Source organism: Podarcis vaucheri (genome assembly GCF_965113315.1).
Source record: "Podarcis vaucheri genome assembly, chromosome: 13".
Taxonomy (NCBI): Eukaryota; Metazoa; Chordata; class Lepidosauria; order Squamata; family Lacertidae; genus Podarcis; species Podarcis vaucheri.
In genome coordinates this window covers 19,574,015-19,708,980 of record NC_138751.1, presented here as the reverse complement: position 1 = coordinate 19,708,980, position 134,966 = coordinate 19,574,015, and the positions used below count along the sequence as shown (strand labels likewise).

The 134,966-nt window shown below is 44.7% G+C and overlaps 3 protein-coding genes, 1 long non-coding RNA gene and 2 pseudogenes across 14 annotated transcripts; 3 read left to right on the top strand and 3 right to left on the bottom strand.

The window, feature by feature from the left end:
• Nucleotides 1-1,533: 1,533 nt before the first annotated feature.
• On the bottom strand, nt 1,534-41,907 carry LOC309517625 (scavenger receptor cysteine-rich domain-containing protein DMBT1-like; the record flags this gene model as incomplete). Its single annotated transcript, XM_082196893.1, has 13 exons — nt 1,534-1,971; nt 4,536-4,841; nt 7,439-7,741; nt 8,635-8,940; nt 11,526-11,816; nt 13,777-14,076; nt 15,719-16,033; nt 24,425-24,730; nt 27,657-28,004; nt 30,696-31,037; nt 36,482-36,829; nt 37,800-38,147; nt 41,793-41,907. The coding sequence occupies 13 exons, from the start codon at nt 41,905-41,907 to the stop codon at nt 1,859-1,861; spliced, it is 3,741 nt and encodes a 1,246-aa protein (XP_082053019.1). The 3' UTR covers nt 1,534-1,858.
• Nucleotides 41,908-45,689: 3,782 nt separating this feature from the next.
• Nucleotides 45,690-46,720, top strand: LOC309516737 (galactoside alpha-(1,2)-fucosyltransferase 2 pseudogene; annotated as a pseudogene). Its single transcript has one exon. The product of its transcript is annotated as a galactoside alpha-(1,2)-fucosyltransferase 2 pseudogene (transcript).
• Nucleotides 46,721-50,638: 3,918 nt separating this feature from the next.
• Nucleotides 50,639-53,737, top strand: LOC309517687 (galactoside alpha-(1,2)-fucosyltransferase 2 pseudogene; annotated as a pseudogene). The gene is made up of 2 exons (XR_014224613.1): nt 50,639-50,714; nt 52,612-53,737. The product of XR_014224613.1 is annotated as a galactoside alpha-(1,2)-fucosyltransferase 2 pseudogene (transcript).
• Nucleotides 53,738-56,691: 2,954 nt separating this feature from the next.
• On the bottom strand, nt 56,692-119,171 carry LOC309517637 (leukocyte immunoglobulin-like receptor subfamily A member 2). Of its 5 annotated transcripts, none has more exons than XM_082196944.1 (11): nt 119,011-119,171; nt 75,470-75,502; nt 74,198-74,472; nt 72,275-72,550; nt 70,881-71,159; nt 67,346-67,636; nt 65,534-65,824; nt 64,296-64,580; nt 62,535-62,825; nt 60,357-60,544; nt 56,693-57,143 (listed from the first exon to the last, which is right to left on the bottom strand). In XM_082196944.1, the coding sequence occupies exons 1-10, from the start codon at nt 119,040-119,042 to the stop codon at nt 60,387-60,389; spliced, it is 2,211 nt and encodes a 736-aa protein (XP_082053070.1). In that variant the 5' UTR covers nt 119,043-119,171; the 3' UTR covers nt 56,693-57,143; nt 60,357-60,386. The 5 variants fall into 5 exon arrangements, with proteins under 5 accessions (XP_082053072.1, XP_082053070.1, XP_082053069.1 ...); XM_082196943.1 differs by lacking the exon at nt 119,011-119,171 and adding an exon at nt 76,203-76,320 and having other exon boundaries at nt 56,693-57,163; XM_082196942.1 differs by lacking the exon at nt 119,011-119,171 and adding an exon at nt 76,203-76,320.
• On the bottom strand, nt 81,648-114,529 carry LOC309517636 (leukocyte immunoglobulin-like receptor subfamily A member 2). Of its 5 annotated transcripts, XM_082196937.1 has the most exons (11): nt 114,231-114,507; nt 113,614-113,649; nt 111,947-112,191; nt 109,345-109,647; nt 108,553-108,840; nt 106,613-106,903; nt 105,521-105,811; nt 103,883-104,170; nt 102,312-102,602; nt 101,196-101,311; nt 100,899-101,037 (listed from the first exon to the last, which is right to left on the bottom strand). In XM_082196937.1, the coding sequence occupies exons 1-10, from the start codon at nt 114,260-114,262 to the stop codon at nt 101,196-101,198; spliced, it is 2,181 nt and encodes a 726-aa protein (XP_082053063.1). In that variant the 5' UTR covers nt 114,263-114,507; the 3' UTR covers nt 100,899-101,037. The 5 variants fall into 5 exon arrangements, with proteins under 5 accessions (XP_082053066.1, XP_082053063.1, XP_082053065.1 ...); XM_082196939.1 differs by lacking the exon at nt 102,312-102,602 and having other exon boundaries at nt 111,947-112,233; nt 114,231-114,509; XM_082196938.1 differs by lacking the exons at nt 100,899-101,037; nt 101,196-101,311 and adding an exon at nt 101,880-101,991 and having other exon boundaries at nt 111,947-112,233; nt 114,231-114,529.
• Nucleotides 101,983-105,499, top strand: LOC309517736. Its single transcript, XR_014213248.1, has 3 exons — nt 101,983-102,045; nt 103,304-103,351; nt 104,520-105,499. It is a non-coding gene; the product is annotated as an uncharacterized lncRNA (long non-coding RNA).
• Nucleotides 119,172-134,966: the final 15,795 nt, after the last annotated feature.

Genomic DNA, 134,966 nt, shown 5'->3' with positions numbered 1-134,966 from the left:
CTCTCCTGGTCAGCATATCACATAAAATGAAGTGACACCGCTGACCTGTGTTTCAGAGGATTATCTTGTTTTCTACTTACATTCTAATTTTTCGCTTGTTTCAACAAGTCTAAATCTAAATTTAGTTAATTAGTTAAAAGTAGAAGAGCAAATGGACTGGTGCAGTAGTTGTTCTTTCTGAGTAACACCATGCATTTGCTCCTGTATCCTGTTGCCGCTGCTTAACAGCCTTATCAGGGCCCTCACTTACATCTTGCCAAACAGGTGGGTCATGATCTACCCTCTATAGAGGAGGTGGATGCTCCCTTTCATAAGGTCCCTGTCTATGGCTTTTGGAGATATTACTAAATATATTCCATGCATTGTGAAGCTTCGGTCTCCAAAAACCATGAGCTTAAGACTTGAGCTATTTTTCAAAACAAAATGGGTGTTTCCCAGAATTCAGAATTCTTCAGCCGTCGCCACATTGCAAGCTTGCATGGAATTGCAGAAGACACAAAGCGCTGCGTTAAGGCCATGGACACCTTAAGGGACGATTCTAAGTGATTAGAGAAATCCTGCATTCAGTTAGTAAGATATACTGCTCTAGCGGGTGGACTTTTATTATTATTGTTGCTTCAAGTGCAGGGGGAAAACAAGTGGCCAGAAAGCCTCAGGCAGCTCTTACATCTGATGCATGTATTTGGTGTGAAAATTGGCCAAGAAACCTGCCCAAGTCTAGAAGCCAGAAGCTTGAGCAGATAGTTGCTGATTCAGGTCAAATTAGATACTGCTGAAAGGACTTGTCTGGGCACTGATTCCACATCAGCATACACTTTGATCCCACAAAGGAGCATATTTTTAATGATGTGACTATTTAGCCTGGACATTTTCTGATGTCTAGCATACATTTTCTGATGTCTTCTCAAATGGAAATTGGATCCTTAGGAGCACTGTTTGGGTGAATGAGATTGAGTCTCATTTTAAATTTTAGAAGTACAGAACCAGGGAGTATCTGGTTCCTGCCTCACCTTAAACCTCCAAGGCCTACTTCTCCAGAAAATCTGTTTTCTCCAAGAGCACCTTGATCTAAATATTATGTGATGACTGAATATTATGAAACTTGTGCAGACAAGCTAGGTGAACCACTAACAAAGCACCTAAATGAATGGGCAGTTGGGAAAGAAATTTTAATACTCAAAAAAGCAAAAGAAAAATACAGAAGTAAGCTCATTGTTGACTGCATATTATAAAATATTAACATCTATTCTTACCAAATAAAGTCATTTTAACCACATAGAATAATACCAAGCAGGTTTCCTAAAAGGCAGAGTACTAAATATGAACATGAGACAAACAATCAGTGTTATCAAGAATATTAAGAACAGAGGACTCCGGGAACATGACTTCCAGAAATCAAAGGGACAGTCAGGTGAGGGAAAGCCCTTGTTTAGATGTATGGTGTGTAAACAGCAGGCAAAAGAAAAGGCATTTAATACACACGGATAAAATGTTTCGCCATGCCACGTGGCTTGCTGGCCATTATTTGCCTTGGCATTATTTGCAAACAGAGGTGGTTCTTCTGATTTTGCATGGAGCGTCCTTGCATGCATCAGGATAGGGTCTTGGCCATTGAAATGGTTCAGTCAGGACTACAGTGGACGCTCGGGTTGCAAATGTGATTCATGCGGGATGCCTGTTCGCAACCCGCAGCATTCGCAACCCGCAGCTGTGCATGTGCCTGTTGCGATTCGGCGCTTCTGCTCATGCACAACTGCCAAAACCCGGAAGTAACCCGTTCTGGTACTTCTGGGTTTTGGCGGTCCGTAACCCAAAAAAGTGCAACCTGAAGCGTCTGTAACCCGAGGTATGACTGTACTTAAAGCTGCCCTCTCCTCCAGCTGTACACAGCCTCAGCCACGATCAGCACCAAGACAAGCAAGACCAAGACAGACACTCCCAGGCGGATGTTGCCCTCGACAGATGCGTCCCCTGTAAAAGCAGGAGAAGGAAGACACTGTCACTTATTCATTGCAAATAAAAAACCGAGGCTCCTGCAAACTGCTCACTTTTCACTCTTGCATTATTTTGTTTTCCTCTATATGCCCACAAACCGGTGCAGGAAGTCAAAGTTGTTTTTTCGTGATTGACCATGAAAAGTTAAAGTGTGGCTTAAATTGCGACCTTACAAAAATTGGCTTTTACAATATCGCTGCTGAAACAGACATATGGTAAAACGGAATGGGTGTGAGTGTCTGAAGAATTTTAAGGTGACAAAGGGTATTGTTTTTTCTCTCCCCCCGCCCCACTTAAATTTTAAAGGTGCTGCTTATATTCAGGTGCGGCTTATATTCGGGCCAATACAGTAAATCCAGTAGGACCTATGCGGTCTTGCCACTTAGCAGAGAATTGCAGGTGTAGTTTGGGATAACTATTATTGCAAAATTTGAGTTAACCTGGTGCACAGCCTTGCTTTCCTAGCTAGTCGTGTCCCAAGGAAACACAGCCCTGTGCACAGCCTGATCGCAGTAGGACATGCTTGGCTCTGTTTTCCCTAATCTGTTAACTGCTTCCATGGCTCCTCTTCTTTGGGGAAGGGACATAGCTTAGGGGTAGAGCATCTGCTCTGCATGCAGAAGTTCACAGGTTAAATTCCTGGCGTCTGCAGGTAAAATGGGGAGAGAACCTCTCCCGAAATCTTGGAGAGCTATGGCCAGTCAGTGTAGACGCTACTGAGATAGATGGACCAATGGTCTCAACCTGTCTAAGGCACTTTCCTGTGCTCCTACCCAGCAACTTAACATGGAGCAGGAGGAAGGCAGAAGGGTGTCCCCAGGGCCTTCTTGGGAATCATGAACACAGCATGCCCCCCCACAATAATATTTATTATTTTCCATACATAAACATAACAGGGGGAAAAGCCAACAATAATAAAGGAGAAAGAATGAAATGGGAAAAAGAAGAAAAAAGAACATAAAACCTAAAATACATCAAATCACCACATAAACTAAAACATAATTAATTGATCAAAATCCATCTTCCTAAACATATTACTTGACTTCCTCAAATCTCTTCCATCTGAGTTTCTTAGTAATTATATACAGCAGTTTCCAATATTATTTCATAAAACCATAACACAGTCATAATCATATTTCCTAACTTTCCTTATCGTACATTTTCTTATTTATTTATTTAATCACAAGATAATCCTAGGCCTAACTGATTCTTTCAAGTGATTACATATCTTTAATATTACAATATTTATTCAAATAGTCTTTAAATTTCTTCCAGTCTTCTTGGTATTCCTCTTCTTTCTGGTCGTGGATTCTCCCGGTGAGATCTGGCTGATCACACAGTAGGTTTTTTGTTGTGGTTCTGGACAGTTTAGAGTTAACACTCCCAGGCGTTCTTATTCACTGGGTCAGCGGCGTAGCGTGAGTTGTCAGCACCCGGGGCAACGCAAGTAATTTGCGCCCCCTAACCCGGGGCAAGGCAAGTAATTTGCGCCCCCCCAACCCCTAACCTGCGAGTTGACGCTGGCGCTGCCGCCCAAACGACGCCGCTTGCCCGGAGGAGGAGGGGGGCAGAGAGGCGAGGAAAATGCAACGGCCCAGCAGCTGCAGCAGCACCGGCGGAGGCGGGGCTGTGAGGAGGGGCTGCCTGGCGCGTCCTCCGCGGTGAGCGCTGAGAGCCGCTGCCTGCCAGGCGCCTTCAGCCCGGACGTGCGCACAGCTCGTGGGTTCCGCGAGACATGCGGCTCCGCTACAGCCTGCGCCCGAGGCTCTTCGGCGACTCCGGAGGCAGCGAGCGCGCCCCCCCCCAGATGTTGCGCCCGGTGCGGCCGGCACCCCTGGCACCCCCCACGCTACGCCACTGCACTGGGTGCCTGCCCATATTATCCGGGCATTTTTCTTTTTGTTCAGCAGAGTTACTGAGAGTCTCTGAGAGTTGGTTTTGTTTTTGTGAGAGACAGAACGCTGCAAGCATGCAGCTTGATTCTGTCGGTTTATTTCCTGTTTGTTTATGCTTCTGAATAAACACCTTTGGTAGAATAGAAGCACTGGTGTCAAGTTGAGTTATTGAAGACACCACTTTGACACAGACCAAGCCATTTATGCTGCGTACGAACTCTGCAACGACAACAGCAGCGCGCAGAAGAAGCGTGTGGGTGGCCATAAACGTCGGTCCAGCTCGTAAATCAGGCTAACTGCAGTGCTGGGTGCCAGACTCTGTAGGTCAAAGGATTTACGACCCACAAACTTTCACAGTTTTCCTGCTGAGGAATGGATTGGGCCAATGGTATTCGTACGTATTTATGTATTTAATGAATTTCCATGCCACCTTTCACCCAAGGATCAGAGGGTGGTTTATAGTATAAACACACAAAAATACACAGCAGAATAAAAAAACAAAACAATAACCCCCAGTGTGTCCCCAGACTTTAAAGATGCTCTTTTAAGATGCCAGTAATAAAATAAGAATATGATCTTCAGTGATCTCAAAGATCTAAACCCCCCTATTGGGTTCATCAAGTACAACTTGTCTTGCAAACTTACCTGAGCACTCCACACTGGCATCCTGGCTGTGGTTGCAGCTGTGCTCTCTCCAGGGACTTTGGGGACACTCACTCAGGAAAGCTTCTTCTCCTGTACAGTTGAGTCCCTCCAGCCAGATGGGGCCAGATCCTTGTCCAAATAAGCCTCCACCAAATGCTTTGGTGGCATTTCCACAGCCCAGTTCCCTGCACACAACGTGAGCATCATGCAAATCCCAACCAGCGTCACACACAGTCCCCCACTGGCGGTTGTGCAACACCTCAATCCTCCCAGAGCAGCGATTTGGGCCATTCACTAGGCGGAGCTCTGGTGGGACAAACAAAAACAAAACAAAAAAACACTAAATGTGAAAGCTCTGATGAGACAAAAAGTGGCATTGAATCTTGCGTGTTAGAGAAGGGTTAAGAATTGGGAGTCCTGGGCTTGCTATTGTCACCAACCAACGCTCTTCCTATGCAGTAAGGGCTCAAACCTAAGGCATCCTGGAAGCCCCACTCTGCACCTCAGAAGCCTCAGGTTCTGATTCTGCAAGTTTCATTCATTCATTTATACTTTATTTAATGTAATTTGAAAGCCCTTGATCAGAAAAAGAATATACGTTGAAATTATCAATAAAAGTTACCATTAAACAGAGATTAAATAAAATATGTAATGGGAATTGGGGTTGCTTGTGCGTAAACTGCAAACTGCTCCAAGCTAGCTGTATAGCTAAAACTTTCCCTGGTTTGACAGCCCTTGAAACGCGACTGTCAGGGGTACAGGGACAGAGGCACAGGGAAGGCAGGAAATGGAGAGCGATGGGGAGGAATCCCAGGAGAGTGAGGAAGAGGATAGCAATGACGCAGGGGATTCCATGAGTCTCTCCAGCGAATCAGAGGATTCCCAGAAGGGGGCGCCTGTGGTAAGGGCAAGGGGAGCCCCAGGGGGAAAGTGTCAGGAGCGGGGGGCCAGCAGGGGACCCCAAAGCGGCAGCTGGGAATCAGGGCCAGCCTCCCCACCAGAGCGCAGCGAGGGAGGGGGAGGTTCCAGTGTGTCAGAGGGAGCAGCTCCGGCGACAGAGAAAGGGGAGGGATCAGAGCAAGCCGTTCTCCCGGAAGGGGAGGAAGGCAGTGAGGGGAGTAGCATAACTGTCAAAAGGAAGGTCAGAGGTTGGGCGCGCGCGCCAAGTTCAAATGAGGAGGCGCGCGGAAGAACAGGGAGCCCGGAGGAGGAGGAGCCAGGTCCCAAAGCCCGCAGGAGGGGGCAGGAGCAGTCTGGAGACTCCGCTTCAGGAGAAAGCAGGAGGGGGGGAACCCCGGCGGGCAGAAAGACCCTGCGGAAAAGGAAAGAGAGAAAAAGGTGGAGCAGCGTTAGCTTATTAAACTGGTGTAGGGGAGGGACCGATTCAGAGGGGACTTCTAATGTCTAAGCTTAAGAGACGCAGGGCTGCGCGCCTCGGTTGTGGAACCAATAATGAACTGCAATAAACATCCTTGTATATAAGAAGAACTTGGCGTTGGTCTTTTGTGAGCTGAGACCTGAGGCAGCCCTGACAGCGACTGTCTTAGTAACTGGCAGAATCCGTCAGTGGGCGGGACCTAAATTTCCTCCAACATAAAAGTTGCTTGACTCCAAGTCTCCTCCTAGATTCTCTGCGTGGGAGCCTTCTGCGCAGCGTGGGCGTGCCAAGCGGAGGTCCTGTGCTCTCTCTGCTGATTTCACTGGAAGAGTCTCTGAGCCTCCCCTCCGCAGTACTCCCAGCCTCCCCTTTCTCCCTGGTGTCCCCTGGATTTCCTTCCCCCGTGGAAGCTCTCTCTCTCTCCTTGCTAGTTCCCTCCCCTGCATCACTGGAGCGTTTTACCTCTCCTCTTCCCTCTGATGGCAGTTCCCTGACAGTTAACATGGATATTAAAAACACACGTCAGCATTACATCTTTAAATAGGCTTGTTTAGACATATTTTTAATAACAAAATAATTTTTTATTTGATTTTGCAAATATAAATTTATAACAAAACCAAATACATATCCATATAAAGAGATTTCTCTGAGTCTCGAGACTTCCTCCCATCTCCTCCATGGATCCTATTATAAACATTTTCTACTGCATATCATTTCATAATCTGTATTTTATATCATCCATATTATCCATAGTATTTGTTACGGCACAAGTGAGATTAAAATGTTTTCATCTGCTTACAGTGGTCTTCTAAATAAATTATAAATTTCCCCCGTTCTTTTTTAAATGCTTTGTCCTCTTGGTTTCCAGTCGGTTTTGTCATTTCGGCATAGTCCATTGGTTTAACTTGCCATTCCTCTCTTCTTTCCACCAACAGAAAATGTTTAATGAAGTGTCAGTTCCTGGGTTCAACCCAACTGCTCTGCTATGTTTGCTTATCAATAGATGGGGAGTTGAAAGTGGGAAGAGAGAGAGAAATGTTGAATTTCGCGGCACCAGATACCAGGGCTCTCCCTTTCTGGACTCTGCTCAAAGGATTCTGAACACTGTAGTTTGGTGAGGGTTGGTGATAAATGTAACTCTGTGAAGGATAAACTACAGTGCTCAGAATTCCTTGCAGGCAAGAATGTGCACTGGATTCACTTTAAAGGTATAGGAGCATGCAACTCCAGACATGATGCCATGGCTATGAAGGACATCAAACGTCATTTGGATTTAGAACTCCTCTAGGGAATGTTACTTACACCTAGTGCTTATCTAGAAAGCTAGAACGGCATTGGGACACTTCTTTTGTTTCTAGAGAAAGCAAAAATGACACAGAATGAAAATTATATTGTGAACTGCCCTTCCTCCTCCTCCTCCCAGCTCAACTATCAGCATCAGAACTCTTCAGCAACCTTCTATTGGCAAAATAGACTTACTAGTTGAACTTGCAGCCAGTTTCCAAGGCCACAGTATAGCTATTACCTGAGCACACAACACTGGCAACTTCTCCACGGCTGCAATCATGTGTTCTCCACTGTAAGTCACAGTCCTTGAAGGCAACTTCTGTCCCCTGACAACTGACACCAGACAACCAGGTGGGACCATTTCCTGTTCCAAAGTGAGCTCCTCCTGCAGCCAGCAAGGCTTCACCGCATCCAAGCTCTCTACATACAATTTGGGCACTGGTCAGATTCCATCTGTCATCACACACCGCCAGCCACTGCCAGTTGTGGAGCACCTCAACTCTTCCAGAGCAGCTGCTTGTACCATTCACCAATCTGATCTCTGTTGAGATGAGAAATAGCTTCGACTGAAATGGAGTCTACTGATAGATAAAATTAACAAGATACAAGTTCAGCTTCTCTCCTCCACAGTACGGATAACAAAGATGGAGAAGAGGCCAGAATGTTGCATAAAATCCTCACAAATTATGGTTTGAACCTATTTAATGTGGTGCATATGAAGCGAAGGAAAGACTGTGCAAAAGAGGAGGGGAAGAAAACGCAGACAGAGGGTCTTTCCTGCTTCCATTGATATAATTATCAGCAGCAGAGCTGAAGGAAATGTGTTGATGACAAAATGGGCATGCTGATTCAACTTGTATACAAGTTTTTAACCCAACTGTATAAAAGGTATAGGGACCCCTGACCATTAGGTCCAGTCGTGGCTGACTCTGGGGTTGCGGTGCTCATCTTGCTTTATTGGCCGAGGGAGCCGGCGTACAGCATGACTAAGCCGCTTCTGGTGAACCAGAGGAGCACATGGAAATGCCGTTTACCTTCCCACCGGAGCGGTACCTATTTATCTACTTGCACTTTGACGTGTTTTTGAACTGCTAGGTGGGCAGGAGCAGGGACTGAGCAACGGGAGCTCACCCTGTCACGGGGATTCGAACCGCCAACCTTCTGATTGGCAAGTCCTAGGCTCTGTGATTTAACCCGCAGTGCCACCCACATCCCTCTAACCCAACTGTATAGCTCCTATTAATTAATTTATATATTAAATTTGCATACCACCCTTCATCTGTAGATCTCAGAGCAGTTCACAACATAACAATACAAGATTTCTTGTTGTTTGATCTTGTGGTGTTTAGTGTCACTGGCTTTGGCTGCAATAAAACTTGAACTTGAATACAAGATAAAAACACGATAAGGATATTTCTTAATTGTAGTTTTTACCTGAGCATACAACCCCAGCATCTTCTTCATGCACACAGTTATGTTCTCCCCAAGGCTGTAGGTGGCAGTGGCGGAGGGTAGCTTCTGTCCCCTTGCATCTGACCTCATCCAGCAAGATGGGGCCATTGCCTCTCCCAAAGTGAGCTGCTTCTTTGATCGACAAGGCTTCCCCACATCCAAGTTGCCTGCACACGACTTGGGCGCTGCTCAGATTCCAACCATCATCACACACAGTCCCCCACTGCCTGGCGTTGAACACCTCAACTCTTCCAGAGCAAGGGCTTGTACCATTCACCAATCTGATATCTGTAGGGTTTAAAATGGTTAGAGTAAATTTTGTGCCTCCACCTCCCAATTCCTCATTTTTGTAGCTTCCATGGGAAATGTTAAGGGTTCTAGGTTAGAGCATGGGTAGGGAATATCAGGCTCAGGGACCAAATGCAGCCCTCCAAACCTCTCCAGTCCTGCTTTGCACCCTCTTGGAGTTTCTCTTTTCCTGAACTGGCAAGTGGTGGTGGGATAGTGCTCATCTGAGCCCCTTTTTCGGACCCTCCAAAACACTTCTCTTTCCATTCTGCCAACCTAGCAGAACCTCTCTCTTGCCTTTGCAGCATGGCTTACTGGTTGGAGGCTGCAGCTGCTCTCTTGCAAAGCAGAGAGCCTGCCAACCAAGAAGCAGCTGCAAACACAGCATGGAATTTGAGCAAGACTCTGTGGGTATCAAGGTATGGAAAATACGAGAAGGTGAGATGCCATAGAACAGGGAGAAGAAAAGCTGCGATGAAGCAAGGGGGGCTAAATGGAGAGGGGAAATGGGATGGTGGGAGGAGAGGGAAAACAGAAGATGGAAAGTGGGTGTTGGGAGTGAGTGGGAGCGCAGTGGTGGGTGCACAGCGGAGGAGGAGGCACCTGACAAGCACAGGGTGCTATCAGAATCCAGATCTGCCATCACCTTTGGTCAGCTGAAGACCATTACTTTAAAATTTGAAGGGGTCCTATATTTCAGAATGCAGGATTGAATATATTTCTCTTCTCCTTACTTCTTTTACACACACACACACACACACACACACCTTTAACTTGTTCTTCCCATTGCAGCAAGTGGTGGAAGCATCCCCAAAAGACCCCAGAGCCATTTCCCCCAAGAATACATCAGTGGAAAGAAGCTCTATCTGGAAGTCATATCCCTTGGAAGGGCGTGCCCGCTCTACTTGCAGAGCAACATGCTGCAAAAAACACCATCTCTGAGAGAACATGACTTTCAGATACACCTGCTTTCCACAGAAGTACAGTGGTACCTCGTGTTAAGAACTTAATTCGTTCTGGAGGTCTGTTCTTAACCTGAAACTGTTCTTAACCTGAAGCACCACTTTAGCTAATGGGGCCTCCCGCTGCTGCCGCACGATTTCTGTTCTCATCCTGAAGCAAAGTTCTTAACCCGAAGTACTATTTCTGAGTTAGCGGAGTCTGTAGCCTGAAGCGTATGTAACCTGAAGAGTATGTAACCCAAGGTACCACTGTATTATGAGGGAATATGGTCCTGGACCAGTGTGCCAATGCAACTAACCACAATGGCAAAGCATTTTCAAGAAAACAATGAGGAAAAATAAGCTTTTAATACCCTGAATTTCAAAATTGAAGTCTTCCTCAAAATGTTTAAATAGATTTCTGTTGGCCTAATTGGCAGATCAAACCTGCCTACTTTCATGGCAAAAGAATGGGGCTATGGAGATACGACATGCATTCTGCTGCACACAATCATCACCACTGGAAATGTGCCATTATTCCTTTTTGCTGATGCAAAATCCGGTCAAATTAAGATAATGTTACTGAATATAAATGAGAATGTATAGTGGATGAGCACAAAAGAAGCTGATTCCCGAGATGCTGCTGAAATAATGATGTTTCTGGAATGTTAGACGTGCAAGTTATTCAAACCTTGGCTATTGGATGAAATTAGTCAAGGGTCAGTTCAGTCACCACTTTTGAAACCAAAAAAAAGAATAGGCAAGTATGTAGGGAAAGAGGAGAACAGGAGCCCAGAGAAAGAAGAATTGCTCTTACAGAGTTCACTTGCTGTATTGGCAAATACTAGTAAAGAAAGATTTGGCAGTTACAGCCAGTTTAAAGTTGTGCCTGGTTCTACAACATAAAATCTAGAAAGTGGTGTGCAAAAAAAGGACTAATATCCCTCCCTTCCAATGAAAAACAAGCGGTCCTGATGTTTATAGATGCTGAAAAAGCATTTGATAATGTTTCATGGGATTTTATGAAAAAAGTTATTGAAGAGATGAACTTTGGGTGAGATTTAGGAAAGGGATTTAATCTATATATTCTGATCAAAAAGCCAAATTAATTGTGAACCAGGTGGTAACAGAGCAATGTAAAATACAGAAAGGAACAAATCAGGGATGTCCCCTATCACCGCTTTTATTTATTTTGGTTTTGGAAGTCCTGGCAAGAAATATCAGGGCAGATAATAAGACTAAGGGAATTATGGTAGGGAAAAAGGAATATAAGCTTAAAGCATATGCAGATGACCTTGTAATTATGGTGAAAGATCCTAAAAACTCTCTTTTGAGGGTATTAGAGAAAATACAGGAATTTGGGCAAGTGGCAGGATTTAAGCTGAATAAAAATAAAACAAAATTATTAGTAAAGAAATTAGCAAGAGAAGATAAAATAGAATTACAACAAAATGTAGAAATAGAGATCCATTTAAAAAATCACATATTTGGGGGTCTGGTTAACAACCAAAAATATAAATTATGAAAAAAATTGGAACAAAATAAAAAGAAATCTAAAAATATGCGGAACAAGGAATTTATCGTTATTAGGGAAGATAGTAATTAAGATGAACATATTGCCAGTTTCTCTCAACCTAGAATTACCTGAGCAGACAACACTAGCATCTTCTCCATGACTGCAATTATGTGTTTCCCAGTGTAGGTCACAGTCCTTAAATTCGAGACACTTGGCTCCAGCCAAGCAGGTGGCACCACATCCTCTTCCAAAGGGAGCTCCTCTTGGGACAAACAAGGCTTCCCCACAGCCATGTTCCCTGCACACAACCTGGGCGCTGTTTAGATCCCAGCCATCATCACACACCGTCAGCCATTGCTGGTTGTGGAGCACCTCCACTCTCCCAGAGCAGCGGTTTGTACCATTCACTAATCTGATCCCTGCAGAGATTGAAAAAGGCTTTTTAACTTTTCATTTCTGGTTTTGGTTTTTCTCAACAATACAATCAATGAATAAAAACAATAAAAAGAAGAAGAACAATCAGCAATGCATCATAGCAATTTGTAGTGCCATATTGTACTGTTGTGGGAAATACAGTCAGAACAAAACTGAAATAGAGAAAAGGGGATTGATTGATTGGTGGAGGAGGGAGGGAGCAAAAGAGTTTGAATAGGCTCCAGCAGAGCCCATTCAGAATAACTGTATTAATTTATTCATTTGCTATCTTGCTAGGTTAGGCTCCAGCGGCTCTTCATAGCTGCAGTCCTGCTACTGATCGGCACAGGAGTTTTGACCTGGAGGTACCGACCTGCTGCAGCAGGATTAATTAAATACATCAAGGGGTACCTACAGGATGGTCTTGCTGGTTATCTATGGCCTTGCCTGTTTATTTAAGACAGGTAAAGATCCTACCTAATGAAGATATGGCCACTAGGCCCATCCCCTCCTGGCAAATAGAAGGGGAAGAAATGAAGGCAGTGATAGATTTTACTTTCTTGGGCTCCATGATCACTGCAGATGGTGACAGCAGCCATGAAATTAAAAGACGCCTGCTTCTTGGAAGAAAAGCAATGGCAAACCTAGACAGCATCTTAAAAAGCAGAGACATCACCTTGCCAACAAAGGTCCTTATAGTTAAAGCTATGCTTTTCCCAGTAGTGATGTATGGAAGTGAGAGCTGGACCATAAAGAAGGCTGATCACCAAAGAATTGATGCTTTTGAATTATGGTGCTGGAGGAGACTCTTGAGAGTCCCATGGACTGCAAGAAGATCAAATCTCTCCATTCTGAAGGAAATCAGCCCTGAGTGCTCACTGGAAGGACAGATCGTGAAGCTGAGGCTCCAATCCTTTGGCCACCTCATGAGAAGAGAAGACTCCCTGGGAAAGACCCTGATGCTGGGAAAGATGGAGGGCACAAGGAGAAGGGGACGACAGAGGACGAGATGGTTGGACAGTGTTCTCGAAGCCACAAACATGAGTTTGACCAAACTGCGGGAGGCAGTGGAAGACAGAAGTGCCTGGCGTGCTCTGGTCCATGGGGTCATGAAGAGTCGGACTCGACTAAACGACTAAACAACAACAAAAGATCCTACCTAGGACGAGCTGCATTTCCATGACCATTCATTCATTCATTTCATAAAATTTATAGTGTACAAAACTTCAAAGTGGTTTACAAAGAGATAAACTATAAAATCAGGAAAAATTGCAACACATCAAAAACCTACCAAACCTAAGAGACTCAAACAGATTAAAATTCACACCGGCATTTCTAAGCACCTAGGTAGGTTTGTCTGAACAAAAGTGTTTTTATAACAGGCACTGGAAAGAGTACAGTGAAGGCACCAATTGGATTTCAATAGGCAGGGAGACACTGCCACACTAAACAATTGAATACTTACAGATGCAGAAGGGATATTATGTGGCACCTGTAGTAGTGCCAATTCCACTAACTGAAGTGGTCAGGAGGGCACATGTTAGGCAATATCACCTCATCCTTTACATGCCCACCCAATCACTGTGCTCTCTGGGAGAAGGTCTCCTGCAGACAGCATCTGATCAGGAGGTCCATAAGAACAAAGCCTTCAGCCTGGTGGAACCCACCCTTTGGAACTGTGACGTATCAGACAGTCGCCATCTCTATTGCCTATTCCGTGCCTATTAAAGTCTTTCTTTTTTCAACATTTAAAGTCTTTCTTTTTTCAACATTAAAGCATTAAATCCTCTATTGCATTTGAAAATTTTTTATATACTGAATTGCTTTATTAATCGAATATATTATAATTGTTTTATACATAAACATTTTCATTGATTTGATTGCTGATTCAATATATATTTGAGACATTTCATGGGAAGCGAGTTTTAAAATGAATAAAAAAACAAACGAGGAAATTAATATTACCTGAGCATTCAACATCTCTATAAGAAGACCAGCACATCATTCCAGGGACATATCTTCCTTGGCAGTAGTTGAGAGAAGCTTCTGTTCCCTCACAGGTGAACTTATTTTCTGACACAAAACGTGGTCTATATCCACCACCTACTGCCCTCACTGACAGGAAGGGTCCACAGCCAAGTTGCCGGCACATGACTTGGACACTGTTCCAGTCCAAATCATCTTCACATGCGGTGATCCAATCCCAGTTGTAGAGCAGCTCAAATCTCCCAGAGCAAATATTTGGACCACCCACCAATCTGATCTCTGTTGGGTGTGAAAAAAATACAGATTTATATCTCCACCTCTCACATTCCTCATCCTTCCTTTTTATTGCCCCTAGTTATCAGAGCTCATCGAAACAGAATCTATTGAATTGTTTTGTTGGAAGTCATGCCTGAAACTGGGCACTTCTTCAACAATGATAGATATTTGTCTGCTGATTCTCACTAGGGGGCATCGTTTTCATTTAAAAATATCCTTGTACTAAGCTGAATATTCATTTTGACACCCACCCACCCCAATTTCCAGAATTTTGATATAAACTGTGTGGCAATAACAATATTATATAATTAAAGCTTTTGTTTTTTGAATTGCCTGGAAGAAAATAAAAGATTCTCCAATTGCTGATTTTAGAAAGAAGCAAGATCTCGTTAACCGCTGGAGAGACTTCAAAAAACATTGGACGTGTTCCTAGAATGTTGAGATGTGACGCACTTTTTAATCTGGAAATCCGCCATGATGTAATAAAACCGAGCTGCAGGGTTATAAATAGTCATAGAGGGAGGCGGGCTCTTAATATGTCATTATATCGGTATTTCAAGTCTGATTTGGTAAATCTCCCCTGCAAAGTTTGATGAAACCAGTCTGGGAAAATTAATGAGGAAACGCTGAGATTTGATTTCATCGGAACTGGGAGAAGATGGTGTCTGCCAGCAGCGAAATGACTTTTGGATTGATTCGGCACAAACACCAGCGTGTGAGGAGATACTGCAACAATAGAGGAGAATCATACATATAAAATCCACACAGAAACACATCATTGCTTATTTCAACTCGCTTGTGGAAACAACTCAGAGGCCATGAAAGAAGGAAGGTTAACAACAGGAAGATTTAAAGGAACTATTGGAAAGACTATCCAAGGCAGCAGAGATATGAGACGATCAGAGCCCCCCCGAACTTGGGAAGTCCCAACAAAAAATATATATAATTTAGGCAGAATATTTGGACTATTTGATATGTATTTGTATAATTTAGAACATTCAATGTGATTTTATTGGATTGTTAAAATGGAAAACTTAATAAAAATGATTCTCCCCCCCCCCCCGGATTTTGGAGGGAAGGGCAGTAGTTTCCTCCTTGCTATGGCTATCAACATCATTTGGATATATTCCAAATTTCAGCACAGCACCTCCTCCTTGTTTCTTCACTAGTTTTTACTATTGTAGAAGTAATATTGTGGCGAGACTCCCAGGGCACCCCAGAATCCCTGGAAGGGCACTGCTTCCCCTTGTACACCCTCCCCCAGAAGAGTTGTGGGCAGAAATAGCCACTGAATATGTAAAATGTCCATAGTAATTAGATTTTCTGGATATTAAAATAGCCAGTTATTTCAAATTCAGACATTGCATTAAACTGGTATGGTGCCCTTTCAGCTCCCCACCCCCCACCCCAACCAAAAGCGAACAGAAAGGACAAAAATGATGCAGGAGGCAGAACAAATCCTAGAAGAAACACTGCAGGAATGTTGTGAATTGTGTTCTAGATGAGGCCCAGAAAAGAGTATGCAACAAGAAGAGGAAGGCCCACTCTCTGCCCCTTCAGAGGATGATCAGAGCTCAAGAGAAGCCACCTTTTGGCATAGCAGTTATGATTCAAATTTCAGCTAGTGTCTAAGCATTTATGTTACCTGAGCACACAACGGCAGCACCTTCTCCATGGCTGCAGTCTTTCGTTTGCCAGTTGTTTGGGGTGCACTCCTTGAACGTAGCTTCTGTTCCCTGACAATGGACACCAGTCAACCAGGCAGGACCATGTCCTCTTCCAAAATGAGCTCCTCTTGGGACTGACAAGGGAGGGCTACAGCCAATTTCTCGACAGACAACGTTGGCACTGTTCAGATCCCATCCCTCATCACACATGGTCAACCACTGCTGGTTGTGGAGCACCTCGACTCTTCCGGAGCAGGGACTTGTTCCATTCACCAATCTGATGGTTTGGAGGTCTGTAAAGATTAAAGGAAATTTTGTTTCTCCACCTTCCAGTTCCTCATTCTTCCTGGCTTCCATTTAGGCTGAAGCATAACAAGTGGGCAGGTGGCCATGCTGGAATTTTCAGCTAGTATTTTTGTCTGTTGCTCACATTTCCCACTATGCACAAACATGAAATTTTAACCAGGGGTAAAAATTTCCAAACTCCTTATAAAGATTGATTACATATACATTACCTAGCCCCTATTAATTTCTATATTAAATAATTAAATATTTTCTAATTATTAAAGCTGATTCTAATCAATTCCTATAATGGTTATTCACAATTCCTGTTTTACATGCTGAACTACTGGATTGATTTTTATAAATTGATTGATTTTTATTCAGACTGTCCATTTTAGATTAGGCACATAGAAACGGCCAAAGAGAAAGTTCCACCCTCCCTTTCCTTTCCCCTTTTATCCCCCCTAGTGGGACAAAGAACAACTCCAGCCCAGATGAGAAGAGGTGCCACCCAAGAACCAAAGCCCAAAATGGAAATTTCAGAAATGTATTCTGAATTAAGGAAAGATATAAAAGATAATGCAAAGAATCTGGAGGAGAAATTGGAAAGGATGGAAAACAAGGTAGAACAGAATACAAAATCAGTGGTGGACCTAACTGGACAAATCAAAGAATTATTAACAAAAACTTTAGAACTAGGAAAACCCATGCAACATTTAAAAGTAAAGACACAAGGCCTGGAAGAAACAACTAAGAAAACAAACAGGGTAAAAGAGCTGAAAGACCTCATGAAAGGTCTAAGTAAGATGCGGTAGGATTAAGTATGATGCAGGAAGCTGTACGGGATTCAATTGCAGTGCTGGAAATGCAGCAGAAAGAATCAAATTTGAGAATTTGAGGGATCCCAGAAAGTGTGGAGGAGGATATATAGAAGAGCCAAAATAATAAAAGAAATAGCAGGTTGGATTAGAAACTGAAGAAGACAGAATTACAAGACTGGTAGATGAAGGGAACGCAGTGGATGTAGCCTACCTTGATTTCAGCAAGGCATTTGACAAGGTGCCCCATGATATTCTTGTAAAGAAGCTGGTAAAATGCGGTCTTGACTATGCTACCACTCAGTGGATTTGTAACTGGCTGACTGACCGAACACAAAGGGTGCTCATCAATGGTTCCTCTTCATCCTGGAGAAGAGTGACTAGTGGGGTGCCACAGGGTTCTGTCTTGGGCCCGGTCTTATTCAACATCTTTATCAACGACTTGGATGATGGACTCAAGGGCATCCTGATCAAATTTGCAGATGACACCAAACTGGGAGGGGTGGCTAACACCCCAGAGGACAGGATCACACTTCGAAACGACCTTGACAGATTAGAGAACTGGGCAAAAATAAACAAGATGAATTTTAACAGGGAGAAATGTAAAGTATTGCACTTGGGCAAAACAAATGAGAGGCACAAATACAAGATGGGTGACACCTGGCTTGAGAGCAGTACATGTGAAAAGGATCTAGGAGTCTTGGTTGACCACAAACTTGACATGAGCCAACAGTGTGACGCGGCAGCTAAAAAAGCCAATGCAATTCTGGGCTGCATCAATAGGAGTATAGCATCTAGATCAAGGGAAGTAATAGTGCCACTGTATTCTGCTCTGGTCAGACCACACCTGGAGTACTGTGTCCAGTTCTGGGCACCACAATTCAAGAAGGACACTGACAAACTGGAACGTGTCCAGAGGAGGGCAACCAAAATGGTCAAAGGCCTGGAAACGATGCCTTATGAGGAACGGCTAAGGGAGCTGGGCATGTTTAGCCTGGAGAAGAGGAGGTTAAGGGGTGATATGATAGCCATGTTCAAATATATAAAAGGATGTCACATAGAGGAGGGAGAAAGGTTGTTTTCTGCTGCTCCGGAGAAGCGGACACGGAGCAATGGATCCAAACTACAAGAAAGAAGATTCCACCTAAACATTAGGAAGAACTTCCTGACAGTAAGAGCTGTTCGACAGTGGAATTTGCTGCCAAGGAGTGTGGTGGAGTCTCCTTGTTTGGAGGTATTTAAGCAGAGGCTTGACAACCATATGTCAGGAGTGCTCTGATGGTGTTTCCTGCTTGGCAGGGGGTTGGACTCGATGGCCCTTGTGGTCTCTTCCAACTCTATGATTCTATGATTCTAAGTCAACTTTTCATTGGATAAAGCCTTCATAATCAAATCAAGTTACGCAAAAGCTAAAAAAAAAAAAAAACCTACCAGGGGACTGTCTGGTGATATTCAATTCAAGAGAGATGAAAGATAGGATACTACAGATGAACTATGAAAAAAGATTGTGTATTGACAATACAAACATCATATTCCGATCAGATTGCTAAAGAAGAGAAGTAACTATAAGTTCCTAACAGATGCGTTGAGAGAAAATTATATACCGTGCAGGTGGGAATTTCCGGAAGGTATCTCATTTTCATACAAAGGGGGAAAGCATAGATGTAAAGACAAGTCAGTTTTGGAGGGAATATAAAAAACAACTTGGAGTCAAAACAACTGAGGGAGAAACAGGCTTGGAAGATAGAGGAGATAAACAGGAAGAAGAGAAACAAAAAGACTCATCATATATATATATATCGCAGAACACAAGAATGCCGTCAAAAAAGAAGAAAAAACTTCCTCTCTTTTCCAACACATGAAAGAAACAGGACACGAAATTAATTTTGCAGATTCCAAATTGCTCTTTAACATGGAACATCACCACAAGAGAATAATCATGGAAGCCATCGAGATAGAGAAACACCCTCACAACATGAACAAGCGTGACGACACGTCCCGCCTGCCAGACATCTGGAAATTAGCCCTCCCCACAAAAACCGACACCAGAACCAGAGGCACACAGAACGCCGTCACCAATCAACCACACCAGACCCAAACCCAGACCCTCTCCACAGACATATTACAGACTCCATCCAGTAGCCAAACTATAGTGGCACCTCCGGATGCTGCACCCCCCTGCAATCCCTACACAGATCTGGCTGGCACAAGGCACAAAATCACAGCTCGCCCCTATACACGAAGCCAAGCCAGAGCACAACTATATGCAGCACAGCCATCTTCTCAGAAAAACTCTTCACAAGCTCAAGAGGTCAAGACACGAAAGCTTTAGCAACTAATCTACACTTAATGACCCACCCAGTGGTAATCAGAATACCACTCATGAAATCACTCAAGATATCCCTCAAGTAATTAAGGAACAAAAGAAGAAAAGACACACTAATCTAGGAACTTCCTCTCTGCCCAGAACGTTGGAGGCTATACACCACACCCCTCAACAGTATTTATAGGAACTCAAACACCAGATTCTGCTCTGTTCCAGTAACAAGAAGCCGAAAGCACCAGCCTGAAGATGACGAGTGAGACCTCGTCGAAACGTCGCCCAGACACCCCGACTCTTACACGGGAAGACACCCGAAGACACCAAAACCTGCATTCCTGTACCCGTGAAAATCTACGAAAGCATATATATATATATATATAGAGAGAGAGAGAGAGAGAGAGAGAGAGAGAGATTGGATTCAAAATGTTAGACATGGAATGTTAATGGACTGAATAATAAATTAAAAAGAAATAAAATAGAACACATTTTAATAAAACAAAATTTGGATATAATTTGTCTTCAGGAAACACATGTTGCAAAAAAACGCAGAAGAGTCTTAATAAACAAAAGATTAGGAAAATAATTTATAACATCAGACACACACACACACACACACACACACACACACACACACAAAGGGGAGTGGTAATTTATGTAAATGACAAATATGACCCGCAGCAAAATTTTAAAGATGAAGAGGGAAGAATTGTAGGAATATACACACCAAATGAAAGAAAATCGGAATACTACTACAAAATATTAGAGGAAAAACTGTTTGATTATATGGATCAGAAAATAATTCTGATGTGGGGTACTAATGGGGTAGTCTCCCTGGATATGGATAGGACAATAAGGAAATCGGACTCAGAGGAAGGGAGACTACCCGTTACCTTTTTCAATTTAGTAGAAAACCTTAACTTAATGGATATATATAGATTTAAGCATAAGGAAGAATTTATGGATAAATGCTCCAGCTGTAGGCTCCTGTTTAGGAGGAACTAATGCCAGTTTTAGAGCTAGCATTTGCTACCTGAGTACCTGCCAAACATTCCTGCCATTCTCTCCCTCAATGATTTTCTGCCACCAGAAGAGTGAATCTATCCTGCTTTCATCTAGAAATACTTGCTTTGGGTTTTTGGCTCTACACAGGATACACTAAACAAAACCTCTCTTACAACATTACCTGAACACCCCACACTTGCATCCTGGCTGTGATCACATCTGTGCTCTGCCAATGACTTTCTTGGGCATATGGACAGGGACGCTTCTTCTCCCGTACAGTTGACTCCCTCCAGCCAGATGGGACCCGATCCTTGGCCAAACAAGGCTCCACCAAATGCTTTGGAGGCATTTCCACAGCTCAGTTCTCTGCACACAACATGGGCGTCCTGTAAATCCCAGCCAGCATCACACACAGTTCCCCACTGCTGGTTGTGAAACACCTCAATTCGCCCAGAGCAGCGACTTGAGCCATTCACTAGGCGGACCTCTGATGGGGAAAAAGAGGGTTGTTGTTGTTGTTTGAAAGGCACAGCTGTCATATAACCTTGTTTATAATTTGGGATCTAATGAATGAAATAGAGGGGTTGAGAATTAAGCCACCTACCCTGCCCCCCCAACATTATCCTCCTATATAAACACCATCACCCTTTCCATGAATTATTTAATAGAATCGTGCCTTGGGTTTAAAACGCAGAACGCCCTCCCATCAGATGTCAAGGAAATATAAGATTGAGTCAAGTTTTTTCCCCCTCACATACTTCTGGCAAAGCAACAAGACCTGGTCCCCAATCTCAAACCTGAAATATGTGGCCTGGAATATAAAACCCCACAAGCAGGAACTCCAGAAGCAGTGCCTCCTGTTCTTCTTATATGTCAATTCAGTTACACACAAACCGTTTGGTTTAACCTTCTCTGCTGAGGGTTTTCTATAGTCACTCAAGCTCCAAGCTGCAGTTCTTGGGGACAGGAGGATGACTCCACTCCTCAGCTGCAGCCCAACCCAAAAACTGCCCTTAGTGGCACATTTAGCCCTGGTGGGGGGAGGGACCTGCTATTACACCAAATGAGAGGCTTATATTCAAGGCCTATTGTAGTTGGTGGGAGCCATTTTCAACACAGGAATCACAGTGCAGTTGTTGTTTTTTCGTCGTTTAGTCGTGTCTGCCTCTTCGTGACCCCATGGACCAGAGCATGCCAGCACTCCTGTCTTCCACTGCCTCCCGCAGTTTGGTCAAACTCATGTCGGTAGCTCTGAGAACACTGTCCAACCATCTCGTCCTCTGTCGTCCCCTTCTCCCCGTGCCCTCAATCTCTCCCCTAATCTTTCAAACACAGCATTTAGTCTTGAGGAAAAACTATTCATTCCAATAGCAGGTTTCCCTCCAAGCAAAAACCTATGATATGGCCTCTATAAAGAAACTCTCCTTTGCAGTGCATATGGCCTGTGTGTCAGTTGTTCCCCACCACTGCATTAAAAAAACCTTTAAATTTCAAAGATCTACCCTTTGAAATTATAAGAGCTACAAGATTAGATTTTGTGTCAGACATAAGCACGAAAGGAGAGAGGGATGTGGGGAAAAGGAAAGATGCATTGTGGACTGTATCTCTTCTCCCTTCTCATGACTACCAATACCAATATGCTGCCAACAAAAGAGACAGACTGATTTAACTTACACCCAATTTATATGTCCACAGTATGGCACCCTTTAATGCATCCACACCCATTACCTGAGCACACAACACCAACATCTTCCCAAGAGTCTTCAAAAATTACTTCATGGCACATGTCAATATTTTGACAGTATCTGAGAGCAGCTTCTGTCCCATAACAGTCTTTATCTTTCCACAAGAAGGGGCCATGTCCTCTTCCGAAGTAAGGTTCTTTCTTGGTTGACAAAGCAGATCCACAGCCAACTTCCCTGCACACTACTTGGGCATCATGCAGATTCCAGGAAACAGAACGCACTGTCCTCCACTGCTGGTTGAGGAGCACCTCAACCCTTCCAGAACAAAAGCTTGAGCCATTCACCAATCTGGTCTCTGGTGGTTCTAGAATTTTTGAAAGGCACATCTGTTGTTTCTGTGTGATAATCACCCTCATATAACCAACAGGCTTAAATCTAATTAATGCACAAAAGGATTCATAAAGTCAGGGTGCTTAGCCAGGAATTTTGCCTCCAGAAGGTGCCATTGATGCTCTCAGCCCCCCAGCCATTTTATTGTCTGGGCTTCTCTCCTGCCCTTTCTCCCTTTCCCAGGCACCCTTCCCTGCAGCCCTGAGGGAACCCTTCACCCCCAAAGTCAAAACATCAGGCTCACCCCACCCCAGGAGGGAATCACAGGTAAAACTGTCTCTGGGATTGTGTGAAAGAGTTAACACTTGCTGGTTTTTACAGCTCTACTATTGTGTATTGTGTGCGCTCATTTAATGCAACATGTGAACATCTGTAATATGGTTCAGTGACAGAAGATGTTTCCTTCAGGTGGGACACCAGGCAAAAGAAAGGAGGCAAAGGAAGATATCTAACATGTCTAAGGGTGATTCACTCTCATGAAGCCTCCATGTTGTCCAGGGGATTTCAATAAAGTGTGAAGCAACCTTGTGAAGGAGGGTCCCATGAACAAAAAGGCATCACATAAATTAAAGACCCAGAACACGCCCAAGGGTATGGGGTTCTTCACAGATTACCCTTAACACTTGTGCACAAACACTCTATATAATAAAGGAGGTAATGGTGAGATGGGCAATGGACTTTGGGTATAATATAGAGTTTGACAAATGGCAGGCATTATGGAATAAAGGTATGAGATTCTCAGCATGTACAACACTCAGGGAAAATATGTATAAAATGATGTACAGGTGGTACATAACGCCCGTAAAACTGGATAAAATATATAAAACCGGTGATAAATCATGTTGGAAGTGCAAGATAAAGGAGGGTGATTTTTATCATATGTGGTGGTTGTGTGAACCTATCAGGAAATTCTGGGAATCTATTTACAATGAACTAAAAAAAAATCTTCAAATATACCTTTATAAAAAAAAACCCGAAGCCTTTTTGCTGGGAAAAACTGGAGAGGAAATCAAAAAGGAAGATCAAACACTTTTTCAGTACGCGACAGTGGCTGCCAGAACTCTAATAGCGCAGAATTGGAAGACACCAAAAATCCCAACTATAAATGAGTGACAATCCAAACTATTTGATTATTTAGAATTGGCAAAAATGACACAGAAAATTAAGAAATCAAAAAGACACAAAAATTAATAAAGATTGGAATAAATTTATGGCATACATGGAAACAGAGGTAAAAAAATCTAAAAATCACAGTAGGTGCGATATAACACTTATGATGTAAAGAATTGTTTGAGGAGAAGAAACTGCAAATAGAAAAACCTTATAACACATTCCGAAACCGAGATGAAGGGAAGTCATTCAGTGTTGTGTGTTTTGTAGTTAATGTAGTCAACCTGTTGTTGTCCTATGTTAGGAGATTTTTCTTTTCTTTTCTTTTCTTTTCTTTTCTTTTCTTTTCTTTTCTTTTCTTTCTTTCTCCTCTTCTGTCCTTTCTATTATTATTTTTCTTTTTTAATTTTTTATGTATTCTTTTTGGTGTGAATGTGTTATGTATGTTTTTTTTTGTTTGGTCTAATGTATGATGTTACAAAATGAACTAAAACCAATTAAAAAAAAAACACTCTATACAAGTACGACTGTGTGAAAGAGTATGCATGTATACATCTTCTAAATATCCATATATTTAAATCTTGTATCTTGTACCAATTTCTTGGCAGAACTGGATATAAAGGTAAAGGTAAAGCGACCCCTGACCATTAGGTCCAGTCGTGGCCGACTCTGGGGTTGCGGCGCTCATCTTGTTTTATTGGCCGAGGGAGCCAGCATACAGCTTCCAGGTCATGTGGCCAGCATGACTAAGCCACTTCTGGTGAACCAGAGCAGCGCACAGAAACGCCGTTTACCTTCCCACCGGAGCGGTACCTATTTATCTACTTGCACTTTGACGTGCTTTCAAACTGCTAGGTTGGCAGGAGCTGGGTCCGAACAACGGGAGCTCACCCCATCACGGGGATTTGAACCGCCGACCTTCTGATCGGCAAGTCCTAGGCTCTGTGGTTTAACCCACAGCGCCACCCACGTCCCGGAACTGGATATACTGCAATAATAATTTGAACTTGATAGTTGGGATTTTCCAAACTTCCCCCTACAGAGGATTCACTGACTCCTAAGAGAGAACCTTACCTGAGCACTCCACACTTGCATCCTGGCTGTGGCTGCAGTTGTGCTCTCCCCAGGGACCTCTGGGGCAATCATAGAAGGATGTTTCTTCTCCTGTACAATTAACTCTTTCCAGCCAAATGGGACCAGATGCTTGGCCAAACCAAGCTTCACTTCGCACTCTTAAGGCATTTCCACAGCCCATTTCTCCACAAACAACATTGGCATCCTGTAAATCCCAGCCAGCACCACAAACGGATCCCCACAGCTGGTTGTGAAACACCTCAATCCGTCCAGAGCAGTTACTCGAGCCATTTATGAGACGAAGCTCTGATGGAACAAAAAAGACTTATAGTAACACATCCAGGGAAGGAACCTACAGAAATGCTTGCATGTCATGGTGCTAGTAGAGGTAAATTATCATATTAAGATTCATGCAGGTGGAGGGGAAGATCACTTAGGGATTTTAGTCAGTTGTAATGAAAATAGAAACAGAAGAAGAAGAGGAGTTTGGATTTGATATCCCTCTTTATCACTACCCGAAGGAGTCTCAAAGCGGCTAACATTCTCCTTTCCCTTCCTCCCCCACAACAAACACTCTGTGAGGTGAGTGAGGCTGAGAGACGTCAGAGAAGTGTGACTAGCCCAAGGTCACCCAGCAGCTGCATGTGGAGTAGCGGAGACGCGAACCCGGTTCCCCAGATTACGAGACTACCGCTCTTAACCACTACACCACACTGGCTCTCAAATAGAAACCGAAGCAGCAATTGCAGATATTTGTTGACTCATCCCATGTCAAGAATGGAGATAAATCCAGAAAATACAATCAATATTCTCTGTTGTTGCTTTCAAGCCCCAAAAGCTGCAATTGGTGGCATTTGCTCCCCAATTCCATTGTATTTCCTTTGCACTAAAATGAATGAGGTGGGAAAATATAGTGGCAGCATAACTTATGTAATTGCATAATTTTACCACAGTCCAGTGAGAAAAATGACTTGTCGGAAGACAAACTGCAGGGGAAGGGGAACACTTGTCAGGAGCTGCATCCAGCCAGCTTACCCTCCAACATTTCTCAGATGAAAAAAGGGGCATCAACATATAAAGCCAGTAGCAGCTTGGGACCAGTTTACCTATGAGTACACCTATCTCCCTGCCTGGCAACTGCCCTCCTCAGATGGGGAGCACAGCATACTCCAAAATGTGGGCTTAGAATGCGGTGAGGCTCTGCTTTTCGTACTACAGCTCCAGCCCTCTAGAATAAGGGGTCAGCTGAAATCAGAAAAGCACCTAACAATTTGATATTTGGCACCTTTTCAAAAAATTTACTTAGATGGCTTTCCACAATGCACGTGACCCAGTCATTTTAGAGAATAAAAACTGTATAATTTTAGAAATGGTTTCATAGGGTGGTATAAAGTTTTACTCAGAGTTGACCCATTGAAATTAATGGGCCTAACTCAGTCGTCTTAATGTTAGTGGATCTACTCTGAGTAAAATGCAGTAGAATACCACACACTGTCTCCATTTACTGGGTTTGTAACCTTTAATGTTTTGTTTTGTTTTATCTTATTTTATTAGACACTGCTTCAGTAACTTTTTGTTGTGGAATATTTTATGAAACTGTAAATTAAAATAAAGAGTTCCAACTTCCCCTAGGTGGACCCTGGGGACAGGTGGGAACAGGGCAGACTCTTTAGGGTCAGGTGTGGATCAACAAAGTGGGTGATTGGGTGGAACATGGCAAAATTTAACAGGTTGTGACTAAAGCCTAGAATAATCTGGAAGTTATCGTTACCTTATTTCTTCCTCACTGCGGATAGCATTCTCCACTCTTAGCATGTGGGAATATAATCCAGGGTCCCGTCGTCCCCCCACTCCCTGCCTCCCACTAACTACTTTAAGACTCCCATTTCAATCGTTTTGAAAAATGCATTGAATTTGCTATAGCTCATCTAGTGTCACAATTGTATATTGCACTTTACAACACATTCAAAACGTTTTATTTGCAGCTGTGTAGCTGAGCCAGAAAACCAAGCTGAGGGACACCTACAAGTCTGCAAGAAATGATGTCAGAGGTTTTTGCCCAATTCCAGCTCTCTTGCCACCCAACAACCCTTTTAAAAGTTTGTTTACAGAGCTTGTTGGGAAACTTGCCGAGATTGGTGCCAGGGAAGACCATCACACTGTAATGTGTAACATGTTTACTCAGAAGAAAGTTGCACTGAGTTCAAAGGTGTTTATTCCTAGGGAGTGCATTGCAGCCAAGAGAGAATTAGTGCAACAAGAGAAGCCAGGGCTCATACGAAGTGAGAGACCTGCAGCAGTCGTCCTGCTCCTTGCACCAAGGCTCACTTCAGCCAGCCACAAGCCTGACTCCCTGCCTTGCCAGTCCCACTCCTTTCCCCTGCTCAGCTGCATACCCTGGAGCCTCAAATTTCAGTGGCACCCTGTGAGGCCAAAGTCCACCTCCCCAACTTCTCGCCTTCTATTGGATGTAATAGTGATGGCACCTGCTGCACAGCCCCAGAAGCTCTGTGCCCAGTGCCACCACACCAGTTACGCTCGGGGCAGTTGGTGGGTATGGGTCAGTCCATGACAACAGTGCTGCAAGAACCTGCACCTTTTCCATGATAGGAATTGCCATATTTTTCACTCTATAAGACACTCCAGACCATAAGCAGCACCTAATTTTTGGAGGAGGAAAACAAGAAAAAAAATATTCTGAATCCCAGAAGCCACAACAACAAGAGGGATCTGGCTTCTGGGATAGCCACGCGAAGCCTCTTCAGGGCAGCAGGATGAAGGCACCCCCTGCCCTCAAGAGGCTTTGTGCGGCTAAGCCAGGAGCCAGGACAGCAAGAGGGGTAGCTGCGCAGCGGTCCCTCTTGCTGTCCTGGTTTATGGGATAGCCACGCACAGCTTCTCCCGGGTAGTGGGATGAAGGCTCCCCCAAGAGCCACACTCCATTTAAAGAGCGTGTGGAGTGTGTGTGCGGCTCTTGGGGGCTTTTTCCCGAGGAGGGAGAAGGGCAGCCGCCCTCACTCCTCAGGGAAAAGCCCCCAAGAGCTGCACACACGCTCCACGCAGCTCTTTAAAGGGAGCGCTGAGCAGAGCCTCCCGCCTGCATTCGCTCCATAAGATGCACACACATTTCCCCTTACTCTTTAGGAGGGGAAAATTGCGTCTTATAGAGCGAAAAATACGGTACTTCTTCCCAAGGCTTCTTATTAGAGAGTAATGCAGATAATGAACTTACTTGAGCATACAACCGCAGCAGCATTTCGATCACTGCACTTCAGTGCCCCCCAAGACCTCGCTGGGCATTGACTGAGAGTTGATTCTGTCCCTGTGCATCGGACATCATTCAGCCAGATGGGGCCAGTGCCTCTTCCAAATTCTGCATTCTGTAGGGCTGATCTTGCATCTCCGCAACCCAACTGCCGGCATACAACTCTGGCATCCTCCATGTCCCAGCCGTGACCACATACAGTGCCCCACTGGCCACGAAGGAGCACTTCAACCCTTCCACTGCAGCGACTTGAGCCTCCCACCAGCCTGATTTCCACTTGGGATGAGTTTGCAACATCTGAGTCTGAAGCTACACCTGGGTCAAGCAAATGCCAGAGAGTGGGTGAGGAAATGGGATTACAGAAATTCATCCTATGTATAACCATTCTGAAAGTAGCAACAGGATATAAAAAGTGGGTGAGAAAAAGGGGAGTGACCACTGTGTTGCTGGATCAGACCAACATCCATGCTCTTTATAAATTTCCAGCAGCATCCAATCAGTAAGTGCATGAAACTGGGAGCCCATCCCATCCTCTTTAGTGGATTTTTTAAAAATATTGTTTTGTGAGCTGTTTAGAAGGCTTTTAGGCAGAAAAAAATGACATAGAAATACCGTATTTTTTGCTCCATAGGACACACTTTTTTCCTACCATAAAGTAAGGGGAAATGTGAGTGCTTCGCAGGAAAGTCACTGCGCAGAGAGGGAAAATTGCGCAGTGCCCCTTCAGCCATGTGCCTGCCTGGAAGACAGAGGAGGAACAGAAGGTTCTCCTTCTGTTCCTCCTCCATCTTCGTAGCGAGGCACCTGTCCTGGGAAGCCGGAGGAGGAACAGAAGGGTCTCCTTCTGTTCCTTCTCCAGCTTCACTTGAAGGGGCGCGGCGCAGTTCTCCCTCTCTGTGAAGGAGAGGCGCTGTGCAGAGAGGGAGAACTGCGCAGCGCCTCTTCAGCGATGCGCCTGCCCTGGCTTCTGCCTTAGCCGTGCACAGCCTCTTCGGGCAGGGGGAGCCTTCATCCCACTGCCCTGAAGAGGCTTGGCACAGTTATCCCAGAAGCAAGAACAGCCACACGGTATCCCAGAAGTCAGATCCCTCTTGCTGTTCTGGCTTCTGGGATTCAAAATATTTTTTTTCTTGTTTTCCTCCCCCCCAAACTAGGTGCATCTTATCATCTGGTGCGTCCTATAGAGTGAAAAATATGGTATATCCATAGCAAACTCAAAAATATAGTCTTTTGCTATCACTACTCACAGCAGACCAATAGTTAAAAACAAAACAAACAAACAAAAACCCACACCTTTCATCACTACATCACTTAGTATATAAGTAATCATAGTGTGTTTAGTTACAGGTTGGATAGCTGTAGTCTTGCCCCAGCAGGTTACAGAAACCCAAGAAATGTTTTCTGCAAGGGCTTCATTCCAGAATGGCAATTCATGGTGGTTCTTCCCTCTTAGATCTCTAGCTTCATTATTTGTCAGATCTCTCTTCTTCAACCATATTCCATGAGAACTTTCCCCTTTGGGAGTTTAGCCTGCAGTCTTGCTGGCTCCCTGTTTCCCCTAAAATGCCATATAGGCGCCAACTCCAGGGGTGGGGGTGGGAGGCTGGGCACCCACAAAGTCAATGAGCAAAGCCAGAGAGGGGCAGCCATCCAGCCTCTGCAGCAACGCCTCCGAGACAAGTCTTTCAGCTCTGCCCTCCGCAGCCAGTCAGCGAGTCACCCTTTTCAGGAGGCATCTGAGCCCCTCCCCATGAAAAAGGGTACCTTGCTGGTGGCAGAGAGGAGGAAGAGGATCCGCCAGAAGACAGGTGTGTGTCATCACACACATGATGCACACTTGCATCACTTTTTTGGAGGAGCAGCTCTCCAAAAACGTGATGAAACATTGCGAGTCTTGCATGTGACATTACACACACAACATGCAGGCATGTTGCGGCGGTGGGCACTCCATGATCCTGAGGGCAAGATGGCGACCCTGCCATAAAGGACAATTCTGTGCCCTCAGTCTCTTCCCCCTCTATATGTCTCCAAGTCATGTGATTTTGTATGATTTTTGACAAAGCCACTTCCGACCCTATGGAGGGGAATCCTCTGCCGCGTCATGCCCTGGCCAGCCTATCGGCTGGCTCAGGGGGTGTGGCTTACAGGAAGGGCGTGGACATAATGTGGAATATTTACAATGATTTTGACAAATTGAAAAATACTTACCCAAAGTTAGTTATAATTTGGTCTTCCCTGTTAGAAAGGTGCAAATGGAGAGATTGCAAATGTCCTATTGCTATTAACAAGTCCAGAAAAATACTGGAATGCTTGGTGACTCGTAGAGTGGTGTCGCTGGGGGGCGGGTCATTGACCACCCCAACATTCGATTCAGCAAGGAGACCCTCTACCATGGGGTACATCTTTCCAATGAGGGGAACGATGTTTGGCTGGCTGACATTTCTGCGGGGATTAGGGATTGGTTGCAGGTTTGAGGGTATTGGCTGCGAGCTTTTGCTCGAGTGGCGGTGAGGCATTGGTCAGGGTATTGTTATGTAGATGGATGGGGGGGAGGAACGCCATCATCTCCCTGGTTGTGAAGGGTAGTCCGGTAAAGGACTCCGGGGGCATGGCCCCGTCCGAAGCCTAGGCAGGCCAGGGCCCAAGGCACACCCCTGAGCAGTGACCCCAGGGGAGTGCCTAATTGATGTGCATCAGCAGGGCTCCCCCTGCTGGTGTTAACCCTTCCCGGCCTCTCAGGCATACAGCCTGAAGCCGGATAGTTGATAGGACCAATGCCTAGGCCAATATCGCTCATTTCCTGCAATCAAAGTTGTGGCCAATTTTTGCCCATTACCTTAACCTATGGTATCTTGTGTCTTTATTTCTTCTGGTGGGAGGTGGGAACTCGCCACGCAACAATTATGGTCTGTCTTGTGAGAATAGGAACACGTCTGCCAAAGCACTAGCACTGGCTGCCTTCAGGGACTGGGAAAGTGCAGATCAAGCCTTAGTTTATTAACTTACCTGAACACACAAGAACAGCATATTGACATGGGTTTGAGATTTTTGAAAGCACTCCTTGGCACTGATGGATGGCTGATTCTGTTCCTGTGCAAATGCTGTCGCTTAGTGTGATAAAGTCAGTTCCTTTTCTCCATCGTTCCTCCTTTGTAGCGAGGATTACATCTCTACAGTCTAGCTGTTGGCATATAGCACTGGCTTTCTCAATATTCATGCCATCGTCACAAACAATGTTCCATTGACCATTAAGGAAAATTTCAACCTTTCCACTGCAGCGACTTTGACCTTCCACCAGCCTGATTTCCACGGGGCCTAAACCTGCAATCTCTGTTGAATCCTTCAGACCTGGGTGAAGCAAATTCAGGATAGTGGGTAAGAGGAGTGGTAAGTTGTCCTTTGTGCAATTATGTTGAAAGTAGCATCAGGATAGAAAAAGTGGATAGCTTAAAAGGGCATAACTACTATCTTGCTGGATAAGATTAGCCAGTTAAGACCACCCACAGCCTCTAGATGCCATTAGCTGCTCACAAGCCCCACATAGCAGTGGTGACCATCCTATATTCTTTGTCTTAAATGCCCACTATCCTGCCTCTGACTGTGGAGGTTACAATGAGCTATCCTGGCTGAAGTGTGTTGGTGGAGCCATTCCTCCATGCTAATGTACCTGCAGGACTGAGTGGGAGAAAAAGAAGTCAAACTGTTTAAAGGTCTTTCATACTCCAAAGAACCATATTTATCACTAGGGAAGCTTGGTAATTTCGGACCATGGACATACATCTGCCAGTCAGTTGTGCAATCAGTTGTGGATCGTGGGCCCGACCCAGCTATGTGAAATAAATACCGTATTTTTCGCCCCATAAGACACACTTTTTCCCCTCCATAAATGAAGGGGAAATGTGCCTGCGTCTTATGGGGCGAATGCAGGCTTTCGCTGAAGCCTGGAGAGCGAGGGGGGTCGGTGCGTACCGACCCCTCTCACTCTCCAGGCTTCAGGAAGCTCTGCGCAACCCTCGGGAGACCGGCTCCGAGGGTTGCGCAGAGCTGCCTGCAATCCCGGGACCAGCGCAGCTCTGCCCAGCCACCGGGAGCTGGGGGCGAAGCTCCGCCCCGCTCCCGGTGGCCGTGCAGAGCTGCCTGCGGTCCTGGGACCTGCGCAGCTCTGCCCGGCCACGGGAGCCGGGGGCGAAGCTCCGCCACGCTCCCGGTGGCCGTGCAGAGCTGCCTGCGGTCCTGGGACCAGCGCAGCTCTGCGCCGCCATCCGGAGCGGGGCGCTAAGCTCCGCCTCGCTCCCGGTGGCCGAGCAGAGCTGCCTGCGGTCCTGGGACCAGCGCAGCTCTGCCCGGCCACCGGGAGCCGGGGGAGAAGCTCCGCCCCGCTCCCGGTGGCCGTGCAGAGCTGCCTGCGGTCCTGGGACCAGCGCAGCTCTGCTCGGCCACTGGGAGCTGGGGGCGAGGCTCCGCCACGCTCCCGGTGGCCGCGCAGAGCTGCCTGCGGTCCTGGGACCAGCGCAGCTCTGCGCCGCCATCCGGAGCGGGGCGCTAAGCTCCGCCCCGCTCCCGGTGGCCGTGCAGAGCTGCCTGCGGTCCTGGGACCAGGGCAGCTCTGCCCGGCCACCGGGAGCCAGGGGAGAAGCTCCGCCCCGCTCCCGGTGGCCGTGCAGAGCTGCCTGCGGTCCTGGGACCAGCGCAGCTCTGCCCGGCCACCGGGAGCCGGGGGAGAAGCTCCGTCCCGCTCCCGGTGGCCGCGCAGAGCTGCCTGCGGTCCTGGGACCAGCACAGCTCTGCCCGGCCACCGGGAGCCGGGGAGAAGCTCCGCCCCGCTCCCGGTGGCCGCGCAGAGCTGCCTGCGGTCCTGGGACCAGCGCAGCTCTGCCCGGCCACCGGGAGCCGGGGGCGAAGCTCCGCCCCGCTCCCGGTGGCCACGCAGAGCTGCCTGCGGTCCTGGGACCAGCGCAGCTCTGCCCGGCCACCGGGAGCTGGGGGAGAAGCTCCGCCCCGCTCCCGGTGGCCGTGCAGAGCTGCCTGCGGTCCTGGGACCAGCACAGCTCTGCCCGGCCACCGGGAGCCGGGGGAGAAGCTCCGCCACGCTCCCGGTGGCCCTGCAGAGCTGCCTGCGGTCCTGGGACCAGCGCAGCTCTGCGCCGCCATCCCGAGCGGGGCGCCCCGCTGGGATGGCGGCACAGAGCTGCCTGCCGTCGCGGAACTGCAGGCAGGTCTACGCCGCCATCCGGAGCGGGGCGCTAATCCCGCCCCGCTCGGGATGGCGGCACAGAGCTGCCTGCCGTCGCGGGACTGCAGGCAGGTCTACGCCGCCATCCCGAGCGGGGCGCTAAGTCCCGCCCCGCTCGGGATGGCGGCACAGAGCTGCCTGCCGTCGCGGGACTGCAGGCAGGTCTACGCCGCCATCCCGAGCGGGGCGCTAAGTCCCGCCCTGCTGGGATGGCAGCACAGAGCTGCCTGCCGTCGCGGGACTGGTGCACTTCTCCCCATCGCCAGCCCCACAAGCTCGGGGGACAGCGGGGAGGCAGAGCGTGCCTTCCCACTGTTCCCCGACCTGGTTCTTCCAGCCCCGCACCTGGGGGGGGGAATAATTTTTTTTCTTTATTTCCCCCCAAAAAAACTAGGTGCGTCTTATGGGCCGGAGCGTCTTATGGGGCGCAAAATACGGTACACAAGGACACGTGATATAAGGTTAATGGGCAAGAAAAGGCCACAACTTTATTGATTACAGCAGTGAAAAAGGTATTGGCTTAGGCATTGGATGACTATAGGAGGTGAGTTTATTCAACAGTTGGTGGAGCCTGTTGATGCTAATCCAACTATAGGCTCACCCCCTGATGTCACCGAGGGTCGTGCCATGGCCTCCCACCAAGCAGGCATCGGACGGAATACACGACCGCCAGATTCCTTTAACGGAATAACCCATGGTAGATAGCATAGGCGATGGCCACACCTAGCCCTTGACACAGCACAATACATGAATCCAATGCCTAACTGCCACCCGACCCACAAAGGGGCTCGCCGCCAATACCCTCACAGCTCCTGGGACCAGCGCAGCTCTGCCCGGCCACCGGGAGCCGGGGGAGAAGCTCCGCCCCGCTCCCGGTGGCCGCGCAGAGCTGCCTGCGGTCCTGGGACCAGCGCAGCTCTGCCCGGCCACCGGGAGCCGGGGGAGAAGCTCCGCCCCGCTCCCGGTGGCCGCGCAGAGCTGCCTGCGGTCCTGGGACCAGCGCAGCTCTGCCCGGCCACCGGGAGCCGGGGGAGAAGCTCCGCCCCGCTCCCGGTGGCCGTGCAGAGCTGCCTGCGGTCCTGGGACCAGCGCAGCTCTGCCCGGCCACCGGGAGCTGGGGGAGAAGCTCCGCCCCGCTCCCGGTGGCTGTGCAGAGCTGCCTGCGGTCCTGGGACCAGCACAGCTCTGCCCGGCCACCGGGAGCCGGGGGAGAAGCTCCGCCACGCTCCCGGTGGCCCTGCAGAGCTGCCTGCGGTCCTGGGACCAGCGCAGCTCTGCGCCGCCATCCCGAGCGGGGCGCTAACCCGCTGGGATGGCGGCACAGAGCTGCCTGCCGTCGCGGGACTGCAGGCAGGTCTACGCCGCCATCCCGAGCGGGGCGCTAAGTCCCGCCCCGCTCGGGATGGCGGCACAGAGCTGCCTGCCGTCGCGGGACTGCAGGCAGGTCTACGCCGCCATCCCGAGCGGGGCGCTAAGTCCCGCCCTGCTGGGATGGCGGCACAGAGCTGCCTGCCGTCGCGGGACTGGTGCACTTCTCCCCATCGCCAGCCCCACAAGCTCGGGGGACAGCGGGGAGGCAGAGCGTGCCTTCCCACTGTTCCCCGACCTGGTTCTTCCAGCCCCGCACCTGGGGGGGGGAATAAATTTTTTTTTCTTTATTTCCCCCCAAAAAAACTAGGTGCGTCTTATGGGCCGGAGCGTCTTATGGGGCGCAAAATACGGTACACAAGGACACGTGATATAAGGTTAATGGGCAAGAAAAGGCCACAACTTTATTGATTACAGCAGTGAAAAAGGTATTGGCTTAGGCATTGGATGACTATAGGAGGTGAGTTTATTCAACAGTTGGTGGAGCCTGTTGATGCTAATCCAACTATAGGCTCACCCCCTGATGTCACCGAGGGTCGTGCCATGGCCTCCCACCAAGCAGGCATCGGACGGAATACACGACCGCCAGATTCCTTTAACGGAATAACCCATGGTAGATAGCATAGGCGATGGCCACACCTAGCCCTTGACACAGCACAATACATGAATCCAATGCCTAAATGCCACCCGACCCACAAAGGGGCTCGCCGCCAATACCCTCACAGCTGCAACCAATCCCTAATGCTACTAATGACGCTGTCCAACCAGATGTCATTCCCAATGTCTGTTAGCTGAACTCTGTCACTCCGGTACGTGGCTTGGTCGCCGATCCGGATATGGTCATGATAAATGACTCGGCCATTCATAAAGCGTACCCAACGGGCTACCGCCCGATTCAAGAGTTTCCTGGTTTTTCCAATGGCCATACAGCTCTGCGCACCGCGCCAAACAATTCTTTTCAAGAAGGAGGACCAGAACACCATTGTTCCTGGGCACAAGGCCGCGATCGCCTCCAAGTCTCTTTTTATGTTCCACAACAAGTCCACGCTTCTCATATTAGTCAGGTCATTCTCTCCCAAGTGAATGATAAGGATGTCTGGAGGGCCAAACGTGGCTACTCTGCCAATCAGCAACGGCATAAGCTCTTCCCACCGCATGCCGCGTCTCGAAAACCAGGAAACTCGCATCCCAGGTGGCAAACCAAGATGGTGGGTAAGGACGACGATGAATGAGGAGGAGGCAGAGCTGGCGCCACAGCATTAAGCTGCTACACACGCCCCCCGGAGGCACCTGGTTGGCTGCCTCCGGTGGGCGTGGGCGCCAGCCAGGTAAGGAGGGGAGGGGGCTAATGCCCCCTACCAGGGGCGGAGCTCGGTCTCCTGCCCACAACCACTCCCCTCTCTTCCAGGGAGGAGAGTCTTTGTGAATCACACAGTGTTTCTCTCCACTCACCCACCCCGCCACTGCTATTCCATGCTTTACCTCTGCTTCTACATTCCTGATATGCAAGAAGAACAAAACAAGCAAATGGCAGTTTTCCAACCCTGATTGGGTTGACGGACTTGTTTATTGAGCAGTGATGCTGATTGGTTTGAGGGAAAGCTGGATGACATCTCAAACTACCCAGTGTATTCTTCCATTATTCTCCTTATGGCAAAAAGTCTGATCTTTGGCGGGGGGTTGTGGCACAATCTCTCCCACTCAGATTTAATTTCACAGCCTGAATTTGCCAGTATGTGGTTGAATCCAACCTGAAAAACCCAGGGACTGTCTGGTGGAGGCCGAAGTTTATTTTTCTGCCAATAAGCATGTTTACTTTGGAATAAGCACCATTTTGGAATCAGTATGTGTGAAAATATATTTTAAAGAAATAATAAAATAAGCATCTGTTACCTTGTTTCAAAATGATTGGAGGATTTCCTGACATATGTACACATAGACATGGAATTTTTCTTTTGTTTTGACTTGTTATGGGGTTTTTTTTAATCTTTCAAAGTATTCTATGGTTTCACTTTCCCTATTATGCTTTATTATGACTAATGTTGGGTTTTCCCTTTCGTTTTTTCAGAATTGTAATCTGCTTTGAGATGCCTTCTTAGCCATGAAGAGCAGGCTGTAAATATTTGAAATAAATCCTGATAATGTGAAAACCAACAAACATGTAGGATCAATTCATAGTTTATGAACTCACCTGAGCACACAACACCTGCATCCTGCTCATGCTTGCAGTCATGTTCTCCCCATGGCATTTTGGGGCATTGATAGAGATTTGATTCTGTCCCTGTGCATCTGACATCATCCAGCCATATAGGGCCAGTGCCTCTTCCAAATTCGGCAGCCTGTAGGGCTGATTTTACAGCACCGCAGCCCAGCTGCCGGCATACAACTCTGGCATCCTCAAGGCCCCAGTAGTGACTGCATACTGTGCCCCACTGGCCGTTATGCAGCAATTCAACTCTTCCCCTGCAGTGATTTGAACCATTCACCAGCCTGATTTCCACTCGACTTGAGTCTTCAGCATCTGAATCTAACGTCATGCCTGAGGAAAGCAAATTCCAGAGAGTGAGGTAGCACATGAGACAAGATGTAGTTCTCTTCTGCATGATCATTTTGAAAGCAGGACAGTGGATAAGATAAAGGGACAAGCCATAAGGCTAATTATAGTCCTTCTTCCTGTGAAGCAGCCTTTTTGCTTTGAGAATTCAGGCAGATTGAAGGGGTGACTTGGAAAAGTGGAACAGAGGCTAGGGGGAAAGCAGTAATGTTTTTATATTTGATTTAAGGGAGTAAATATGAATCAAAACAGAGATGCAATATGTACTTTTCCTTGTTTATTTGTTTGTTTTGTAACACAAGAACATCTTTAATGAAAGCTATTTTTTTTAAAAAAAAATCAACCCTGGGGCTGTTTCTGACTGTTCTTGGGGTTAATTCCATATTGAAGAACTACAGTTTCTCCAAATTTACTGCTCAGAAGTGTAAAAACAAAAGTTATGACCAAAAGAGTGAACGGAAGTGAATGGCAGTTCTGAAGATTTGGAGTTCAGAATCTGAATTTGGATTGCCAAGCCTAGACTCCAACTGCATCAGTGGGCAGGGCTTGCACAGTGCTTGTATTTATTTACGACTTCAGAGAGCCAGCTGTCCCCTCATTCTCCTTTTACCTGTAAACAATACTTCCAAAAGAAAAAAAAATCACCATCTAGAAAGTAGCTAGTAAATTAATCTTGGGAAGACTTGGTCACATCTGGGATTGACAATTTTATTACTGGTCTCTGATTTGGGGTTTTAAAAGCAATTGGTCATGTAGGCATTGTGAGGTAATTATGCTTCTTTCCAGCCAATGAAAAGCTTCACTTGCAAGATCTTGCATATCAGGCTGGCCTAAAAGGCACAGGATTCATTCAGGATACATTTTCTGGTCAATTGGCAACTCTAATGTACATGATAATGCACATGGCAATGTAAAAAGCAAACAAAACAGGGCTTGACATAAGTGATCAACTTACCTGAGCAGACAACACCAGCATCTTCCTCATGTGTGCAGTCATGCTCTCCCCAGTTGCTTGCAGGACACTGACTGAGTTCTGATTCTGTCCCTGAGCATCGGACCTCATCCAGCCAGATGGGTCCAGTTCCCCCCCAAAATTGTGCTTCAAGTGTGGCTGATACTGCAGGTCCACATCTTAGCTGTCGGCACACAACTGTGGCTTCCTCGATGCCCCAGTCATCATCACAAATAGTGCCCCACTGGCCATTATGGAGAAATTCAACCATTCCATTGCAGTGACTTGTACCATACACCAGCCTAATCTCCAGCTGTCCCACTTCTGCAGTAGATGAGTCCAGCACCACACCTGGGCAAACCCAAGTTCAGAGAACCAGTTAGCAAGTCAGATGAGATTTCTTCCCACCTTTAACAATTTTTAAAATAGCATCTGGAAAGAAAAAGTGGAGGATAAAGGGCCGTGACTGTTGGCTATTTGCAGATTACCGTATTTTTCGCCCTATAAGGCGCAGTGGCCCATAGGACACACCTCGTTTTTTGGGGGGGAAATGAATAAAAAAAATTTATTCGCCCCATAGGACGCACACACATTTCCCCTTCATTTTTGGAGGGGGAAAAGTGCGTCATATAGGGCGAAAAATACGGTAGTTGCGCTGCAGAGAGCTTGCTGGGGAGACCACACATTACAAGGAACTCAAAATAACTTTTGCTAGGTTTTAATAACAAAACCAAAAACTCCTTCTACATTATAATATAGCAATAAGCATGACTCAACCACCAGGGTACTGAGAGAGCTAGGTGCTGCTCTTTATATACTATACCCAATTGCTGACACAGCTTAATTAACACAACTTAACAGCACCTGCTATACTGCTTCACAGCTGTAAAACTAGGTCACGTTATTTGCTCTGGCCCTTAAAGACATACACATCTTGTGGAACAAGAATGAACCTTCAAATTTAAAGAAACCATTCAACAGTGACAACTGTCTTGCTGGCCGGAAAATATCTTTTTGTTTGTTTGTTTGTTTCCAGTGAGACTTAATTAGATTCCTTAAGTGCAATTTTTAAAAACTGTGGGGGACAACCAGCAAGGATATTATGAGATGAAAACCGGAAGATTTCACTCTAATGGATAGACCAAATGGTTATCTTCACTAGATTGAACTATTCAGTCCTCCCCCCCCCCCGAAAAATAGGTGCTGGTACTCACCATGAAGTTGTTATACTAAGCGCCACACTTTGTAACAACAATAATAACAGAGCTGCCAGTACTGCGTACCTTTGGGTACCCCCTTAAAAAAAAAAAGAGCACTGGACTCATTTATTCCAAAGTCTTCCAGTCTGGATTTTCCCTAAATGATTAGCCATTTGATGGAGAAGTCTTCATTCTTTTAATTTTCCTCAATAGAGACTGAGTACTGGGCAGAAATTTCTTCATTTTTCAGCTCAAGAGGGAGGGTGCTATTTTTGGAGCTATATCTCCAATTTAGGTGGCAGATTGTCAGGAACAAGTGCTGGGTTCATGCAGAACTGGAAAGGTGGATAGCATTCCCTTTGATGGCTCCAAAAATAAATTTTGAACTAAACCACAATCTTTCAGTGTTGGCTCGGAAAAGCTGCTGTGCTCGGAAAAGCTGCATTGTCTCCTTCAACCCCTTAGGCATTGCACCCCACTTTTTATCATAAATGCCATGCTGATGGTGTCAGTGGGAGGTATGCCAAATAACTTTATCATTGATGTGATTTCTATAACTAAATGCCGCTCCTCTTTCCAAGCAGGAGCTAAGACACAGGTTAAGGGACACCCATTTACCATGTCTGTTGTGCTGCCAACTTCCATATTTGAAATAAAAAGGATCATATGGGAAGCCACCATCCACTGGTTGTTGGATTTTTATGACTTAGTAAAATGTAGCATTTCATAAAATTTATGTACCACTTGGTTGGAAAACAAATCAAATAACAGTTTAAAAAGCAACTAGGATTCGGGGAAGTGTTTTATCTTTTTGAACACTGGTGTGTGTGTGTGTGTGTGTGTGTGTGTGTGTGTGTGTGTATTTTTATTGGACAGGGCCTCTGTGGAAACTACAATAAACTTTTCCTCCCTAGCTGCAGTTTCTAGGAAAATCACTCACCCTCACCTCAACTAGGCTTGAGGAAACTGTGTCATCTATACTGTCAATGTTCCTGTGGTTTCAGCTGGTATCTTTGAGATTACCATACTCAGGCCAGAACCACCCACTGATTCAACTCAACTCTCCTGTATCATCTTTTCTCTAAGGGGTACAGTCCACAGTTGGGTTACTGCTAGGTGCTTTATATTTTCACTGCCACTGCATATACAAAGCTCCTGAATGATGACTACCTCTAGCACGGCTGGTCAATTATTATTATTATTACTATGATTATGATTATTAATTAAAATTATATACCACCCTTCATCTGAAGATGACAGGGTGGTCTACAATATAAAAGCAAAGAATAAGAGTAAAGGTAAAAGGGACCCCTGAGTATTAGGTCCAGTCGTGGCCGACTCTGGGGTTGTGGCGCTCATCTGGTTTTATTGGCCGAGGGAGCCGACATACAGCTTCCGGGTCATGTGGCCAGCATGGCTAAGCCATTTACCCTCCCGCCAGAGTGCTACCTATTTATCTACTTGCACTTTGATGTGCTTTCGAACTGCTAGGTTGGCAGGAGCAGGGACCGAGCAACAGGAGCTCACCCCATCGCAGAGATTCGAACCGCCAACCTTCTGATCAGCAAGTCTTAGGCTCTGTGGTTTAAACCACAGTGCCACCTGTGTCCTAAAGTAAAAAAAATACATACCATAATAACAGACTTAAATAATACGCCCCCCCCCCCAGTATTCAACTCTCATTCAAAACTCCTATCCAATCACCACTCACTTCCAACATCACAACCACACAATTTCCCCCTAACTGACCTAATATACATTTTGCACAATACATACCATCACATACAAGTTTACCATAATCAGTAGTTGTACAATATTATGAACACAGACAGCAGAACCTCATACATGGCAAAGGGCGAGCTGTTGGGGATTGAAGAGTCACTGGGGACCAAGGCATGTCTGAAAGCAGCCTAAAGCCCACAGAGGGCACCCAGCCCATCATTTGAGAAACAGTGGTCTATATTTTACTTGGGTTTGCCTACATAAGTCATGGAATTGATGTCAAATATGAACAATGTCACCCTCCTGGTTCAGTTCCTGACCCACATAAAGAGTCTCCCCACTTTCTCTTCCTTGCTGCTGCTCCTGTGTATCAACTCTTTAGAATGTGCTCCTTCCCAGCTCTGGCTGGAAAACTGGAAGAAATCTTCAGCCAGGGTTGGAAATCTCAGGAGAACAAAGAATGCAAAAGCTGGAGAATACCCAACACTCATTTTGGGTGCTCTATGGTGTTAAGTTGCAAATATACAAAGACTAATCAGAGCTAAAACTAGATAAGAGTTCCCTCTCTCCACAAGAGTGTAGAGCCTGGGAGAGACTGTGGAAAGAGGCCCTAAAATGCTCCATTTGCTTTCAACCTCCACTGGAACGGCCCTCTTCATTCCTTTCCCCTAGGTATGGTAGCAATGGCACAAAATTTGGAAGGAAGTAAGCACTCAGAACTGTGTTTGGAAGCAAGCATCTGCTCTGGCAGGAACCGACTGAGATGCCAAACCTATAAAGGTCGAGCAGAGGGAAAGCTGGGTGGAGCTGCAGAACCAGTGATGTCAGAAAAACAGCCTTGGGAGAAAGGGAGGCCATGGCACTGAGCTCCTGTTTTGTCCCATCTCACTACCCTCCCAAATTAATATTCTCTTGTCTGCTGATACTCAACTCCAAGTACTCGTCTCTGAGCAGGCAGCCACCATTCTGGAAGGGAGAGGATTCTATTAATAAGAAGGTATCTGAACAGCAGGAACCAAAGGTGGGTCTCTGGTCCTCCCACCCAGCCACTACACTGATCATCATTGATACTAACCCAGGAAGAAAATGCTGAAAGAGAACTTCATGCTGAAAGACCATTCAGCCCAGTAGCCAGGTGTGTCCTTTTCTAATGTCTCATGAAGGAAGATCTCCTCTGGAGGCTGCGGCATCTGAACTATCACACCCGCCTGCAGCATAGCTGTTTCCTATCATATATCGTTTCCTTTGATCTGAGGGGATGGGTTACTTTTTTAACCAACCAGCACCACATGACAAAAACTTCTTTTATCAGTGTGCTGTCACTGCATGCAAGAAAAAGGAACCCACAAAGGGACATATTTTTCATGTTGTGAGTGTTTAGCCTGGACTATGTGAACATGCGTTTTCTGATGCCTTCTCAAGCAGATTATTGGATCCTTAGGAGCACTGCTATGGTGATTGAGACTGAATCTCACTTTAATATTTTGAAGCTGGGGTGGGGTGGGGAGTGGATCTGGATTCTGTCTCATGTTAAACCTCCAAGGTATACTTTTCCAGGATGTGCGGAATCACCTAGTTACCAAACCAAGTTACTTAAGCGACTTAGTGTATCCAAATATATATATGAAAATTAAAAAATTGTCCAGTAGCACCTTAGAGACCAACTAAGTTTGTTCTTGGTATAAGCTTTCATGTGCAGGCACACATTTGAAGAAGTGTGCATGCACACAGAAACTTATACCAAGAACAAATTTAGTTGTTCTCTAAGGTGCTACTGGACAATTTTTTTATTTATATATATGTATTTCGACTGCATCAGACCAACAATGCTACCTACCTGAATCTTAGTGTATCCAGTCACAGAACAAAGCAGCTGATGAGTTTGTGAGCTCCTGGGACTTTGAAGAAGATATCAGCCTTCCAGTAGCCTGGCTCAAAGAACATGCCAAGCCCAAACTTGACTTAGCCGGTAAAGCTAAAGGAACCCTGGACGATTAAGACCAGTCAAAGGCGACAGTGGGGTTCCAGCACTCGTCTCGCTTTCAGGCCAAGGGAGCCGGTGTTTGTCCACAGAGAGCTTTCCGGGTCATGTGGCTAGAATGACTAAACCGCTTTTGGTGCAACGGGACACAGTGACGGAAACCAGAGGGCACGGAAACACCATTTACCTACCTGCCACAGCAGTACCCATTTTTCTACTTCCACTGGTGTGCTTTCGAACTGCTAGGTGGGCAGGAGCTGGGACAGAGCAACAGGAGCCTACCCTGTCGTGCAGATTCGAACTGCTGACCTTCTGATCATCAAGCCCAAGAGGCTCAGTGGTTTAGACCACAGCGCCATATGAACATGAGTGCCCTGATAAGGCTGCTAAGCAATGGCAACAGATTTGGGAGATACAGGAGCAAGAACAGCAGCTTCACCCTTCAACTTCCTCTTCTACTTTTAACTGCTTACCTAAATCATTTCAGCGTAGACCTTCTGAAACAAACAAAAAATTACAATGTGATAACTATATCCTTGAAATCTTCAGCTGTGTCGTGGAGATCAGAAAACAAGATAATCATCTGAAACATACACCAGAGGCAATACTTCGTGGCTGAAATTTATTATGAATTATTCTAATTAGAGAACCCCTTTTGGACTGTTTGTGTGAAAAGGAAAAGGAATGAATTTGAGACATTTGTGTCTGAAGATTGGGAAAACATTACTTAACAGAAAGCAGAACAGTTGGATATCACCCTAGCAGGAATGTTTTGAATATTTTATTTTATGTAACTGACAGACGGAAAATCAGAAATTTATTGGGGTCCAAGGATTAGACACACGTAGTTGGTGGAAGGACCTTGAGTGAGAGGCAGGGAAGGGAAATCTCCCAGGGTGAGAGACTAGGAGAAGAAGGAAAAACTCTCAGGAGGAGAGCCCACCACTTTCTGTGTGTGACAAGGGTTAAAAACTACCTTTGAGAGAGAACTCTTCCTTTTATTTTATTTTCCCTGTTTTTGTTTTCATCTAGATTAATTTCTTTTATCCTATTGTATTATGAAAAAGCTGCAATAAAATCTTCAGAAAAAGCACAAAGCTAGCTTTGGACAAAGAGACTTGTACATTGTTTCTGCACTTTAGATATTCTGCTGCAGGTTTTCCTCCCGTTAATTTTTCTGGAGGCTGTTATTAAGTATGTTTTATGTTTTATAATTGCACCTGAGCTGTGTTGGGTTTTTGTTTTCTTTGTAAGCACTTTGAGCTGTTCTGGCAAGAAAAAGTGATGAATACATTGAATCAATAATAAATAATATTTGCATGAGTTAAAGAATTAGTTGCTGGGATGACAAAGTATATAATTCAACCATGCTGTTTGGTATGGATTATATACTATTATGTATCACTATGCATTTATTATAAATTGTATTTATAGAACTCTCTTAAATTTTTGAATTGAATGACTATTATATGTTGACATATATGGTTAATTATGTTCTATGCTTTAAACTGTCCTGCGGTCAATTGAAGCAGGATGGTGTAGGTGTGTGTTTGTGTGTGTATATAAAGAGATGAGTGAATATATGGACTTCTTTCTTTGTTTTGCTTAAAGTTCATACAAAAACACCCAAGCAGGGAGTCATGAGGAGGTCTGAAGTCCAATCCTTTTATGTTACATTATGACCTGTATGGGTTTCATGAAGAGTCGGTACAGAAGTCAAACCCACAGCCCTTCCTTATACTATTGCAGTATCCAGGGAGCGCAACTCCCAGTCCCCCATGCAGGCAGAGAAAACAAAGCTTGACTCTTCCTGAATTCTGACCTGATAGAACACCTTTGGAGAACCACTGCAGGTTAGTTCTCCAATTTAATCCTTTGATGTCAGCAGCTGAGGGATAGTGCTGGGTGATCTCTTTGCTGTGTGTGTGTGTGTGAGAGAGAGAGGGGGGGGAGACCAAAATTAAGGAAAGTCTAGGTGCGAGAGAAGTTGAACAATGGAGAGAATGGAGTGTTGTTTGGCAGGTGAAGCTGAGAGACAGAGACATCACATTTCCATCCAATAAATTGCACCCCCAAAGTCCAAGCACTGCAGTTGTTCCTCCTAGCCTCTAAGGCTGGAATTCTAAATACGTATCCTTCTAGGAGGCTACATATTAACTAGATATGAATTAAAATCACCCTGTAAGTAAGATGGCTAAATGACTAGGAAGAAAGAGGGAACGTGCGGATCTCAATCTAAATTATTTCACTTCTTCTTGTTCTCTGGTACATGCATGGCATGCTGACTACACCATTTTACTAATTTGACCCTCTGTTAGAGGCAAGTCAGGGGCACCGACTTATCCCCCACATTGAGGGGGGCAGGCAGCACATTACCATTCCTGGCCCCGCATGGCATGCCAATGCTCCCCCTGTGGTGGTTGCGGGGCTGGTGAAGGTGGGGGGTGATCTTCACCCTCCAAGCCTCCTGCCCAGTGGGCCAGCACTCGCTCATAAGCAATGGGGAGCACAGAGGATGAAAATCACCCTCTGCATGTCCCATCCCGACCCAACATACCAGCACTCGCTCGGGGGCAGTGGGGGATGGTGGCCCCCTCATTGGCGGGGGGGGGGACACACACGTCTGCGCCCCTGTCCTGCCTCTAACAGAGGCAGAGAGGGTCAGATCAGTAAAATAGTGTGGTTGCCAAAAAAAGGTATTGTTATCACTGACTTCAGATAGAACCAAGATGTAAGTTTCATTGAAGTCAGCAGAATTGGCTTCCACATAGACATGTATCATATGAAGTGTGGCAACACAGTCCAAGTCACCACTGACATATATCGGTGGTTGTGATCTGCGTGTAGATGCCACCTGTCTTTTCACTCCACTTTGCACTTCCTTTAGGTGTTCCTATTGTGCAGCTATGGATCTCCCACAAAGATGTTCCTTCAGCCAGCCTGCCCTCTTATTCTTCCTCTACTTCTTTGGCCTCCTGTCCCTCTCTACATTATTGCATCTGTATGACAAGATGCCATATCAGCGGCTAAGCATCAGCGTCAAGAATGCATCCAATTTCCCAGGGAGGGGACAATCTGCTTCCCTCATTACCACCAACTCTGCCTGTAATTTTTCCAGGTCATCCTCTAAGATCATAGATAGTGGCATATGGACAGTGAAATCTGATGGCCGTTTGGGAAACCAGATGGGGGAATATGCCACCCTCTATGCCTTAGCCAAGATGAATGGACATCAAGCCTACATCTGTCCCGCCATGCACCAGTACCTGTCACCAATGTTCCGAATCACTTTACCAGTGCTCCACTTTGAAGTAGATAAAAAGATCCGCTGGAAGAACTTCCCTCTGCGAAGTTGGATGTCAGAGAGTTATAAACACATCAAAGGCAAATACGTCCGACTGACGGGCTACCCATGGTCTTACACTTTTTATCACCATATCCGCCAAGAGATACTTCAGCAGTTCTCCTTCCATGACCACATCAAGGAAGAAGCCAATCAATATCTTCAGGAGCTAAGAGGGCAGCGCCAGGAGGTGACATATGTTGGAGTGCATGTCCGCAGAGGGGATTATGTTCATGTGATGCCCAAGATCTGGAAAGGTGTGGTGGCTGACAGAGGCTATTTGGAGAAAGCCATGAACTATTTCAGAGAGAAGTACCCCAATCCCATCTTTGTGGTGACCAGCAATGGGATGGAGTGGTGCAAGGAAAACATCAATGCCTCCAGGGGGGATGTTTAATTTTCTGGGGATGGGCGCGAGTCCTCTCCAGAGAGGGATTTTGCTCTCCTTGCTCATTGCAACCACACAATAATGACAATTGGCACTTTTGGCCGCTGGGCCGGCTACCTGGCTGGTGGGGAGACTGTCTACTTGGCCAACTACACCCTCCCAGACTCTCACTACCTTAAGGCCTTCAATCTCTCAACACTGTTTTTACCTGAATGGATTGGGATTCCAGCAGACCTGTCCCCTCTGCTGTCCAAGAAACCTTCTCAAGTCCAGAAGCCAGAAGCTTGAGCAGATAGCTGCTGATTAAAGTCTAATTAGATACTCTGTGCTCAGGCATTTGGCTAAATACTGTAGGCAAATACTGAAAAGCAGTGCCGGATTTACGTATAAACTAAACAAATTATAGCTTGGTACTACAATCTCTTGCGGGCCCCAAAATAATTAAATGAAAAAACACACCTGGATGTACATTTCCAAAATATAGAATAAAAAACAAATAAAATAAAACCTACATACAGCAACAGTGTATTGTGTTGTGTAGGCTCCTATTTGTTATGTGGAAATGGCTTTAGATATCTCTTAGGTCCATAAATCACCATAAAGCATACATTGAACACAAAAAAACAGTGGCAATTTGTTGTTGACAAAGGACAGCTGGACATATAATGGGCCCCATTACCTTCAGTAGGTTAGGGCCTCATCAAACATAAATTCAACCCTGCTGAAGAGTTCCCTGGGAAGTTATGCAAGCCCTATTATAATTATATTAAAATTATATTTTAATTAGGAGTCTTATTACAAAGAAGTAGCAGCAAGTTGTAAAATAAAACAACAACAACCAGGCACATAACTCTACTTGAGGGGTTGTCAAAGAGACAATAGTCTCTAGAACAGTGGTCTTCATCCAGTCCAGACCCAGAACAAGGGACTCACTTCTACATTTTCACTTTTAATTTAAAATTAATAGCACTAGGATATACCTCATATCACACAAAGGGATATTGGCATGATGTTTTTCCCAATACAAATGAACCAATATTTCATGTATTATTGGTCAAACTTTTGAAGCCTTTCAATGGTTGCATCCTCGCTTTGATTTCTGGGACCATTTTTCTTGAGAGGGTAAGTGACCACCACCATTAGCTTTGCATTTTCTTATCTAAAAAATCCTTTCTGTCATTTTCTCACTTTCCATAACTTTCAGTACCTCCTTTCTATCTTTGTCACCTGCTGGTGCTTTTTTCTCCAACTCCCTTCCTGCAATTCGTTTGTCCTCCATCCTGACTTCCTTCTTCTTCTCAGCCTTTCTTCCATTGCCACTTATTCTCATCTCACCCTCTTCAGCAGTCCTTTGTATCACAAGCCTGTTGCCTTTTTAAAAAACCACTTACAGAAATTTGGAGAACCAAACTAAGACTGGAAATGTGAGAACCCAAAATTTCCAGATTTGCCCATCCCTAGTGAAAAGCAGTTGGATTTTACTGCATTGTAAAGTTCTAATTTCCCATTTTAACCAGGCAGACTCTCCCAGGTGTTAGTGTACAAACATTGTTTTATGATCAGCTAGCTAGTGCCCTCAGAAGGCTGCTAAGCAATGGCAACAGATTTGGGAGATACAGGAGCAGGAACAGCTGCTACACCCTTCAATTTCCTCTTCCACTTTTAACCGATTCACTAAATCATTTCAGCGTAGACTTGCTGAAACAAACAGAAAATTGCAATGCGATAACTATATCCCTGAAATCTTCAGCTGTGTCATGGAGATCAGAAAACAAGATAATCATCTGAAACATACACCAGAGGCATTACTTCATGGCTGACATTTATTATGAATTATTTTAATTAGAGAACCCCTTTTGGATTGTTTGTGTGAAAAGCAAAAAAATAAAATAAAAATGAATTTGAGACATTTGTGTCTGAAGATTGGGAAAACATTACTTAACAGAAAGCAGAACAGTTGGATATCACCCTAGCAGGAATGTTTTGAATAATTTCTTTTATGTAACTAACCCCCCTTTCTTCTCTTTCTCTCCCCCCCCCCACTGGTGTCCTCTGCTGTGGGTCATTATTGGGGTCCAAGGATTAGACACACATGGTTGGTGGAAGGACCTTGAGTGAGAGACAGGGATCTGGCCCGCCAGGGTCCTGAACCCAGCCCGCCCGGCCATTGCAGAACCCACCTCTGTCTAACGTGGAAAGGGTCAATTCGAGCGCCGCAATGAGTCTGACGGGCTTCAGCGCTGACCAATAGGGCGCCTCCTGGGAGGGTCGCTCTCGAACTCCTCCTCCTCACGCTCACTGCCTGTGGTTGTGTGCTGCGTTCCGGCAGGTGAGCAATTTTCAGCATTCTCCATCCCCCAACAACCAAGCAGCCAATCGCCGCTTACAATCTCGGGTTCGCGCTTCATTACAGTGGGTGAGCGATTTTCAGCATTGGCTGCTTGATTGTTGGGGGGAGGGGATGCTGAAATTCGCTCACCCACCAGAACACAACACACAACCACTCGTGCCACAGAACGGGGAATGGGAAGGCCACTGTGGCGTTCATACAGAGCCCCCGGTCATTTCACAGACTATTGACCTGTACACCACTACAGTGGTACCTCGCAAGACGAATGCCTCGCAAGACAAAAAACGCGTAAGACGAAAGAGTTTTCCGTTTTTGAGCTGCTTCGCAAGACGAATTTCCCTATGGGCTTGCTTCGCAAGACGAAATGTCTTGCGAGTTCTTGCGAGTTTGTTTCCTTTTTCTTAAAGCCGCTAAGCCGTTAATAGCCGCTAAGCCGTTAATAGCCGCTAAGCCGCTAATAGCCGTGCTTCGCAAGACGAAAAAACCGCAAGACGAAGAGACTCACGGAACGGATTAATTTCGTCTTGCGAGGCACCACTGTACTTTATTCTTCCGCTGCCACCAATTTTGTGGGGGGAAACCCAGGGTTCCTGGGTGAAGTATTGAGTCTCAGTCAGGTAGACTTAACAATGAAGATTAAAGTTTATTTCAAACACAAACAAGTTTTAAAATATATTTGAAACACTGTCACCCTATTCCCTCTCAGTCTTGTCCCTGTCTCTAACTCACTCTGACTCCTCTATCTCCCTTCCCCCAAAGAACCAACCGAACTAACTGTTAAAACCTCTGGCTGAGCCTCAAAATCAGGTAAGCTCCGCCTCCAGGCTTTCTTATTGGTCAACAAACCATCAAAAGTGGGTGAGTTAAATATTCATTCACATCTTTTTAAAACTATAGTCCAGCCCCCAACAATGTACAGGGACAGTGAACAGGCCCCCTGTTCAAAAACTTTGAGGACCCCTGGTTTATTATGTTCTATGCTTTAAACTGTCCTGCGGTCTATTGAAGCAGGATGGTGTAGGTGTGTGTTTGTGTGTGTATATAAAGAGATGAGTGAATATATGGACTTCTTTCTTTTTTTGCTTAATTTGCATACAGAAAACACCCGAGCAGGGAGTCATGAGGAGGTCTGAAGTCCAATCGCACATTATGCATGGGTTTCATGATGAGTCTGTACAGAAGTCAAACTCACTTGTAAAAATTACGTTAACAGCAGTGAGTGTAAAGCAGTTACCCACGGCCCTTCCTTATACTATTGCAGTATCCAGGGAGCGCGACTCCCAATCCCACATACAGGCAGAGAAAACAAAGCTTGACTTTTCCTTAATTCTGACCAGATAGAACACCTTTGGAGAGTCACTGCAGGTTAGTTCTCCAATTTAATCCTTCAATTATCAGCAGCTGAGGGATAGTGCTGGGTGAGCTCTTTGCTGTGTGTGTGTGTGTGTGAGAGAGAGAGAGAGAGAGAGAGCGCGCGCAAAGACCACAAGGAAGGAAAGTCTAGGTGCGAGAGAAGTTGAACAATGGAGAGAATGGAGTGTTGTTCGGCAGGTTAAGCTGAGAAACAGAGACATCACATTTCCGTTGAATAAATTGCACCCCCAAAGTCCAGCCATTGCAGTTGTTCCTCCTAGCCTGTAAGACTGGAATTCTAAATACGTATTGTTCTAGGGGGCTACATATTATCTATAGTGGAACATCTACTTTCAACCATAATCCGTTCCGGAGGTCAGGTCATAACTAGAAACGTACATAAGTAGAGGCGCACTTTTCCATAGAAAGTAATGGAAAAGTGAATTGATCCATTCTAGACGATGTAAAACACCCCCTAAAACGGCAGTTGGGGGTGGGGCAAGGGTCAGTATAGGGCTGATTCACTTCTGCCAGGGTCACTTTTTTTCTTGCCAGGCCAGGTTCTTCTCTGGACTTCCTGAGGTTAGTTCCTCAGCGGGGTTTGGGGCTGCAGTGTGCCCTGCTGTGCCCCTTGCAGGCAGCACCTCTTCCAAAGCTTTGTGGGTGGGATGGGGGCCCTCTCCCTGGCAGCAGAGGCCTCAGCGCTGCTCCGCAGCCAGCCGGGTGAGCTCTGGGCTGTTGGCAAGGCCTCTGCTCGTATCTAGAGGAAAATTCATAAGTCGAGGCACCGACTGAAGGTCGTAACTGGAATCGTACATAAGTAGAGCTGTACATAAGTCAAGGTTCCACTGTAGATATGAATTAAAAATGCCCTGTAAGTAGGATGGCTAAATGAGTAGGAAGAAAGAGGGAACGTGCGGATCTCAGTCTAAATTATTTTACTTCTTGTTGTTTTCTGGTACATGCATGCTATGATGACTACACCATTTTACGAATTAGACCCTCTGTAAGACAGGGGCATCAACTTACCCACCCCCCGCATTGAGAGGGCCTGGCATCACATGACCCATCCTGCCCCCCCCCCTGTGGTGATGGGGGGGCCTCCCACCCAATGGGCCAGTGCTCACCCATCAGCAACGGGCAGCACAGAGGATGAAAATCGCCCTCTGCATGTCCCTGTGATGGCCTGGGACTCGGGCTCGGATTCAGAGCCAAGGGAGTCTCAGTCTGCACCGTATCCTTTGCCTCAGGCATCATCTGAACCAAGTCTGTGGCCTGACCCTGAAGAGTTCCAGTCTGCACAGGTTCCCCTGCAACAAACGCCAGCTGGGCCAAGTCAGGGGCCTGAGCCTGTCCTGGCTCCAGATGCGGGGATTACCTCATTGCCTTCAGCTAGGCCAGGGGTCTGCAACCCGCGGCTCCGGAGCCGCATGTGGCTCTTTTACAGCTTTGCCGCGGCTCCGGGACGGATACTAGCGAGGGGAGGAGGCGCATTGTGCGCCCCAACACTCCCCACTGTGGCGGGCGCTGTACTGGCTGTGACGTCGCATGGGGGCGGTGCGTGCGTTAGTCACGCACCGTCCCGACGTCACCTTCCCGCCCGCTGTCAGATCGCGGCTCCAGAGATGTATTTGTTTTAAATGTCGCAATGGTTTTGCGGCTCCCAGTTTTTTTTCTTTGGAAACGGGTCCAAGTGGCTCTTTTTGTCTTAAAGGTTGCAGACCCCTGAGCTAGGCCATCACTTAAAGCTGCTCCACTACCGGTTGGGTCAGAGGAGGCTGAGGCAGCCCCTGGGTCTAGTAACCCACCGACATCTCCCCAGCTGCAGAGACTAAGGTCTGAGAGAAGGAGAGACCTGAGTACTCGCAGGAGGAGTGCTCGCCTTTGGGCAAAACAGGGAGATGAGTCGCCGGGGGATCAGGACCGGCCGTTACTCTGACAAAGATAAAAGGCTGTCGGACCCCACCCCAGGTTGCGGGAGCAACATTGCAACATGCCAGATGCTGCCTGAGATGCTGTACCTGTCCTTGCCTGGTTTCCTGCCTCGTGTCCTGCCTTGGCCCTGTCGGACTAATGCCTAGCGGAACCTTCAGATTCTGGACTGCTCCTGGACCACGCTTCACAGGTTACCCCCGGGCTGAGCACAGTCCCACCCCCACACAACATGGCAGCATTTGCCTGGGGGCGGCAGGGGATGGGGAACCTCTTAATGAGGGAGGACAAGTTGGCGCCCCTGTCCTGCCTCTAACAGAAGCAGAGAGGGTCAGATCAGTAAAATGGTGTAGTTGCCAAAAGAAACTTTGACTTCAAATAGAACAAAGATGTAAGTTTCATCAAAGTCAATAGGATTTGCTTCCACATAAACATGTATCATATGAAGTGTGGCAACACAGTCCAAGTCATCACTGACATATATCAGTGGTTGTGATCTGTGTGTAGATACCACCTGTCTTTTCACTCCACTTTGCTCTTCCTTTAGGTGTTCCTATTGTGCAGCTATGCATCTCCCACAAAGATGTTCCTTCAGCCAACCTGCCCTCTTATTCTTCCTCTACTTTTTCGGTCTCCTGTCCCTCTCTGCATTCTTTCACCTATATGACAAGATGCCATATCAGCAGTGGAGGATCAGCGTCAAGAATGCATCTAATTTCCCAGAGATGGGAAATTCATCCAGGTTATCCTGTAAGATCATAGCTAGTGGCATATGGACAGTGAAATCTGATGGCCGTTTGGGAAACCAGATGGGGGAATATGCCACCCTCTATGCCTTAGCCAAGATGAATGGACATCAAGCCTGTATTTATCCCGCCATGCACAAGTACCTGTCACCAATGTTCCGAATCACTTTACCAGTGATCAGTGCTGAAGTGGATAAAAAGATCCATTGGAAAGACTTCCCTCTGCGAAGTTGGATGTCAGAGAGTTATAAACACATCAAAGGCAAGTATGTCCGGCTGACGGGCTACCCATGGTCTTACACTTTTTATCACCATATCCGCCAAGAGATACTTCAGGAGTTCTCCTTCCATGACCACATCAAGGAAGAAGCCAATCAATATCTTCAGGAGCTACGGGGGCAGCGCCAGGAGGTGACATATGTTGGCGTGCATGTCCGCAGAGGGGATTATGTTCATGTGATGCCCAGCTGGAAAGGTGTGGTGGCTGACAGAGGCTATTTGGAGAAAGCCATGAACTATTTTAGAGAGAAGTACCCCAGTCCCATCTTTGTGGTGACCAGCAATGGGATGGAGTGGTGCAAAGAAAACATCAATGCCTCCAGGGGGGATGTGTATTTTTCTGGGGATGGGCGCGAGTCCTCTCCAGCGAGGGATTTTGCTCTCCTTGTTCATTGCAACCACACAATAATGACAATTGGCACTTTTGGCCGCTGGGCCGGCTACCTGGCTGGTGGGGAGACTGTCTACTTGGCCAACTACACCCTCCCAGACTCTCACTACCTTAAGGCCTTCAATCTCTCAACACTGTTTTTACCCGAATGGATTGGGATTCCAGCAGACCTGTCCCCTCTGCTATCCAAGAAACCTTCTCTTTTTTCTTTTTTAAATATTTTTTATTGATCAATTTCCACATAACGTAAGTCCAGAAGCCAGAAGCTTGAGCAGATTTTTGCTAATTCATGTCTAATTAGATACTTGCATTAAGTGATTGCACTGAGAAATAACAACAACAACAACAACAACAACAATAATTAATAATAATTTACTTATATGCCACCCATCTGGCCAGGCCTCCCCAGCCACTCTGGGCAGCTTCCAACAGAATATTAAAAACACAATGAAACATCAAACATTTAAAACTTCCCTGATGTCTTCTACAAGTCAGATACTGTAGTTGTTTATTTCCTTGTGTTTGAACTTTCATGTTAAGTTTTTGCTTCAAGGTGGGTTCAGGCATTTGGCTAAATACTGTAGGCGAATACTGAAGAATTCCCTGGGAAGTTACGTGAGGCCTATTAAAATTATATTAAAATCATGTTTTAATTAGGAGTTTTATTATGAAGAAGTAGCAGTAAGTTGTAAGATAAAACAACAACAACAACCACAACCAGGCACACAACTCTACTTGAGGGGTTGTCAAAGAGACAATACTCTCTAGAACAGTGGTCTTCATCCAGTCCAGACCCAGAACAAGGGACTCACTTCTACACTTTCACTTTTAATTTAAAATTAATAGCACTAGGATATACCACATATCACACACAGGGATGTTGGCATGATGTTTTCCCAACACAAGTGAACCAATATTTCATGTATTATTGGTCAAACTTTTGAAGCCTTTCAGTGGTTGCATTCTCTCTTTGATTTCTGGGACCATTTCTTTTGTGAGGGTAAGTGACCATCACCATTAGCTTTGCATTTGCTTATCTAAAAAATCCTTTCTGTCATTTTCTCACTTTCCCTAACTTTCAGCACCTCCTTTCTCTCTTTGTCACCTGCTGCTGCTTTTTTCTCCAACTCCCTTCCTGCAGTTCTTTTGTCCTCCATCCTGACTTCCTTCATCTTTCTCAGCCTTTTTCCCATTGCCGCTTACTCTCATCTCACCATCTTGAACAGTCCTTTGCATCACAAGCCATCTGCCTGTTGCCTTTTTTAAAAACCACATACAGAAATTTGGAGAACCAAACTAAGCCTGGAAAGGTGAGAACCCAAAATTTCCAGATTTGCCCATCCCTAGTGAAAAGCAGTTGGATTTTACTGCATTGTAAAGTTCAGATTTAAAGACTCATTTCCTATTTGACCAAGCAGACTCTCCCATTTGTTAGTGTGCCAACACTGTTTTATGATCAGCTAGCAGTGACTGGTTTTAATTTTAATAGGCAGCAGGGACATCAAAGTTCTCACTTCTGTTGGTAGGAGATACAATTGCTCACAAACAGTCCCCAGTCCAAGTTGCCATTTTGATTATTTTCTTGTTTTCCTTTCAGCATTGCAATCCCCAGATGGTAACACCTGGATTACCCCAAACCTACAGGTCTTTCTTGTAGTGACCTCTTAAAGAACATCCTTGAGTCAGGATTACTTGTCAAAGGGTCTCACATCCCCTGGATCCGAGCATATAATTGCAATTCAAACTTCCCACAAAGTTCTCTGAGCAGGAACTACTAGTCTCTAAACCCAGTAGCACCAGATCTTTTGGGCAAGTTGTCTGAATTAACACAGAAACCCCTCATACGTGTCAAATCTTGCCTAGGTCCCTAGCAAAGAAAGTGGGAATCACTTGAGGCCATTCTCGTGTGCCCAAGGTTATGATGAAATCCAAATCAGAGCACTGTGCCCTTTCAAACTGTCCACAAGATCAAAAGCAACACGATGGCCAGAAACAATTACAATTACAGGGGTTGGTTTGTTTACCCTTTCAAACTGTGGCAGCTTCACTTGAGGGCAGAAGCCCTGGACACTGTGATTGTAAAGCACTGAAACACCTCCTATGTTATAGGAAAGTCTAGGCTGCTTAAGGGACGTGGGTGGCACTGTGGGTTAAACCACAGAGCCTACGACTTGCCAATCAGAAGGTCAGCAGTTCGAATCCCCACGACGGGGTGAGCTCCCATTGCTTGGTCCCTGCTCCTGCCAACCTAGCAGTTCGAAAGCATGTCAAAGTGCAAGTAGATAAATAGGTACCGCTCCAGTGGGAAGGTAAACGGCATTTCCGTGCACTGCTCTGGTTCGCCAGAAGTGGCTTAGTCATGCTGGCCACATAACCCGGAAGCTGTACACTGGCTCCCTCGGCCAGTAAAGCGAGATGAGTACCGCAACCCCAGAGTCGGCCACGACTGGACCTAATGGTCAGGGGTCCCTTTACCTTTACCTTAGGCTGCTTAAATTGCCCCTTCCAGTCTAAATGCAGCACTCGGTGACATGCAGATGGGTTGGGCTCCCTATGAATGCTTCATGCTGTTAAATGTATAGAAACATTAAAAAAAATATCAACATTTCCACGTGAAACAAAAACTGAGTTACGAAGAGTATCATCTCAAGATCCTGCTGTTGTCCTTCTTGGTGGGGTGTGGGGTGTGAATACCTGTTCCCCAGCCAGGTATTTCTCAGTTATTTTCTATAGGTAGCTCTCACCCATAGAAAGATAGAAAGAGTAGTCCTAGAGGATTGTGTGTGACTCTAACCAAGTGAGCTCCTCAGTGTCTTATTCAGTCTAGCTTGATTCAAAAGGACATGATAAAGGAAGTCTTTTATTTGGTTGTTTGTATTGTTGTATGCTATACTCACTGTATGTTATGTTAACATTTAATGAGGGTGGATTTGTGAAATGGGGGTGGGGGGGTTGTGTTATGTTGTAAATAAAATTCCAATAAAAATTTAAAATTAAAATCAAAAGGACATGGAGCCTTGTAAACTCAAATATTAGCTGTCCCATATAGGGCATGCAGGCAGCAACAAAGAAATCAAAAGATTCCGGCCATATATATGGCAAAACTAAGGCCTACAACAGTCCCGAAGCCACAGTTTCTCAGACTATCTACTTTTTTGAGATTTTGAAGCAGTGTAAAATATTATAGAATGTAATGAACAAAAGAACGCAAACTGAGAAGAAAACCCCATCTTTATTATTATTTTTTAAATACAGTTTAAGAGTAACACATCTAAAACACAATGGCATCAAATACCAGTAAAAAAAACCACACCATTACAAAATATAAATTAAACCAAAGAGAATAAACACACAGTGCCTTGAAGAGCTGCCCCAATAATTAAAACGTGCTTTTTATAATGGATCAATTGAAGACTGATGAATTGGGGGAAACCCTCCAATTCATAGGCTGTAGCCAGTGACAAAAAGAAGAAGCATGCTTATCAGCCTGCTTCATGCAGTGGTGCATCTGGTATGCCTGAGTGTTGAAAAAAGAATAATCTCATATTGTTGTTGTATGTCTTGAGAAAATTATCTTGTCATCACGGTGGACTCACGGAGCTATCTTTGCTTGGCTTCTTGGCCAATGGTTTCAATATCTCTTGTACTTTTGCACATCAAAATCTAAGGGCAATGTAAATATCCTGTAAATATAGTGGAAAAGGCATGAGATAACAATAGGTAAAGGACCCCTGGACTGTTAAGTCCAGTCAAAGGCAACTACGGGGTTGCGGAGCTCATCTCACTTTCAGGCCGAGGGAGCCGGCATTTGTCCACAGACAGCTTTCTGGGTCATGTGGCCAGCATGACTAAACTGCTTCTGGCACAATGGAACACTGTTATAATAATAATAATAATAATAATAATAATAATAATAATAATAATAATAATAATTTATTTATACCCCGCCCATCTGGCCGGGCCTCCCCAGCCACTCTGGGCGGCCTCCAACTGAACATTAAAAACAGTACAGCTTCAAACATTAAAAACTTCCCTAAAGAGGGCTGCCTTCAGATGCCTTTTAAAAGTAAAATAGTTGTTTATTGCTTTGACATCTGCTAGGAGGGCGTTCCACAGGGCAGGCACCACTACCGAGAAGGCCCTCTGCCTGGTTCCCTGTAACCTTACTTCTCGCAATGAGGGAACCGCCAGAAGGCCCTCGGTGCTGGATCTCAGTGTCCGGGCTGAACGATGGGGGTGGAGACGCTCCTTCAGGTATAGTGGACCGAGGCCATTTAGGGCTTTAAAGGTCACCGAGATTTGGGAGAAGAAGCAATGGAGGAGGACTGGAAAAAATTTAAAGATTATTTACAAAAATTTTACAAGTTATATGAGTGTTAAGATTTCACATGATTTGGAAAATTTAGCTCCAGCAATAAGATTTGATGGTATGGGAAATTAAGTTATATTAATGAGACAATTAATGTTTAAAACAATATTATATATGTTTTCAGAGTAAATTGACAATAAGTATTTTAAACTTAAAACATAATTAGTTGAAAGTATAAAAGAATGTACGAAACAAGGTTATAATTTGCTGACATTTTTATTGTAAAGAACACACGGTGTGGAAGACGTGGGGAAGTCCGGGTGGATATGAAAAAAAGTTTTGAAAAGATGAATCTTTTCTTTCTTCTTTTTTCTTTTCTGTTATTTCTTTATATATCTGACTTTGTATTTCTATCTAGAAAAAATGTAATAAAAAATATTTTTTTTAAAAAAAAAATAAAGGTCAGCACCAACACTTTGAATTGTGCTCGGAAACGTACTGGGAGCCAATGCAGATCTCTCAGAACCGGTGTTATGTGGTCCCGGCGGCCACTCCCAGTCACCAGTCTAGCTGCCGCATTCTGGATTAATTGCAGTTTCCGGGTCACCTTCAAAGGTAGCCCCACGTAGAGCACGTTGCAGTAGTCCAAGCGGGAGATAACCAGAGCATGCACCACTCTGGCAAGACAGTCTGCGGGCAGGTAGGGTCTTAGCCTGCGTACCAAGTGGAGCTGGTAGACAGCTGCCCTGGACACAGAATTAACCTGTGCCTCCATGGACAGCTGTGAGTCCAAAATGACTCCCAGGCTGTGCACCTGGTTATAGATACCAGAGTGCACGGAAACACAATTTACCTTCCCGATGCAGCGGTACCTATTTATCTACTTGCACTGGTGTGCTTTCGAATTGCTAGGTTGGCAGGAGCTGGGACCGAGCAACAGGAGGTTCACCCCGTTGCGCAGATTTGAACCGCTGACCTTCTGATCAGCAAGCCCAAGAGGCTCAGTGTTTCAGACCACAGCACCACCCACGTTCCAATAATAACAATAGAGGGTTTTTCCCCCAACCCGGATTAACTAGACACTGGCATTAGAGGCTGAGCTGTGTGCATAACTTGAGGGGGGACAAGAGGGGGCTAAGCTGTCATTCATTGGGAAGTTTGCCTAAAATCAACACTGGACGGATGGTGTCATTGTTATCCCTACTCCATCCATTCCTGGGGACTTCCTGAGCACAGAAAGGGATAGAGGCACCAGGCTGGATAAGGATAATAGATGGGATACAAAGAGGCTTGTAAGTAGTGTCCATGGGCTTCTGGAAGTCAGCCGGTTGGTGTTTTCTTTCTTTGAACATGTGATACCCATGTAATATCAAAAATTGTGTTTGAAAGTCCTTTGGCTTTGGAGGGTGATTGTCCCATAGTCGTGGTAAGGAGTGGTGGCTGATGTGATAAGAGAAACACAAGCTAGCCCACAGCTCCCTTGAATGCATGAAATTATTTGTATGTTTCTTTGAATGTATACCAAGCAAAATAAGGATCAGCCTTCTACTGTATCAGACCTTTAATCTACCTCCCTCTTCTCAACTGTCTTATCTGACTTGCACCTGTGATTTGCATCCTGGAGCTTTTCACCAGTGATCATTTCAGCAGAGAAGCTAAGGGATGTGACTAAACCTGGACCTTTCTTTCAAAATGAAAAGTATATGAACAGTGGGCAAATGCAAAAAGCCCCTTGAAGATTACATACCCTGCAACATTTCTCTGATGAAAATAGGAACGCCCTATTCCATAATAATAAAAATTTTATTATTTATACCCCGCCCACCTGACTGGGTTGCCCCAGCTACTCTGAGTGACTTTCAACAGATAAAAACATAATAAAACATTAAACATTAAAGAAAACTTCCTTATACAGAGCTGCCTTCAGATGTCTTCTAAAGGTTGTATAGTTACTTATCTCCTTGACTCGGGGTTGCCTAATTCTATACCCTCCAACATTTCGCCGATGAAAATAGGGATATCCTAAGGTAAAGCAGGATATTCCAGGATCAAATTAGAAACCTAGATGGTTTCTGTAAATACATGACTGTCCCTGGAAAATAGGGACACTTGGAGGGTCTGAGATTAAGTTCAGACCTTGTTTGGAAATCCAAAGGAACCAGTGTGGAACCAGGAAGTGGAAGAGTACCATAGACTCCGGCGTATTAGGCGACTGGGCGTATAAGACGACCCCCAACTTTTGCTGTTTAATTTTAGAGTTTTAGAGTTATAGAGTTTGAGCACCGCCAGGGGCAGAGAGCACACCCCTCCGCTGCCTCTGCCATCGCAGCAGCCCAAGGCGAGGCGTTTGGCAGGCGGGCGGGTGAGCGCCGCGCTCGGAAGGACTTTCCGCGTCCCCTTCTGTGGAGAGGGAGGAGGAGCAATGGCAGACGGGGCACCTCTGCTCACCAGCTCCCTCTCCTCCTTCCCAACGCGTATACCCGGTGTATAAGACGACCCCTGACTTTTGGGGTGATTTTCCAGGGAGAAAAAGGCATCTTGTACGCTGGAACATACGGTAATCTCACCTTAAATCCATGTTTCCTCCAGGAGGAGAGTCATCTCACTTTAAGGCCATGTTTCCTTTGGAGCTGCTGGTCTCTGATTATGACATATGTGAGGAGGAAGAGGATCAGACTTCCTATGGCAAATCTAATTATGTTGATCAGGGTATAATCTGGAGGCTCAGAAGTCCCCGGATTGGAGGTGTGAGGACCTGTGCACATAAGCAAATGAACAGGGAGACTTTAATCCACTGATCCCACCAACTGTCTATTCCAACAGACCACAATGTGCAAGATGCATTGCTCTGGGTGTGAAAGCAGAGGCAAGGACATCTGCATAAAGAGTTAGTTGTGCAATAGCTTTTATATCTATGCATCCCAGACTTCCTGACTGTCCTCGGAAATGCATTAACTGGGACTATTCAAAATAAAAGAATTCCTTCAGTAGCACCTTAGAGACCAACTAAGTTTGTTACTGGTTTGAGCTTTCGTGTGCATGCACTCTTCTTCAGATACACAGAAACAGAAGTCACCAGACCCTTATATATAGTGAGAGGGTGGAGAGGGGTATTACTCAGAAGGGTGGTGGGAATGGGTGATTGGCTGATAGGTGTGGAAACCTGTTGACAACTGTTAACGACTGCAATTGGTCTTACAGGAAAAAGCAAGGGGTGAGATGGCTAAAAATAGCTTTATCATGTGTAATGAGATAAGAATCCAATGTCTCTGTTCAGACCAGGTCTCTCCATGGTACTATACAGTATGTGATGCACCTTCATCACTGTTTGTGGTGGAAAATAAATTTAAATAATTAGGCAATAGTCACCAGCATGTCCTGTGATTCTGTGGCCCTGATTTCCAACTGTATATTATGGAATGCCAGCTATGCTCAGTTGGCTCAGAGAATATGTACAAGAAGACTCTTAGTATTTGCACTCATAACAGTCCAAAACCACAACGCAACCAAAAGGGGATGCGGAAAGGGGTATATTTGTTAAAACTGAGGCAAAAAGTCCATGCATTTAGAGGAAGGGAAGAATATCTACACTGCTTTGGTAGTGGTAATGCTTCCCATTACCCACTCCCAGATGCAATACTTAAATGTTTACATCCACACCACACACTGAAAGCATTTCGAACATGCATTTAAAGCATATGGCTTCCTCCAAAGAATTCTGGGAACTGTAGTACACTTCTCAGAACACTACAATTCCCTCCCAGCATCATCAACAAACTACAGCTCTGAGGACTGAGCGTAGCCAGGGAACGTTAAGTGTCAGTTGTGCCACTTGACAGCTATACAGAAATTTAAAAGGTAAATTTTTATTCTATCAATTTATACTCAAGCAAATACAGTGGTACCTCGGGTTACAGACACTTCAGGTTACTGATGCTTCAGGTTACAGACTCCGCTAACCCAGAAATAGTACCTTGGGTTAAGAACTTTGCTTCAGGATGAGAACAGAAATCGTGCAGTGGCAGTGGGAGGCCCCATTAGCTAAAGTGGTACCTCAGGTTAAGAACAGTTTCAGGTTAAGAACGGATCTCCAGAACAAATTAAGTTCTTAACCCAAGGTACCACTGTAAAGGGTTCACCTTCTTAATTTCTTCATGTCAATATGTTCTTAAATGCTTTTGAAATACTATTCTTTTAGCACTTAGAACTATTTTATCTTCCTCTTGCTGATTTGAACATGCTGCTTAATGATTTGTATGATTTTAAAGCTATGTTTTATATAAAAGGCACATGAGCAGGAAAGCTTTGCTGTTCCAGATTCAGCCAAAATGAGACTTTGATGTTTTGTACCCAACTGGAGATAATGACTTAATTAAGTTAAATAACTTCTGAAACCAAAAAGTATGGTAAGTCGCAGAGCTGAAGGATCAAGGAAACATAGAGACAGAGTTCACTGTGCATTTAACAAGATAAGTGAGCCTCTGGCAGGGGGTGGTGCTGTGGACCCCCTGGGTGTGTTCCGTGGATTCCCAGGGGTCCCCGGACCCCTGACTGGGAACCACTATTCTAATGAATTGAGTCAGACTTCCAAAGATGTTGTTAGATGAGCATTTTATGTATTCTGCACTGATTGTCATCGTCCCCCCCCCCCCGCTTTTAAGAAGAAGAAGAAGAAGAAGAAGAAGAAGAAGAAGAAGAAGAAGAAACCTGATATAACAACAACAACAACAACAACAACAACATACCTGATATAAGAAGTTCCAGGAAGTTACTTGGTTGTGAGACTAACAGCGGGCGATCTAAACATGCATAGCTACAGCTGTAGTTCCCTTCATCCTTCCTGCTGATATTCCCAATGGAAAAAATACCCACATGATTGTGAGCCTTCACCAACTGTTTTGGCATTGGATCTCCAGCCTTGTGGAGATAGAATTTTGCAGGTCCACCATTAGTTGTACACGTGATGTTGACTTGTGCTCCGGGGGCAATCAGCTGACTGGTAACAATGGAGATGGTTGGTGTATGCAACCTGCGATCTGTGCACAGAAGGAAACAGGAACTGAGATGTTGACAACCATAAGTCAGGGCTCTGTCTTTAGCCACAGGATAGGAAGCTACATTAGGGATTATGCTTTTCCCTTTAATGGAAGCCATATGGTATTTCAAAACAAGCACACAAGGAAATAAAACAAGCTAAACAACAGCTGATCAAAACTATCTTAAGACAAAGCAGAGAATACTTCTTAAAAAAAAAGTAAAATGAAATAACTCATAAAAAGAGAAAGCCAGTCAAATACTTGTCAAAACAGATAAACTTTCACTTGCTGGTGGAATATAGTAAGTGAATGGCTGTCTTATCAGATATTCTTTTGGATTCAGGCTGGCAGTAAAAGGAACACTCAGAATGAACTTTAACAAGTTGTATTTGTTAGATAAACTTATAAAGCATGAAGCACAGAAAAGCAGATAACTTACAGCCCTTTCAAAACCTATTTGGTGTTTTGCAACTTTCTGACTAGTTGCAGGACCTTAGCCAGACCTAGCAGAGTAAACACAGAATCCACGGAAGCAATTGGTGACTTGGCTGCAAACAGGATAGATGAAGCAGGAAGCAGGAACTTGTAGTTAGGTGTTTATTATATACAGTGGACTATTTACAGGAAAAGAACACGGATCCTTTGCTAGCTCTCTCTGACACGACTCACAACTCCTACACTGACACACAGAACTCTGAACCTGAAATACTGAACTAACAGTTAGTAAGCCATTAATTATCACTCCTTTGAGAGAGCTTGACCAATCAGGGAGTGGTCTCCATGTCTCTGTTATCACCAGGCAGACTTACTCCTTCAAATTGCCTTCTGGCTGGCTGCCAAACCTTAACTGACTCTGTGTGAGTAGCTGCATGTACACAGATTCCCAACGGGGTCACCAAGTATGCAAAACTTGCTTTAACAATGTCAGCCCAGATGTTTTCCAGGAAAGTCTGATATGGAACAGGCAGGGCAATTATTGTTTTTTAAACGCTACATCTTCCCACCCAGGAAGTGGGACTCTTTAAATAAACCTCTGTTTAATCCAGGGGTTGGCAACCTAAGGCCCATAGGCCACAAGTAGCCCATGGGGGTTGTTTAACTGGCCCCTAAACCGAGCCATCCGCTCCATGAGTCCCCTCACGCTGCGCTAAAGCGGTGCAGCGCAGCACGGGGACTTGCCTCTGCGGTGCCGGAAATTAGGTCTGCACACGCGCAGATGCCAGCAATCGCGTCTGCACAGAAGCCGGAAATGGGGGGGGGGGCGTGCAATCCAATCCATGGAGGGATCTCCGCTGGAGTAAACAGGTAAACCTTGCCAACCCCTGGTTTAATCCATGTTACGTGCCCTCTCCAGATAGGCTTCTGGTGCCTTGTGCTAGTAAACACCCAGCTTGATGCTCAAGCTCAAACCAGAAATGAAAGCTGAAGCAAGGGGCGTGGGGAAGGTGCTTGCAATGACGACTCCCTTACCTATAACCAGAAACTCGGCAGGCTTACTGGGCTCTGAGATGACAAAAAGATCTGACGAAGGGCGGTAACTACAGGCAAAGCTTCGATTGTGCTCCTGCTCTGCAATGATGGTGAAGGTGGCTGTGTTCCTGCTGGTCACAAGGCGCTGCAGAGGCTCCGTTTCTCCAGACTTTTGGAGATAGAATGTCACGGCCCTGTCTTGGCTGTGGCACTGGAGGGAGACAGTTTCTCCCACACTGACAATGACAGAACTCAGGGAAAGACTGGGTCTGGGTAAACTGGCATCTGTGGAAAGGGAGAGATTGGATGGTGAGGAGTCCTACTCCATTTATCATCACCCTGCTTTTTTCTTGATCTCTTCAGCACTACGGAGAGATCTGCTTATAATTGCTGGCTTATATTATTTCCAGAGAAAGGACATCGACCAGGTATGCCTTGCTGCAATTTTTTGTGCAGACATATTAGCGGCTCACGTGCACTATACATTTAAAGGAGTATTGCACCACTTTAAACAATTACAGCTTGGGGATCCCAGGAAGTATAGTTTGTTAAGGATCCTGAGAGTTGTTAGGAGACACCGATTCTCCTAACAGAGCTACAATTCCCAGAGTTCTCTGTGAAGATGCATTGATTTCTAAGGTATTGGTCATTAAACCACTCTGGAATTCTCCCTCCGTGATGGGAATAAGGGGCTCCTAGCAACTGTCAGCCCCCTTAACAGACTACACTTCCTTTTGAGTCTTTGCTGGAAGACATGGTTGTTGAAAGTGGTTTGATACTGTTTAAATGGGCCTAAGTCCAACACGTCTTCAACATGAAAGAACATTTAGACCTCTTTGTGATGAACTTATCCCAGGGAAATCCAGCTTAGCCAAATATTCTAGAAGGGCATGGGGGAAGAATCCTGCATTTCTGTTGAGTTGCCAACTATTCTTACTGGTTCCAACCCAATGACATGAACAGCAGCCTGGAAAATAAGCAGTTGTAGTTTGTTCCGTCCCTGACCATTGTGTTATCCCATAGCTAGGAGAAAGATTCACTTTGCTTAATTTCCTCATATCATGGTGATGTTAAAAACGCAGGAGCAGAAGAACACTGCTACCTCTCAAGCTCACCTGAGCAAATTCCCATTTTAACATTTATGACATAAACAACCAGAAGGGCTAGATAAATGAATGAATAAGCTTCAAAGGCCATTCTAAAACAAATATTGGAGATTACTGGAGGACCAGCCTTACCTGTTACCAGAAGCTCCAGGGGGGCACTGTGTTTTGAGATGAAAAAGGAATTTCCTGAACATATGTAGCTGCAAGTATAATGCCCTTTGTCCTCCAAGCTGATATTGGTAACAGGAAAAGTGTGGGTGCTCAAATTACCCATCCTGGAATACTTTGGTGTTGGATCTCCAGTCTTATGGAGGTAAAACTGTGCAGATCCATATGCAATTGTGCACACAATATTGACTTTTCCTCCAAGGGCAACTAACTCACTGGGGTTGGTGGAGATTGAAGGTTTTATTAAGCTGTCATCTATGCACAGAAGGAAAAAGGAATTTAGATGCTGACTGTCACCATGTGATTGGGGCGTGTCTGGGGATGGGTGAATTTGTCAATTTTGGCTTCTCTTTTTCTCATTTTCCATTCAATGCATTACATTTTTTGTATCAGTTTGCTGTGTGTGTTTTTTAAAAAAAACCATCATGAAAATTTATCAGCACTGAACACAAATCTTACCTAATATGCACATTTTTGCAAAGCGATTTCCCCTACAATAATGCATTTTGTATGTTGTTTTCAATAATATATGCCCTTTAAGGCACGTTTTACCCTAATATGTGCATTTTTGTGCACATTGTGATTGCATAACTGCACTGCAAAATTAATAAAATTGTGGATTTCAATGGAGGGCTCTGTTTTGGTTCTCACACGGTTTTGGGATGTGTGAATGAGGTCATCATGAACTTTCCTAGCATTGATATTTAGCAAAACAATAATGGAGGTGACCAGTGTAAATATCAGACAGAATAATTTCCCACTCATATATCCACAGCTATTTCTGGTTGTCAGCAGTAGTATAAAAGTCCTACTACCTGTCAAATGCTTAAGCCTCACCCCCTAGTCATCGTCCCCCCAGCTTGATTGATGATCACATGATATGCCACCCCGGAAGCCCTGCCTCAGAAGTACCACCCTTTAAGACCACCATGCCATGCCTTAGGAGAGGTCATGTGACCTCTCCACAATGACAGCAGGTTATTGTGGGCCAATAGGCAGAGGTATTCAACCTCATACAATCAGGGAAAGGGGAACTTGGGCTTGCTGTAGGATGGCCTCTTTACATGCCCAGACACATTCTTAGGAGTCAACACACTGAGGCTGGCCCAGCACTTCTAAAAGTTCTAGCAGATTAAGTAGCAGATTGGTTGGGGGTTTAAAACCTCTGATTAGTCCACAGTGATGTGACATCATTGTAGAGGAGTCACATAGCCCAGTCAAGCCAATCAGATACCCTATTGTGACTCAAGTCAAATTGGCTAGGGGTTTAAAAAACTCTGCCTATTAGTCCATGAAGGCCTGCCTTCATTGTAGAGGGGGCGCATGATCCTGAAATACATGTCATGGTGGACTTACATGGCGGGAGTTATGGAGTGGGATATCATGTGATATTATCAATCAAACTCTAAGGCAGGGGTCAGCAAACAATTCAGCTGTGGGCCAGTCCACTGTCCCTTAGACCTTGTGGGGGGCCGGACTATATTTTGAAGCTAAAAAGTGAACGAATTCCTATGCCTCACAAATAACCCAGAGATGCATTTTATATAAAAGAACACATTCTACTCATGTAAAAACATGCTTATTCCTGGAATGTCCGTGGGCCGGATTGAGAAGGAGATTGGGCCGGATCCAGGCCCCGGGCCTTAGTTTGCCTACCCATGCTCTAAGGGGTCCAATCAGACTCTAGGAATCAGGGCTTACCCCTATACTACTGTCAGCTTACTTAACTTCACTCCTGAAATTATTTCTGGTTCCACCTAAACACTCAGAACATACCTCTGAAAAGCAGCTCCACAGGATCACTGGATGGTGAGGTGACAAAAAGTTCTAGCTTGGGACGATAAGTGCAGATATAGTACCCAGCATGTGCCGGCTTTATATTACTGATGTCGAAAATTGCCATGGCCCCGTTGTTACTGATGGCCGTAGGGACCATTTGGTCTGTATCCTTTTTAAAATAGAATGCTGCTGCAATGTCTTGGCTTTGGCAATGGATAGTGACTTTTGTTCCTGGGTAAACAGGCTCAGCGGGTGTCAGGAAGATCCTGGGTCTGGATAATTTGGGATCTGTGCAAAAGAAAATATAAGGGGGGGGGGAATCCCTCCCCAGTTTCCAAGTCCTCTTAACATACTGAACCTTTCTCTGCCATAGTAATGAATAAGGGGCAGGTGACAACCACTTGCTCTTCTGATCATAGACATCCACCCAACAACTCAGCCTGGTCAAAAGAAAATTCAGTAGGGGCTATTTATTTATTTTTTTAAAAATATTTATTTATTTTTTAAAAAAATATATTTAAAAATTAGAGCATAAAAAACTCAAAGCAGCTCACAACAATAATACCTATATGGAATAAGAACTGGGTAAAATTTTAAACCAGAGATCATCAATTAGCTGTTACAGAAATACCGTATTTTTTGCACCATAACGCTCACTTTTTTCCTCCTAGAAAGTAAGGGGAAAGGTCTGTGCGTGTTATGGAGGGAATGCCTACGGGTGGCATGCCTACGGATTTTCCTCCTCTAAAAACTACGTGCATGTTATGGTCGGGTGCGTGTTATAGAGTGAAAAATACGGTACATGTTCTTACCTGCCTGCATAATTTTTGGCCGGCATTTCAAGGGACCCACTGAATCTCTATTGGCATTTCACAGGACTGGGCTGATGGCACTAAAAGCTCAGCTTCATATTGCTGTCAGGTGAGCCTTGCCAATTTTGGGGACAACCAGTGATGCCCATGCAGATGACCTCAGTGGTGAAGCTGGATATAAAGGTTCAGGTGGTCCTTAAGATACCCAGGACTTTATAGATTAACACAAGGACCTTGAACCGGCTCAGTAGTAGATGGGGAGACAGTGCAGCTGTTTTTTTACAGTGGTGTTGTATGTTGGCAGCTATGTGCCCCCATAGGCAGCCTAGCCATTGCATTGCTCACCAGCTGGAGCTTCCCAATCAGCACCAAGGACAGCCACTCCTAGAGTACAGTATGTGGCAGTAATCCAGCCTTGAGGTTATGAATGAATGGGCTACAGGGATCAGGCTATCTCTGTTCAGGAATGGCCATAGCTGGTGAACCAGATGAACCAGGCAGAGGGCCTTCTCAGTAGTGGCGCCTGCCTTGTGGAACGCCCTCCCATCAGATGTCAAGGAAAGAAACAACTATCTGACTTTTAGAAGACATCTGAAGGCAGCCCTTTTTGGGAAAGTTTTTAATGTTTGACGCTTTTGTTGTGCTTTTAATATTCTGTTGGGAGCTGCCCAGAGTGGCTGGGGAACCCCAGCCAGGTGGGCTGAGTATAAATATTATTTGTTTGTTTGTTTGTTTGTTTGTTTGTTTGTTTGTTTGTTGTTGTTTAGTCGTTTAGACATGTCCAACTCTTCGTGACCCCATGGACCAGAGCACGCCAGGCACTCCTGTCTTCCACTTCCATATATTTATTTATTTAGGCATACCCTAAAATTACAGAGGACACATGGCCTCTGGGTTAAATAAATACATTCAAAAATGCCTATTTTAACTGTTTTTAAAATTGAGAACGCTAAGGTTTATAGCTGTCCTCTGTGTAAATGGTGCTAGTAGCTGTTTCTGTTTTATGAAATTCTTGTTTTCTTGGTTTGCAGATTATTTATTATTTTGTCACTGCACGGTTGGGTGGCTCCCCATCTCTCTGCAAGAGCCCATGGGGTTCCAGGCACTCACCCAGGGTCTGTGGTCCTTTGGAGACTGTCATAGCTTTAAGAAATATGGTTTATTCACCTATTTACACCTTCAGTCTGCATGCAGGGAGTCCAGATCTTACAGCCTGGTCATTTCAAGAGGGGCTGATCCCCCATAGCAGTGCAGCCCTGCAGTCTAGGGCATCTCTCCCTGCCAGCCTTTCCAAGATGGGTCCCAGACTTTCTTCCCTCTTATTTGAGCAACCCTTGCTCAAAAAACCTTTATTTTCCTGTCACCTCAAACAGTTACCCAGGCAAACATTCCAAACCCAGTCTGTGTTCACACCTCAGAGCAAAGGGGAAGACAGTTCTCTTGCATTGTTAATGGATTTCAATGGCCCTGTATTGTTTCTTAATGGCCCTAGCTTGGCCAGGTCATTTTGCATCCGCTAGCCTCTGCAGGTTGTATTTCTCCCTTAACATCTCAAATAATCAAAATAAAACACAAAAAAACTATCACAGTATTTTTGTCTATGTATCCAAAAGAACAAGCAAACAAAGGTAAAATTCTCTCTCTCTCTCTCTCTCTCTCTCCACACACACACACACACACACACACACACACACACACACGAAATGTAAATGCTTAAAATTTTAGGAAACTCTACAATATTATATGTGTACTATAGAACATCAAAGACACCATTTTAATGTAGGATGCTTTAGAAATAAATGATAAATGAGTGAATGTTTGATTGTAATAATACTATGTTTGTTTGTTTGTTTGTTTGTATGTTTATAATAAAATATTAATATAAAACTAAACAAAGGCCATTGATACCCAAGCTTAGTTGGACATCACCCTAATATAAGACTTTCAGGTCTTATATTAGTATTAGTATTAGTATTAGTATTAGTATTAGTATTAGTATTAGTATTAATTGAATTTATATACCACCCTATACCTGGAGGTCTCAGGGCGGATCACAAAACAAAACCAGAATATAAAAGCACATAATATACCATCAAAATAAAGACAACAACCCAATGCCCCTCCCCCCCAAAACCCCCCACATTTTAAAAGGGTATAGGACGTCAAACACATCAACCAAAGGCCTGGTTAAAAAGGAAAGTTTTTGCCTGGCACCTAAAGGTGTATAATGAAGGCGCCAGGTGAACTTCCCTGGGGAGAGCATTCCACAGATGGGGAGCCACTGCAGAGAAGGCTCTTTCTCGTGTTGCCACCATTTGGACCTCTTGAGGTGGAGGCACCTGAAGAAAGGCCTCAGAAGATGATCTCAGGGTCCAGGTAGGCTCATATGGAAAGAGGCTAAAAGCAATGAATTACAGTGGAGGTCCCATTAGCTAAAGTGGTACCTCAGGTTAAGAACAATTCGTTCTGGAGGTCCGTTCTTAACCTGAAACTGTTCCTAACCTGAGGTACCACTTTAGCTAATGGGACCTCCTGCTGCCACCGTGCGATTTCTGTTCTCATCCTGAAGCAAAGTTCTTAACCTGAGGTACTATTTCTGGGTTGGTGGAGTCTGTAACCTGAAGCGTCTGTAACCCAAGGTACCACTGTATTTAAGTTTCAAAGGCACTGCAAATTAAATGATGTGATAAGTTCAGGACACACCAAATAAGATACTATACCTGATACGAGAAGCTCCAGGGATGTACTCAGTTTTGAGACGAGGAAAGGTTTCCGTCCATAGATGCAGCTAAAATTCCCTTTGTGTTCCAGGCTGACATTACTAATGGAAAGTTCACCTGAGGGAAAAGGCATGGGCCCCTCCGCTTTTGAGCCTCCAGCCTTATAAAAATAAAACGAGGTGGCTCCATCTTTAGGTTGACACTGTATCTTCACACGTCCCCCCAGGGCAATTGAATCACTGGGTCTTTGGAAGATGTTGGGTCTGCTTAAGCTGAGATCTGCATGAAGAAGAAAAAGAGATGTGAGGTGGCCCATCATGGCATGCTTGTAAAGAGTGGAAAGAGGCAGGTGTCTCCACCTCAGCATTCAACAGCAATGTGTGTGGACACAGGGACATAGGAAACTGCCTTACACAAAGTCAGACCATTGTCTACACTGGCCAGTCCTGGTTCTCCAAGGTTTCTCTCCCAGCCCTACCTGAAGGTGCCAGTGATTCGAACTAAGACCTTCTGCTTTCTCAGTGAGCTTCAGCCTTTTGCCATAAACTCACAGATCATATATCCCATCTGCTGCCTGTAAGTGGAGCTGATTACATCCTTTCGTCCTTCCACAAGATTGCCTTTAAACCTCAGCTTCAACGGAGTGGTTTAGCAACCATTTCCTCTTCAGAGGGAGCTCTGCGTCTTGTAGCATCTTCTGAGACTTGCTGCAGTTCCTCAACTGCCTTCCCCTGAACCCTTAGCATACTCTGGCCTCGGGCCTCCCAAATGAACATGTTGCTGGTACTGTATATGAAACTCATATTTGTCAGCTCTCAGCTTATGGCTAAATGTATTTCTTTGCTGCCTTCACTAATAATATTCATTCATTCATTCATTCATTCATTCATTCATACACCGCCCATCTGTCTGGGTTTCCCCAGCCACTCTGGGCGGCTCCCAACAGATTTAAAAGCACAATAAAACATCAAACATTAAAAACCTCCATTGATCCCCCAGAGAGATCTCTCATTGTATGTACAGCCTCCTGATATTTTGCTACTAAACATTTGGAACATGCTGTAGCTAGAATTAAGCTAAAACAAAAAATCCAGACTGAGAGATGAGGTTAGGGACGTGCCTGCAAAGATGCTTTCTTTTCCTTTTTTTAAAAAAAAACATTTTATTGAAAGTTCAAAAAGCACATAATTTTATGTGCACTAAACATTGTGAGATGTAAATAAAAGAGAGAGAAAGAGAAAGAGAACCTGTGTAGAAGAGAAAAATAAAGGGGGAGGAGGGGAAAAAAACCCAAACTGTATACTTTACAAGGGTGTTATTGTACTTTAACAGATCTGAACCTATTACAGTATTTGTAAGAACGATGTTTGATGCAGAGATGCTCGACTACTTACCTGTCAGCAGCAGCAACAGAGAGCTGCTGGGCTCTGAGCTGATAAAGGGTTCTAAATGACGGTGGTAGCTGCACTGGTAGTTCCCTCCATGCCTCGGCTCTGCCTTGCTGACAATGAAATTGTTTGCCATAGTCTGATGTGTCACCTGGGTATCAGCATTTTGGAAATAGAACTCCACATCCTCATGTGGGCTTTGGCAACAGATGGTGAAATTACTTCCCAGTGTGATCTGATCCATGGAACTGAAGGAGATATTAGGCTTTCCTAACGTTGGATCTGTGCAAAGGCAAAGATTCTTGAGGAATTCAGTCCTTGCAAAAGACAGTGCAGACACACTGACTTGAAACACACCTCCTGAATAGCTTTTGTACTTACCTGGTTCCCACCCCCCCACATGCCCAGAATCCTTTTTTTAAAAAAAATGGTTTTGCATTGGGTGCAAAACCAATTTGGCTCCCAAGCTCTCATGGGAGAAGAATAATAATTACCCATCTGGCTGGGTTTCCCAGCCAGCTGACTCATGCAAGAGTGTGAGACCAAAATACAAGGCTCCCTTGGTCTGGTACTCTGGCACAAACCAGCTCATTCGTGCCGGAGCACCGGACCAAAACAATGGGACATGCTTGCATCCAACCAGAAGCCAGGATGGCTTCCGTAATTCCGGCATGTCCTGCTCAAATCGGGACGGTTCAGAGGTATGATATACGACTTAATTAGAAATGTCTCTAACCAGCATACAAGAAGCTCAATACAATGTTTTTTTTTAAAAAAAGAAAAGTGTTGATAACTATAAAATCAGAATTCAATGAAAATGCATGCTGGAATTAAATAAAGAGTCTACAGTAAGTGCCAGAAGTTGAATTAATGCACTCTATGCCCTTGGAGATTACTCAGAAACTTTAGTTGGTCCAAAATGCTGTGACCAGATTACTGGCTGGGGCTGCCTTTAGAACTCATATATCCTATGTTCTAAAACAGCTGCATTTTCTGCTGGTTCATTTCCAGACCTAAATTCAAGGTGCTCACATTTGTGTTCAAAGCCCTGAACAAGCCCTAAATAACTTAGGCACCAAACAGACCACCTTCTTCCCTACTGACTATCTCAGGTGTTAAGATGAGAAGAGGAGGCCCCTTGGCAGTTCTACCTCCCTTAGACTTTCAGGGTGGCAGTGGCTCAGGAAAGGGTATTCTCTGTGGCAGCCTATTTGTTGTGCCATTCTCTACCCACAGAGGTGCACCTGGCTTCTTCATGATACAGTTTTCACCCTACTCTTTTGAAGGTATCTGTTTTAACTGTTTTTAATTCTGAATTTTAATTATTGTAACCTGCCTGGGACCTACTGGTGAAGGGTGAGTAATACAGTGGTACCTCTGGTTGCGAACGGGATCCGTTCACAACATGAAAAGAGCACAACCCACAGCAGCGTGTCTGCACACGCACGGGTTGCGATTTGGCGCTTCTGCGCATGCAGGAGTGGCGAAACCCGGAAGTAACCTTTTCTGGTACTTCCGGGTCACTGCGGAACGTAACTTGAAAGAACATAATATGAAGCAAACGTAACATGAGGTATGACTGTACATCTAATCTAATCTAATCTAATCTAATCTAATAATGAAGCCAGTGCCGAATACCATAGCATTGTGGACACTGCTCCAAGTTAAAGGACAGTTCCTGGGTGTTATTGAGGATTAAAATCAGGCACACCTCCTATGGCTAACTTTACAATCCTAAAAAGTAACTTCTGTTTAATCCAGCTGGGTTTACTCTGAGGTTAGCAGCAAGTTCCAAGTTTTCATTTTGGGCAAGTGTTTGTGGGCTTAAAGCATTCAGTGTGAATCTCTGAAGGTGCATTCTAAGCATGTTACCAGACCAAAACATCTAGCCTGGACCAATGAAGCAAGATTTTGCTGTGGATGTCTTACCTATTATCATTAGCTTCACTTGTTCACTGTGATTTGACCGAAATAGGTTGCTGTAATAGTAACAGCTGTATAACCCTCCACGTTCACGGCTTACATTAGTGATGTGAAATGCAGCCATTCCTCTGGCTATTTGGGTGGCAATGGTTATGTTGTGCCTCTCCAGAGAAAAATTTATGAATAAGTTCAAAGGACTCCAGCATTTGATGGTGGCATTTCCTCTCTCTAAGATTCCCAGGCCAGGTTCCAATGTGATATTGGGAGCGCAAAGGATCTCACTGGGTTAACAAGGAAAGAAAAAGATAATAATAATAATAATAATAATAATAATAATAATAATAATAATAATAGAAGTAGAAGCAGAAGTAGATGGGAGGCCTGTATGATTGCCTTCAAGTTTGTGGTGGCCCCAGGCAAAGTGACTCAGAGGCATCCTTCTCTGTCATGGGACCCCTCGGCCCTACCAGAGAGCGGCAGGCAAAGGACTCTGAGCAATGGAGGAGCTGAGTATAGCCACCATTTTAATTATCCACAATGATCCTCAGTGATCCTACATCAGGTGCATTGTGGGTAGGAATGGAAATATCTTTCAATTATGATTCTCTAAGTTTCTCATTTCTTCCAATCCTGAATTCAACTCTCCACATTTCTGCAGCAATTTTAAAATTTAGAAGGCAGCAGAAAATTTCTCCTCATCTGCACTGATTTTGGCAACCCTCTCATGTATATTGTAGGAAACATCCCTCTAAGAGTGACTTCAGCTGTATTTTCCTTGAAGTGCCATTGCCTGTAACAGAACTTGCACACCATTATCTTGAAAGTGAAGCACTTTGTATTTTCAGTGTTCCTGAGTGCATAGTTTTGGAGCATACAGAATAGCTATGCCTTGGTGTTCTTCCTGTGTGCCTCTCCAGAGTGATCCTAGGAGTCAATCCTCATTGGCTGATTTACCTCCTTTCTCTCTGATTGGCTCCAATTAGAACAAAGAGTGTGAAGTATCCTTCTCAGTGGCTAAAAAGCTCCCCTTTCATGCTGATTGGATGGCTCCAAGACACTAGAGACAAGGTCCCTGCTGCAGAAACAGCAACCGTTCCTAAGCCCCCCACCCCAATTTCTTACCACTGCAGCTCTTGTTAGCCCTGAGGAGAATCTCTATCACTCACTCATTCACTTTCTCACACAGAGATGCAGAGAGCCCATTTAAAAGCTTCCCACAGATCAAAGTTACTGGAGTAACTTACATTCCTGCCACATTCAACTTCAATGTAGTCTTACCTTTGAACACTTCCTCTTATGCCAGAAAGGAGCCTGGGAAGAGGAAAGAACCATACATTTAGTGGGTGGAGATAGTGTAATTCTTCTCCCCTTCACCAACACAAATTAGCCCTCTCCCTCCTTTAGAAAAGAGATAGAGCACTTGTTTTGGATTCAGAAGGTCCCAGGTTAGTCCCCAGCTCTGGAAAGACTCTTGCCTGAAACAGCCAGTCAGTGTCAATAATGCTAAACCAGATGGTCCAAAGTTCTGACTCGGTGTAAGACAACTTCCTTCATCCCTCTCAAGCTGCTATTTATTCACAAATGGAAGCCACCAATGGTGCCAATAAACCAGAAATTATGTTATTTCATGCTTAATTTTTTACCTTGCCCCACGTTATAAGGCTTTCACCTATCAAACACACAATTAACACATTTTTTTCTTTTTTAAAAACCCCACACAGAATACATCTGACCATGTGAAGAGTACATGCTAAATAATCACAATTTTACTCCAATGTCCTGGGGAAGGAAATGGTGGCCGCCACCGTCTGCTGAGATGGGCTTTGCCCCTTCCCTGTAGTAACACAGCTTTGAAAGCAGGGGAAAGGCCTACTGGCAAGGCTAAACCCTATTACCACGAACCTTTTGCTGATTTTTGCCACCTCCCTTAAAAATCTCTATAACCTCTGCCCCCACCCCCATCAACAACTGTGGAGGAATTTGTTTTTGTTTTGCCATATAAAAATCTCACCAAAAGAACACCGTGGGGAGAACGGGTATCATGATGCAGAAATGTTGGGGTCTTTCAGCCAGTTCCAGAGCTGCTGTCCTCTGCTCTGTTTAGCATGATGTTTTCTGTGAGGTCCTAGATTGCATCTGAAATGGCAGGAAGCTGACGGTGGCCACATTTGCTACCCCACCCTAGACCTTGAGCTTCTTAGAGTTTCCTTCAATCTAAACAATTTCCTGCAGCCATATATCAGATTGCATGCAAATAAATCAAGCACAAAGCAGGGTTTTGAATTGCCATAGAATTGTTTTTTATGGAAAACATACATAATAAAATTCACTTCTGGACTGGCTACCTTGGAAGGTGGTAGGATCTCCTCACTGGAGGTTTTAAACAGAGGTTGGGCCATCTTACGACTAGAATTAAGACCATTACTGGAGTCAAACAGGGATGCATTTTGGTGCCTTTGTTGTTTAAATTTTATATTAATGACATGGTTAAAGGACTGGAGGGACTTAGTTTGCCCCTGTCACAATTCTCAACCAAAAACTCTCAGTCTTAATTTATGCTGATGACCTAGTACTTCTATCTAGAACCCAGGTGGGCCTGAGACGGCTGCTTGCGAAATTAAGTTCGTATTGCATGAGGAATGCAATTACAATAAGACGCAGGTCATTGTATTTGTGAAGTACCCTAAAAAGCATGTTTGGCACCTGGATGAACACATCATAAACCAAGAAAATACGTTTAAATATCTGGGGTTGGTTTATTCAGAAACGGCATCCTGGAATATACAGCTATCCAATATTTAACTGCAAGCCTTTAAATCAGCAAAAGCTATTTTGAAATTTGCTGCTTGTAAAGGTGGAGATCTGGTTAACCCAGCTCTATCTGTGTATAACAGAGGTTGGGTGACCGTCTGTCAGGAATCGCCTGGTTGTGATTCCGGCGTTGCAGGGGGTTGAAAAAGATGACGCTTCGGGTCCCCCCTCCAACTATGATTCTATCACAGATTTGCCTATCCCTGGAGACAAGGCATCACATCTACTTACCCCATTGCCTTCTGTTTACAGCTCCAGAGGCAGGGAAGCATGGTATCATTTGCAACTTTCCTACTTCTTCTAGTGGAGACTGTGGGAATGTGGATGGGGGAAAAATACCCACCCCTTTTCTAGGCCTCTGCATCATCATCATCATCATCATCATCATAACCTTATCAGCATTATAGCTCAAATGTATAGTTCCAACTTTTTAAATAAAATCTGGCTGATTTTCCAGTTTTGAATATGAAATTTTGTATCCAAAATGTGACCATTTTACCATGGAAGTCACATGCTTCAGGAATGTGTTGGTATCTCCTGCTCATGTGGGCAAATACAAAGTATGAGGGTGTTCTTGCAGTTGCAATATCATTCTGTTAGTTATCAAATAAATAAAGATGGCTAACGGGCAGTAAATATTTGGGCACATGGGAAATAATCCAAGGAGCGTTCAATGCCAAAGGGAGGAGCTTTGCACAGAATGTTTAGAAGCAGATTCTTTCCCAGCTATAAATAGAAAGCAAACAGCCTACCATGGCAAAACACTGCAAGTAATCTTGGTTCTTGCCATAAGAGATATTGATAGCAGATTCGGGGAACATTGCTTGCCTAACAGGATGGTGTGGTGAGGAGAGCTGATAACATGTTCTGGTGATTGTGCTTGGGATATGAAGAACACGTATGTGTTGCCACTGGGTTGAGCAGACGTGTCGGCAGGTCTCTTCCACATCTGTACATTTTAAGCACTCTTATAATACTTTTAGCAGTCATGGGTTCCCCCAAAGAATGCCGAGAACTGCCATTTTTTTAAAGGGTAATTTCCTCCCAAGCTTACAATTCCCTGCACCATTAACAAATGACAGCTCCCAGGACTAAAATGAGCTGGAACAGCATTTTAGTTTGTGACTGTTAAAGTGGTTTAGGTAAAGGTAGAGGACCCCTGGACAGTTAAGTCCAGTCAAAGGTGACTATGGGGTGCAGTGCTCATCTTGCTTCAGGCTGAAGGAGCCAGCGTTTCTCCACAGACAGCTTTTCTGGGTCATGTGGTCAACATAACTAAACTGCTTCTGGAGCAACAGAACACCATGATGGGAGCCAGAGTGCACAGAAACGCCGTTTACCTTCCTGCCACAGCGGTACCTATTTATCTACTTGCACTAGTGTGCTTTTGAACTGCTACGTTGGCAGAAGGTGGGACAGAGCAACGGGAGCTCACCCCATTGCGGGGATTCGAACCGCTGACCTTCTGATCGGCAAGCCCAAGAGGCGTGGATGCAAAAGATGCCTCCTTCCAGTGGAGGAGAGAATGTGTATGTCTGGGACTGTATGGATTGGGACTGTAGAGATGACTCTGAGCAAGGGAACGCTTGGAAGACGGAGGAGTTTTATGCATGCCTGTCTCAACATTAACAGTGTAATCCAAAATCCTCTGGGAATTTCCTATATGCTGTTGAGTGTTTGTTTTTTTATTAATTTTCAAAAAAAATTAAAACAAAAACAAACAAACAAAAATGCATCCTAGTTGTAATTAAACCAATCTTAATAACATTGTTAAGTGACTTCCTCAAATCCCCCGGTTGAATTTCATTGTATAGTACAGTATATCATTTTAACAGTTTTCCAAAATCAATTTTCTCAAAAAATTAACTTGAACACTTAACATCTTTCATTCTTTCTAATTTAGCTTTAAACATCTTAATTCCTATCCTTACATATTTAAATCCTAAGCCTATCTAATATTTGCAAGCTTTCCCAATTAAGTTATCTTAACATATTTAGCTAAGTAATCTTTAAATTTCATCCATTCTTCCTGGTATATGCTGTTGTGTGTTGATGAGCTGGAACAGCATTTTAGTTTATTTTGGAATTTATCAGATGTGCTTAAAAAGCATCTAATGAGAAGCGCCCCGGGTTCCACCTAACGTTGTGGGTGCCCAGCATGCGCGTATGATGTCACACACAGTGGAAAGGCCCAATGGAGACCCCCACTGCAGCGTGTGACGCATTGAGTCACCCGGTCAGGCTCCCATGGTAAAAAAATTGTGGGCACCCAGGGTGTCAGGGACTGGGCAGAAGAGGAATGGTGGAGACCGCCTCCCTCACCTGACCCTTCCAGAGAAGAAGAAGATGATAGTTCAGAATTATAACAGGGGTTTGAGGAAGGTCACAGCTCAGAGGCAGATGAAGGGGAAAGCTGGGAAATAACGGGAGAAGGGCAGGAAGAGGAAGGCAACAGCTGATGGACACAGTGTCTTTAGCAAGCATTCCAGACCCCGCCTCCCAGAACCCAGTGAGCATTGAAAGTAGTCGAGCAAAGGGCTCAGAAGCAGAGGGCCCTCAGCGCCACCTGTAGGGGGAAAGGTGGCAAATGATGAAGTGGGAGAAAAGGGGGTGGGGAGTCACTTGGGGCAACTCCATTATTCCAAGAGCTGCATTCCCAAGCCTGTCTCTGTGAATATTGAATAACAAGCAGATGGTGAGGACGTTTCCTTGTCTTATCTGTTCCTGGCAACCTGCCATGGGGGTTGGTCCCTCTGCCACCTGACACAGGGCCCCCTGCAGATGGCATCTATGGTGATGTCAAAGAGTTGGCGCAAGCATGTAATGGTACTACATTCTGTCCCTAGAACAGTGTGAGGGAAGGAAGCAGAGGAAGGGAAGGAAGTAGTGCAGGTACAAAGGAACAGCAACAGCTGTGATTCCATAATGACCGCTCTCCCATCAACTGGAGGGCACCCTTTGCGTGGCCGCGCACAGCACCCCGATCTCTGAGACAACGGCAGAAGTTCGTGGTCCGCCTCCCCACATCACAGCCCTTTGAGGTTCCCGCCAAACCTCAGTTCTAATGAACCTATCTGTAGTGGGGGGTGGAGCTCTTCGCATAGATAAAAGGGGTGGAACCTACCTGAGAGCGCATAGTCAGCTCCAGAGCTTCACCCTCCCTACCCTCCCTTTGTTTTATGCTCTTTTATTACAGGTTAATTTCTTTTACAGGAATGCGGGCGCTGCTACGGTCTTAGGATGGTTGCTGTTAAGGGACCAGGAAGGAACTTCCCTGAATTGGCAGGTTTCACCTTCCCCGTAGCAAATGTCACAACTTTGGTGGTTTTAGGCCTTGGGCAGAATCCTTTAGTCTATCTTCCCTAAATGGGGGGAGGGGGTATGCCTCCCCCCCTCCTCAGCGGCAATCCCAGGGTTCCCTGTTAAAGGGGCTGAGTCAGAGGGGAGTCACTGGCCATACACTGAAAGGTTGTCAGTGCACTCCCCAGTGTTGCGGTGAAATGGAGACAGGCACTCTGTGTAAACAAATGTCTTCCAGAGCCAGCCCACTTCCCAGACAGACCTGATTACCCTGATGTGCCCCAAATTCCCGGCTGGGGACTGGGAGGGATACACGCCCAATGCCTAAGCCAAGGTCTTCCTGCATGTGAAAGTTTAAATAAAGTTGTGGCCAATTTAATCCCATAATTGTCCCACGTTGTCATGAGTCATTCATTTTTTCCGGGTGGTTCTTGGGTCGGGGGTCTCCACCTGGGCATGCAATGTGATGATAGAACTGGAAGATCACATCCTTCCTAAAAATGTGGAGGTAGGGTAGCCTAAGAATAACCCCTGCCTCCAGCAACACATGGGGAGGATTTCATGGACTGGAGCATGAAATTTACCAACATCCCCCACAGTCCTTCCAACTAGTCAGCCGCCATTTTGAAATCCCCACAGTGCTCTGCAATGTTGTTATGTCATGATGTAGCATCATTCTGAGGGACGTTATGTGGAAAAGGCCCTACTGGTGGCCATTTTATATCACCAAATATAACCCACAATTCAACAAAGAGACTATACTACCCACTGGTAAAAGGAAAGCTTATCTTTATTATAATCTTCATGCACATTTTACCATTAAAATGACAGAAAACTGCTAAAAGCGACAGAACAAGAAACACAGAATAAACACATTTCCATAAACAGTGACACCTGTCTTCTGCCTTGGCAATGTGACTGTTTAATTGAATGAAAAGAACACAAAGGTGCTCTTAGCATTAAGATGCAGGGCTGGTCAGTTTGAACCTAATGGATTATGAGCCAGAAGTTTGACAACATCCTTTTGCTAGAAAGCATAAGTAGAAAAATCATTTCATTTCATGGTTTGAGTGCAGGTCCAAAGGGAGATGAAGTTCACTTCTTGGCATGTCTTACACAGAAACTCATCTGGTACATCTAAGATTTACCAAAGTGGACCCCAAATGTCATACTTCTTGAGAAAAATCATCTTGTCGTCAGGCTACATACAGTAGCAAAGCCGTGTTTGCTTTGCTTCTCAGCCAACAACTGCAACATCTCTAGGACTGTTGCACATCAAAATCAGGATGCAATTCTGCTGTAATTCAAAATGTATTCTGCTGAAAATATGAAGTGTGCCGAGGAAGACCAAGCTCATTGCCCTTGAGGAATCTCAGTGCCTTGTTTGGACCTGGGCCACTGATGGTAGCATTTTGAGTTTTCAAATAGATATTCTGTGTACAAAAGGAATGATGGCGTTGAGGATAATGGAGACCTAGGATATTGTGCAACCAATTCATATGCTGTGCCACTGAACTGCACTCCTCTTGTCTTTTGGGATGCAATTGTTGGTAAAGGAAAAGGAAACATATCAGGAGATATTTATCATGTTCCCTCTGAAGTGCTGATTACTGAGAATGATGCATGAAAGCAAAAGAAGAACCAGAACTCCTATAGCAAAGCGGATGATGTTGACTTGGGTGCAATTATAGGTATCTGGAATGAGATGAGAAATCAAGGTCTGGATTATGAGGTGGCATGTTAAGGGTACATTGTTATTTTATTTTATTTAGCATAATTTGTATACTGCTTGATTGCAAAACAAAAAACAAAAAAAACCCACTAAACTCTCTAATTCGTTAACAAATATAATATACGCTGAGCAGTTTAATGTGCATAACAACCAACCATTATATATATTCACCAGGCTTCATGAAAAATGTGCATGTAATCTGTCCATGAAGAGGGAATTGAGCACATTTCCCAATCAATATATCTCCAGCAGTCCTTGGGGAATGTGTATATAGTGTCTGAATTTTGTATATTCTCTGGCCAATGTGCATAATCCCCCAATAGGAGCTGTTTTCCCCAACCATCAATCTTCCTGTTAGAAAAACCTTTATCTGCTATTAACTCATGTCAGCCTGATGTTAAAGGCACATAAGAATGCCTCTCTCCACCATACTAAGCCCAATGTGACCGAGACTTGCATGTTTTGAAGCTTACTGGAATTTTCAATTAAGCTTCAAAGACCTCCTAAACCAAAGCCTGATACGATACCTGATATCAGGATCTCCAGGGAAACACTGGGTGCTGAAATCATAAAAGGCTCTTCTGTGCTTTCATAGATGCAGCTATAGTTGCCTTCATGCTCCCGTGTAAAACTGCTGATGGTAAATTCACCCACATAAAAGTGACCATTCATGAGCATAGGATTTGTGTCTCCAGTCTTGTGAAGAGAGAAGTTCACATCTTCAGAATCAGATTCACACTTGATCTCGACCTGCCCTCCAAGTGCAACACATCCTCCATGTTGGATGGAAATGACAGGTGCGGACAATGGGGAATCTGTGCATAAAAGGAAACAGGAAGTGAGATGTCAACTGCCAAACAATTAAGTCCAGTTCTAGGAGACGTTGTCCTCTACTTAGTCATATAATAGGTTTGGATGCTTCAATATAAATGTTTGGGGGCTGGCTTAAAATCCACAAAGATAGATAGATAGATAGATAGATAGATAGATAGATAGAGAGATAGAGATAGAGATAGAGATAGAGATAGATTATAGATATAGATATAGATATAGATATACCAGAAATTATACCAGAAAGATATGGATGTCTCGTACACCCCAGGTAGTGTGGTTGCTGACCTTGAGCCAGACATCCTGGAGAGGGAAGTCAAATGGGCCTTAGAAAGCACTGCAAATAACAAGGCCAGTGGAAGTGATGGTATTCCAGCTGAACTGTTTAAAATTTTAAAAGATGATGCTGTTAAGGTGCTACACTCAATATGCCAGCAAGTTTGGAAAACTCAGCAGTGGCCAGAGGATTGGAGAAGATCAGTCTACATCCCAATCCCAAAGAAAGGCAGTGCCAAAGAATGCTCCAACTACCGCACAATTTCACTCATTTCACATGCTAGCAAGGTTATGCTTAAAATTCTACAAGGAAGGCTCAAGCAGTATGTGGACCGAGAACTCCCAGAAGTGCAAGCTGGATTTAGAAGAGGCAGAGGAACCAGAGACCAAATTGCAAACATGCGCTGGATTATGGAGAAAGCTAGAGAGTTCCAAAAAGACATCTACTTCTGCTTCATTGACTATGCAAAAGCCTTTGACTGTGTTGACCACAGCAAACTATGGCAAGTTCTTAAAGAAATGGGAGTGCCTGATCACCTCATCTGTCTCCTGCGAAATCTCTATGTGGGACAAGAAGCTACAGTTAGAACTGGATATGGAACAACTGATTGGTTCCAAATTGGGAAAGGAGTACGGCAAGGCTGTATATTGTCTCCCTGCTTATTTAACTTATATGCAGAATTCATCATGCGAAAGGCTGGGCTGGATGAATCCCAAGCCGGAATTAAGATTGCCGGAAGAAATATCAACAACCTCAGATATGCAGATGACACAACCTTGATGGCAGAAAGTGAAGAGGAATTAAAGAACCTTTTAATGAGGGTGAAAGAGGAGAGCGCAAAATATGGTCTGAAGCTCAACATCAAAAAAACGAAGATCATGGCCACTGGGCCCATCACCTCCTGGCAAATAGATGGGGAAGAAATGGAGGCAGTGAGAGATTTTACTTTCTTGGGCTCCATGATCAGTGCAGATGGTGACAGCAGTCACGAAATTAAAAGACGCCTGCTCCTTGGGAGAAAGGCGATGGCAAACCTAGACAACATCTTAAAAAGCAGAGACATCACCTTGCCAACAAAGGTCCGTATAGTAAAAGCCATGGTTTTCCCAGTAGTGATGTATGGAAGTGAGAGCTGGACCATAAAGAAGGCTGATCGCTGAAGAATTGATGCTTTTGAATTATGGTGCTGGAGGAGACTCTTGAGAGTCCCATGGACTGCAAGAAGATCAAACCTCTCCATTCTGAAGGAAATCAGCCCTGAGCGCTCACTGGAAGGACAGATTGTGAAGCTGAGGCTCCAATACTTTGGCCACCTCATGAGAAGAGAAGACTCCCTGGAAAAGACCCTGATGTTGGGAAAGATGGAGGGCACAAGGAGAAGGGGACGACAGAGAATGAGATGGTTGGATGGTGTTCTTGAAGCTACTAGCATGAGTTTGATCAAACTGCGGGAGGCAGTGGAAGACAGGAGTGCCTGGCGTGCTCTGGTCCATGGGGTCACGAAGAGTCGGACACGACTAAACGACTAAACAACAACAACAACATAGATATAGATATATAGATATAGATATAACCACAGCATGTTCTCATCACAGAGTATAGATTTAAATGAAGAAGAGCCAAGGAGAATAAAGAGGTATTTGTTTGGTGTTAAAAACACAGCAAGATGGGCCACAGGCAAGCAATTCTGAAGTGAGAATTCCATATGTTCCATATGTTTGACACCACAGGTTCCACTAATGCCAACTGGGCATCCAATCCAATCTAAAATACAGGACCACAACTTCATATGCACATATGATTAAATTGTCATTGAGTTGCAGCACAATCTAGTCCTTTGGAACCATGACTGGAAAGACATAACACATTTTTCTGTGTATAAGACGACCTTTTTTCTGAATTCTTTTGTGATAAATTGAGGGTCATCTTATACACAGGTTAATATGCTAAGTAACTGAGGGCTGGTGTTGCGGCGGTAGCAGGGATATGTCAGCAAGGAGGCTGCTTACCCACTCTTCCCAGCTTTGGAAGAGTATTTGGTGAGTGCCAGTATGCGGTGTATTATGGCACCAGTTCCGTCAACCAGAGCAGAGGTTTGTCGAAAAGTTGCTCAACAGCTCAGCAAATTTACAAAAGAAGCTCAACAACTGTTGAGGCCTCCCAAAAATAGAGGTTGGCTTATACATGGGGTTGTGTTATACACAGGAAAATATGGTATGTTTAACAGACAAAACTATTTTTCAGTGTAAGGTTAGTTAATAATAATAATAATAATTTATTATTTATACTCGACCCATCTGGCTGGGTTTCCCCAGCCACTCCAACCGAATATTAAAAACGATACAGCATCAAACATTAAAAACTTTGCTAAACAGGGCCACCTTCACATGTATTTTAAAAGTAAAATAGTTGCTTATTGCCTTGACATCTGCTGGGAGGGCGCTCCACAGGGCAGGCGCCACTACCAAGAAGGCCCTCTGCCTGGTTCCTTGTGGCTTCACTTCTCGCAGCGAGGGAACCACCAGAAGGCCGTAGGCGCTGGAGGTGGAGACACTCCTTCAGGTATACAGGGCTTTAAAGGTCAGCACCAACACTTTGAATTGTGCTTGGAAACGTACTGGGAGCCAATGCAGATCTCTCAGGACCGGTATTATATGGTCCCGGCGGCCACTCCCAGTCACTAGTCTAGCTGCCACATTCTGAATTAATTGCGGTTTCCGAGTCACTTTCAAAGGTAGCCCCACACAGAGTGCATTGCAGTAGTCCAAGCGGGAGATAACCAGAGCATACACCACTCTGGCGAGACAGTCCGCAGGAAGGTAGGGTCTTAGCCTGTGTACCAGCTGGAGCTGGTAGACAGCCGCCCTGGACACAGAATTAACCTGCATCTCCATGGACAGCTGCGAGTCCAAAATGACTCCCAGGCTGCACACCTGGTCCTTAGTTCCTATGAGGTCTGCCTGTCAGCAAAAAAGGACTTACTTCTCAGTAAATGTGCATGGGATTGTACTGGCAGACTTTGAGGTGGTTGTTGCTGGTACTTCTCTGCTGTTTCAGCCCTTTCTCACCCTCTCCATGCCTTCTGCTTAACATGAACAACAGCTCACATTCTCCCCTGGTAGACTGTTTATCACATGTAACTAAACCCAGGTAAAGTTGACTTTCCCCCAGAGATAGCATAACATGAGAAAACTCTTTATGTTACCTAAGATCAGCAGTTTCACTATTTCACTAGAGACTGAAAAGACTTCTGATATACTATTGCATTTGCAGCTGTATCCTACTGCATCATCTCTGCTCAGGTTGCTGATGATAAGGTGAGCGCCATCCACATTGTTATTCAACAGCTGTGGTACAAAATTCTCTCTATGCCTATAAAATTTGAATCGGACACCTTGGCCTTGGCAATTGAGGGTCACATTTCCCCCCAGAGGAAGTGGCCCTCTAGGACTCAGGGAGATGGTGGGTCTGGCTAGGTCTGGATCTGCAATTGAGAAAAGGTTGTGAGTGAGATGCTGGAGCTGCAACTAGCCTTTTTCCAAACAGGTGTTAGTTTGTGAAGTAGCAGAGATAACATTCACACATCATCTCAAATAATCCACCATTAACATATATGGAGTTTTTCCATCTGATTCACCTTAACTCTACTGAGATTGCTTTTTTGCCCCCATTTCCTTGTATACAGGATCCAGCCTCAGGACCCCCCCAAATTACCTGTGTGTATGCTGGAACTTAGCCTAGGGTTTTGCCAAAGATGCCTCAAGCTCAAGAGTTTGGAAATATTTTTAATAGTAGTGGTAGTGGTAGTAGTAGTGGTAATAATAATAATAATAATTTGGATTGCTGACCCACCCTTCATTTTAAGATCCAGGGCAAGTTACAACAATATTACGTACGTGTGTGTGTGTGTGTGTGTGTGTGTGTGTGTGTGTGTAAACAATGAGGGTTTTTTGTTTTACAATGAATACCTCATTGTGCTCCCAAATACTTTCCCCACTGGAGAACCTCCACTATTAGAGACAGTATATCTTGGAGAACCAGTGGTGAGAACTGCTGCTACTGCTGCTGCTGCTGCTGCTGCTGCTGCACTCAGCTCCTTCTTTTGGGCTTCCCACAGTCATCTGGTGGCAACTATGAGAACAGGTCGCTGCACTAGATGGGCCACTGGCCTGATCCAGCCGGGCTTTTCTGGGTATTCAAGCTGTTGTGTTGCAAACTTCCTGTTAGATTTTATGTTATATTTATATTACTGTTTCAGATGTGTTGTAAGTTGCCTGGAGACCTTCAAATAACAAGTGACAAAGTAGTAGTAGTGGTGGTGGTAATAAAATAAATAATAATAATTTCTTTTTTTATCTTTATTTATACAACAACAAAAACACACACAAAGAAACACATATACAAAATTACACACAAATTACAAAAATAACCATAGACACATAATTTTCTTGGCAAACAATAAAACATCTATTGGTCTTAACACTAAAGACCCAACTTCCCGTCTATTCCATATTTCAGATTCATATTACTTATTGCCAATACACATTTTCATAATTAAACTTATTCTCAATAAATCTAATTTCTTCTATCTACCTAGCAACTATTACTGAAGTTCCTCGAATGCTGCAACAGAATTTAAACTACTATATAATAAATAATAATAATTTCTAATGTTCTCATATACCCTCAAGTAAAGGATTCCCATGGTTCTATAGCTGCCCTGTACAAATAGCCTCATCACAGTTTGCCACAACTAACTCTTCCTCTTTGGCAATCACTCATAGCTGAGTAAGATTGTCTTCCGTAAACACAGTTTTAACAAGGAGTCTGTAAGTGACTGTGGAGGCCAATTCTGGATCCACATGTCCTTCCACAGTGGGGACATTGGTTTCCGGATGGGTGCTGATCACGGTGTGGATTTGCCAAGCGTACCTTCCTCTTAGCACGTTTCTCCCACCCAGCAGTCATAGCTGCAGCTAAAATTCAATTAATTTTTAAAAAGGAACTAACCAAAGATGAATGGGACTTTGGGTTGGGAAGCAGATGCATGCAAAACCAGATATTTTTTACCTGTTAGCTGTAACTCCACCTCATCGCTGGGTTCTGAGATGGCAAAGCAGTCTGGCAGGGTGCTGTATGTGCAGCTGTAATATCCCGAGTGCTCCCAGCTTGCGTTGCTGATGGAGAACTTGGCAACAGTTCCATTGTTTTGGATGAGCTGAACAGGCTTCGCAACTCCATACTTTTGGAAATAGAACCTGACAGCAGTGGCATTGCTTCTGCAATCAATCGTCACATTACTTCCTAGGGTGACCTCTTCATCGTGGCTCAGGCTGATGCTTGGTTTGGGTAAGCTGTGATCTAGGTAATAATAATAATAAATTTTATTTATACCCCACCCTCCCCAGCCAAGGCCGGGCTCAGGGTGGCTAACAACCAATAATAAAAACGAGTTGAATGAATACAACTTAAAAACAAGATTAAAATGCAACATTAAGTGAGGAGATTATACCCCACACATCTGACCAAGGATCCACAAAGGAGTGCACTCATCTTTCAAGAAAAAAAGTCAATTCTTCTACCCGTAAAACTGCTTGGATGACAAAGGAGGAGAAATGGCTGGCATATTATGGCAGTCGATGGTGCATTTAGCCTTAACTAAGCAGCCATCTGGGACACGGGTTGGGCTGTGGTCTAAACCACAGAGCCTAGGGCTTGCCGATCAGCAGGTGAGCTCCCGTTGCTTGGTCCCAGCTCCTGCCAACCTAGCAGTTCCAAAGCACGTCAAAGTGCAAGGTACCGCTCTGGTGGGAAGGTAAACGGTGTTTCCATGCGCTGCTCTGGTTCACCAGAAGCGGTTTAGTCATGCTGGCCACATGACCAAACACCAGCTCCCTCGGCCTATAGAGTGAGATGAGCTCTGCATCCCCAGAGTTGTCCACGACTGGACCTAACAGTCAGGGGTACCTTTACCTTTACCTTTTAAGCAGCCATCTACAAATGTACTCGCCAAGGACACCATGGGTGACTGTTCCTCTCTGCATTGGCACGCAGTAAATCGATAGATAACATGGGCTGCAGACAGCCTTTAAAGCAGTGGCATAGCGTGGGTTGCAGCACCCAGGGAAAGGAAAGTATTGCGCTCCCTAACCAGCACATCCATGTGGCGCTGCTTCTGCTGCTGGACAAAGCTGTGGAACAGCAGCCAGATATGCCTGCGCTCCTCCTCAGGCTGGGGTGCCATCACCACCACCATCGCGAGTCTTGCCATCCTCTGACCTCCCCTGCCAGGGACACTGTGCAGCCGAGGGATGACCAAGGGCCCATCATCCCCCAGTTCCTGCTTGGTGTGCTGGTCAGGTGAAGTGGGTGAGCAGGACGGGGAGAGCCTTTAGTTGGAGAGGCAACTACAGAGGTGCGCCTCTAAAATATTTGCACCTGGAGCAATCATCTCGATAGCTCCTCATGCTACCCCTCTGATTTAAAGTGGAAGCTTGGGGACCTGTGGCCCTTCAGGTGCTACTGGACTGCATTTCCCATCATCCCGGACCTTTGGCCATGCTGATGTGAGTTGGAGTCCAACAACTTTTGGAGACAAAGAGATTCCCCAAACCTGTCTTTGTGTGATGGCCTGGGAATCTGATTCAGAGGCTGAAACTGAGGAATCCCAGCCTGCACAGGAGTCTCCAGGCCTGCTGAGCTGGGGCAGGGGCTTGAACCTGAAGGGCGCTCACCTGTGCCGGATCCTCAGCTGAATCCGCTCTGGCTCCGGGGGTGATCAAGGACCCATTGCCTGCAGGTGCTCCTCTCTGAGCCCTGTCAGGGGAAGGTGAGGTTGCCTCTGGGTCCAGTAACCCTCCAGCCTCTCCTGAGCTGCAGAGGCTCAGGGCAGAGAGGCGGAGGGAACTAAGTTCTCGCAGGAGGAGTGCTCGCCTCCAGGCCAGGAAAGGCGAATCACCTGTGGACCACAGCTGTGTCCCATTCAGCTGCACTTTCTTCACCCAGTTCCAGGTACAGCAGGTTTGTTGAGTTTCCCAGGGGGATCCAAAGGATGGGAAGAGAGTGCCCCCATCCATTCACAGCTCTTTATTCTCTCTCTATCCTCTCCTCCTCCTCATCCTCCAGCTGCTTATACCTGACTTCAAGTAATTAAGTAATTAATTAACTAACAAAAGGGCAAGTTAGATGTTACACACCTGTTGGTGGAAGTTGCAAGGGGGAACTGTGGCGTGAGTTCAAGAAAAGATTTGATTGAGGTATATAGCTGCACCTGTAGCTCCCTTTGTCCTCCCAGCTGATGTTCAGGGAAAGCTCTCCCTCATTTGACTTTGGGCTTGTGAGAAACCTTGGTTTTGGGTCTTCAGCTTTATGGAGAAAAAACTTTGCAGATCGTTCTTCAGTTTTACACTGGATGGTGACTGAGTGGCCCAGGGAAACAAACGAACTGGGGTAGATGGAGATGACAGGTATGGGTAACTTGGGATCTGTATACAGAAATAAGGAAAGCAGAAATGAGATCACAACCATCTTAAGATGGTTCCTGTCCTCAGTCGCAGGCCAGAGAGGTACATTTGGGACATTGCGCTTCCCTCTGTTGTACAGTTATAACTTTGCTCAGAAAACATACAGGAATCATTAATTTATATTAATTTTAGCCCAAACTATCAAGGGCATGCAGAAAGAAAGAAAGAAAGAAGGAAGGAAGGAAAGAACATTTAAAAGAAAAGATTTCACATCCCTGCTGTAATGGGTAGAAATTTGCCTTTTTTGAAAGTGTAAGCACTTGGTTTCAACTACCCCTTGTCATCTGCTTCAATTTATCTTAATTGGGTGAGATAGAGGCATCGCTAGACCCTGAAATGCTGGTTTTGCATTGGAAATTTTGGGGAATAAAATGTGTTTCAGCAACATTCCCAATGATGCACTATGGCCAAAATCACCTGTCATTGCACAAATCCACAGTTCCAACCAAATAAATCACATTGATTGCTAACACACCTTTCCCATCCGTTTGCCCAGCACATGCCACTCTCAGGACTCCCAAACTACCAAGTCCCAGATGAGTGTCAGGGTATAGCCTAGAACTTTGCCAAAGTAGTTTTAACTTCATTGTAATGGAAATATTTTGAGAAACTTCTTTCTTGCTTTTTCTGATGAAAGAACTAGGTCCTCGAGAAATGCTACTGCTGGTTTATCCTCCCAGCTGCCCTGAATGGATAGCCTCCTAGTGCTTGGCTACTAGACATTCTGCAGACATTTTTTTTTATTTTTTTTTAAATGGATCCATATGGTGAGAGGTGGAGAGAGAGATTCCTTACCTTCTAGGAGCAACTCCACAGGATCACTAGGCTCTGAGATAACAAAGGGTTCTGATTCAGAGCTATAACGACACCTGTAACCTCCTCCATCTGCCCGGCTAATGTTGCTGATTGTGTAGCTGCCCCTAGTCCCATTGGTCTCCATGTGCTTATGATCCATCTGGTCTTCATCCTTTTGGAGATAGAAACCTGCAATTGGACTTTGGGACTGGCATTGGATAGTTGCATTTTTTTCAATGGCGCTCATCCCAATGGGGCTTATTGTGGGTTTGGGTAGGCTAGGGTCTGTGGAAAGGAAGAGACAGGGCTGCGGTCATTCCCCTCCTGTAGTGGAAATGCAGAAAACAATTGTATTTCAAGGAGTTAGGTGACATGTCCCTTTCTCTTTAACATCCCCAGTTGGATTCTTGTCTTTTACACACCTGTCGGGAGTTTCTTCTGTGTTGCAAGTGCTCTGTATTCATCATGAGTAATGCCAGGTGCACTTGATTACATCAAGGCAGGCTATAAAAGCCATAGGTGGGAGGGGCCCAGTGAGTTTCTACCCAGATCAAAGGACCTGATGCTGGGAGACTGATGGTCGGGGTCTTTCTTCTGCTGCTCTACCTGGGGCTCCGGGCAACTGAAGGGGAGATTAGGTAGCCCCTGTTGGGTATGTTTTATTTTATGCTTTGTATGCCTGCTGTTTATTTGTTAATAAAACTGTTTTGGTTCCCCTTCCACTTCCTCATTACTTTTGTCCTGATATCCTTGGAAAGAACTGTTGTATTTGGCAGCACACCTCCCAATTCTGCACTTTGTCACTGGAGTGAAAAAGAGGGCAACACCATTTAAATGTCCCTGAGCTTCACGGGTATCCACCCAAGCTGACCCAAGGATCTGCTGGTTTAAAATAGCCATGGTTTTGAAGTCCATGAAGCAAATGAACATGGGCTGCCAAAATAGAAAGGCCTATATGTTGGTCCGCAAGGTGGGGAAAAACACATCCAGATACCATATTGGGCAAATATCTTTATTAGGCCAATCAAAATGTCACAAAGGGGTGTGGAAGATTTTGGGTTCCTCAGCAATCTTTATCTGTCTGTTTGGTGGTAACTAAAGCAATAGCAGGGAGATGGGAGCAGAGAGGAAAAGTTGGCTGGTAGATGGAATCTGCTCTAGGTCACATAGAATATGGGAGGAGGTAGCAGACATTCAAGGGACACGGGTGGCGCTGTGGTCTAAACCACAGAGTCTAGGGCTTGCAGATCAGAAGGTCAGCAGTTCAAATCCCCGCGACAGGGTGAGCTCCCGTTTCTCGGTCCCAGCTCCTGCCAACCTAGCAGTTCGAAAGCACATCAAAGTGCAAGTAGATAAATAGGTACCGCTCTGGCGGGAAGGTAAACAGCGTTTCCATGCGTTGCTCTGGTTCGCCAGAAGCGGCTTAGTCATGCTGGCCACATGACCCGGAAGCTGTACACCGGCTCCCTTGGCCAATAAAGTGAGATGAGCGCCACAACCCCAGAGTCGTCCATGACTAGACCTAACGGTCAGGGGTCCCTTTACCTTTACCTTTTAGCATTCATTCATATGCTATGCAGGTTTCAGTTTGTACCACCAAAGGCCTTTTGTACCACCATATAATTTTTGACCTTTTAATCTTTGATATTCTCACACAGAGATGTTTCTTGGGTTCTCTACTCCCCGAGCCCAATAATCCAGGAGTCAGTTTCTCCTGGATCTAATCTTAGGCCATTTTCATGTTCATTCACTCCTCAGGCCCCCTCCAGACATCCTTTTTTTAATATATTGAATAGCCATGATCATTTGTGCTCATGATGCTATTGGGTTGGTAATACGTGAGCCCATTTTCAATACTGTTTGCAGCTGCAACAGTTTTTGGGTGGCCATACTGCTTCATTTCCAATCAGTGCACATTCTGTAACTTGCTGAAATTCTGCTTTGGGGGGCTCTCCAAGCTGACGTTTCTTTGCAGCTTTAATGCCCCAATTCCACTGAATGACAGATGTCCAGAGGGGCTATAGCACAACCAAAGTGGGACAAAAATAAACCAGGGGTTTCAGCAGGCACTTACAGGATATGCACTGACTTGAAAATGAAGCAGTGTGTGTTCTTCCCCCACAAGGGTCAGTTATTAATCTTGGTTGCGCAGTAATGGTGGTGAGGCGATCTTTGTAAGATGTCCTTTGGTGATAGATATCCTCGAGGAGTGTTACACCATCAGTCTCCAAAATGTCTCTCTGCAACTTAACTGACCCTTGTGAGGGCAGAACAGCGTGACTGTCTCAAAACTTCTGCAGGCACAAACAGGATTGAAAACAAGCTCATCTATGACCCTGGTAGGATTCTGAGCACAGTTAACATAGAGAACACTACAAATGTTCTGGGTTTGTTTTTTGTCTTTTGTCCTGCTTTCGTGGCACTATAGTTAGTCTGGACAGCAATAATGTGGTAGCATTTGAGATGCACCACAGAATAAAAGAGAATAAAACCATCGCTAACATGTTACTCTGGTCCATGGGGTCACGAAGAGTCGGACACGACTAAGCAACTAAACAACAGCAACAACAACAAAAAACATGTTACTATAGTGTCACAAATACACCTGCAATAAATTGCCAGTCTGAAGGGCCCAAAATCCAGATGTTACTTAGGTCTGTCTATGCCCTTAGGCAAAATACACAGGTTTCTTGGTAGGAGAAAATAATAACAATAATTTTATTATTTATATGCCACCCATCTGACTGGGTTGCCCCAGAAAAGCAGGAACACTATTCTGTAGAATCAGGTTTAGAACTAACAAAGCAGGATTATCTTTTATAAGGCTGAGCAGGACTTTGGTCATATCCACTCCACACATCTAAATCACATTTATACCACGTTAACAGTCATGGCTTCCCTCAGAGGATTCTGGGAAGTGTAGTTTAACCCTCACAAAGTTACAATCCCCTCCACCCTTAGCCAATTGCTGAACCTCTTACCTAATACAAACAACTCCACGGAGTTGCTGTGTTCTGACTGGTATGTTTTCAGTGGCATTCTGTAGTGACAGCTGTATGTCCCTCCATCTTTTCTTGTGACATCACTGATGTGAAACAGTGCCTTTCTTTTATATCCACCACTGGTGGTGTTTATTTTCACACCATCTTTATGCAAAAAGAAATCCAGCCAGCAGTCTAAATGAACCCAGCAAGAGATGGTGACATTTCCTCCCAGAGAGACTATCCAGCTAGGGCTCATGTGGATGTGGGGAGGATGGAAAATTCTCTCTGGAATGACGACAAAAAGAAAACAGTATGCTGGATGGTGGGGAGAGATTCTGCAAGAAAGAACCTATCTCTGGAAATTTTTCATCCCTAGGAGCCAAGCAAATTGCTGTGTGATGAAAGCAAACACAATCCAACAGTTCCAACCTATGCCAAGCATTGGAAGTGAGAATGATGGCTCCCCACATTAAATGTGGTTGCGCACAGCCCACTGGACCCTATGCGGCACCATTAGCACAGGCTTGGCTTTGCCTTCCCCAGGTGGGATACCTGGAGGTCTCTGCCTACCTCAGCCAGTTGCCCAATCCCGTGTGGGGAGGCGTTGCCAAGGTGATCAAGCCAGGTAGGGGGAGGGACCACCTGATCACAAAATAGGGGGAGGATCTTACCTGGGAATCGTGTCCTTATTGGTTCTCTTGCCTCACGTATAACACACACACACAAGCACTTATAAATTGTATCTCATGTAAAGTATCAAGGCAGTGTACAGCAATATAAATGCGATAAAACGTCATAAAAACATACAATATGTATTGCAGTGGTTCTGGTCCTTCCTGGAGAACAAGTCCCAGAAGGTGGTTCTGAGAGTATATTGGCAAGGTTCTTTCTTGCTTCCTGTGCTTATTACTTTCTGTGTGAGTGAGATTGTCCAGATATTTGGGTTCAAGTGCTGCCAGGGTGTGGAGGACACCCACCTCATCCTCTCACTCTGCCATCTGCTGCTAGAGAAGTAGTGGAAGTTCTTAGAGGGTATCTGGGGTGGTGGTGGCATGAACTGAATGAAAATTATGATATCAAAACAAGATGAACGTGCTTAGGGATTCTGGGGTAGATGTATAAATAGTTTTAGGTGCGGTTGCACTCACCCTGAGGACTCAAGTTTGAAGCTTGGATAGGCTTTTGAATCTGACACTGCCCCAGAATGTGGCTGTAGTGGCCAAGAGTGCCGCCTTAGATATTTTAAAAACCAGCTTAGAATGGTGTGTGTTCTCTTCCATTTTTTAGTTTAAAATGACAGTGCTTATGCTATCAATTATGTGATTCGAGAAATCACACAACATGCCCTTGTTAGGATATTTCCGTTCCACCTTAAAAGGGAGCAGGATGTTTGTGTCACAGCCTGCGTATTTCCTGTTCACAGGATGTTTATGTCTTGCTATTGCTTTCGTCTCTCAGTCTGTCGGAGACTCTGACGCAAAACAGTCATGTCTCTCTTTGTTCTGATCAACACTGAATAAAGCTTGTAAATAATGCTCTTCTGCAGTGCAACTTTTGGCTGTGCTTTATCTGCTGATAGAGTGTGCATGAGCCCTGGAATGTGGCAAGGTATTTCCAGGAAACTCGTGTCGCTAATTGCTGAATCTGCGTGACTATGGGAGATCGACGGACGTCCAGCACAAGGCTTGGGGCCATGATGGATTATATCTCCCTGGCAGTATCCCAACAGCCCTATGTAGAGTGCCTTTGAAGAACATGCCCTCCCCAATCAAAATCCCAAAACTTCATGAGTGGCCAACCGGACTGAATGACAGGCATCTGCATGCAATGCTGGATCAGGACCTTGGAGATTGGAAGAGCCCCAAAGAATGAAAGTCAAAGACGCTGAAGGCATGTGATATCTAAAAGGTTTGAGGCTACTGGAGTCATTTCCTCACTCCATCCAGCCTTGTCGGGTCCTTACCTTCTGGAACGATTTCCTCTTTAGTTATAGGGTAGCCTGGAAAGAAGAAATAAATAACTGAACTGATTCCACAGCAGCAGGATTATCACCATATCCTTCCATCCCCAGTAGTAAACACATATAGGCAGTGCTTTATTTAAGAGCTATATACACAATGGTTTGCAATGAGCTGCTTGCTGAAATGGAGGGTTTTCTTTCTTGCAGAGGGGAAAAAAAGCTCTGTTTTCGGAAGTGTTTTCAATGCAAACTACTTCAAAAGGGTGCAGTTAATTCTTGTAGGTCTCTCTGCCTAGTCAACTGCTTAGCACTTTAAGGGAGCCCTGCTCACAAGGGAACAAGCAGGAGCTCACTGTAGGCTTCTGATTGTTCTACTGTAGTCATATCTGTACCTGTCTCACATACTGCATGACATCAGGTGTAGTGTAGGTGGGTGGAGCTTGGAGAAAATGGCCTGTAGGCCAAAGCTTTCCTCAGTCCCCTAACTACAGGTTTCAGATTTTGAGCCCACAACAGTGAACTCAGTGCTCATGCAAAGAAATGAGAGATCTAGCTCTTTCTTACATGCATATACCACATGCATACGCATTCCCCTGTTGCATAATCTCACACTTCAACCGTCCTCTCCCCTCCAATCCATTTCCCTCATACTCACTGGATGCTACAATAGAGAAGGTGGAAGAGGTCCAATGGATTGCACAACATTTCATTTTTTAGATAAAGGCAGTTGGAGTACGACCACTCAGGCTTGCAAATGCACAGCTTCCTGAGTGGAACATCTAGCAACCGGTAGAGAGGTTTAGATTGGAGAAACAAAGTGAAGAGAAGAAGTGCTTTTCTAAATAAATAACTTCAGCAGCAGGAACTCCAATCCCAGATCTCTCTTCTGTTTTGGCTACAAACAAAAGAGTCCCAGACCTTTTTCCAACTATACTGCTCCTGTGATTGTGGCTCAGTCTGTCTCTTCCTCTCCATTCAGCAGCACTGGCCGGGATCAGCTGTTCATGCCAGCACCATATGCTCAGCAGCACCATGGGCAGAGCTGGCCCAATATGAAAAGTTGTACATGCTTTGCCACTGCTGCCTCCTCTCCTCCCCCTTAAAAAAAAAGTGCATCTGCAATGCATGGTGATACATCTTCCCCAATCTCCTGCTGGAAAGAGGGCCTCAAGAGGAAGTCAAAATGTGCAGGAATGTTAGTTGGCTAGCTCTGAGATGAAGGCCCTGAAGAGGAAGAAGGCTAAAGCTTGAGATCAGACAACTATTGTCATGCTGAAATATTCTCTCTCTCTCTCTCTCTCTCTCTCTCTCACACACACACACACACACACACACACACACACACTTACTTCCCACTTGGGGCAAATCCTTGGTTTTTTTGCTCACCAAAAAAGAGGATGAAGAGGACAAGTCTCATGATGAAGCAAAGCAGAAGTCTTTAAGTCCTGATTCCAATGTCACAGCCTCCAAGTCTATTTAAACTGATGTTCTCAGTTAGTTTGCAGATTACTTTTGCAGGGCATGGGAAATGTGCAATATCATTTTATCACCCACTCCATCCTTTGCCTTAAGCCTCTCAATCTGCATACCACATATGATCTGATACCACATATTTTTTCGCCACTGCTCCCCTTACTTTCATGCTGATTATTGTACCAAGAAGAGACCAGAACTGCTTACAGAATGTTCACCAACAATGTAGGAAGCCAGGAAGGCTGCCTTAGCTAGCAATGAGTAACTCCGTCAGCTTTAGCTAGTCCCTCTTTCTCATTTTTGCATTTGTAACAGCTCTCCAGAGTCCACATCAGTCAGAGAACTTTTTTCAAAACAGGTTGTCTTGAGAATCCATCAGTTTAGTACAAATTTCTCCTTTTCATCTTTGCATGCAATTTTGCTTAAAAGGCATGTTTTTGCAATGCAGTTTTTTCCATATACAGTATAATAAAAATGTTGATGTTATTTGCATTAGTATATGCATTTTAATGCAAACTTGACCCTAGCAAAATTATTATTGTACATGTTACACTGCATTGAAATATCTTGAAAAGTGTGAATTTCAAAAGATGGCTGTGTTTTGATTTGAATATTGTTTTAGAAAGCATAAATCTGGAAGGTTTGCCTGTATATGAGAACTGAATCAGATTTCTTCCCCCATGCTAAGTCCTAGCTAACTAAGCTGGGTTAGAAACACAGAGACCTGCCTTATAGAGCACTTAGAGAGGACCATGATTAAGTGGTATACAAATTATATGGCAGACCTTCGGGCAATCTAGTTCCGTATTGCCTGTAATAACTTTCCAGAGTTTTAAGCAGGGTTCTCATTTCTAAACTTAGTCCAGATGAATCTGGGCCTGAACCCAGGTTTTCTGCATACAAAGCATAAAATGTGATTAAGAGGATAAAATGGAGGGGGAATGGTTCTGTTTTTGTTTTCTAGGAGGAAAGGCAGAATATGAATGTGATTAAACAAATAGGTCAGTAAATATTAAAGCACCAAAGAAAAAAATGGGAAATATTGCTGTTATTATTGTTTGTTTGCTTAAAATATTTATAGATTGCCTTTATGAGAGAGAACTTATTGAAGGCAACTTACAAAAGAGATAAAAAAAATACAATTCCAGTGATGTTTTTGTCGTGTTTATTTTTATTCATTCAAAACCAAAACCATATAGTTCAATGACATAATGAATTAAAGAGAAAACAGAACAGAACCATACAATTGCATAAAAATTAAAATTGAGCACACGCGAACCAAAAAAAATACTAATTTAAGTTGCTGCATTCACAATGCCTGTGGTGATGATGATGATGATGATATTTGATATTGGAGAGTAGAAATATGTCCTTTAAAAAAAATTGCCTTGTTTATAAATATCAGGTTGTTGTTGTTGTCATGTTGCCATGCCCTCAGCTGGCACCAAACACAGACTGCCCTCAAGTCACCTGTACCAGCTTCCAGGGGCAAAGGAAGGCCTCGTGACACCTAGGGTGGACGTCTATGACGCATGCACTGTACGTAGCGCCGTCGCACATGCGCTGTATAGCGGTTTGCCGCCGGCGCTGCTCCAGCGCCATACAGATGGTGCCCCGCGGGATCCCTCCGTCGCTGCTACAGCCATGAACGGAGGATCCCTGCACCATCTGTATGGCACTGGAGTGGCGCCGGCGGCAAACTGCTTTACAGTGCATGTGCGACGGCACTACATCCAGCGCATGCGTGCAACGCTGCACATGTGCATTACTTAGCACCGGAATCCTCTGCTTGTGGCTGCAGCCGCGAATGGAGGATCCTCCACATGCGGCTGTGTTGGCGCAATGGTTACCCTCACAGACATGGAATTCAGGCCGCACCACCCCCCCACCCACCCCCCGTTGAGACACCACTGCCAGCTTCTTGCTCTCTGTCAGGTGTACAGCCGAATTTTTCACAGGTATTTCTAAACTGCCTTTCTTCCCAGAGCCAACACGGATACTGTGGACTATTAGATATCTCCTACTTCTTAAGAAGCCATTCAAGAGGCATGTCTGTGCAGTACCATTTATTTAAAACCGAAATATTAAAATGTTTTATCATCGCTTACAGTGTAGAGAAGCACATGGTTTCATTTTTTATTTATCTTATCTGGTTATTTTGACTCATTTAAAACAATACTGGCTCTGCTCCATCATACCAACCCTGCTCCCCTCCAAATACTCTCTCTCTACATCCATAACCAACTGTCACTCCAAATTCAACCTCAAACTCAACTGCCTCTCTCAACTGTCCCCCAGCAGAATTCAAACTCCTTTTTCAAAACTTCTATCCAATCACCATTCACTAGCAACATTCCAAGCACCCACTTCCCAACAACAAATGCCATTAATTTGCATATTATTCTTGATTTGACATGATTCTTTGTATTTCTATGCTGCTTTTCTTTCAAAAGAATCTCAAAGAGGCTTACAAACAATAACAGCCTTATAACAAAACATAACAGAACTTTCCAAATACAGTATAAATCATAGTAAAATAATTAACAAACAATCAATAAAACAATTAGAATCCATAAAAGACTATTAATGAAACAGCCACTAATAAGCTAAACATCACAAATACAGCACAAGTCATACTATAGGATAAACAAATCAATATGGCATGTATAATCTATAAAACAATAGTAACAATATTAACAAAACAGCAACTAAAAAAAGTGAGCTAAGCTTGCTTACACACTTACCTCATATAACTCTAATATTATTACATATGCATACAATATTTACACAAACACCAGAACATCACGGTTGACGTCAACAATTTTATGATTTTCTCACTTGAAGATGTTACTAATAGCTGCAAATAATAACATATTTTACAGGGGACATTTGAACAGTTATTTTCATTCACATATAAAATATGTTTTTTTCCATGTAGTTGAAAATGAATCTTTTTTTGTTTGTTAAAAAAAAAACTTTTGTTTGAATCTGGGAACATGTAAAGAAAAGACAGGAATCAGTGGTCCTCCAAGTTCTGCTGTTCTCCTAGCAGCCTTAGACAGCATATGCGGGCTGATGAGAGCAGTAGTTTGGTCTGGAAGGCACCAGGCAGGCAAAGACCAATGTAGCACACATGTGAAACCACCTCCGAAGACTTCACCTGAAAGACAAGATAGAAATATTTCCCTCAATACCACCCACCTGTGGCCTCTTCTGTAACATCAAGAATCCCCAAACACCCCAAAAAAACTCAATTTGGGTTTCTTTGTTTCCTTTTTAAAGAGGAACCTTGAGTTGGAGAAGAACAAGTTATCTCACCTAGTGTACATGCTCCCTTTGGAAACGGCGATCCAAAGTCAATATATAGCCAAGGAGTACAGTGACCAGACCACCTATGACAAAGCGAATGATGTTCACCAGGGTGTGGTCGCTCTCTGAAAATGAAAAGAATAAATCAAGTTGCAGACCCACTCACAGTGGCTCCTGCCCCAGGCCTTGACCCTGTTAGGTGTAGCAAACTACACAAGACAATGTTCTGGGATTAAAAAAATTAGCTTTTATTGATTACAGTTGTAGGTAGGCTTTGGCTGAGGCATTTGGTGTACATAGATTCTTAGCCTTCAAATGGAGGGCTGCTGAGCAGGGTCAGGCCTGGGATTAAGGGACCGCCTCAAGAACACGGGTCTACCTTGGTGGTCCTCCAAGACAACTGCTGGAAGTGTGGGAGTGATTAGTGAGGCAGGAGAGGCTAGCAAGTTCTAGCAAGTTCCATATTCTAGCAGAGTTCCAAACATCCCCCTTTTTAAATTACGCAGCAATCAGCTTGTTGCTGACTCATCTGAGTCTTACTATTAAAGATTCCTTCCTGGTAAAATCCTTTCTAATCCCTCTTAAAAGGAATAAACACAAGAATCTGGTTAACATTAATATAAAAGTAGTTTACTCACAGATCTATTCAGGTTCACAGACATATCCCTGAAGGCAGGCTTAGGTTACATAACCACTAGAACTATTCCATAAAGAAGTTATGGAATAAGCGACTAAGCAGTCACTTCTCCAAACACACAGCAACATACAAAATGGAGAACACACACTGATCAGTACATGGAGGCAGCTGCAAAAGGCAATGAAGCAGGAAAACAGTGTTGAATCTCTATTTTGTACTCAAGTTTGTACCCGTTTATATCTAGTTTGTACCCAGTAGCATTTTTTCATGATTCATGTCAATTTCAGAATTAACTAAGTTATGATCAAAGAATTTGGGTCATAGCAAGCTAAGTAATACTCAGAGTAGATCCACTGAAATGCAAGAGATTCACTTTGGTCCATTGATTTCAAGGGCCCTACTCTGAGTACGACTTAGTTGGATAGGAACCTGTTAAACCAAATAATATAGTATGGCACACTGTCAGATAGCCAAGTCAGAAACCATACCTGATATCAGGAGCTCTATTGGGTCACTCTGTAGTGATAACACCTTTGGCCTTTTTTCTGCTACATAGCTGCAGCTGTAGCTCCCTTTGTTGTCCCAGCTGACATTGTGAATGGACAATGTACCATGATATAATTCAGTTTCCATGGTCCAGTTTAGTGATGGGTCTCCATCCTTATGGAGATAGAACATCATGGCTTCTTTTCCAGTTTCACACCTGATTGTGACTTGTTCTCCAAAGGCAACCAAGTTGCTAGGACTCATGGAAATTGTTGGTATATATAAATTAGGATCTGTCCACAGAAAAAGAGCCCACAGAAGTGAGATGACCATCAGCACAACATGGTGGAAACTGTTCTCAGGGACAGTGTAGAAAGCTGAAGCAGGATCTTAGGAAGATAGGAAGCTTATACTGAATCAGACCATTGGTCCATCTAGATCAGTATTTTCTACACTGACTGGCAGTGGTTCTGGCAGAGTTCCAGGCCAGGGACACTTCCAGCCCTACTTGGAAATGTTGGGAACTGAACCTGGGACCTTTGGCATGCAAAGCAGACACCCTACCACTAAGCTATGGTCCATCCTCTTAGAGCAGGGATAGAGAACCTCTTTCAACCCAAAGGCTGTATACTCTTCTGGGCAACATTCTGGGAGCCACATGCCATTGGTCAGTGGGGCCAATGTGGAGAGAACAATGAATACACACTTTCACTTTGAACAATAGGGCAGTTTCTACACACACCCCTCTCTGTTTTCCACCCAGGCAAGCAAAAGCATTGTCTGAGTTCAAGGGCACACTGCAGTCAGGCAAAAACACACCGTTACAAACGTAGCTGAACCAGACACATAAACAATAAGCAAAACACAGAGAAAAGTACATGACCAAATCAAGCAATTTGCACACAAAGTATAATAAGATCTATTTAAAGTATTTTTAAAAATATACTTAAACAATACCCTGGTCCTTCTCGCCTCAAACCCCGTTCCTTGGCAGAGTGCCTCTGTGTGGGCATGAGTGTCTTCTACTGGGAAAGCCAGCCAGGTAGGTGATGCTACTCACTGGGCAGCCTGCCAGAGTCTGGAATGTGGGCCAGAGCTAGGCTGGCACTTCCCTCCTCCTGCTGCTTTGGCTGGCAGAGAGGGCTTGCTACTGCTCTTGAGACAGCCGCCACCTCTGCCCTGTATGCAGTTGGTGGGCAGCCCTGAGGAGCTGCTACCACCAACACCTCGCACCACCGCAGCAGCCGCCCCAGCAGAGCACTCCTGTTTGCCATGGCCACCTCTGAGGGGACCTCCAACCACTCCTCGCTGTCTCCCCCACTGCCCCCCCCAAGTCATGAGGATTCAGGTGATGGCTGCCATAAAGGGAACCCACCGAAGAAGCCATCAGGAGAGCCATTTCCAGGCACCATTTATTTAGATTTGCTTGCACAAATCTTATGTGGAGATTAGAGCATATCCAGTCTTGGCTGAGCATTCATTCTGATCTGTTTGTGGGGCAAGTTATACCAAAATATGCCACGTTGGGCACTAAAATTCATTAATTTAGAATATCGTGAATGAAGATCCTCACCTACTAGGTAAAGGTCCACAGTATTACTTGCCTCCGAGATGAAGGACCCTGATTGGGGTCTATAATTGCAGTAGTAGCTCCCTCCGTCAGCTTCACTCACATTGTTGATGAGGAACACAGCATCAGAGCTACTTGTCTCCACTGACTGTAATTCCTTCTTACCATCATCCTTATAAAGATAACATGCCTTGTATGAATTATTGACAGAGCACTGAATGGTGATGTTTTCCCCCAGCTGTGGCATTGCACTAGGATGAAAAGAAATGCTGGGCCTGGGTAGATCAGGATCTGCGAGAGAAAATGCATGTGGCATCACTATTCTAATCATGACTGAGGAACTAAGCCATTTCACCGGCAAAAATATTACACTGCTGCTAGCTCATCCTCTAGACAAGGGCAGTCCTAAAATGTGCATGTCTAGAGGATGAGCTAGCAGCAGTGCAGTGTTGGCAAACATCCTTAACCCGCTTGCTAACTGTATTGTCCATACAGTTGTCATATGCTCAGATTCAGACCACACTGATGCCCTTTGTGCTGAATCAAGCTGTTTTGCCTTTTGAGATTTCACAGACATTGTGCTAGCAATTTCGAGGTTATCCTCACCAATATTGTGCTAGAAACTTGCTGTTCTTTTCAGGGTGAAAAAAACTGCCACTCACTATTCTTAGCTGAATTCTGGGGTTATTCCCTCTTTCTCCACTCATGTGACATCATTGCATCTGTTTCTAAAAAGACTTACTTAACCTGCTTATGTCATGCCATCGTGTATATGGACCTCAGAATAGATTGGTATACTTGTGGCAATTGTTGGTTCTCTCCTTAGCCAAAATGTTCTAAAGTAACTCTTGGTTAAAATCTATGAACACCCAACCCATTCCTAGACTGTCACTGTCAGTTCGTCCCTTCTGCGCTCCTGTCACACAAAATTCCAGAGCCAGTAGATGCAGAGGTGCCACCCGACTCTGATGCCATTGCAGCTTAGTTGGATGGAGCAGGGTGACAGAGCCAATCTCATGCTCTCGCTGATGTGCCTGCACAGCCCAGCCTCACCGCCACTCTTGCCCACTCCAACTCCATCCTGATAGACGGCAGTGAAGCTGGTTTTACAAGAGCGACTCCACCCCATTACAGAGATTGCTCCTGCCCCAATCTGTTAGGAGTCACAACTATGCAACCTGGGTCTTTACAAACAACAACAAAACAACCTAGTAACTGCAAAACATGATGCAGAATTCTAAGTAGAGAAGGTTGGTGGGGGGCAGTCTTCTTTTTAGTTTCTCTCAGTTCCCTAGGGCAGGAACGGGATCCTAAAGATCATGGCACATGTTAGGAGCATAAGAAGCTGCTATTGTCTATTCTGATCAGCATCTGTTCCACAGAGTTTCAGAGACAGGCATTCCCAGCCACACCTGGAGATGTTGGGGGTTAAACTTGGGACCTTCTGCATGCAAAACACATGTTCTACCACTAAGCTACAGCCCTTCATACCTCTGTCCAGTTATCCAGAACACGCAGCTTGCTTTGTATTTTCTTATGAAACATAGAACAGATCCTGTAGCTACAATTCAAATATAATACCAAAAATTAAGAACCAAGGCATGGGACTAGGTAGGATATGGGCAAAGTTAGTTCTCATACCTGTTATCTTGATTGTCACCAAGTCACTGGGCTCTGAGATGATAAAAGGTTTCTCCTTGACACTGTACCTGCAGCTATAGTTCCCTCCATCCTCCAAGTTAGCATCTTTCATGAAGAATGTGCCCATGGTCCCATTAATCTCTATGACTTGAAGAGGCATTTGTTTTCCAGTCTTCTCAAAAATGAACTTTGCAGCCCAGTGTTGGCTTTGGCAATTGATGGTGGCATTTCCACCCCGGACAACCCACTGAGTGTGTGCCAGGGTGATGTTGGGTTTGGATAACTTGGGATCTGTGCAAAGGAAGAAATTGATCGGCGAAGGCTATTCCAAGCCAATATTTGCTCTGACAATGGATGGTGACATTTACCCCTGAGGGTGATCCATTGAGTGTGGGTCAGAGAACTGATAGACTTGGGTAACATGAGAACTGTGCAAAGAAGGAAATGAGACAACAAGGAACCACCCCCATCACCAGTGCTGTGAATGTTATCAACCTTCTGCAGGGTTAACCAAGATAGTGCCCTCCAGAAGTTGTTGCCTGCCATCTTGTCCATCACTTCATGGAAGCAAAATATATTCAATCAGCCTGTTGGTCTCTCTCCCCCCCCCTCCCCCTCCATGTTAGAGCACCTGGTCCTTTAGAACTCCATCATAGATAGACATTATAAGCTTCTCCCAATAGAAAGATTTGGTAGTTTGCTCTTATTTTTTTATTGAAAACCTTCCTTCCTTCCTTCCTTCCTTCCTTCCTTCCTTCCTTCCTTCCTTCCTTCCTTCCTTCCTTCCTTCTCTCTCTTCCTCCCTCCCTCTCTTTCTTTAACTGACTGAGATGTCTGCGCTTGTTACAATTTCTTCCCTTCATTCTCTGCCTTCATTTCAGTCCCAACCCAAAGGTTTTCTTCCTGAGCTTCCCTTGTGGCTTGTATCCTATTTTCATTTCCTTGTTCATGAAAACTGGTGTTAAGCCAAAAGTGTTTGTATGAGGACTTTCAGCTATAAATTGAGCCCTCACCTGTACTAGGCATTTAAAGCACGGTTATACCAGTTGTTTCTTCCCACAAAGAATACTGGGACTTAATTGGTACCCTCACCTAGTACAAACAGCTCCACACGGTCACTGGCCTCTGAAGAGGTGAAAAACTGTGAGGGCTCTGTGTAGCTGCAGTAGAAGCTCCCTCCATCCTCCCAGTCCATTCTGTTGATACTGAAGTTCTTCCTGTCCTCATTTGTCACTGTTATTTGTAGATTCCTCTTGTCTTCAGCCTTATGAAGATAGAACCTCTTGCTCTGACCTTGGGCTGAGCACTGAATGGTGACTTTGCTTCCCAGTTGTGCAATGTAGCCTGGGATCAGGGAGATATTGGGTCGGGCTGTGTTCTGATCTATGAACAGAAAGCATATTAAATAGCATGTAGCATCGCAAAACACCCACCCATGCTTTGTACACACTGTACACAGTGTAATTGTACACATGCTTAGGATGAGTAAGTCTCGTTGAGTTTCGTGGTGTTTAGGATTGAATCCTAGGCCATTTTGCAAAGAGAAACATGATGCCTGTAGGAATTTGTTTTCTGAATAGTCAGAAAGAAAAGCTGACATACATTTTTTGTTTTATGTAAGTGATCATTTGTAAATTACCCATCCCATGGATCATTGTAGCGATGTACAAATGAAAATACAATAAAACAACGAAAACACTGCTTCATGAAAACATCATAATATTATCACCAGAATAATCAATGATCAAGGACTTTTATTTCTGGGCAGGCCTCCCATAAAAGAAAAGTCTTATGCATTCTACAAAATAAATAGTGTCATAGCCTTTCTCCCAGTGGAAACTAGTATATAAACATTCATTATCTTCTTCTGAACTTTATTGTGCCAAAATTGTCAAATGGGAAATTTTAATAAAATTACTGATCTTTTTTGAAATTTCAGCATTGTTGAAAACAATTATTTTATTTTAAAATGCAGCTATTAAATGACACAGTAGCATGTGCAACTATGGAAAAGACATGACATGTGTTGTGTCCCACTTATGACAGAGATTCTCATCCCTCTCCTTGTGTGAAAAGGATAATCTCTGAGCCCCATTATTCTGCCTTTATCAGGACTATACAAAATGGCCCCCTATGGATGTTGCTGGACTATGGCTCCCATCAACCCTGACCTTGACTATGCTGAATGAGGCTGATAGGAACTGGAGTCCCTCAGCATCCAAAAAGCACCACATTGGCTGCCCTGATTAATATATGGTCCCTCTCTCACTCATTACTTCTCAGGCTGATAATCAAGAACATTATTTTTAAAAATGTAGCTGGGATGCAGTGGGTATCCATCTTCTGAGGTATCTCAGGTTCAAAGCAGCCTTCAATAATTTAAGTTATCTCTCACAACATAGTAGCGGCTTTCTCATGGTGCTCAGTTTGGGAATGACTGAGCTTTCTTCATGAATACCAGTGAATGTTTGTTCCCTCTGAATGGGGCCACCTCCAGAATTGTGGAACAGGGGTTGGGGGAGGACTCAGCAAAGGGCCCATTGGCTGGCCTCTTCCTATTTCCATGGGTCTTCCAGTGGCTTTACTTGGTGGCGGCAGCAGTGAGCAGCAACTGTATCCCAGTAGAGCCACCATGTTAATTCCCCACATTACGTTGGGGCATCATGGGAAATTAAAATGGCAGCATCCATCCCCACAGCTCTCATGGGAACCTCATAACAATGATTTGAAGTGTGGCCAGGGAAGGTAGACACAGCAGTGGGACCTTCTGGGGCTCTGACAGCTGCCTGAGGATGCCAAATGCTAGTGCTATCCCTGCCTCTGAATAAAATATAATGTGAGGGGAACAAAGACAGGCCCAATTTTATTCTGTACTGAAATACAAATTAAGATTGCAACCCTATACATGCTTACCTGGGGATAAGCCTCATTGAACTCAATGGAAGCTTATTTCTCAATGGACATGGTGCACCTAAACCCCAAATAAATAATGAGTCATGGGAGAGGTATGTAAATGCAAAGTTCACTCTTACCTGTCATTAGCAATCTCACAAGTTCACTAGTCTTTGAGATGATGAAAGGTTTTGACTCGCTGTACCTGCAGCTATATTCTCCTGTATGCGCCTGGTCTACATTGGAGACGAAGCACTGAGCTGTGGTCTCATCAGTCCCCAAGCATGGCTGAAGCATCTCTTCTCCAGACTTTTGGATATAGAACCTCGTGGAAAACTTTTTGCTTTGACATTGGAAAGTGACATTTCCCCCAAAAGCAACCAGCTCAGTGAGGCCCAGAGAGATAATGGGTCTAGGAAAGTAGGGATCTGTAAGAAGGGAGAAGTTGGTTAATGAAGGACTCTCCATCTTTGCGGTGGATTGTTTACACCATGCAATTTTGTGTGGTGGAAGGGTGCATAATGGAAAGGGAAACACTCCATGTTGTCCCTCAGCCTGGAAAGACATCTACCCAACTCTACCCAAGCTCCAACACTCTCCAGAATCAAGATGGACGTTCACTAATCGAAGCAGCTATGATGCTGTAAACCAGGAATTTGGTGGGAAACATGAGAAGAAATAGGAAGGCCTTTTTCATCCCCTTTATTTATGTGACTCTCCAAATGTCCTTGGACTCCAGCTCCCATTGGCCTCTGCAAGTATAATCAATGGGCAGAGGATGATGGGACTTGTAGTCCAGCAACATCAAGGGGAAGGAGTACAAGTCTCCCAACCCTGTTATACATAGTCCAGGTACTCTAAGACTAAAGTACAAACATCCAGCAAGCTGGATCACTATATTTGTCTGGGGGACAATGAATCAGAACCCTTACCTATGATAAACAACTCCAAATCATCACTGGACTTGGAGGAGATAAAATCCCCTGATGGTGCTCTGTAGCTGCAGCGATATTTGCCTGCATGATGCTCTTGCACTTCTCTAATGTTAAATGTGGCCATGTATCCATCTGGTTTCACAGAATCTGCTTTCATCTTATCTGCATCAGTATGGAGATAGAACCTCTGGATTGGATGTTGGGTTACCTCTTTGAATGAGCACTGAATAGACACATTACTTCCCAGGTAAATCAGCTTCTTTGGGTAAAGGGTGATATTTGGCTTCGGTAGCTCGAGATCTGTGAGGATGAAGTCAACTTAGAATGTGAAAATAATGAGGATAAATGCATAAAAGGCATGCCCCTGAATGTAGTCAATTACCACAGGGTTACGGCCAGCGGTAGGATAACAGGATGGATTGCAGGTGAAAGTGGACACACTATACAATAGTGCAGAGGTTGCCAACTTTTGGGGGCTAGTAGGCACATTTCAAATGTTGAGGTGGTGCCCTGGGTGCCAGTTACAAAATGGCTTCTGTGAGAGTGTGGCATAAGACAAAATGGCCGCCACATCTAAAAGAGCTGAAAAAGAAGCAGGGTCACACAACAGTGCAGGCCTGCGGTCACTCAGATACACCCCCTCCCTGTCAATAGGAAAAAAGTCCCCACATCAGCTACTGACACTGACAGAAAAGTGATTTGCACCTCTCCTTTGTTGAGAACAGATTGGATGTCCAAACTGGCATCAACTGAAATGTGGGCCTGTTTAAGGATGTGTGTTCAATGCAGAAAAGACTGAACCATGAAGAGTGGACAGTGTCTCCTGCATTGCGGGGCTGTCTGTTTTAGGGGACATTTGCTAAGACTTTTGTGAGTGCCATAGGGGGTAATGGCAGGGACACAGGCGCCCACGGGCATTGCGTTGGCAAACCCTGTGATAATGAGATGTACACCAGCTTAAACACAGGAACAGGAACAGGAATGTCTATTCAGCTCTATATGATCTGCAGTTGCATTATATGAAAGTGACCAGCACAAAAGCCTGGATCCATTTGTCTATACTGTATTTTGTGAGGTTTTACCCACCCTGCAGGGAATACCATGCTTGTAAATATTACCCAATTCTCTCACTTAATAATTTTCCCATCTTACATCAAGGTTCAGATCCAGGTCCAAAATGCTTCAGACTGAAGCAGGGGGTTCTCAGAAGTATCACATCATGGTCCAAACGTAGGGCTTGTCCACAATGAAGTCTAATATGGACTTGAAGTGACTTGTATTCTCAATCATTTAATGTCATCCACTGCAAGGAACTGCAATTTTGCACATTTTTGCTTTTGAATTCAGCTTTCCCCCGAATCTCACTCTCTGTATTTGAACCAGCAGTCTCGTTTTGTGAGCTGAGGCACCGTGAAAGAACTGTGGTGCTGGGAATAGAGGTGGGCACCTTTTTATTCACGAGGAGTGGACCAGGGTGAAGCCTTCCTATGGACCCACTCTGCTCCCCTCCCCAGGAAAGGCCACTCCTAGAGCCACCTGCCATTGGTCAATTTACAGGCAGGCCATATTCACGTCATACAGATGATGGCATATTCCTGAAGTCTCCTGTCCGCTAGAGGGCTTGGCAGGAAAGGGTTCCTTCAGGCAATGGCAGGGGGAAGGAAGAGGTGGGGCATCTGGCCACAATGCCACACTACTTGCAGGTGAGCAGAATTGGGCCTGCTTTAGCAGAAAGCATCACAGGGCTGCCTTGGCTATGCCTGTTAGCCCTGTACGGTTGTCCTTGTGTGACTGACCTGTGGTGTCATCACTGGGACAGCTCCTGATTTTGAGGCGGGAGGTGATATTTCCATGGATTTTGCAGTCATATCTGCCATTTCAAGGATTTTCTGATTGGTGTGTGTCTCCCCTTTGGGACTGGGTGAGTTTACACCATGCTGGTCATCATTCCACAGGCATTGTGGTGACACGTGTTCCTCCTTTGTGTAATTAGTGTACAGGATTAGCTCTGCCTAATGTGCATTACAGGGTCAGTGTGTTAAACGCACAAACACACACAGGGGAAATTCTAGTGTATTTCTGGCACTGCTGGTCCACTCCAAGGCTGGTGATATTTTATCGCTGCATGAGAACTTTCCTAGCCCATATCTACATTATGTCCTTCACCTAGCAGATGGAAATATTAACTGAGGCTAATGAATCAAGTTTCAGTGGCCCCAGGATGCTATTCTGAAGAAGAAGAAGAAGAAGAAGAAGAAGAAGAAGAAGAAGAAGAAGAAGAAGAAGAAGAAGAGTAGTAGTAGTAGTAGTAGTAGTAGTTTGGATTTGATATCCCGCCTTTCACTCCCTTTAAGGAGTCTCAAAGCGGCTAACATTCTCCTTTCCCTTCCTTTCCCACAACAAACACTCTGTGGGGTGAGTGGGGCTGAGAGACTTCAAAGAAGTGTGACTGGCCCAAGGTCACCCAGCAGCTGCATGTGGAGGAGCGGAGATGCGAACCCGGTTCCCCAGATTATGAGACTACCGCTCTTAACCACTACACCACACTGGCTCTCCAGTATTCTGAGATACCGAGGAGTAATCTGAGGCAAGACCATACCTGTTATCAGCAACTCCAGTGGTTCACTGCATTCTGAACTAGACTTGCTTGAATTGTAATAGAAACAGGTGTACATTCCTCCATCCTTTGAGCTCGCATTAGTGATGGGGAAATGAGCCAATCCTTTGTCTCCTGGTCTCGGACTGGCTATCGTCTGATGACCTTTTTTCAGGTAGAAAGTCAGCCCTTCGGTGGTGGGTGCCTCACAAAGGATGGTGACATTTCCTCTAGGCAAGACTCTCCAACTGGGAGTCAATGAGATTTTGGGAGCAGGAAGGAGGATCTCACTGGATTAACAGGGAAAGGAGGAGGAGGAGGAGGAGGAGGAAGAAGAAGAGGAAGAGGAGGAGGAGGAGGAGGAAGAAGAGGAAGAGGAAGAGGAGGAGGAAGAAGAGGAAGAGGAAGAGGAGGAGGAGGAGGAGGAGGAGGAGGAGGAGGAAGAAGAAGAAGAAGAAGAAGAAGAAGAAGAAGAAGAAGAAGAAGGGAAGAAGAAGATTATTTCCAAAATTTCTATCCCGGGCAGGTAAAAAAATGCACACTGCATTAAACAATCGATTACTTATGAAATATGTAATGGCCACCAAGGGCCACCAAAATGCTGTCTATGAGCATGATGGCACCCTTGAGATCTTCCCCTGGTGCTCATGAAGTCTTTGAGTCCCCTCCTGAAATTCACTGTCCCCTTGCTCATGTTCATATGCCGGCGGACAGTGGTGGTGATGAAGCCCTATGTGTTTTCCAAGGCTCAGATTAATTACAAGTCACACTTTCTCTGGGTGGGTGGATGGCTGAATCAGGGGAGGGAACAGAGACATAACCAGTGAGTTTGGTACCCACTCAAAAATTCAAAAGGCTCAAGCAGCCCAGTTTTGTTTTGTTTTTTTTTTGGGGGGGGGTTTAATGCAGTGTATGTATGTGCACAGTCCTGCTGCAGCAGCAGGCAAACATTTAGACCAATTTGCATCAAAATGAATAATGAACACTTCACACAGCTAAGGATGGTAGAGTTTGAGTCTGGTAGAGTCTTTATAGGTTGCTATGGAAATGCTAGTAGCCATCATGTTTGCATCATGCATTATTAATCTAACTAAATTGATGATAATGGTGAGATTTTTTGCTAAATCTGTTAGAAGCAAATATAAAGAGCAAGGGGCTAGGTGCAGCTCTGACTAAAATATCTTTGCTCTTGGTTCATCAGTGATTTTTTTATATTTAAAAAACTTCCCTGCCCCCAGATCTTAGTTCTCTGTGGACTCAGTGTGCTACATCTTTTTGTACTCCATGGTCTAGTGTCTCCATGGTCTAGTGGGAAGGGAGTGGTAAACCATGAAAAGTCAATGGAGCTCTAAGGGTTAGTAGGAAGAGTGACACACTGATACTTAGCTTGGAAAAGTCCATAAAGGTGAAGAATTTGAAGGCAGAAGACCATTCAAGGAGCAAGGGGCTGCGACTTCATGGCCTTTGAAGGCCATGGTTTTCCTACATGTGCAATAGTACTGAATAACCCATACCACACAATGGGAAATGGGGTCCTGCAAATCAACCCTTACAACCTGCAAGATATTGTAATAGACAAATCTCCCTCCCTCCTCCATGCAGACCTGTCTCAAAGCTCCGCAGGTCAACGTAACATAATCCAAACATTCTTCACCCCAATATTTCCTTACCTTTGAACACATTTTTCTGTTGATCTGGAGAGCAACCTAGAAAGAGGGGAAAAAACAATTACTGAACAGGTCCCATGGCAATAAGAATTACTGAACAGGTCCCATGGAAAAGTGCCTGGCCACTCATCTTCTATGGCAGGTGTCCCTCCAGGCGTTGCTAATCTGCAACTGCCACCATTCCTGGACATCACTCCTGGTCCTTGGGTTCCTCTAAAGAATCAATTTGTAACACTAGGATGGCTCTTAGCAGAGGACAATATGCTTCACTCCTGAGCTATCACAATCATATCCCCCATTCATTTTTGACTCAGATCAGAGATAAGGCACTCGTGGCCTTCAGGCGTTGCTGGACTACAAATCCCATCATCCCTGCCTATTGGCCAAGCTGGCAGGGGCTGATGGGAGTTAGAGTCCAGCAAGGACCAGAGTACCACAGGCTCTCCATCCTTGGTGCAGATATGTAAGTTTTGCCCAACCAGACCCCACGACACTTGTCATTTCTGAAACTGAACATCCCTCCCTCCCCATCTCTTAGTCTTTCACGCATACTCCCACTGGAAAATGTTCTTCTCTTCAGTTCCCCGTTCTAGGCACTCCTTGGCTTTTGAGATTCTCACCAAAGCAACAGGATGCTGGCAGCAAGAGCCATGAGGCAATGTTGGGTCCCCAAGGGCTAGATCCAACCTCAGAGCCTTCTGCTCTGTTAATGCTCTGCTTTTCTTGAGCCCCCAGATTTGATCTAATGACACAGGAAACTGGGCTCAGGCATTATCTACCACCCAGTCCGTAACTCATGAGCCTCTGACATGCTCCCTTATAATCAGCAGGAAATATCTCCTGTGATCAGATATCCATTGACTCAGGAAGGCAGCTCTTCAACTACAAATGTTCACAAAACCCATTCTGAGCTACTGAGATTAGATTGCTGATGGTTACGGAAAATACAGATTATAAAATTCTGGCTTTGTACTAAAAGAATGATAAATAAGCCTTTCAAAGAACTTAAAGGCCAGCTCACCTTTATAGGCTCCTTGTTCTTACTCCGTTGCTGCCTACTGTGCAGGGAGATTAAGGATGGGCCAATATGTCAGTCTGAGTTTCTCTCTCTCTCTCGTTTTTCTAGTCTTAAGATCAAGGCTCCACATTTTCATGTTTGCAATTTTGAAAAACATTTATTTGTAAAAGATAGCAATAGAATGAGATGCCAGCTGAGTGGTGTTTTAATTCTCGAGTCTGGTTGTTTTAATGGTGACAGTTCCTTCTTTAAAATCAATCTATCTGAATTTTTGGAACAGGTGGAAGCGGTGGAAAAAAAAAAGACAAACAGTTAAGATTGAACTTGAGCCTGGGACACTCGCCGCTCATCACGGGTGGCTAGCCCTGCCCCCGGATGCAAAGCTAGCTTCGCCTATGGCCAGGACAAGAGGCTTCAGGAATTGTCAATGGGTCCTTTGCAGGGGTGTGAGCCTCAGCAGGTGCCAAGGGGATTTCCACACCCTCCCACAAACAAACAAACAAACAAACAAAAAAGGCATCAATGGACAACCGCAGGTTGTGCCCTTTCGACACCCTTGAAAGATATGGAGAGGCATGCCCCTTACACCCCATTAATCTGGAACCCCTCCTGGAGCAGCCAAGAGGGAGACTTGCCGGGTTCACTGCAAAACAGGATGTCCAGAGAGCAATGTTTTTGACCTGCATTGCCATAACCAACTGTCAGACTCTTGTACCACTGTACAAGTTTTCTGAAGGCAGATCAGGAGTCTGGCAGTTCATGATTACAGAGGTTGAGCAAGAGAAAGATATGTTTCAATGTTTCCCTGAAGGGTTTACAGTGCCTATCAGCTTGGCAAATAAAGTTACATCTGTGATTTGCATCTGTTACTTTTCAAACTAAAAAACAATGTAAGTTACATTTGTGATTCTTTTCCATCTCTTTACCAACATAGTTTCAAATACCTATTCTTGGATTACAGTGTAGCTTTGGGAATCAAAGGGATTTTTATTGGTTGCAAAAAATCACAAAGAGAGGGGGAAATAACTTCCAATTCATTTTGTCACCTATTTTCATTTAAAGAGGTGTGTTTCCATTTGCCAGCAGACCAGGAAGAAGAGTCAAGACAGCCAAATGTGCATAAACCTGAGGATCTGCAAAACAAAGTACAGTGGTACCTTGGGTTAAGTACTTAATTCGTTCCGGAGGTTCGTTCTTAACCTGAAACTGTTCTTAACCTGAAGCACCATTTTAGCTAATGGGGCCTCCTGCTGCTGCCGCACTGCCGGAGCACAATTTCTGTTCTCATCCTGAAGCAAAGTTCTTAACCCGAGGTACTATTTCTGGGTTAGCAGAGTCTGTAACCTGAAGCGTAAGTAACCTGAAGAGTATGTAACCCAAGGTACCACTGTAACTAGTCAGATTCAACCAATGTAGCCAAATTAAGTCTGGGCAGATGTTCATTAACAGAGGAAGGTAATTTCTATCCACATCACCTGGGCAAGTTAACAGCCGCACACCGCAAGGTTTGCTAAGATTCCTCCCTCCTCACTGCATGGGCTTTGGTCTTAGGAGTGACAGGCACACAGTGTCCCTACTGGCCAACATTCACAGTGAGAGCCAGTGTGGTGTAGTGGTTAAGAGTGGTAGATTCGTAATCTGGGGAACTGGGTTCGCGTCTCCGCTCCTCCACATGCAGCTGCTGGGTGACCTTGGCCTAGTCACACTTCTCTGAAGTCTCTCAGCCCCACTCACCTCACAGAGTGTTTGTTGTGGGGGGGGGGGAGATTGTTAGCCGCTTTGAGACTCCTTCGCGTAGTGATAAAGGGGGATATCAAATGCAAATCCAAACATTCACTCCAATGTATTCGTCAGACCAAAGGGCATCCCCCCCCCCGGCAGCAAACTATGCCTGACAACAGTAACTAAGGGATGCCCACAATTGCAAATCGATATATATTTGCAACTTGGTATATATTTGCTTGCTGTGCATAATTTATCCTGTTTCTCTTTGCAATGAGGTGGGAGAATGTGGTGTTCATGGCACTGAAATCTTCGACAATCGAAATGCAGTCCTGTCCCCCCAACCACTCTTGCTTCTGAGACATGAGTTGACATTGTTCGTATCAGTTAAGCATGTCCCCAACCTTAAGACTGGAAACTGGCTTTAAAAAAACACGTGCTTAGAATATTTTGCTTTTCCATTACAGTAGTTTCAGTGTTTTCTTTAAAAAAAAATACCCTAGCCCTTAGGGAATATTGGTGGTATATATCTTATGGGAAATATTGTTTATTTCCCTGTTCATGGGGGGAAATCATGTCCATTTATTTTTCCACATAATTATTCACATTTTTTTCAAAGCAATTCTCACTCCCTCTTCTAAGAGTTTGAAATGAGGTTTCTTTCCCAGATGTAAGAGGCCTCCAAGCTGGTTTAGCAGCTCCCTCTGCAGCTCAAAGGAAGAAAACACTAAAGCTTCATCTGATAATTTCACCCTCCCCTTCCTGCCAAGGTTCCAATTTGTTTCCTGCTTCAGCTCAAAACAAATCTACTTGATTCCACATGTCAAGATCTGTGCCCCCCCCCTTCATTATGCTTTGTGTATGTTTCTGTGTGTTTGTGCTCTAGTCAAAAACAGAAAGAAGAAGAAAAGGGGGAAAGGTTCGTTCATGTTTCCCTCAACTCCCCTGACCCATCCTGTCTTTCTGCTCTGGGGAAGCTTATACAGTGGTACCTCGGGTTATGTACTTAATTCATTCCAGAGGTCCATTCTTAACCTGAAACTGTTCTTAACCTGAAGCACCACTTTAGCTAATGGGGCCTCCTGCTGCTGCCGCACCGCCGGAGCACAATTTCTGTTATCATCCTGAAGCAAAGTTCTTAACCCGAGGTACTATTTCTGGGTTAGCGGAGTCTGTAACCTGAAGCATATGTAACCTGAAGCGTATGTAACCCGAGATACCACTGTAAACAAGTAGAGAGGACATACCACCACAAGGCCAAATTTTCCAGTTATGTGCTCAGATGATGTGACCCACCCCCCTTATAATGCTATGCAAAGAAACAATGAAAGGAGCACAGACAAGATTATTGGGTTCAGTTAGGCCACATCTTTATTGATTACAGATGTAACTGAGTTTTGGCTTGGCACTGGGTATTACCAGCCTGTCTTCTCGTCGATTATCAGGGGGCCAAGCCTGCTGAAGGGTTAATCTACCAAAATGCCTTGTGCGCCACACGTTTGTCACCTCACGTAGAAGCTTCTTAGTGACCCTTCATCCAACAAATTAAGATATGTAGCACAACCAATACATACAATTAATGAACAAAATAAAGCAAATGGTAAGAATAATGCTTTAACCCCAGTGCAATTATATCATAGCTACAGAACCTCTCCTGTGATAGGGAAAAAAACTATCCCCATCAGACACAAACAGAAACAAGATATGGAAAATCAGTGGTGCTTAAATAGTGGCTATTCAGCCATGACAGGTTCTTATTTTTCAAAACCATTTCCTCCTGAATAAGAGAGAAGCCTGAAAAAAGAAAAAAGAAATATTAAGCAGGCCTTGCAGCAAGCTCTTTACCAGACCACAGCACCCACCTCTCCAATCACCCTCCCAAAAACACACAGAGTCCTATCTAATAAAGTCATACTCACAGCAGACCCATCAAAAACAATGGGCTCATGCCAAATGTAAGCCCTCTGACTGATTGATTGATCGATTATTTAATCTCTATCCCACTTAATATATTAAAAATATGTCTAAACAGTGTACAGAAAACTAAACAACAAACAATTCAAACAAAATATTACAAAAATACAGTTACATATAAAAATGTTACATTGATACAAATTTGCGTGTGCGCGCGCATACACACACACACACACACACACATTCATCATCCCTCTCAGCCTCCGGGCTCTCTCCCAGGGCCCAAGAAACTCTCAGCTAACCCACAAAAGTCTCACAACGAGAAGGGTTCATGGAAACAGCAGGCATCACCTGAGTCTCTCACTCTAGACTTGCTTTTAATGGGCAGGCCCAAAGTGGATGGTCCTTCCTCAGGCTCCCCACGGCTGTGTCCTATTCAGCTGCACTCTCCACCCTCAATTCCAGATGCAGCAGGTTTGATTGCAATGGATCTGCTCTGGAGCATATTTTCACTTCCAGTATCCTCATCCTTCAAGCATCTGATTTATGTGAAATTCTCCAGGTTGGCTTAAGATTGCCCAACTTGCCACCCCAGCCCTTCATTTCAGACCATCGCCAACCCTCTCTCACAGACATCTAGCTTCCACCAACTAACTGTCCTTCTTTCCAGCTCCTTTATATCAGAAACCTCATGCAAAAGCTTTCTAACTCCTTTTAATCAATAGCTGGGCCTTTGTGGTTCTCACCAATATAAGATGATGGAGAGCACAGGCGTCATGGCAGATCACCATTAGTGTCCACAAGATCCGGTTCCAGCTCGAAGGTCCTCAACCCTTGCAGTTTAGTGCTGTTTTCTGTGTGCCAGCCCAGATTGCATCTGAAGCTACAGGAAACTGAGGGGAGCAGCATCTCTGACACACCCTCATGACTCTCGGAGACTCTCAATCTGCTTTAAACATCTCTGGCGGTCAGATAGTGCTTCATGTACAAAGTCTACTTATGCACTAAATATTTTATTTATTTATTTTTTGCAAAGCATAAATTGGTAGGAATGCACAAAATACAGATTTAAGTACTATGCTAGAAAAGATATGCACGAATAAAGTTCATGAATGCACACAGAAACATCAAAAGGAACCATCTTGTTCCATTTGAAAAAATGCAAAATAAGATTAGTTGTTATTATTATATTTATTTATACCCCCTTTCCCCTGGCAATGGCTCAAGACAGCTTACAGATAAAAATAAGAACACCTAAAAACATAGGAGGGGGAAGCAATCATTAAAAGAATTAAAACTATATATAGTCAAAATCCACAAACTGGACAAAATCTTTATTGGGACCAGCCAAAAATCACAAAAATGTTATCCATAACTTTTAAACTTTAAATATCTTACACAAAGCAAAGGATGGGGAACAGGTGGGGAATATGAAAATTAGGCTGGACATTTGCCTGGCGGTTTAGCACTTTATAAATTTTCTAATATACCAACACGAATAGAAACCACAAGATTGTAGCCTTTATATAAGGGATTATTATAACTGACTGGGAAGGAATGGAAATTATTAAAATTTTTGAACGCAGAAAAAAATGTAGAAGAATGAACTCATCAACTCTAGCATGCGAGGGGGCCAGTTTAATGAAATTGTATAATTTGACATTTTAATAATTGGCACTAATAATTGTATTAATTGAATAAAATTGGTATTGTTATAAGGAAGCTGCAATTGGAACAATATTGGAAAGTTGATTAATTTATTTATTTTTAAAAGAAATTAAAGTTTGCCTTGTAACCCAAAAAATGTCCCAAACCTTAAATGGAACCTCTCTCTGGTAGAAAGAGAGCAGAAATAAAGGGGAACATGATGGGCCTCAAACAAGCTGCATGGGCCTGATTCTATGGCATGATCACCATTGATTTCAGCAGTTTACTAATGAGTGAACAAGACTTTTTCTTTCCTTCCTTCCTTCTTTCTTTCTCTCTCTCTCTCTCTCTCTCTCTCTTTCTCTCTTTCCTTCTGTCTTGTGCTCTTGAAGTTCTGTTCCTGGAAAAGGAGAGAGAGGAAGAAGAGATGATGTCACAATGAAGGGGAGAGAGGTCTGGGAGTGACTGCCTCCGTTATAAGAAAATGGGAACACCAGCCATTCACTCACCTACTCACATCACAAGCACTACAGGCAAAAATAGGCGGACCATTATACTGAAAACTAGGTAAGTTCTGGGGAGGAAGCTAATAGAGAGAGCCCGGCGTGTGCCCCAAAAGTCACAGACACAGTACTGAGTGTCGATCAGATAATCGTCTAATGATTTGACATTTTTGCTCAGATTCCAGCATTCCTTATTTCCATTCCATCCAAGGGAGAGGAAGTGAGCAGTTATTTCTCAGGTTTCTAAACTGCAAGGGCAGCAACAACCCCAGTACTGTTGGCTCCTTGCTACATACGTTCTTCCCACTTTGAAATGTAAAAGGTGAAGAGCTGAGTTAGTTAAGACGACCACAGCATCCAACCAACCCAAGTCCTTGTAGGGAACCTCCCAAGATGCTACCTTGAAAAATCCTGTACAGTGGTACCTCGGGTTACACATGCTTCAGGTTACATACGCTTCAGGTTACAGACTCCACTAACCCAGAAATAGTGCTTCAGGTTAAGAGCTTTGCTTCAGGATGAGAACAGAAATCGTGCTCCGGCAGCGTGGCGGCAGCAGGAGGCCCCATTAGCTAAAGTGGTACCTCAGGTTAAGAACAGTTTCAGGTTAAGAACGGACCTCTGGAACGAATTAAGTACTTAACCTGAGGTACCACTGTATGTACGCATTGATTCAAGCACTTACACATTTGCCAAAGATGATTGAAACCAATTGGTAAGAGTCAAGGACAATGAACTTACTCATGGGATGGCAGTGAGCTCAGTGGGACCTCCGCGTAGGGTGTTCTGACCTGATACTGTCTGCCGTTCATTTCTCATGCTGTGAAATTGTGGAGAGGACCTTTCGGCAAGGGAGCCACTTGCTTGGTTTTCCTGTGATAGTTGGCCTTTCTCCTGCTGCATCACATTTTGATAATCCGTATTGTAAGTGGGAAGGTTCGCATACACAGCCCGATCTTGAAGTTCTTCTGAGGAAATTTCTGCATGACTTCTAGGTCCTGCCTCCCTGCCGTCATCTCTCCTAACTTTGACATAAACAAGGAATTGAAAATATATATAATGATGCCACTTGCAAGAACAGTTGTCTCTTGCTGGGACTAACTGGCTACTAGAACATAAGAAGCGATTCTGCTATGCTCTAGGTGTGACTCTAAGACAAGACAAACAAGAACAAACAACAGAAGTAGGCAAGAATAGGTGAATGCATGGATGGACATCTCAGTACTGCTACAGTCTGCTTGTGTCTGACTCTCAGTTTTGTGCAGGGGAGGAACTTACTGTTAGCTACATGGCTGAGTATAGAAGTGCAAGAGTGTAGAAATATAAGCATGGTGTTACCAGACCTGCTTGTGTTCTCTGCACACCTGAATTTGTAACTTTTTTGCATATTCAAAGACACTTACTTAGGGGGTGTCTACTGGAGTCAACTGCATGCCACAAATCTTAATGCAGTGGGGGGGGGTTAATTTAGAATAACCATTTACACCTTGCTTTATTTAAGGGAATTAGCATTAAGCAACAAGATTCGGTGTGCTATAACTTGCTTGTTAAAGGGAATTAAGAGAAATGAAAAACATCAGTAACCATGGTCGTTTGTTCACACAGAACAGTGGACAAAGAGTAAGAAGTATTCAAGTACCAGTGCAGGATAATCAAGAGACAAGTTACCATATTTTTCGCTCCATAAGACACACCTGACCATAAGACGCACTTAGTTTTTAGAGGGGGAATGCAAGGGGGGAAATATTATTTATAGGGAGCGCTGAGCAGAGCCTGTATGAATCCCAGGCTCTGCTCTGCTTTTACAAGCAGCGCGAAGCATGGCTCTTGCGGGCTTTTCCTGGAGGTGAAGGCTCCCCGTGCCCTGAAGAGGCTTCACGTGGCTAAGCCAGAAGCTAGAACAGCAAGAAGGAGCACTGCGCAGTGATCCCTCTCACGGCTTCTGGGATAGCTGTGCAGCCTGCATTCGCTCCATAAGATGCACACACATTTCCCCTAACTTTTTAGGAGGGAAAAAGTGTGTCTTATAGAGTGAAAAATACGGTACTTAGTGCCCCCATCACCACATCAAGCACATCTTGCTATCTGCTGTTCACCTTTGGAGGCAAGTCCTGGCAACAGTACAATAGCAGAGGCCTTACCAGCTTTGATATTCAGGTCTAAGATTGGTGGGTCAGTATTGGTGAGTCAACTTTGTCCCTCCTGAGCCCCAATAAATGGTGCACAGTCAACTCTGATGTTTCGAGTATCTTTATCAAGCTTCCTCAACCTTGGCCCTCCAGATGTTTTTGGCCTACAATTCCCATGATCCCTAGCTAGCAGGACTAGTGGTCAGGGATGATGGGAATTGTAGTCTCAAAACATCTGGAGGGCCAAGGTTGAGGAAGCCTGATCTTTATCATTCAATTTGTTAAAGTTGTATCATGAACACAAGCCCTGTCCCCAACAACGCTACTTACGGTCAGTATTTTCCACCCTGTTAGATCTCGATACTATGAAGGTGTGTTCACCACTAACCAGGAGAGGCAAAGAAAAACTTATTACAAAGGATCATCTGGACACCCAGTACTTGCAGTCTTTATTCACTCACTAATCCAGCGGCGTAGCGTGAGTTGTCAGCACCCGGGGCAAGGCAAGTAATTTGCACCCCCCCTAACCCGCGAGTTGCCGCTGGCGCTGCCGCCCAAACCACGCCGCTTGCCCGGAGGAGGGGGGGGCAGAGAGGCAAGGAAAATGCAATGGCCCAGCAGCTGCAGCAGCACCGGCGGAGGCGGGGCTGTGAGGAGGGGCTGCCTGGCGCGTCCTCCGCGGTGAGCACTGAGAGCCGCTGCCTGCCGGGCGCCTTCAGCCCGGACGCGCGCACAGCTCGTCGGTTCCGCGAGACATGCGGCTCCGCTACAGCCTGCGCCCGAGGCTCTTCGGCGACTCCGGAGGCAGCGAGTGCGCCCCCCAGATGTTGCGCCCGGTGCGGCCGGCACCCCTGGCACCCCCCACGCTACGCCACTGCACTAATCCCTTCACTCTAAACCAGAAAACATTTTCTGACCTTAAGAAAAGCTAGTAATTCAGGCTCCCAAGCACATGCCATTAACACAATTCAGCCTGCTCATTTCCAAAGGAAACCAAAATACCCTAGATCCCAGTATTTCCTATTCTCACTTCCCCAAGCTAACCTACCAGCCTCAGTCCTGGAGAACCTGGAGGTTGTTGCTCACATTTCACAAGCCACACTTAACATAGCATTTGATGCAAAGTATAAGGGAACTCGGGACGTGGGTGGTGCTTTGGCCTAAACCACAGAGCCTAGGGCTTGCCAATCAGAAGGTCGGCAGTTCGAATCCCCACAATGGGGTGAGCTCCCGTTGCTCGGTCCCTGCTGCTGCCAACCTAGCAATTCGAAAGCATGTCAAAGTGCAAGTAGATAAATAGGTACCACTCCGGAGGGAAGGTAAACGGCATTTCCGTGCACTGCTCTGGTTTGCCAGAAGTGGCTTAGTCATGCTGGCCACATGACCCAGAAGCTGTCTGCAGACAAACGCTGGCTCCCTCAGCCAGTAAAGCGAGATGAGCACCGCACCCCAGAGTCGGCCACGACTGAACTTAATGGTCAGGGGTCCCTTTACCTTTACCTATAAGGGAACTCAGGAGGTCCCACTCTCCACCTAGACCCCAGCAGGAAACCTCTGCACTCAAGTATTGTACCTCCCTATGTGGCATTCAGATGGAGTGCAAATAATAGCAAATGTTCTGCATTCTGAAAACTCTTTCTCTCGCAAGCTCAGAACAACATTCCAGCATCCTTCAATCCAGTGCAGTGTAAGAGGAACAGTTGAGATCACTTACCTGTTTTGTCTTACTACTGTAAAAGAAGAAGAAGACAAATCAACTGGAAGATGGTGCTCTCTCAAACCCATAAATAACCAAAACAACCTATCTCAATTCAGAATGTGCTAGTTGTTTCCTTTTTCAGACAATTCATGGGAGGCACCTAGAATTTATTTTAAGAGTTTTGCAAAAAGAAATTGAGCACAGGGACTATTTTCCACCAGTTTCTCTCTTCCTCTTTCCCCACCCCGACACTTCCCCAAACTTACTAGGTCAGGGATGAGAAACCTGTGGCCCTCCTGATACTCCTTTTGTACTTTATCAGCCCCAGCGGACATAATCAGTAGTCAGGGATGAATATAAGTTTAGTCCACAGTATCTGGAGGGCTGCAGCTTTCCTATCCCGGCAAATAGATGGATAGGATGAAGGACTAGGCAAGATATCACTAGGAACCTCAGACCACCCAGAGAATTTATGGCCAAGAGCTTTTAAATCCCCTTCTTGCCTGGGTCATACTTACACACTCCTATTTTGTAACAAAGAAAGGCCCCAGCTGACAGAAAGAGGAAGAGCAGAACCAGATATGTTACCGAGAGATCTGAACTGATTGGAGCATCATCTGTTTAAAAATTTAAAAAAAGCAGTTAAAGAAGAGGGAAGAGGCTGCATCCTTGAGAACCTCCCACTCAAGCCTCCACCACCATCACATTCAGAGATTGCTCTGAGCTTCTGGAGGACCCTTGGGCAAGATTCCTTCAGTGAGCTCACTTGTGGAAGGGATGTATCTCCTCCTTGCTTGCAGCCCCTCTGCCCATTCACATGCCCCTACACTCTTGACCCAGCTGACACAGACACCCAGAGGGGAAACAGAAGGCAGGTTAAGGATGCTGCTCCCTCTAATCACTCTTGGCACTCCTTGCATGCTCAGAGAAGGAAGGTGAACCATACAGTGACAAGAAAGAGCAGCCAGAACTAAAGAATCATGGCAACAAAAATTGACGGACTATGCAGAACTGGCAAAATTGACATATAAGCTACGGGACAATAACTGTGACTTTAAGGATGAATGGGAACCCTTTACAAAATATCTGAAGCCGCAACAAAGTGAGCTGGACTCCTTGGCAGGTTTTGAATAAACATTCACAAACCTTTTATTGATAATAATCAGCTAAATAGTTTGAGGATCTATACAACTTTGTAACATGCAGAAAACAGCATTCTTAGAGAAACCAAAGACTGGAACTGAGGGAAGTTGGGGGGTGGGGTGGGGTGGGGGTTGTGCGGGAGGGGGGGAAATGGGGGGGAGGATGATATGTTTTTGGATAATATGTCTTGTTATAATTAAGAAAGAAAGAAAGAAAGAAAGAAAGAAAGAAAGAAAGAAAGAGCAGCCAGGACATGAGGCTCCAAGAGTTGTTGGTGTCATGGAAATTCTACTCAGTATTTATCCAGAGTAGATTCCAACGTATAGTTAGCAGAGTAAAAACCTAAGCACGTTGCAGGATCCCCCCCCCCAAAAAAAATAGACCAGAGATAATTATATTTCTTCCACCAGAGCTTTACTGCTACTGAAGGCAAATGAGCATAATGGTCACAAATCCAATACATTCAGGACTGGCACTATCCATAAGAAATCCAGTTGCAACAGACTTAAATTTGGAATAACCTATAATAAGTCTAAACCTTAACACTAAGCATATTAAGTAAAGAGCACCACACCAGAAGGAGAAGAAAGAGAAGAAAGAGAAAGTGTGAAACTCAGGCTCCTTCTGGCCCATTATTACAGTCAGCATGACCTTGACAGAAGAGATAACAGAACCAGTTTAAACCAGCTGTACTCAACTTCTCTGAAGGAATAACCTAGACACCATGAACCTTCTGCTTGTTTCTTTAACACAGCTTCCAGAAGCCTCTTGAATTAAGTAGAATAGGAAATATCTCTGCACTTCTACACTTTCTGTACTAAGAAATACAAACTGACAGTCAATGGGTTCTCTGCAGAGGTGTGGGCCTCAGCATGTGCCCAGCAATGCCTAACTCTAATGCCAGCCCTGACTGGCACAGTCAACTGTCAAGGAAGATGGAAATTGTTGTCCAACAATTTCTGGATAGCCAAGATTGGGGGGGGGGCTGATTGGCATGGGGCTTTCTCAGTACACCACTGGCCAACCATAGTTGTATTTAATATGCATAAAGTATAATGTTTGAATGTATTGTATTTAAAATGCTATGCAGAGAGATTGGCATTAGGTTTCACTCTAGCAAACACAGCAGAAAAGGCTAGATATTTCAGTTTCTGTCTTTAAGCTAACATCACTGGAAACCCAAGAGCTCTCACAGAAGGCAAAACCTGAGAACTCAGCTTCTTTGTCTGTGATGGATCCAGCAAAAACAACAATAGTGGCTAAGTTCCATGAAGATGGAGGAAGAAAGTTGCTTAGGATCTCTCTCACACACGCACAGCAGAGAGAGGAAAGTTTATTGACCTGCATTAAGGATTTACAGACGAGGCTGCATTGTTTGCATGTTTCAGAGCAATGTGTTCCTTTGTATCTTGCAATGTCTGTTTCTAACTATTTTATTTGTACTTACTTATTTGCAGCTATTTGTAACTATTTTTCCTGGAAAGTTTTGAAATTCATTCTTCTGTTTGAGAGCAAATTCATTTCTACGCTACACAAGGTCCAGATCAGGGATTTCGCTTGCAGCAACTTTAATATAATGCAAGACATGCCTGCTTTTTGGTTAAAAACAAAATACAACAACCCCCAAAACCCAAGCAAAGCGCAGTGGTACCTCTGGTTACATACTTAATTCAGTCCGGAGGTCCGTTCTTAACCTGAAACCGTTCTTAACCTGAGGTACCACTTCAGCTAATGGGGCCTCCCGCTGCCGCAGCACGATTTCTGTTCTCATCCTGAGGTAAAGTTCTTAACCCGAGGTACTACTTCTGGATTAGCAGAGTCTGTAACCTGAAGTTTTGTAACCCAATGTGTTTGTAACCCGAGGTACCACTGTAGTGAGAAGGAGAAAAACAGTAAAACAAATACTGTACCTGATACCAAAAGCTCCACCCAATTGCTGCATTTTGACACCAGAAATGGACTTATTGATTGTGCCCAGCTGCAACAATAGTTTCCTTTGCCCTCCAAAGTAATTTTCCTGAGGTAAAATTCGGTCACACGTGCATTGGAATCCTGGACCATTTTTGCTGACTCTCCAGCCTTATGGAGATAGACCAAGGCAGGTGCCTCTGGAAAGGCACACGTGATTGTGATATTTTCCCCAACCTTAAAAGGCCTCCTTGGTGAGATGGAGATAGTAGGTCTGAGTAACTGTGGATCTGGGCAGAGAAGAAACAGAAAGTGAGGTGCCAACCACTGTAGGTCTGGGCCTTGTCCTCTTCCACATGGCAGGGACCTGCATTAGGGGTTTAGCTTCTTTGCTGTAAAGCAGGGATTAGGCACCGGTGGGCCTCCAGGTACAGTGGTGCCCCGCAAGACGAATGCCTCGCAAGACGGAAAACCCGCTAGACGAAAGGGTTTTCCGTTTTTGAGATGCTTCGCAAGATGAATTTCTCTATGGCCTTGCTTCGCAAGACGAAAACGTCTTGCAAGTGTTCCTCTTTTTTTCCGCTTTCCCCCCCTTTTTCTAAGCCGCTAATAGCCTTTTAGCCGCTAAGCCGCTAAGCCTTTAATAGCCGCTAATCCGCTAAACCACTAATAGCGCTAATCCGCTAATAGGGTTGCTTCGCAAGACAAAAAAAACCGCTAGACGAAGAGACTCGCAGAACGGATTATTTTCATCTTGTGAGGCACCACTGTACTGTTAGACGTCAAAAATGCCCATCTGTTCCCGTGAGCATGGCCAGCAGTCGGAGATGGTGGGAGTCATAGTTCAACCATACTTGGAGGCCAGCAGGGGCTCCTGAATCCCTGCAGTTAAGCCAAATCTCTGTTAAAATGAAGATGGGCTTTAAACATTGAACTGAACTGAACTATAACATGGAGGATTTCAACTCTGAAAATTTGAAATTGTTTGAGGAGAAGCAGCTCAGCACACAAGAAAAAAAATGCCTAGGATGCTGATGGAGATTTCACAAAAAGCCTTCAACTGGGCTCTGCCAGTGGCTAAAGAACAAGTGGTGGAGGCGGGGGGGGGGAGGTGCTTAGCACCACAAGAGAAGAAGAAGAAAAGCTCTCCCCCCTTGTCTCTGCCTCTCCCTGAAAGTCTCCCTGACAGATTCTGGCCAGCTAATTTCCCCAACAGCAAGTGATAAGGAGATACACCCTATATTCAGTTCAGGCAGAGTATCCAAATGTCAATAATATCCATATTTATTTAGGAGCCTACGCCCCCACTTTTGAAAGGATTTTTTTTTTAAGCATTCACAAAGTGGCCTATACAGTTCTTATTGTGGATGCCTGTCTAATTTCAAGAGTAAATGTGTTTGTGGAAAAATTTCCCCAGTCTGGGAATATTTATTTGCCTTGAACCTGATGGCAGATCAGCCCATTTACCACAACTCTGTGCGCTGGACTGGTGTCTAGTTGAGAAAGACCGTTCAGAACTAGAGTTATGGCTGGCTAAGCTGGCATAGGGAAAACAAGTCTTAGGAATAGTGTTTTTGCTACACCACCATATGTGATGTCCTAACTAATGCTAGGTGGCTAGGTCACAGATCCAAACTGAATGGATCTCTGTGATTGGGGCCACAGCATGTGAGGGAGTCATTCATCCAGAAAGAGGGAGGAGATTCCAGAATAGTCGTATATTAGTGGGTGTGGCACTCCTAACATGCACAGCTTCAGCTGGAAGTGTCAATAAAAGTAGAACTCTTGTTGTCGCTTTTTGTAGAGGGTTGACCAACAAATGCTGTCTGCAAACTGCTACGTCATGGCTGCCGATAGACGTTGTTGCTAAAAAGAAAGAGGGACTGAAACTTAAGTATGCCGTAGCAGCTAATGCTATAATGATTGTAAATAGTGCTACTGTGATGTGTTTATGACCAGCCAGGCAATAAATCACTTGACTGAGTTTTACAGCATCTGTGAGTGTTTCATCTCAAAGTGTAACTTCAGTTGCTGACCACTGCTTCCTGAAACTCTGCTTTGGACTGATTGGAGGTGCCTACACACAAGTATTCTCACACAGCGAAAGTGTGATGGACCTTTAATACAGCAGCCTCCCAGAACATCCCTTTTTCAGAAATTATGCCAGTTTAAAATCCACCAAGTTCAGCTCGGCCTCCTGGCTGAGGTGGGTTGGGGAAGATACATAGGCATATCTGTAACTGAGATGAGGATGTGAAGAGATGCCTGCATAGGTTAGTTTCTTGGGAACTTCCAGGCTCAGTCAGAGAGCTACTGGATCCTAACCCTGCTCATCCAAATGATTTTCAGGTTGGTTCCTGAAAAGGTTAGCAAGGGCACTGGAAAGAAAAAATAAAGATGGCTGCCCACATAGGTACGTAGGGGCACCTGTTCCTTCCCCCTACATATACCCATTATGGGGTGGTAAGTCATAATGTAGTGCCACGTCCAGGGGCTCTTTACTCAAACATTTTGAGAAAGAGCCAGAAGCACCGTACTTTCTAGCTGCTTCACACAAAATAATTTTCTTTTCATTCATAATAATTGCTGTAATGGCTCATGCATTCATCAGCCAGAATTATCTTCCATGCAAATGTCTGCAGCCCCAAGAAAATTACAACTCAGCCATGATCATTGCCCAACTTTTCTGGGAAGCTTTTCCTGTTTCCTTTTGTTACTGTACTCCAGCCCAAAGACTCCACAACACTCGGTTTATGCAACATGATCCCTCTGAAACTCGGCAGGTGTCCCCTCTCTCTCTTTCTCTCACACAGCAAGTTAGGAGTATGTAAATTATTCCTCATTTCCTCCAATGCAGAACTGGCTCCTCAAACAGACACACACACACACACACACACACACACACACACACCACTGATCACTCCCTACAGTTGTCCTCACCAAAGAGCTGCCCAGTTATATTCTAAAAACCAAGCAAACTCTCCAGCTAAACTCCAAAACTTAAGGCTTGTGGTTGAGATGAGTCCATGTGGAGTTAGCCTCTTTACCTGTTAACAACAACTCCACAGGATTACTTGGCTCAGACAGGAGATATGGTTCCCTCACTGAGGTGTAACTGCAGCTGTATCTTCCAGCATCCATCTTGCCCACATAACTGCTGGAGAACACGTTCATGTCACCGTATGTTGACCAATCCTGAAAGTTATTCTTTTGCAGATAAAACCTTTTCACTTCTCCTTGAGTTCCACAATGCATAGTGACACTCTGTCCAATGGTCATTTCTTCCATAGGTTCCATAGAGAGGACTGGTTTGGGGAAGCTGGGATCTGAGCAAAGAAATACAACAGACATTGAAGGCCCTTAAGAAGGAAGGTTTGCAGCCAAGATGGCTTTGCTTCCAGACATGTTCAAATTCTGCCTTGGGTTTCTTTAGGAAGATGGATGGGATATAAATTGAAAGAAAGAATTAATAGTAATGAATAAATCCCAACATCTCGCTTTTTGGAAATTAAGTTTTGCCAGTATACCCTGTTTCCCTTCTACAGAAAACAGTTACCTTGATCCCATTTGCAAACAAAACCCACAAGATGCAAACCAGTGGTGTACAGGTAACTCTAGCTTGCCTGAGATGATGATGATGATGATGATGATGAAGAAGAAGAAGAAGAAGAAGAAGAAGAAGAAGAAGAGGAAGAAGAAGAATTTCTACAAATTTCATGGGGGTGCAATTAAGAACTCTTAGATTATACTCCTCTGAATGTTATTTGTGATTTAGCTCCCATGTCCTTTAATCTTGCACTCAGCGCCTGTCCACCAATGAGGAAGGCTGAGGCAGCTGCCTTGGGCAGTGAAACCCCAAGAAGCAGCCCTCCCAGGGGCACCCTCCCACTGGCAGAGAAGTGGTGGTGATCTTGCAAGATCTCACCAAAATCTTGTGAGATCTGTGAGCTCTGTGAGTTCTTGCAAAAGCTCTCAAGAGCTCGATGGAACCCGCTATCATCACTGCTGATTCACAGACCCGGCCACACAACCCAGGGAAGGGAGGCTTCAGGGTAGCTTCGGCAAGAGAGTGCCACCTTTCCATTTTGCCTCAGGCGGTGAAACGAGATAGGCTCCTCTACCTGCGTTAATGGGTGAGACATCACTCATCTGAACACTATTCATGGTGAAACTCCCATGTCCTTCAATCTTGCATTAATGGGATTGGTTGTGCTCAGCTACACAGGATCATCATTATTGGAGCAGGAGCGGGGTTGATGCACGTTTGCAAGAAGAAGATGAGGAGGAGGAGGAGTTTGGACTTGATATCCTGCCTTTCACTCCCCTTAAGGAGTCTCAAAATGGCTAACAATCTCCTTTCCCTTCCTCCCCTACAACAAACACTCTGTGAGGTGAGTGGGGCTGAGAGACTTCAACGAAGTGTGACTAGCCCAAGGTCACCCAGCAGCTGCATGTGGAGGAGTGGGGAAGCAAACCCAGTTCACCAGATTATGAGTCTACTGCTCTTAACCACTACACCACACTGGCTCTCCACAATCTGAGATGTTTTAATGGTACAGTAACACCTGAAAAGACCCTGATGTTGGGAAAGATGGAGGGCACAAGGAGAAGGGGACGACAGAGGACGAGATGGTTGGACAGTGTTCTCGAAGCTACAAACATGAGTCTGACCAAACTGCAGGAGGTAGTGGAATACAGGAGTGCCTGGCATGCTCTGGTCCATGGGGTCACGAAGAGTCAGACACGACTAAATGACTAAACAACAACACCTGAACCTAATGCTATATGATCCATTGTCCCCTTTGTGCAACTCATCAAAGCAGGGTCAGGAACTAGTGAACGGCCTCAGGATGCTCTTCTGGGATGCTGAGCAGAGTGTCTTACCTCTTATCAGCAGCTCCAATGAAGCTGTGACTTGCCTGATCCCACCAAAATTGTACAAGCATTTGTAGATCCCTCCATCCGTTCTGCTCGTAATAGTGACATGGAAAATAACGTGTGGTCCTAAATGATCTCCTATGACCCTTCCATCCTTCTCCAAAGAGACATATGTTGCCAAATGAGGTGTGGTGCATGGGATGGTGACATTGTCTCCAAGTGAGGCTGCCAACGTAGAATACTCAGAGCTGCAGGAATCAGGATCGATCACAGTGGATTAACAAGGAAACAAAAAGAAAATCATGTGTAGACAAGTGGGGAAAGACATTGCAGGTGATATCAAAGCTGGAACCATTTAACATCATAAATGGCCAAACAGTTTTTTCAGAATATCTGTATTTCTATTTAGGTTTTTAAAAATGAAAAATATGTTTCATGTTATTTGTTTAATTTCGACACATGCCCTGGCTGTTCCCCTCAAGAGCTTTTGACAGCCGCTATCTGGCTCCCAGGAAGTCTTATAATCATCAACCCTCTTACAGCAAACTCAAGTGGTGAGTGCTGACAGAAATGGAACTAAAATGAGGCCAATGAGAAACAAATGGTATATATCAGCACATTAGAGGAACCCCTGGGGTTTGGAGATGTATAACTTTAAAACCTTGGTGGGAAAGTCCCCTGGAGACTGAGCATATTCAAGAAGAAAATTTGGATGAGGATAAATGGTGCATTCTAGAATAAGGTATGGCTGGCAAGTAGAAGCATTCATTGAATACAGCTGTTCACCCTGACTTTTGACCCTTGAGATATATATATTTTAGGACCCACCTTATTTTAGTAATTCTAACTTGTTTAAAACTGTTTTTAATGTTGTGTTTTGATAGTTGCAATCCTCCTTGGGAACTTTCAGAACCCAGCTGGGGGAACTACCCTTCCATTGACCCAGGAGCAAAGCTCTAAATCAGGAAGGAAAAAAGGGCTCCCACCGACTGCATGAGGCACTCGACACATTAAATCAAAATATGGCTCTTCACAGGCCATCACTTGGCATTAAAGCGCTCTAACCAAGAAGCAAGTCGGACAAACATACAATGACCCCTCCAAAAAATACTGAATTCTAGAGTCACCTGCACTGTTTTTAATGGTTTGTTTGTGTTCTTATCATTTTAAATTATTCTTTAAAACATAAACAGTAACTCTGTTTCAAAATTCTGTTTGCTGTTAAACTATCACAAGTAAAAGATTAAATCATGGGACCTCGAGATAATAACTACCATATTGGCCCAAATATAAGCTGCTCCCTTAGAATTCCGCAGGCACTCACACCCGTTCTGTTTTACCGTATGTCTGTTTCAGCAGCGATATTGTAAAAGCCATTTTTTCCAAGGTTGCAAATTTAAGCTGTGCTTTAACTTTTCACAGTCAGAATTTGGGGGTTGGGGAGCGTGGCTTATATTCGGGCCAATACAGTAAGTAGGCTGGACTCTAAAATAAGCCTGCTTACCTTAAAAGGTAAGGGGCCTTGGTGTGTAAGTAAGTTAACCACTATCCTTATCCCAAACTCTGCTTCTGCATTACCCTTGAACCTTGCTGTCAAACACAATTTAGGTAAAGAGAATGCAGTCAAAATTAAACCCTCCTTTGGACTGATTTTAGATGACCCCTTTTCACATCATGAGATGACTTACCCTCCATTTAGCAGTTGCCACAGCAGTGGAAGCAGAAACATTTCTGCCTTAAGAATACATCTCTTGCTGGCATCATGACAAGCTAGGTGCGTGGGGGGGGGGGAGAGATGGCAGCTTCTCAACCAACAAAATGGCTACAATGTGTCGGCATTTACTAAATGATGGGTACCCCATATCTCACAGTTGCAGTGTGAAACGGGGTTGTATGAATCAAAGCGTCCACTCCACTGTGGAAAATCTGGTATGTTTAAATGGCAACATTCACTAATACTACCTTCCCTCTCCGCTATGACATATTCTTACCTTTCATATCCATTTCCTCCTGAATCAGGAAGCAGCCTGAAAAAATTAGAAGCTATTAGAAAACAGGCCTCGCAACAAGAAGATTCCTGCTGGACCACAGCACCCACTTCTCCTAAAAGCTCTCCCCACACAGATATACAAACAATCAGGGCTTGACTGAGACCAGGCTGTGGAAGATATTTTCATAGTCTAGGTTCTTCACCTGAAATTCACGTGAAATAGAATTTGTGAGCCCCTCAGCATGTGAAGAGTCCACAGTCCCATTCTCCTCATCAATAAGCAATGGCCTATATAGTCCATCCAAATTGGATTAATACAGAGTTGAGGATTTGCAGGGCAAATGGCATAATTTGTAGGCACAACCCTTCATTTCAGATAATAACCCTGCCTCTCTCACACACAAACCCACACAGTTGTGTTGGTAAATGCCCTTGTTTCTAACTCCCTTGAACCAACTGTCTTGGCCTTTCTGATTCTCACCAATAGAAGAGGATGAAGAATGCAAGCATTGTAGCAGATCGCTATTAGCGTCCATAAGATCTCATTTCACCTCCGCCGTCCTCAAACCTCAAGATGTTGATGTTTTCTGTGGGCCCGCAGTTGCATCTGAAGCTACAGGAAATGGATGATAACATCATCTCCAGTGGACCAAGAAGTCAGAGGCTCTCAGAGGCTCTCAATCAGTAGAAAAGATCTTGGGTGGTTAGGTATTGCTTCACATACAAAGGAAACCATCCACATGCCAGGGATGTACAATATTGCTCTGTGTTCTTATGGGCCTTTAGGAACTCGACACAGTATACT

Excerpts from the sequence above, each read along its gene's own strand:
- LOC309517636 (XM_082196937.1), bottom strand. The coding sequence starts at position 114,262 with ATGGCTCTTGCTGCCAGCATCCTGTTGCTTTG. Across the intron at positions 106,904-108,552 it reads TGTGAGATTGCTAATGACAG|ATCAGAACACAGCCCGACCC; the intron begins GTAAGAGTGAAC and ends TTCTGTTCATAG. Across the intron at positions 102,603-103,882 it reads TGTGGACCTTTACCTAGTAG|ATCCTAATTTATATATACCA; the intron begins GTGAGGATCTTC and ends TTCTGTGGACAG.
- LOC309517637 (XM_082196944.1), bottom strand. The coding sequence starts at position 119,042 with ATGACGCCTGTGCTCTCCATCATCTTATATTG. Across the intron at positions 71,160-72,274 it reads TCTGTTGCTGCTGCTGACAG|ATCTCAGCTTAAGCAGACCC; the intron begins GTAAGTAGTCGA and ends TTCTTCATGCAG. Across the intron at positions 64,581-65,533 it reads CCTGGAGCTTCTGGTAACAG|ATGCCAGTTTACCCAGACCC; the intron begins GTAAGGCTGGTC and ends CCCTTTCCACAG.